This window comes from Homo sapiens, chromosome 15 (assembly GCF_000001405.40).
Source record: "Homo sapiens chromosome 15, GRCh38.p14 Primary Assembly".
NCBI classification, from domain to species: Eukaryota; Metazoa; Chordata; class Mammalia; order Primates; family Hominidae; genus Homo; species Homo sapiens.
In genome coordinates this window covers 21,983,261-22,127,439 of record NC_000015.10, presented here as the reverse complement: position 1 = coordinate 22,127,439, position 144,179 = coordinate 21,983,261, and the positions used below count along the sequence as shown (strand labels likewise).

The window sequence follows — 144,179 nt, the reverse complement described above, 5'->3', positions numbered from 1 at the left end:
TTCTTCTCTCTGACACAAAATCCTGATTGGTCTATGAAAAGACTGTCATTATTAAACTTACAGTGAAATCAATTGGCAATAAGGTCAAACATACAGCTAAAAGTCATAAAAATTTGCTAGGATTAATAATGAAGCTGCAGAAAAAAAAAGTAAAATTTTTTTTGATCTTTTTCAGTAAAAGTAACCAGCTTTCTTTTGCCACTCTCTGCTTACGTATGTAAGAAAAATTGGTAGTTTAATATCTTTCAAAGTGCACTTACAAATATAATATTTTCCTCTTAATGATATTTTTCAACTCTTTGATATCTGCATAGAATCTTGAGTTTACAGCCCTAAGTCATTTATGACCCTTCAGTAGAGGAATCACTCTTTTGCTTAAAGCCACAGAATGGCTTCTTATTGTAATTGTAATAAAATGAAAACTCACATTTACTATGTAGACCATATGTTTTTGACACTACCAGTATCTCTAACTTTAAGTTTAATCATTTTCACATTAAATTACTATATTCTTGGTAACATGGACTTTATTGTATTCTTCAAATATACCAAGTTCATCATCATCTTTGAGTTTTTGCACTGCCTGTGCCCTCTGTCTACCATACTATAGCCACAAAAGTTTGCATGTTTGGCTTCTTCAGTTTATCCAGATATGATCCAAAATGTCAGCTCTTCAAGGCCTTTTTTTATTATTAAACACAAATTGGTTACTCCCAATCCAGAGTCACAGTTTATCATTTCACTTTTCGTTTTAGTTTTTACAGAGCAGTATCTCTTCCTGAAACTATGCTGTTTATTTTCTACCTTAACGGCGGTCTATTTTTACTAGGTTGTATCTCTTGGAGAGCAGATAGACCTTATCTGCCTCAATACTTTCTTTCTTCAGTTCCTAGAATAGTCCTGACAAATGGGAGGTATTCAATGATTGCAGTACTTGGAAATAAACAAATCAATTTCAGATAAAATTCTACAGTCTATTTTTATTCTTTTTTTTTTTGCCCTTTTTCAGGCTATGTGTTTATTAAACACCTTTTTCATGGAAGCTTTCACTTCCTGGTTATGAAGGGTATAAATGACAGGATTCAACAAAGGAAGAATCACTGTGTGGAAGAGAGAAACCACCTTGTCGGCTGGGAAAGCCCTGAAGGGGCACGTGTAGATGAAGATGCCAGGTCCAAACATGAAGAATATAACAATGATATGGGTGGTGCATGTGGACATGGCCTTGTTTTTTGCCTCAGAAGAAGACGCTCGTATGCGACAAAGAATGACTGCATAGGAGGCCAGAAGTCCCAGAAAGCACATGAGTGTCATCAGGCCACTATTGAAGACCATCAGAAGCTCCACCACAAACATGTCGGTGCAAGCCAGCTTGATGACCTGTCGGACATCACAGAAGAAGTTGTCCAGCTGGTTTGGGCCACAAAAAGGCAAGCGGATGATGAGGACCACCTGGATAATGGAGTGGACAAAACCCCCAAGCCACAGAGCCAACATCATTGCATAGCAGGCTCTAGAGTTCATGACAGTTGAATACTGCAGAGGCAGGCAGATGGTGATGTAGCGGTCAAAGGCCATCACAACAAGGAGTAATCCCTCCCCTCCTCCAAGGAAGTGCAAGAAAAAGAGCTGAGTGATGCAGCCTCTGTAGGAGATTACCTTCTTCTCAGAGAGGAAGTCCACCAACATCTTGGGAGCCACAATGAAGGAGTAGGATGCATCCAGGAAGGCCAAGTTGCCCAGAAATAAATAGAGGGGGGCTGTGAGCCCAGGGTCTGACCTTATGGTGAAAATAATGAGAAAATTTCCAGGGAGGATGAAGAAGTAGAATATTAAAACTAGCACAAAGACCAGGAGCTAAATATCTCGAAACTGGGTCAAACGAAGGAGGATGAATTCTCTTATCACTGTTCTGTTCTCGCTTTCCATTTCCCTGGCCTGCAGTACATTAAGAAGCAGAATTAATTGTTATTGCTATGTCTTCCAACTAGATACTAGTTCTACAGCTAAAAAATATTTGGCACATATAGTACTTCAGCTAAAAACAACACTTCCCATCCCTCTCCTATTCTGGGGAAACTCCGTTACCTTAATTTCTCCAAATTTAAAATGAAAAATGAAAACAAAATATGGTTCTCAAAGCTACAGGTTTATTCCCATTCAACCATGTGCTTCTACAGAATCATTTTCCATGTTAGGAGTCTGGTATCCTCCACGTTGGGATTCCTACATTCCTAAATCATGTAAGTTTCCTAATGGAGACACAACCTAACTTCAAATCTGAAGGTCTTTGAGTTTTTTGGATATACTATGCTTGAGGGTTAGTTCTTTTCTTGGGATTAGACCCTTTTTCTCCTTGTCCACACCACCCCCAAATTTTCCTAGACATTTTCTTCCCTCAGTTCCTGTGTAATTCCCAGTTCCTAGCTGGTAACTCTCTTCCTTGCCCTCTGTCTTATCATCTAATTTACTTCTTATTATACTCCTTTTGGTCTGATATCCTTGAATACTCTTTTCCCAGACTGTTCACGAGAATCCCAAGCTATAGCTCCACTTTTGACCTAACACAGGCACAGTGCTCCAGCTGTAACTCTGTTTGAACACCACTCCTGTGGCCACTCCACACCTGCATGCAGCTTATTTAGCACTTTTTGAGTTTCAAATACTAATAAACTCACAACACATTTCTTTCTCTGTTCCAAGTATGACACCCAAGATACAGCCCTTTAACAAAAAATATGCTACAATATAAAATTTGCAAGTATAAAACTTTAAAATATCATTATCTCAACTCATAAGATCATAGCATAGATACACTGTAAGTAGCCATAAAGATACTGTAGTGTTATTCTTCCATTTCAAAGATGAGAAATAACCTGTAGTTATATTACTTAAGTTTAGAGTGAGTTTTATTTTTTGCTCTGCTTGATAAGTAGTAGGATAATGCAAGTGTATACTATTCAGTTTAAATAGATAAAGAATTTTTTAATCACAGCTTCAATGAATGAATGTTCTTTTTGTGCATCTGAATAACTAAAGATAATATTGCTAGTCTAAAATCACTCCCGTATTGCTTTGATTTGTAAGTTCAACCTTGTTTAAATAAAAAGAAAAACAATGTCCATTGTGAAGAAAATTCATATTTAAAATTCAGATTGTTTTCATGGGGTATACTCATTCCAGAAGGTGCACATGATAATCCACTGAAGTATAGAAAGAACATAGTAATTTATCTATATTTAGTCAGTGTATAACATTTTATATGTATCACTACATTTCATTCTTTTCTAAATTCACTTTTTAATATTTATAATGGATAACATAGTACAATGGTTTATATATACTTTATAAATAAATATGCATACATTTAAGGTTACATATTCAAAAAATGTCTTAGGGGAGTAAATTTTTTAAGTTTGAAAATTGTTGGCCTACAACAAAATACAAACTGTAATATAAAAGGATATTCTTAATATGATTTAACTAAACAGTGTATTTGTTTTAAATAAGTGCTCTAGCGGCCGGGCGTGGTGGCTTATGCCTGTAATCCCAGCACTTTGGGAGGCCAAGGCGGGTGGATCACGAGGTCAGGAGATCGAGACCATCTTGGCTAACATGGTGAAACCCCGTCTCTACTAAAAAAATACAAAAAAAATTAGCCGTAGTGGTGGTGGTTGCCTGTAGTCCCAGCTACTCAGGAGGCTGAGGCAGGAGAATGGTGTGAACCCAGGAGGCAGAGCTTTCAGTGAGCCGAGATCATGCCACTGCACTCCAGCCTGGGTGACAGAGCGAGACTCTGTCTCAAAATAAATAAATAAATAAATAAATAAATAAATAAATAAATAAGTGCTCTAGCACATGGGGTACGGAAGGAAGGGAAAATCTTTGACAGAAAATGCTACTGCAACAGTACCTAGAAAAGAAAGACAAGAAGATAGAGGATGAGGGAAGAAAGAAGAGAGAAATAGAAAATCAGGCAAACAAACACCAAACAAGCAAACAAACAAGCAAACAAACACCAAAAGACAGACAGCACATCTATATAGTGTCATCTTAGGGTACATATTTTAAGAAGCATTAAAACTATCTGCTTTATGTATCCCTAGAGTGGAATAGAGTGGTTAATACAGAAATTTCTGGGTGTTACTGGCAGCCACATGTGGAATTTATGAAAGTCATATTTTAACACATCATCATATATACATATGCAAATACCACATGAACACACACGTATGCACACACATACAAACACATGCAAAATTGTAATAGGAAAAAATATTTTGTAGATCCTTCAAATGAGCTTTTCTGCTCATGTCTTAACCTTTTCCCCCTTTGCCAGCCATTTGTCTCAACATTTATTCTACTATCTGCCTATATAAATATTTCCTTAAATCAAGAGCCCCTTCTACAGTTGACAATTGAACAATGCAGGAGTTAAGGGGGCAGATCCCCTGTGCAATAAAAAATTAGCACATACCCTGACTCCCTAAAAACTTAGCTTCTAATGATTACTGTTGATCAGAAGCTTTGCTGGTAACATAAACAGTTGAATAACAAATATTTTTGTTTTATGTATTATATACTATATTCCTACAATAAATTAAGCTACAGAAAATAAAATATAACAAAATCATAAGGAAAGGAAGATATAAATACTGTTCATTAAGTGGAAGCAAATCATCATAAAGTTCTTATCGTTGTCGTCTTCCCACTGAGTAGGCTGAGGAGAAGGAAAAGGAAGGGTTCGTTTTGCTGTCTCAGGGGTGGCAGAGGTGGAAGAAAATCCACATATAAGTGGACACGTGTGGTTCAAACCCATGTTTTTCTGGAGTCAACTGTACTTACTTATATGTTTTATGCATCCCACATGCTAACATAGAGTGAGGTATTTCTTGATGTGTTAGCATTTAACAATATCCCTGAGACATTTGAGGATTTCTGAAGGACTTTGAAATTGAAGGTTATAAGCTCTTCCATTCTGCCTGTGTCCCAGCCTCACTGTTATTTTTCCACTGTTTCTTAACAGATGGGATTCTGTACTACTTGACATCTTGATCAACTTTCTTCCCTGTCCCATTTCCATCTTTGAATTATCTCTACCTTCTCTAAATTGTGGTTGGAATAGACGCAGAGACTAATCAGATGAGCGTTCCTCTAAGCAAAATAAAATAAGTTTCTACCAAAAAAAAAAAATCCATAAATGATGACGTCATCAGAGTAAAGTGTTCTATTTTAGCCAAATTAGTAGAGAAAGTTCTGTCAAAACTCTGTACCATACCCTCCTCACTGTATCTCTAATCGTTCTTGCCATTTCAGCTAATTCGTGGATTGATCAGTTTCTGGCCATGATGACACACTGCAGAAATAGGGAAGATGAAGGAGAAGGGTTCACCACATTTGCAAGGTGGAGACACAGAAACATCTCCAGGCAACTCTGTGTGTGCATGCCTGGAGTCTGAGTGTGGTCAGATGGGCTGCTGGAGCCAAGTGTTTAGAGATCTTATGTGCTTACTCCGCCTCCTTCCTTATTTTTCTTTTTCTCTCTTTCTTTATTCATCAATAAGCAGTTCATTTTCTTTTTTTTTCTGGTTGTGACTTCTTTTCCCTGTTAATTTGTTGCCTGTTCTTTTCCCCTTCTCTGTTTCTTTCTGGCTCTATTTATTTTGTTCTCTTTAAATATTGTTCTTTATTTTTTTTTCTTTCTTCTCCCTTACATTTATCTATGTTTTTTCACTCTGATATGTTTTCACTCTCTCCACTTTTTGTCTATGTTCATGGCTACTCCATTCTACCCACACCTGTCTTGCTAATGCATCTAAAAACAAAACGAAACAAGAAACAGAAAATCTCGTTGTCATTTGCTTTTCCAACAAGACTGAGAAATGTGTGTGCTTCCCACCATCTTCCATTTTAAATGTTAAGTCTACAAAATGAAAATGTATAATTCACTCTTCAGTAATAACCATTTACTTTTAAGTGGTATTCTTGCAATTGGCCAACGCTGAGTCATTTATCAACTACTTCATATATATGTAGTGAACCTGATAAAAATGAGATGATTCACCTTTTTTTAAAAAAAAAGTTAATTTCATTAGTAGCATCCTAATGAAATAAATATATTGAATGTAAATTTCAAAAATAGAGATGTAATATTAGTAGTAATAATTTACTAACTACACAAGGTTAGTAAATTATTTGAGTATGAAATAAGTTTTATATTTTCTAAAAAGTGTGAATCAGGCTGAGAACATAATAGAAAATTTAATTTATACTGATGCTGATGCTGAGTATATAAAGCACTAAACAAATGTATAGATTCTTAGCCAGAAAATTTATTCATCAATCAAATGAGATGGCCAGATTAAATGCCCTCTAAATTCCATTTGAATGCCAGTTTTTTAGGCAATGTAATAACATAAAAGGATCCCTGGTTTGGGAATCATTTATCTGACTCTCATGCCTTGACTGAGCAATTAACTTACTGTGTGATTCTGGCAAAGTCACTTAGCTTTCAGAAGCCTGAGTTTTCATCTACCAAATAGTTTAATGTATTGACTCTTTGGGTCTGATGGGGGTAACATGAGGATCAAATGAGGTGATGATGGTATTAATATGTAATTCATTCAAGTATGCTTCAACCAAAGTTAATCCTGAAAATATTTAGATGTTAAAAGTAGTTATATTGAATGGACAGAATGCTGCTAGATCTTTTGTCAATGTCTTTGAGTAACCCCTGGGATAATGGTAGTTGCATAAATCTGAATGGTTAATAGAAAGAAGCTGTGGAGGGTCAGTAATGCCTTCATGTAAAATTGCCAATACAGCTAGTAGTTTGTATATCAAGCTTTTTTTCAGTTCTACAGCTTTCTGTCAAAATTCTATGAATAAATGATAGAACCATATGTAACAGAAGAAACTTTCATACCTGCTGAATGTGAAAATGAAGAGGTCAAGGACTTACCTTCCGCAAAATCATAAAATCTGTTAAGTTTTTCTCTGGAGCTTTTAGCCAACCATTTCTGCATCCTCCTCCCCTTTCTTCCATATTTAATAAGGAAAATGATACATATCAGTCATTTGTATGATTTTTTGTTTTTTAACACCAGATGTCAATTCTCTTGAGTCTATGGAAAATTATAATAGAATTAAAGGTTTAGTTCACCAGTAAAGTAATCCCAAGCATTAAATGCAGATGGAGATCTATTAGGAGAGAGAATACACAGTGCCCCACTGCTGAATTTAGACCTTAGCCTGTGGCTATTCCTGCTAATACTCTGACCTGTCTATTCAACTGCAATCTAAGATATCAGGTGAACAAGTAAAATAGTTGCAATATTTTTTCTATTGTCTCTTTCTTCTTGTTTCTTGTATATATATGAAGAGCTCCAGAAATTTAAGCCTTCAGGGATCTTATGTTACTCTCACAAAGTAGCCATCCTCCCTCTCCTAGTAAGACTAACCAATTTTGCCATTGTTCATAAATGTTCATTGCCACATGAGGAACCTTAGATTTTAAAATCTCTCTATTGTAATGGAGAAAGTGCTTTTGAGATTTGAGACTACCGTGACCCACTGAATGCTTCCAAAGGGAGTTATTAGGCAAACTATATTAGTTATCAACTAAATAAGGCAAAGAAAAATACCAGAGCTTTGCAAGAATTAATTTTTTTTAAATGTGCTACATAATGCCAAGCTGACTTCCTTTCTAGTTCTAAAACAAAAATTCTACTGTGAAAAAGACAGAACCCTATTCAGAAGCATACTTTTTAGTCCAGAAGTAAATAGAAGTTTGAGAGAAGTAAATTTACATGTTATAATAAAATTCAAAAGGAGAAAAATATTAAATAAATGATGAGAGATTATTGCTTTGTACCACAAAAGCAAGCAGGGGTAGGATGAGGCAAAAATTACATATATACATATATATATATATATATATATATATATATATATATATATATATGTGACTAGACTCAAATTTTTCAATTAAAGGCTTCACCAAACTTTAGAGGGTGGCTGGCAAGATGGCCAGATAAGAGCAAGTCCAGTCTGCAGCTCCCAGCAAGACCAATGCAGAAGGTGGGTGATTTCTGCATTTCCAACTGAGGTACCCGGCTCATCTCATTGGGACTGGTTAGACAGTGGGTTCAGCCTACGGAGGATGAGCCAAAGCAGGGTGGGGCATCACCTCACCCGGGAAGTGGAAGGGTTCAGGGAACTCCCTCCCCGGCCAAGGGAAGCCATGAGAGACTGTGCCAAGAGGAATGGTGGATTCTGATCCACATACTAGGCTTTTCCCATGGTTTTTGCAACCTGCAGACCAGGAGATTCCCTTGGGTGCCTACACCACCAGGGCCCTGGGTTTCAAGCACAAAACTAGGCAGCCATTTGGGCAGACACTGAGGTAGAAGCAGGAGTTTTTTTCATACCCCAGTGGCACCCGGAATGCCAGCAAGATAGAACGATTCACTCCCCTGGAAATGGGGCTGAAGCCAGGGAGTCAAGTGGTCTATCTCAGTGGATCCCACCCCCATGGAGCCCAGCAAGCTAAGATCCACTGGCTTGAAATTCTTGCTGCCAGCACAGCACTCTGAAGTTGACCTGGGACACTCGAGCTTGGTTGGGGTAGGGGCATCCGCCATTACTGAGGCTTGAGTAGGCACTTTTCTCTTCACAGTGTAAATAAAACCACCAGGAAGTTTGAACTGGGCAGAGCCCACTGCAACCCAGCAAAGCAGCTATAGCCAGACTGCTTCTCTAGATTTCTCCTCTCTGGGCAGGGTATCTCTGAAAGAAAGGCAGCGTCCCCAGTCAGGGGCTTATAGATAAAAATCCCATCTCCCTGGGACAGAGCACCTGGGGGGAAGGGCGGCTGTGGGCACAGCTTCAGCAGACTTAAATGTTCCTGCCTGCCATCTCTGAAGGGAGCAGCAGATCTCCCAGCAAAGCGCTTGAACTCTGCTAAGGGACAGACTGCCTCCTCAAGTGGCTCCCTGATGCCTGTGCCTCCTGACTGGGAGACACCTCCTAGCAGGAGTTGACAGACACCTCATACGGGAGATCTCCAGCTGGCATCTGGCTGGTGCCCCTCTGGGACAAAGCTTCCAGAAGAAGGAACAGGCAGTAGTCTTTGCTGTTCTGCAGCATCTGCGATGACACCCAGGTAAACAGGGTCTGGAGTGGACCCGCAGCAAACTCCAGCAGACCTGCAGCAGAAGGGCCTGACTGTTAGAAGGAAAACTAACAAACAGAAAGAAATAGCATCAACATCAACAAAAAGGATGTCCACCCAAAAACACCAACTGAAGGTCACCAACATCAAAGAACAAAGTTAGATAGGTCCAAGAAGATGAGGAAAAACCAGAGCAAAAAGGCTGAAAATTCCAAAAACCAGAACACCTCTTCTCCTCCAAAGTATCACAACTCCTTGCCAGCAAGGGAGCAAAACTGGATGGAGAATGAGTTTGACAAGTTGACAGAAGTAGGCTTCCAAAGATGGGTAGTAACAAACTCCTCTGAGCTAAAGGAGCATGTTCTAACCCAAAACAAGGAAGCTAAGAACCTTGAAAAAGGTTAGAGGAATTGATAACTAAAATAACCACCTTAGAAAAGAACATAAATAACCTGATGGAGCTGAGAAACACAGCACGAGAACTTCATGAAGCATACACAAGTATCAATAGCCAAATCAATTGAGTGGATGAAAGGATACCAGGGATTGAAGATCAACTTAATGAAATAAAGCGTGAAGACAAGATTGGAGAAAAAAGATTGAAAAGGAATGAACAAATCCTCCAAGAAATATGGGACTATGTGAAAAGACCAAACCTACGTTTGATTGGTGTACCTGAAAGTGACGGGGAGAATGGAACCAAGTTGGAAAACACTCTTCAGGATATTATCCAGGAGAACTTTCCCAACCTAGCAAGACAGGCCAGCATTCAAATTCAGGAAATACAGAGAACACCACAAAGATACTCCTCGAGAAGAGCAACCCCAAGAAACATAATTGTCAGATTCACCAAGGTTGAAATGAAGGAAAAAATGTTAAGGTCAGCCAGGAAGAAAGGTCAAGTAGTTACCCACAAAGGGAAGTCCATCAGACTAACAGTGGATCTCTCTGCAGAAACCCTACAAGCCAGAAAGAAGTGGGGGCCAATATTCAACGTTCTTAAAGAAAAGAATTTTCAAACCAGAATTTAATATCCAGCCAAACAAAGTTTCATAGATGAAGGAGAAATAAAATCCTTTACAGATAAGAAAATACTAACAGATTTTTGTCACCACCAGGCCTGCCTTACAAGACCTCCAGAAGGAAGCACCAAATATGGAAAGAAAAACTGGTACCAGCCACTGCAAAAACATACCAAATTGTAAAGACTATTGAAGCTATGAAAAAACTGCATCAACTAACAGGCAAAATAACCAGATAACATCATAATGACAGGATCAAATTCACACATAACAATGTTAACCTTAAATGTAAATGGGTTAAGTCCCCAGTTAGAATACACAGACTGGTAAATTGGATAGAGACTCAAGACCCATTGGTGTGCTGTATTCAGGAGACCCATCTCACGTGCAAAGACACACATAGGCTCAAAATGAAGGGATGGAGGAAGATTTACCAAGCATATTGAAAGCCAAAAAAAAGCAGGGGTTGCAATCCTAGTCTCTGATAAAACAGACTTTAAACCAACAAAGATCAAAAAAGACAAAAAAGGGCATTACATAATGGTAAACGGATCAATGCAACAAGAAAAGCTAACTATCCCAAATATGTATGCACCTAATACAGGAGCACCCATATTCATAAAGCAAGTCCTTAGAGATATACAAAGAGACTTACATTCCCACACAATAATAGTGGGAGACTTTAACACCCCACTGTCAATATTAGACAGATCAAGAGACAGAAAATTAACAAGGACATTCAGGACTTGAACTCAGCTCTGGACCAAGCAGAACTAATAGACATCTACAAAACTCTCCACCCCAAATCAACAGAATATACATTCTTTTCAGCACCACATCACACTTATTATAAAATTGACCACATAATTGGAAGTAAAACACTCCTCAGCAAATGCAAAAGAACAGAAATCATAACAAATAGTCTCTCAGATCACAGTGCAATCAAATTAGAACTCAGGATTAAGAAACTCACTCAAAACTGCACAACTGCATGGAAACTGAACAACCTGCTCCTGAATGACTACTGGGTAAATAACGAAATTTAGGCAGAAATAAATAAGTTCTTTGAAACCAATGAGAACAAAGACACAATGTACGAGAATCTCTGGGACACAGCTAATGCAGTGTTTACAGGAAAATTTATAGCACTAAATGCCAACAGCTTAAAGCAGGAAAGATCTAAAATCAACACCCTAACATTACAATTAAAAGAACTAGAGAAGTAAGAGCAGACAAATTCAAAAGCTAGCAGAAGACAAGAAATAACTAAGATCAGAGCAGAACTGAAGGAGATAGAGACACAAAAAACCCTTCAAAAAATCAATGCATCCAGGAGCTGGTTTTTTGAAAACATTAACAAAATAAATAGACCACTAACCAGACTAATGAAGAAAAGAAAGAAGAATCAAATAGACACAATAGAAAATGATAAAGGGGTATCACCACTGATCCCATAGAAATACAAACTACCATCAGAGAATACTACAAACACCTCTACACAAATAAACTAGAAAATCTACAAGAAATGGATAAATTCCTGGGCACATACACCCTCCCAAGACTGAACCAGGAAGAAGTCAAATCCCTGAATAGACAAATAACAAGTTCTGAAATCGAGGCAGTAATTAATAGCCTACCAACCAAAAAAAAGTCCAGGACCAGACAGATTCACAGCCAAATTCTACCAGAGGTACAAAGAGGAGCTGGTACCATTCCTTCAGAAACTATTACAAACAATAGAAAAAGAGGGACTCCTCCCTAACTCATTTTATGAGGCCAGCATCATCCTGATACCAAAACCTGGCAGAGACACACATAAAAAAGAAAATTTCAGGCCAATATCCCTGATGAACATCAATGCAAAAATCCTCAATAAAATACTGGCAAACCGAATCCAGCAGCACATCAAAAAGCTTATCCACCATGATCAAGTTGGCTTCATCCCTGGAATGCAAGGCTGGTTCAACATACCCAATCAGTAAACATAATCCATCACATAAACAGAACCAATGACAAACATCACATGATTATCTCAATAGATGCAGAAAAGGCCTTCGGTAAAATTCACCCCTTCATGCTAAAAACTCTAAATAAACTAGGTATTGATGGAACGTATCTGAAAATAATAAGAGCTATTTATGACACACCCACAGCCAATATCATACCGAATGGGCAAAAGCTGGAAGCATTCTCTTTGAAAACCAGCACAAGACAAGGATGCCTTTTCTCACCATTCTTATTCAACACAGCATTGGAAGTTCTGGCCAGGGCAATCAGGGAAGAGAAAGAAATAAAGCGTATTCAAATAGGAAGAGAGGGAGGTAAATTGTCAAAGTTTGCAGATGACATGATTGTATATTTAGAAAACCCCATCATCTTAGCCCAAAATCTCCTTAAGCTCATAAGCAACTTCAGCAAAGTCTCAGGATACAAAATCAATGTGCAAAAATTACAAACATTCCTATATACCATTAATAGATAAACAGCCAAATCATGAGTGAACTCCCATTCACAACTGCTACAAAGAGAATGAAATACCTAGGAATACAACTAACAAGGGATATGAAGGACCTCTTCAAGGAGAATTACAAACCACTGCTCAAGGAAAAAGAGAGGACACAAATGGAAAAACGTTCTGTGCTCATGGATAGGAAGAATCAATATCATGAAAATGGCCATACTGCCCAAAGTAATTTACAGATTCAATGCTATCCCCATCAAGCTACCATTGATTTTCTTCACAGAATTAGAAAAAACAACTTTAAATTTCATACAGAACCAAAAAAGAGCCTGTATAGCCAAGACAATCCTAAGCAAAAAGAAAGAGGCATCACACTACCTGACTTCGAACTATACTACAAGGCCGCAGTAACCAAAACAGCATGGTACTGGTACCAAAACAGATATATAGACCAATGGAACAGAAAAGAGGCCTTAGAAATAATGCCACACATCTACAACCATCTGGTCTTTAACAAGCCTGACAAAAGCAAGCAATGGGAAAAGGATTCCCTATTTAATAAATGGTGTTGTGAAAACTGGCTAGACATATGCAGAAAACTGAAACTGAACCCCTTCCTTACACCTTATACAAAATTAACTCAAGATGGATTAAAGGAGTAAATGGAAAACCTAAAACCATAAAAACCCTAGAAGAAAACCTAGGCAATACCATTCAGGACATAGGCATGGGCAAAGACTTCATGACTAAAACACCAAAACCAATGGCAACAAAAGCCAAAATTGACAAATGAGATCTAATTAAACTAAAGAGCTTCTGCACAGCAAAAAAACAAACAAACAAACAAAAAAAAAAACCTCTCATCAGAGTGGACAGTCAACCTACAGAATGAGAGGAAATTTTTGCAATCTATCCAGCTGACAAAGGGCTAATATCTAGCATCTACAGGGAACTTAAACAAATTTACAAGAAAAAAAACAACCCTATCAAAAAGTGAACAAAGGATATGAACAGACACTTCTCAAAAGAAGACATTTATGCAGCCAACAAACATATGAAAAAAAAGCTCATCATCACTGGTCATTAGAGAAATGCAAATCAAAACCACAATGAGATACCATCTCATGCCAGTTAGAATGGTGATCATTAAAAGGTCAGGAAACAGCAGATGCTGGAGAGGATGTGGAGAAATAGGAACCCTTTTACACTGTTGGTGGGAGGGTAAATTAGTTCAACCATTGTAGAAGACAGTGTAGCGATTCCTCAAGGATGTAGAACCAGAAATACCATTTGACCCAGCAATCCCATTACTGGGTATATACCCAAAGAATTATATATCATTCTACTATAAAGACACATGCACATGTATGTTTACTGTGGCACTGTTCACAATAGCAAAGACTTTGAACCAACCCAAATGCCCATCAATCATAGACTGGATAAAGAAAATGGGTCACATATACTTTATGGAATACTATGCAGCCATAAAAAAGGATGAGTTCATGTCATTTGCAGGGATATGGATGAAGCTAGAAACCATCATTCTCAGCAAACTAACACAGGAACAGAAAACCAAACACCACATGTTCTTACTCTTAAGTGGGAGTTGAACAGTGAGAACACAGGGACACAGGGAGGGGAATATCCCACACGGGGGCCTGTCACAGGGTGGGGGGCTAGGGGAAGGATAGCATTAGGAGAAATACCTAATGTAGGTGACAGGTTGATGGGTGCAGCAAACCACCATGGCACATATTTACCTATGTAACAAACCTGCATATTCTACGCATGTATCCCAGAACTTAAAGTATAATTTTTAAAAAAGACTTCACCAATATTATTTATTTTTCCTGTTGCCTCAGGTTCCAACATGGCTCAACATGGCAGTTGCTGATCCTGCCTTTGCTTAAAATTTGGTACTTTATCACAAATTTTAAAATTAATTTTGATTTCTCAAAATATTGATTTAAATGTTTATCTCTACTATTGAGTTTTTGGGCACGCCTTTAAATTTTGCATGCAAGATAAGCACCTTACTCAGTTGTAGGATGTTGACGGTGATAAGGACATTAGCAAAGGAAATATTGAAAAGCTCATGAATACTGCTGCATAATTCTTCTTAGAGAAAATAGTTTCTTAGTATAGGATAGAACAATTGCTAAAGGGAAGGTGATCTCCTACATAGCATGAAAAGATGTGTCATGATCTTGGTATTTGTAATTTGTTCCCTTTCACTCTGCTCAACTAAAACAAGGATGAAAAACATTTTTCCATTAAAGATTATTAATTTTAAAAATTATTTGAGTCAGAAAAAATAAATGCAAATTAATTTTATTAATTTTATTTAAAAATTAGTTTAATCTTTTGCTTTAAAGAAAACACTGAGTTTATGGGTCACTTTACAAGTGAAATAAGAACACAGATTTGGGGGTAATAAACATAATTTATCACCAAATACATTTGTTTTAATTTATTTCACAGTTCAAAAACAAAGTGTAAGAGTAGAAAAAGGAAAGAAAGAAGAAAGGAGAGAGAGAGAAGTACAGAAAAAGTTACAATAATCAAAATAAAAATCAAGAGAAAAGGGAAAAGAAAGACTAGCAGAGACATAAATGGAAAGATAGTCGTATGACTTAAAAACAAATGGTGAAGAGACAGAGAGATACTAGTCCATGAGGAGAGCAAGACCATCCAGAGGCAAAACTCCTTATCCAAGGAATTCAGAAGTAATTAGACATCCCTATTATGTAAAGCTGGCATCTGGTATGAGATTTCTTTTCCAAAAATTTGTGAGTAACCAGAATTTCTATGCATCTCTGGAATGCATGTATTCTAAACTCATTGTGCAATCCCTGCTGACATCAAGGCACCAAAATGTCTATAAATGTAATTGTTTACCATGACCTATGTGGCTAATATGGTAAAAATTACCCTTAAGCTCCCACTTTAAGGTCCATAAATACCCTAAGGAAAAATCTACTGCAGTGGCGTCCTCAGTCCTCTCTTGCTGAGGAGCCCTGCTGCACTCCTCTGCAGCGTTCTTTCCATCTAATACAACTTTCCTTTTCAAATCTATACAGTTGTTGGTAAATTCTTCTTACTACCCACAAGCCAACCACACTCCACTGCCTGGGCTGTGACAGCTCGCATGGCAGTCCATATAAATGCACAGTCTACAAATCCATATAACCATAAAAAGAAAACAATGATAAAGAGAGCTGCACAGAGGAAAATAGAGAAAGGAAGCAAAATGAATGAGGTTAGATACGTTCTTAAGTGGAATAACAACCCCATCTTGGAGTAGGTTAGTCTTGCCACCAAAACTTTTAAAAACATGATTTTTTTTCATAATTGTGCATATAATCCAGGATCTTACTCACCTCTTAATGTTCACTCTAATAGATAAGATAAAATTAATCTGAAGATCTAAAATAGTCCTCAAAATGGAGACTTTTTAATCCTTCTAGGAAAGTTTTATCACCTTGGATAGATTTTCTCTTCTAGATAATCTTGAATTAATTTTACAATGAAAAGTATTACTGGTATTTTATTAAATTGTATTCTATTTATGCATTGACATGTATATATTCAATATTATTTTTAACCAACAAGAGTTTGTCTCTGAATTTATTCATTTTTTTCTCAAAAAAATGACCACTTTTTATATGAAAAGATACTTCCCAAAAGAAAACATGTATACGGCCAATAAGCATATGAAAAAAAAAATGCTCAGCTTGACTATGCATTAGAGAAATGCAAATCAAAACCACAATGAGATACCATCTCACACCAGTCAGAAGGACTATTATTAAAAAGTCAAAGAATGGCTGGGCACGGTGGCTCACGCCTATAATCCCAGCACTTTGGGAGGCCGAGGTGGGCAGATCACGAGGTCAGGAGATCGAGACCATTCTGGCTAACACGGTGAAACCCCGTCTGTAATAAAAAATACAAAAAAAAAAAATTACCTGGGCGTGGTGGCGGGCGCCTGTAGTCCCAGCTACTCAGGAGGCTGAGGCAGGAGAATGGCGTGAACCTGGGAGGCGCAGCTTGCAGTGAGCCGAGATCGCGCCACTGCACTCCAGCCTGGGCGACAGAGCGAGACTCCGTCTCAAAAAAAAAAAAAAAAAAAAGAAAAGAAAAAAAAAGAAAAGTCAAAAAATAAAAATTCAAAGAGAATTTTTTTTTCTTTTTTTACTTTTATGGCATGACTTCTAGTATTTTTATATCCTTAACACTTTATACAAAAAAATCAAAGGAAGAAGAATAATAACATTTAAGTTTACTTTGTTTCGTTTTTCAGAGTTAATAGTTGTTTCACATTCTCACCAAGATTTAGTTTTTAAATGTTGATCTTGTATCCTGCAACCCTTGATAAATTTCCTTGTAAATTCTAGTTCTTTAAAGACACCATAGTATGCTCTACACATACATTTCTTCTATGAATAAATAGATTTTTATTTTTTTCTTCCTAATATTAATACCTTTAAAAAAAACTTTATTTCAGTGGTTAGCACATGTTGAATAGAAGTGGTGAGAGCATGGATACTTGCATTCTTCCTAATCTTAAGGGGGCATGCATTCAAGATTTTATCATATGTTATAATGGTTGCTATAGGTTTTTCATAATTGCCCTTTATTGGACTGGAGAGGTTCCCTTTCATTTCCAATGTACTTAGAATTTTTTACAGACATGAATGGATGTTAAAACAGATGATTTTCTGCCTCTATTGGCAAGATCATATCATTTTTCCACCTTCATTCAGTGAATATAGCAATTAACTTGATTGATTTTCAAATGTTAAGCCAACTATGCGTTTTTGGGATACATCCCATCTGGTCACAACTTTTTATGTATTGTCATGTTCGGATTGCTAATGCTTTGTTTTAAAATTTTATGTGTAGCCGGGCAGGGTGGCTCACGCTTGTAATCCCACCACTTTGGGAGGCCGAGGAGGGCGAATCATGAGGTCAGGAGATCGAGACCATCCTGGCTAAGACGGTGAAACCCCGTCTCTACTGAAAATACAAAAAATTAGCCGGGCTTGGTGGTGGGCCTGTAGTCTCAGCTATTTGGGAGACTGAGGCAGGAGAATGGCATGAACCCGGGAGGTGGAGCTTGCAGTGAGCCGAGATCGCACGACTGCACTCCAGCCTGGGTGACAGAGTCAGAGTCCGTCTCAAAAAAATAAAAATAAAATTGTATGTGTATGTTTTTGAGAAATCATCTTTTCTTGTAATGCAAAATCCTTGCAATGCAAAATCCTGTGTCAGATTTTGGTATCAGGGTTATACTGACCTCATAAAGAAAGTTGGGCAATGGTATCCTTTCTTCTATTTTATGAACGAGTTTAGATACAATTGGCATTACCCGTTTCTTACATATTTTAGAAAACTCCCTGGTTGAGCCATATGAACCTGGAATTTTCTTAGTAGAAAGTTTTCAGCTCTACATTCATTTCCTTTTAAAATATATTCCTATTTAGATTTTGTATATCTTGATGTGCCAGTTTTGGCAAATGTGTTTTGTCATATTGCTATTCTTCATATTCCCTTATTATCCCTTCAGTTTCTTTAGGACTAATAGTGCTTCTCTTGTTATTCTTAATGTTGGTAGTTTGTGTGTTTCTCTTTTAAAATTCATCATTCTACTAGGGGTTTATCAATTTTGGTAATCATTTCAAAATACCAATTTTTGGCTTTTAAATTTTTTTCTAATGTTTGTCTACTTTATGTTTCATTAATTTTGACTCTTTTCCTTTTATCTCTTTCTTGCAAAGGACATGATCTCATTCTTTTTATGACTACATAGTATTCCATTGTGTCTGTGTACCACATTTTCTTTATACAGTTTACCATTGATGGCAACTTTGCTATTGAGAATAGTACTGTGTTGAACATATGTGTGCATATGTCTTTATGGTAAAATGATTTATATTCCTTTGGATATGTGCCCAATAATGAGATTGCTAGGTTAAATGATAATTCTCTTTTAATTTCTTTGAGAAATTGCCACGCTGCTTTCCACAATGGCTGAACTAATTTACATTCCCACCAGCAGCGTATAAGTGTTCCCTCTTCTCTGAAACCTCACTAGCATGTTATTTTTTGACTTTTTAATAATAACCATTCTGACTGCTGTGAGTTGGTATCTCGTTGTGGTTTTGATGTGCTTAGCGATGTCGAGCATTTTTTCATATGCTTCTTGGCTGCATGTAGGTCTTTGAAAAGCCTTTGTTCATGTCCTTTGCCCAATTTTTAAAGAGATTGTTTTTTGCTCGATCATTTAAGTTCCTTGTAGATTCTGGATATTAGACCTTTGTTGGGTGCATAGTTTGCAAATATTTTATCCCATTTTGTGGGTTGTCTGTTGACTCTGTTGACAGTTCATTCTGCTCTGCAGAAGCTCTTTAGTTTACTTAGGTCTCATTTGTCAATTTCTGGTTTTTGTGGTCAATGTTTTTGGTGTCTTCACCATGAAATACTAGCCAGGGCCTATTTGAGAATGGAATTTCCTAAGTTATCTCCTGGGGTTTTTATAGTTTGCGGTTTTACATTTAATTCTCCAATCCATGTTGAACTGATTTTTGTAGGGTGCAGCACACCAACATGGCACATGTATACATGTGTAACAAAACCTGCACGTTGTGCACGTGTACCCTAAAACTTAAAGTATAATAGTAACAAAATAAAATAAAATAAAACAAATGGAAAAGAAAGAAGGGGTTACATTTCAGTCTTTTGCATGTGGCTTGCCCATTATCCCAGCACCATTTATTGAATAGAAAGTCCTTTCCCTACTGCTTGTTTGTATCCTCTTTGTGAAAGTTCAGATGGTTATAGGTGTGCAGCACTATTTCTGGCCTCTCATTATGTTCCATTGGTTTATGTGTCTGTTTTTGTACCAGTATCATGCTGTTTTGGTTACTGTAGCCTTGTAGTATAGTTTGAGGTTGGGTAATATGATGCCTCCAGCTTTGTTCTTTTTTGCTTAGGATTGCCTTATTTGCCCATTTTTAAGTGGATTTTTTTTGTTTTGTTTTTTTGCTTGTTGCTTTGTTTAAGTTCTTTATAGTTTCTGGATATTAGACCTTTGTTTGGAAGCATAGCTTGTGAGTATTTTCTCCCATTCTGTAGGTTTTCTGCTTACTCTATTGATAGTTCCTTTTGCTGTGCAGAAGCTCTTTTGTTTAATGAGGTCCCACTTGTCAACTCTAGTTTTTGTTGCAATTACCTTTGAGGACTCAGCCAAAAATTCTCTGCCAAGGCTGTGGCTGAGAAGAGTATTTCCTAGGTTTTCTTCTAGGATTTCTATAGGCTGAGGTCTTAAATTTAAATCTGTAATCGATTTTGAGTTGATTTTTGTATATGGTGAAAAATAAGGGTCAAGTTTCACTTTTTTTTGTATCTGACTAGCCAGTTATCCCAGCACCATTTATTGAATAGAGAGACCTGAGAGTTAGCTTGGTTGAATGTTCTTAGGCTCCAGACTCAAGCCCACAACTTTCCTCAGTAGGGGCTTCTAAACAGAGAGTCTTTTCTCCATTGCTTATTTTTGTCTGCCTTGTTGAAGAGCTGATGGTTGTAAGTGCATGGATTTATTTCTGGGTTTTCTATTCTGTTCTATGGGTCTATGTGTCTGTTTCTGTACCAGTAGCATACTGTTTTGGTTACAATGGCCTTATAGTTTGAGTAGTGTGATGCCTCTAGTTTCATTCTTTTTACATTTTTTTCAATTTTTCTGGGTACAGAGTAGGTGCATATGTTCATGTGGTACATTTTGCATGGGATTGTTTTGACTATTCAGGCTTTTTTGGCTCTGTATGAATTTTCTATCTTTTTTTTCTAATTCTGAGAAGAATGGTGTTGGTGGTGAGATAGGAATACCATTAAACTGTTGATTGCTTTGGGCAGTGTGGCCATTTTAACTATATTGATTCTTGTAATCTATTAGTATGGAATGTTTTTCCATTTATTTCTGTCATCTCTGATTTCTGTCAGCAGTGTTTTTGCCATTAATTTTGTAGAGGGTTTTCTGGTTAACTGTATTCCAAGGTATTTAATTTTCTTTGTGCCTATTGTAAATGGGATTGTGTCCTTGATTTCACTCTCAGCCTGGACATTATTGATGTATGGAAATGCTATTGATTTTTATACAATGATTTCATGTCCTGAAACCTTCCTAAAATTGTATGTCAGTTCTAGTTGCCTTTTTGTGAAAGCTAGTTTTCTAAGTATAGAATTATATCATCAGTGAATAGAAATAGTTTGACTTCTTATTTTCCTATTTGGATATCTTTTATTTCTTTCTTTTGCATAATTGCTGTGGCTAGGACTTCAAGTACTCTGTTGAAGAAGTGTGGTGAGAATGTACATCCTTGTCCTTTACCAGTTCTTAAGGGGAATACTTCCAGCTTTTGCCCATTCAGTATCATGTTGGCTGTGGGTCTGTCATAGATGGCTCTTATTGTTTTGAGGTATATTCCTTCAAAATCTAGTCTGTTAAGGGTTTTTATCATGAAGGGATGTTGGATATTATTGAATGCTTTTTCTGCATCTATTGAGATGATCATGTGGTTTTTGTCTCTTATTATGTTTATGTGATGAATCACATTTATTGATTTGCATACATTGAATCAGCCTTACCTCTCGGGAATAGTACCTACTTGATCACAGTGTGTTAACTTTTTGATGTGCTGATGGATTCAATTAGCTAATATTTTGTCGATGATATTTGCATCTGTATTCATAAGGGATATTGCCCTGATGATTTGTTTTTTGTTCTGTCCCTGCCAGGTTTTGGTATCAGGATGATACTGGCTTCATAGAATGAGTTAGGGAGGAGCTCCTACTCCTCAATTTTTTGGAATAGTTTCAATAAAATTGGTAGAGTTCTTTTTTTAACTCTGGTAGAATTCAGCTGTGAATCTATCTGGCCCAGGACTTACTTTGGTTGGTAGGTTTTTTTATTATTGATTCTGTTTCACAGCTTGATGTTGGTCTAATCAGGGTTTCAATCTCTTCCAGGGATTCAATCTTGGGAGATTGTGTGTTTCCATGAATTTATCCATTTCTTCTAGATTTTCTAATTTGTATGCATAAAGTTGCTTATAGTATTCTTTGAGTATCTTTTGTATTTCTGTGGGATCAGTTGCAACATCATTTTTGTTATTTCTGATTGTACTCATTTGGGTCTTCAGCTTTTTTTCTATGTTAATCTAGCTAGCAATCTACCAATTTTGTTTATTTTTATTTTGAAGGACCAATTATTGGTTTCGCTGACCTTTTGTACATATTTTTGCATCTCACTTTCATTAAGTTTTTCTCTATTTGTAGTTATATCTGTTCTTCTGCTAGCTTTGAGCTTTTTTTTTTTCTAGTTCCTTTAGGTACAAAGTTGGATTATTAAATTCAGATTTTTCTAACTTCTTGATGAAGGTATTTAGTGCTATAATCTTTCCTCTTATTATCTTATTTACTTATTTATATAAAAAGTTTTATTTCCTGCTTTAGCTTCATTTCAGAGATTTTGGTTAGTTGTGTCCCTGTTTTAATTTCAAAGAATTTTTTTGATTTTTGCCTAATTTCAGTGTGGACCCATGAGTTATTCAGGAGCAAGTTGTTTACTTTCCATGAATTTGTGTACTTTTGAGAGACCTTCTTGACGTTTATTTCTAATTTTATTGCACTGTGGTTCAAGAATGTGCCTGGGATGATTTCAGTGTTTTTGAATGTATTCAGACTTGCTTTCTGACGAAGCGTGTGGTTGATCTTACAATATGTTCCATGTGTAGATGAGAATGAATATTCTATGGTTGTTGGATGGAGTGTTCTGTAGATGTTTATTAAGTCCAATTAGTCAAGTGTCAAATTTAAGTCCAGAATTTCTTTGTTCGTCTTCTGCCTTAACGATCTAAAACCATCAGTGGAGCAGTGAAGTCTCCCAGTATTATTGTATGATTGTCTAAGTCTTTTTGTAGGCCAAGAAAAACTTGTTTTATGAGTCGGGTGCTCCAATGTTCAGTGTGTATACATTTAGGATAAAGTCTTCTTGTTGAACTGAACCCTTTATCATTATGTAATGCCCTTCTTTGTCCTTGGTAATTGTTGTTGGTTTGTTTTATACGCTATAAGAAATAGTGACCCCTACTATTTTTTGTTTGTTTTTTGTTTACATGACAAATCTTTCTGCATCCCTTTACTTTGACCCTGTGGGTTTCATTACATATGAGATTGGTCTCTTCAAGACAGCAGACAGTGGTGTCTTGCCTTTTTATCCAACTTACCACTCTATGCCTTTTAAGTAGGGCATTTAGATAACTTACATTTAAGATTAATATTGATATGTCAGATTTTGATCCTGTCATCATGTTGTTAGCTGGCTGTTTTATAGACTTGACTGTGTAGTGCTTCATAGTGTCTATGGGCTATGTGCTTAAGCGTGTTTTTGTGGCAGCAGATGCTGTTCTTTTGTTCACGTGTTTAGCACTCCCTTAAGGACCTGTTATAAGGCTAGCTAAGTTGAAATGTATTACCTTAGCATTTTATTTTCTGAGAAGGATTTTATTTTTCCTTCACTTATGAAGCTAAGTTTGGTGGGATATGAAATTCTTGGTTGGAGTTTATTTTCTTTAAGAATACTAAAAATAGGCCCCCAATTTTTTCTGGCTGATAAAGTTTCTGCTGAAAGGTCTGCTGCTAGCCTGATGGAGTTCCCTTCATACATAACCCGACCTTTCTTTCTAGATCCCTTTTCTTTTGCATTAACTATGGTGAATCTGAAGATTATGTGCCTTGTAAATCTTGTACAATATCTAGCCAGGATTCTCTGTATTTCTTGGATTTGCATATCATCCTCTCTAGCAAGATTAGGAAGATTTTCATGGACTATATAGTCGAATTTATTTTCCAAGTTGTTTATTCTCTGTCCTTCTCTCTCAGTAATGGCAATGAGTTGTAGATTTGGTCTCTTTATATAATCTTTCTCAGAAGTTTTGTTCACTTTTAAAATTGTTTTTTCTTTATTTTTGTCTCACAGTGTTAATTCAAAGAACCAGTCTTTGAGCTCAGAGATATTTTCCTTAGCTTGGTCTATTTTGCTGTTAATACTTCTAACTGTATTATGAACTTCTTCTAGTGAATTTTTAACTCGAGAGTTTCAGTTTGGTTCTTTCTTAAAGTGGCTATTTTGTCTTTCAGCTCTTCTGTCATTTTACTGGATTCCATGGATTGGATTTCAAATTTGTCCTGAATCTCAATGAGCTTCCATGACATCCAGATCCTGAATTCTATGTCTCTCATTTCAGTAATTTCTTATGGGTTAGGAATCATTGCTGGGAAAGACACAATCTAACCTTGAGTGACCTTGAATGTAAATGGGTTAAATGCTTCAAGGCATTTAAAAGGCATAGAGTGGCAAGTCAGATAAAGAAGCAAGACCCAACTGTATTCTCTCTGCAAGAGACCCATCTCACATGCAGTGATATCCAGGGGCTCAAAATAAAGGGATGGAGAAAAAATAGACCAAGCCAAAGAAAACAGAAAAGAGCAAATGGTCTGATTCTAATTTCAGACAAAATAGACTATAAACCAATAACAATCAAAAAAGACAAGGGTATTTCATGATGGTAAAGGGTTAAACTCAACAAGAAAACCTAACAATCCTAAGAATATATACATCTAACACAGAAGTACCCAGACTTATAAAGGAAGTTCTTAGAGACCTTTGAAGAGACTTTGATAACCACACAATACTACTGGGAGACTTCAACAACCCACTGACAATATTAGAGCATTGAGACAGAAAATGAACAAAGAGATTCGGGACTGAGCTCAACATTTGACAAAATGGTCCTAACAGACATCTACAGTACTCTCCACCCAAAAACATTAGAATATTATACATTCTTCTCATCTGCACATGGCACATACTCTAAAATCAACGACACAATCAATCATAAAACAATTTTCAGGAAATTCAAAAAATCCAAAATCATACAAACCACACTTTCTCAGATTACAATGCAATAAACATTGAAATCAATACAATAAAATACATCAAAAGCATACGTGAAAATTAACCAACCTTCTCCTCAATGACTTTTGGGTAAACAACGAAATTCGGGCAGAAGTCAAGAAATTCTTTGAAACTAATGAGAACAAACATACTACGTATCAAAATCTCTGGGACACAGATAAAGCAGTATTAAGAGGAAAGTTTATATCACTAAAAAAAAAAACTACATCAAAATATTGGAAAGATTTCAAATTAACATCCTAACATCACACCAAGAGGAACTAGAGAAACAAAAGCAAATCAGTCCCAAAGCTAGCAAGAGAAGGGAAATAACTGAAATCAGAGCTGAACTGAAAGAAATTGAGATGCAAAAAACCATACAAAAGATAAACAAATCCAGGTTTTGTTTCTTCAGAATAACACATCAGATTGATAGAGCACTAGCTAGACTAATAAAGCAAAAAAGAGAAGAGATAAAAATAAACACAGTCAGAAATGACAAAGGAAACATTACCACCAACCCCAAAGAAATATTTTTTAAAAACCCTCAGAGACTACTATGAACAACTTTATGCACACAAACTAGAAGAAATTAATAAATTATTGGAAACATACAACCTCCTAAGATTGAACTAGGAAGAAACTGAAACTCTGAACAGACTAATAACAAGTTCCAAGATTGTGTTAATAATAAAAAGCCTACCAACCAGAAAAAGCCCAGGATCAGAGGAATTCACAGCTGAGTTCTACCAGATGCATAAAGAAGAGCTGGTACCTTTCCTCTGAAACTATTCTGAAAATTTGAGGAGGAAGGACTCCTCCCTAATTTATTCTATGAAGCCAACATCATTCTGATACCAAAACCTGGCAGAGATACAACAAAAAAAGAAAACTAGCAAAAAAAAAAAGAAAAAAAGAAAATACTAGCAAACTGAATCCAGCAGCACATTAAAACTCTACTCCAACACAATCAAGTAGGCTTTATCCCTGGAACACAAGGTTGGTTCAGCATACGCAAATTAGTAAATGTGATTCACCACATAAACAGAACTAAAAACAAAAACCATCTAATCTTCAACAAGGCTGACAAAAACAAGCAATGGGAAAAGCACTCCCTATTCAATAAATGGTGCTGAGATAACTAGGTAGCCATATGCAAAAAATGGAAACTGAACCCCTCCCTTATACCATATATGAAAATCAATCCAACTGGATTAAAGACTTAAATGTGAAACCCCAAACTATAAAAACCCTGGAAGACAACCTAGGAAATTCCATTCTCAGCATAGCCCCTGACAAAGATTTCATGACAAAGATGACAAAAGCAAAAATTAATAAATGTGACCTAATTAACCTAAAAAGCTTCTGCACAGCAAAATAAATTATCAACAGAGTAAACAGACAACCTATAGAATAGGTTAAAGTATTTGCAAATGCACGCCTGTAGTCCCAGCTACTCGGGACGCTGAGGCAGGAAAATTGCTTGAACCCAGGAGGCAAAGGTTGCAGTGAGCCGGGCCCGCACCACTGCCCTCCAGCCTGGTGACAGAGTGAGACTCCATCAAAAAAAAAAAAAAAAAAAAAAAGAGTAGTCAAGGCTGGGCGCAGTAGCTCACGCCGGTAATCCCAGCACTTTGGGAAGCCAAGGCGGGTGGATCACCTGAGGTCAGGAGTTCGAGACCAGCTTGGCCAACATGGTGAAACCCCATCTCTACTAAAAATAACAAAAATTAGCCAGGCATGGTGGCAGGTGCCTGTAATCCCAGCTATTGGGGAAGCTGAGGCAGGAGAATCTCTTGAACCCAGGAGGTAGAGGTTGCAGTGGGCCGAGATTGCACCATTGCACTCCAGCCTGGGTGACAAGAGTGAAACTGCATCTCAAAAAAAATAAATAAGACATACACTTGGCCAAGAAGCATATGAAAAAAAATGCTCAACATCACTAATCATTAGAGAAATGCACATCAAAAGCACAATGAGATACCATCTCACACCAGTCAGATGGGCTATTATTAAAAAGTCAAAAAATCATAGATCATGCTGGCAAGTTTGCAGAGAAAAGGGAATGTTTATGCATTGCTGGTGGGAATATAAATTAGTTCAGCCATTATGGGTAGCAGTGTGGTGATTTCACAAAGTACTTAAAACCAAAGTAGCATTCAACCCAGCAATCCCATTATTGGGCATATACCCAAAGAAATATAAATCATTCTACCATAAAGACACATGCACAAGTACCTTCATCGTAGCAATATTCACAATAGCAATGTCATGGAATCAACCTAGATGCCCATCAATGGTGAACTTGATAAAGAAAATATGGTACAAATATACTATGGAATACTATGCAGTCATAAAAAGAATGAGATCATATCCTTTGCAGCAACATGCATGGAGCTGGAGGCCATTTTCCTGAGTGAACCAACATAGGAACAAAAAACTAAACACTACATGTTCTTACTTACAAATTTGAGATAAACCTTGAATACACATGAACACAAAGAAGGGAACAATACATACTTGGGCATAGTTGAGATTGGACTGTGGGAAAAGGGTGAGGATCAGAAAACTGCCTATCAGGTACTATGCCTATTACCTGGGTGATAAATCTGTTCACCAAACCCCAATGACAAGCAATTTACCTATATAACAAATCTGCACATGTATAACTGAACCTAAAAATTAAAAAATTAAAATTAAAAAAGTAAAAGGTATCTCCAAACAAGCAAACAAATAAGGAAAGCAAATAAAAAAAATCATTGCTTGGGGTCTGGTGGACTCATCTGGAGGTATGGGGAAACTGGCTTTTTGAATTGTCAGAGTTCTTGCACTGATTCTTTCTCATCTGGAAGCATTGGCGTTCCTTTACCTGTGGTGTAATTTGAGTATAGTCACTTGGCTTTGTTTCTGAATGTTTTCAGATAGCCAAGGCTTTGTGCAGGGTCTTTATTTGTGGCTGGATTCTTGCCTTTGATTTCACTGGGGGATATTAGCAAAATATTTTTGGTGTTGTAGCAGTTTTGGCTGCAATCCAGTAGATGTCGCTTAAGAGTAATGGACGGTAAATACACTCTTGCTCAGGCCTGTGGTTCCTTTGTACTTCCTCACATCTACAGCCTGGTCTCCCGTACAGCGGGGAAAGAAGTGACCCCCTCACCAGGTCAGTTCCTGAGCCTTGGGGGAACCCCCTCCGATCACTAGCACTGCACCATCATTTCTTTTGCTAGGTGTTCCAGGCTGCGGGGCTCCCTCAGGCAGAGGCCACCGCAGGGAGATAGGCCACACCTTTTCCAGGCTCCTCCTGCAGAGGGAGGCGCGCCCCGCTCCCACAGCAGCCCAGGAACTCATGCGGTTACCCCTCTCGGTGCTCTGGGAGTGTGGGTTTCTCTTCCCGCTCTGGTGTTGGACCTGGGGCGAGTTCGGGCTTTTTATTCCCTCCCCTGCTTGGGGGAGCAGGGAAGGGGACCTTGGCGGTGTCGGTGGCAGAGGGCTTGTCAGTTGTCTCTGGGAACTCCACCCCAGAGAAATTCAGAGCCGCTGCCAACCAGAATGATCAGCCCGGGATGGGACGTTTGTGCTGTGGGCGCAAGCCCAGGGCCCTCCCTGGTGGAGAGCAGAGGGATCGGGGGCTTGTTGGGGGGACTGTCTGACCTCCTCTCCGTAGTGCAGCTGTGGCATGCTGGATGTGCAAGCACAGCAAGCAGGCTCTTTGTTCCCTCCCTAGCCCTGGGGGTGGCAGCAGTGGCAGAGGGCCTGTCAGCTGCCTCTGGCAACTCCACCCAGAGCTACTGCTACTGCTAAGGTGAAGGATCCAGGGGTGGGGCGGCTGTGTTGTGGGCCAAAGCCGGGCCGTGTCTGGTGAAGAGTAGCCGGGGTCAGGGGCTCGCAAGGAAGACAATCTGGCCTTCTCTCCCTAGGACAGCTGCAGTCAGGCTCTTTGTTCCCTACCTAGCCTGCGGGGAGCAAGGAAGGACCTTACACTCAGCTAGTGGTGGCACAGAGCCTGCCGGTTGTCTCTGGGAGCTCTACCCCAGAGAAACTTAGGGCCACCGCCAAATGAAAGAACGGGTGGGGGTGGGGTAGCTGTGCTGGGACCCCAGGCTCGGAGGCCCTGCCCAGTGAGGAGTAGCTGGGACAGGGACCCAAGTGGAAAATAATCTGGCCACTTTTCCGTATGACAGCTGTTCGTATGCCTTGCTGAAGGTCTAGGATAGTTCCTGCGCTCTTCGATCCCTCCCCAGCCTGAGGGCGGCATGTGGGAGACCACAGTACCAGAAATCTCAGGCCTATTGGTTACCTCTGGGAGTTCCTTTCCAAAGAAATGGAGAGCCTGACTGGCCTGAGTGCTCAGGTGGGAGTGGGGTGGCTGCGTGGGCGACCCAGGCCAGTGGGCTTTGCCTGGCTTGATGAAGCAAGCGGGGCCTGCGGTCAGTCTGCTCCTCAGCACCGTGGATGCAGCCCCTATTCTAGGGGCATGCGAGAGAGCTGGCCTCCCTTGTTGGTGTGGCTATGGCAGCTGGCACCAAGGTGCTCAGGGCCCCACGGCTCATGGGGCTCCAGGTGACCCTAGCTGCAGCTCTGCCCAGACTCCAGTAATCTCTCTGTGTTGGTCTGGAAGCCCCTCGGGGTCACGGGAGATCTCCTGTGCCAGGATTGCAGAGGCCCATGGCAGAAGTGTGGGTCCCAGGAGGTTCTTATTCACCCTTTCCCTATGGTAGGGAGCCTCACCTGGCTCTATGCCAATCCTGGGTGGACTGCTTTCCTGCCTGGCCCCTTTCTGCTGTCCATCGATTGCAGTTGCTTCCTTGATGAATCCTAACATGGCCTCATGGACGATCCATGTGAAGAGCTAGTGTTTACTCACCACCCTGTCTCCCTCTCCATGAGTGGCACATGATAGCTGCTTCTGGCACCTCACCCTATTCTGTACTTTTTTATTGATAATACATGAGCAACATTATCCTACATGCTAATCAAAATCAGTGGTTTTCATTTCTGTGGTTGATTTTTAAGGGTAAGCTTACTTTCATGCTTATAAGCCTTTTCGTTTTTTTCCTTTGTTCATTGCCCACATTTCCTTCTATGTACCTATTTCATATTCATTTAAGCAAATTATTTATGTATTAGATAAATTTTTATCGTTTATATCGATTTTTAGTAATTTTTATTTTAATTTTTATTCATGGATGCCCTCTCATACAATCTTGGAGTAGGGAAAAAATATTCAATTTACATGCAAACCTTATAATCATGCAGAAAATAATCTCCACATCTATATGCCATAGAAATATTTTCAGCGTTTTTCTGCCTTTTGCCCATATAAACTTTTTTCATTTTTACATATCAAAATATGTAGCAGATATCAAGATTTAATACATCTTTTTATTTTCATTTTCTTTGTCAAACTTCAATGGCCTTTCTCACCTCCAAGATTGCAAACTTTTTATCCTATATTTTACCACCATTTTTGTTTGCTTTCTGAAGAAGCTGTCAACACACAGACAGGTTTGTCAAAGACTTTTGCCACTACCATTACAGATTCTATCAAATATACTCATACAAAATTTAATTTAGAAAAAATAATTAGAGAGACAATAACATGAGAGGTGCTCTCTACAATTCTCTTCATGCCAGACCATGGCTGATTGATGTGTTCCCTGAGCCAAGAGCTGGGAAAGTGGTTTCTTGTCCTCTCAGTCTCCTGGTTATGGCAGGGATAGGTCACTTAGCAGGTTAGTTCTACAGTGTTTTTCTGGTAACAATTTCTATAATAGATGCCCAGCATAAATAATGGTCTTCTATACTTGAAAAATTTTATAAGTACCTAATTTCTCACATTAGACCCCACTATTAATACAGGAGTTATTAAGAAATTATTTTTAGGCAGCTAGAAAGGGTAAAAGAGTCCTCAGAAAGGCTTTTCCTTTTAATAAAAAAGCAGCCCCCAAACCATTTCTTTTCTAACAGAAAGCAGCCTGAAAAGCCATGCTGGAAGCATAGGTATGTAAATTACAGGCTTGCAGAAGTAAATGCAGGTGGCTAACAGCCAGGTCCACTCAATATGACTCTTCCCGCTCACTTTCCTTTGTTGCCACATGTGCAGTTGTCATGGCACCAGCCAAGTAAAGCCACATGTGCAGGCATCATGGTGACAGCCAGGTAGAAGCCGCATTTGCAGAATAAAAGATTAGGGTGGGAGGGCCAGTCTTTTCATGGGTTGTGTGAATGACACACCTGGTCAAAGGAATCCCCTGGGCCCTATGCAAATCAGACACTACCTCCCTGAGCCTCCCAATATAACTGACTGCTTTCCCCACAAGTGGGGTTACTCCATTCAGAGTGCTTCTCCCTCTGTATGGGGAAGCTCTTCTCTTCCTTCTTGCCTAATAAACTTTCTGTTCCTTAACCCACTCCGTGTGTGAGTCTGTGTCATTAATCGGCACAGCACAAGACAACGAACTGCAGGTATTTCCCCAGACAACGAAGCTGCTTCACTATGTTGAAAATAACTGGAGTGATTTATGTAATCTGTAATACAATCTGAAGTACTAAATATCTAATAATGTCTAATAATCATCGTGAAGCTCTGAAGAAAAAATAAGTGAAATAATTTCATGACATTTTACCATGAAACAAATTGGCTTCCTTTCTTATCTCGCCACCAAATTTTGGGGGGGAAATATATATTTATTTATATATTGATTAAATATATAAAAATATATATTTATAAATATATAAAAATATATATTTATAAATATATAAAAATATATTACTTATTTTATATATATGTAAATATACATATATATAAAATATATATAAAAACATTAAAATATATATAATTTTAATATATTTATATATATAAAATACTATAGTCTTTTTCATAACATACTTGCAACATACATTTGGTTTTTGATATTTTACAGTTTATTAATCTCTGCCTAAAATCTTGCTGATGTTGCTCTAACCAGTAGAGGAAAGCATTGTAGATGAACTGCTCCTTTGCTTAAAACATTAAAATGGGTTCTTACCACAATTAAAATATGAAAAAATTCTTACCTCAGACCGAAAGACCCTTGCAGTCACATAAAACTTAACCCTTAAATTTCTCACACTTACTCATTATACTTCAACCACTCTGGGGTTTCCTTTATATTCTTTAAATATAATAAGTTTATTCTCTCATTATGCATAACTCTCCTCCATTGCCTACAATGGTACCTGGCAAATGGGAGGTACTCAGTGAAAAACAGGACTTGTTAAATGAATGATATGAATTCCAGCCAGAATTCCTCCTTCTCAGTTTCTTATTATAAAATCCACTTGACAGACTACATGTCGACTCAATAACCTCTTCATGGAAGTTTTCACTTCCTGGTTGCGAAGGGTATAAATCATAGGATTCATCAATGGAAAGATCACTGTGTGAAAGAGAGAAACCATCTTGTCAGCTGGTAAGGCCCTGAAAGGGCACATGTAGATGAAGATAGCAGGTCCAAACATAAGAAGTATAATAATGACACGAGTGGTGCACGTGGACATGGCCTTGTTCTTCCCTTCAGAAGCTGCCCTACGAACATGGCAGAGGATGACTGCATAGGAAGCCAGAAGCCCCAGAAAGCACAGGAGTGTCATCAGGCCACTGTTGAAGACCATTAGAAGCTCCACCACAAACATGTCGGTGCAAGCCAGCTTGATGACCTGTCGGACATCACAGAAGAAGTTGTCCAGCTGGTTTGGGCCACAAAAAGGCAAGCGGAGGATGAGGACCACCTGGATAATGGAGTGGACAAAACCCCCAAGCCACAGAGCCAACATCATTGCATAGCAGGCTCTAGGGTTCATGACAGTTGAACAGTGCAGAGGCCGGCAGATGGCGATGTAGCGGTCAAAGGCCATCACAACAAGGAGTAATCCCTCCCCTCCTCCAAGGAAGTGCAAGAAAAAGAGCTGAGTGATGCAGCCTCTGTAGGAGATTACCTTTTTCTCAGAGAGGAAGTCCACCAACATCCTGGGAGCCACAATGAAGGAGTAGGATGCATCCAGGAAGGCCAAGTTGCCCAGAAATAAATAGAGGGGGGCTGTGAGCCCAGGGTCTGACCTTATGGTGAAAATAATGAGAAAATTTCCAGGGAGGATGATAAGGTAGAAAATTAAGATCAGCACAAAGACCAAGAGCTGAATATCTTGAGACTGAGTCAGACCAAGGAGGATAAATTCTGTCACTACTGTGTTGTTTGCTATCTTCATTTCTTCTGCCTGTAGAATATCAATAAAAGAGTTTATTTTCAGGTGTTACATCTAGATTATAGTTCTTGAACTAAACACAAGGTATGCCACATTTATATTATTCTATCTATCTCAACAACCTAAGAAATCACTTCTACTGTTTATGCTTCCTCATTTCATGATAGCCAACACCCTGGTCCTGAAGCCACACTCTTTCTTCTGTTTCAGTCCTGTGCTTCTGTTTAAGTGTTCACTCATGTGAGACTTGGATGTTACTGCTCTGAATTTGTTCCTGATTTGTATGAGGCATATGAAAATTTTTCTGACTGAGAAAAAACTTAACCCCAGTTATTGAGGACTTCATGTTTTGCTTTGAATGGAAGATGAGCTGGGATTGACAGCAAAGAAGAATGACAGAACTTTTCAAGGGGACAGAAATGTTCCGTTTTTAATTATAATGGTTATATGTATCTATTTTTGTCAAAATTTATTGAGTATTGAACTATACAGCAATTAGTACAATTTATTTTATATAAATGCTACCTTAGGAATGTTTATCTAAAAACTTTTATAAAGGCAACTGTACTTACCAGAAATAATTCCCTTTTCTCTATAGAACATCAACCAAATGAACTGGTCTAAATAAAAAGCTCTCAGTCACTCTGGAGAAAACAAGATCTGAGGCTTCTCTGTACAGTGGCTTCCAAATTGAGACTGTGCTCATGCTTGGGGATGTGCATGATAATTTATTGGTATGAAAGCAATAATAGGAGAATTTCTACACTTACATTATTGTATCCTATTGTTTGAAGTTTTATTTTTGAACATTTTACATTTATATAGAATCATGATGTAATTGGATATGAAATGCATAAAGAAGATACGTATGTTTTTGGTGCATGTTCAAAAAATGGTTTGTGGTTGAAATAAAAAAATTTAAAAGCTAAAGATCTTGAGCTAGAACAAAATACTACAATGTGATACAGAAAAATATTTCATATGCTTCTGTTACACAGCACATTTGTTTTAAAATAATGTGGACTATGAAGCGTAGAGGGAAAGAGGTTCATTAACTAACTGAATGAGGAGTCGGTGTGTAAGAAGAGAGGGAAACAAAAACAATAAAGTCCCGAATTAAGAAATCAAAGAAAATATTTATAATGGCACATCTATTTAAAACATCAAAAGATATGCTTTTCAAAATATATCTAATCCTAATATATTAATTAATAGCAGAGGTTTTCAGGTATGGTCAGAATTGGGAATTATGAAAGAAGTACCTAGGCCAGGCACTGTGGCCCACACCTGTAATCCCACCCTTTTTGGAGGCCAAAGCAGGTGGATCACTTGAGGCCAAGAGTTCGAGACCAGCCTGGCAAAACCCTGACTCTACTAAAAATATAAAAATTAGCTGGGCGTGGTGGCAGGAGCCTGTAGTCCCAGCTACTTCAGAGGCTGAAGCATGAGAGTCGCTTGAACCTGGGAGGTGGAGGTTGCAGTGAGTCCATATTGTACCACTGCACTCCAGCCTGGGTGACAGAGCAAGACTCTGTCTCAAACAGAAAAAAGTATCTTACATCACATGTATGTACATCACACAGACACAAATAAATACACGCAAACACACGTATCCTAACCAAAACAGAAGCATAAAATTTTACATATGATACCCTTCTTCTTTTCTTTTTTTTTTTTTTTGGCACTTGGCCATTTATTGACCTTAATATTTATCAGTCTTTCTGTGCATATAAAACCTGCTAATAGAAAAGTCGGGAATCCCTCTCTGCTTACTCTTAAGTTGTGTACATCTTGCATGTTATTATGCAGTTGGTTATTTCATACTCTTTCAAAAATTGAGGATGTATTTGGGTCATAGAAGAAACTTTCAAGTATCTCTGAGATTGGGAGTTTCAGGTTCTTGCACTGTACCTTGCATTTTATTCCCTGTTATCCACTTCTGTTCTCCTACTGACTCTGTAACATCTGGAACCCTCTACCATCAAATATCTTTGATTCACTGTGTTCCCTTTGTGTGCTTCCCTCTAAGCTCTTTTGTTATATGGATAGTGCTCACATCATGCTCATTATGGATCCAGAAACCAAATATATATATTCATAAGGTGGACATTCCTCTAGGTAAAATGAAGTAAGTCCTAGCAAAATAAAAGCACAGAAATTCCTGCAAAGACAAGCTTGGTCTTGTCTAACTATATTAGAAGAACATAACAATGTTAGAAGGATCACTGTCAGTGGAAGCTGAAATAGAAATCTGAATGACTGCCACTCCCTCTATCCTATATTTCAATTTCAACAGAAACAAAATTTCATCTGTTCCTGACAATGCTGGAGCAGCACAGAAGAGGAAAGAGTGATGGGTGGGGGCACACACACATTCCAGATAAAGGCTGCGCTATGCACTGTTCACGTTTAGAGTCCAGGCTCTTGTTAAAAAGTTCATGGAGCAGGTATTTGGAGATTTGATTCCCATCCACAGGCACTAATTCACTCATTTTTCTTTATATTTCCTCATGCCTCCTTTTAAAATATTTATTTTATTATCTTCCCCTCCCATCTCGCTAAATATTTCTACACTTCATTTTTTAAGTTATACTTTTACTTAAGTTGGTTTCTCTTTCTCTATTTTATCTTCTCTTTCTCTCTCGTATTTGTTCTCTAATGATTCCCCTTGCTTTTCTCTTATCTCTTCTATTTTTTCTCCTTTGTTGTTTTTACTTCTCAATGTTCTTGCAGTTTCCAATATTTTTCCACTCTCTCTTCTTCTCTATTCATTTCTCCTTTATTAGATCTCATGTTTGCCTTCCCATTAATTCTGAGAAGCATCACTATTGTTTTCTTTTGAAACAGTAGTAAGGACAGCACATGAAGTTTCTTCACTCCAATTTTTGTAAGGGTTAAAAATACCTAACCCATCTTTCAGTACTAAATTACTTTCCTTGAATAGTATCCTACTTAAAATATACTGTGTAAATACTTTTAAATTATTTCCCATTACCTCAAATATTTTGTCTGTTTATAACTGATCTTAATAAAAGTGGCACTATTCACCTTTCTGCTTGAAAGAAATTTCTCATTAATCCACCCTACCAGCAAAAACACATTTTAGAAATGTTCCCAAAATAAGAATAAGAATGTGATGTCTATTAATATGTGCTATCTAATTTGTAACCCATAACCTATATAATCATTAATTTTTTGTGTGTTCTGAGAAATGTGGATAAAGTTAGAGTATCATCAAATCATTAACTGATACCAATGTTTATAATGCCATGATTTCTAGGCAAAGTAATGGATGTCATTTAAAAAGCCCTCGTTTGGGCATCTATCTGGGTTTAAGTTCTTCATTGTGCAATTTTTTTAACCGTGAGATCTTGGGAAGGTCATCTTCCTTAGCCTGAGTTATTTTATCTCACTGTGTTGATTTATGAATATAATATGAGAATGATAGCAATAAGTAGCATATTGAAGTCTGACTAAACCAAAACTAAACAAGGAAAAAATGTAGATATTAAGAGGGGCTTTAGTTTCTAAGAAGTAAATATATAATATAGATCCTCTGTCCCTGCCTTTGAAATGAGTTGCTGGGGTAAAGGTAGCTATGTTAATGTAAGAAATTACTAGAAAAGAATTTATGAAGGCTTCATTTCAGCCAGCTGTCAAAGCCCCAGATTGGTATATGGTAAGACTCTTTGTAAAAGAACCTCTCATCCCAGCAGGTGTGGGAACTAGACAGAGCTAGTCTCCTGCAAAATCGTGAAGTTGGTGAAGATTTCTTCTGCAGCCTAGCATTTCTGCATTGGATATGACTTCTGTTCCCTCACGTCTTTCAGTTAATAGCTATAGGTTTAGGACCAAGTATAAACATTCCCAAGGCAATGTTAATAAAGGCTTTATATATTCCCAATAAATTAATTCTAAATATTAGGAGAAACTGGGGCTATATTATTAAGACCAGGTAAAAGGTGCTACTGTATTACTGAATTCAGATTAAACATATTAATCTATTTCTAGTTTGAAACCCATAACCTATATAATCACTATAATTCTGATCTTTGCATTTCAAGGCAGCAGATGTCCCACCTGAGGTGTTACAATATGTTTCCATTTCTTCCTTATGTTCCTTATAAATATGGAGAATGGAAAAACATTTACCTCTCTAGTAATCTAATGCTCCTGTCAAACAGCAGATATCACCTCCTTCTAATAGAAGGAACAATAACTAATTTTTCCTGACTTCATTGTTAAATATCTCTTCTCACAGAGGAATCTCTTATGCAACCAATTTGTGATGCAATGGAGAATGTACTTTGGGAATTTGAAGGCTAACAAAGCTGCAAACACTTTCAAAGGGAATTGTTAAAATGCCAACAAAATATAGTCAAAGAATGAGACTAGAAACATGTTATATATAAATAGTGAAGTATATATGATTTAAAAGTCACTATGTTACTTCTAAGTTTTAAAATCAACATTCTATCAGTGACACATATTACAGAATAGTCAGCATGTTTACTAGGTCCATGTGGGCAGAAAGCCAAAAGAGGTTATTTTATTTCTTACGTTACTATTTTTTTTAAAAAAGTGTATAATAGGAAATCATTGATAGATCAAGAAAAGAAGTAATGTGGTCAGGTAGGTAGTATGGTAAATTCAACATATTTCTGATGACAAAGAAATAGGCAAAGAAAAATAAATGATGTTCACAAAGACTCTTTGACATAATCCTTCTTGGAGACGAGAACTGCATATTGAAGGACTAATTCCTCACAAAGAGATGTATTCTTAAATACACCCTATTGTGGTCTTGGCCTTTGTTGTTTTCATTTTAGGAATAAGTGTCTCCTATGTTCCACTAAAGCAAAGACAACTATTTTTTTAAGTAAATATTACTAGACAGAAGAAAAGTAATTAAGAATCACATAGTAGAACACAATATAATTAAATTTCAGTAGATTTATTTTTATTTTAAAAAGATTTTTTATTTTAAAAATTAATAAACAGTTTTTCAACAAATATAATGCATAATCAATAATATTTTGTTCTAATTTATGTCCAATTCAGAAAATAATAAGTGGGAAAAATGGAACATGGGGAAAAGAGAAAAAGGGAGAAAGAGATACACAAAATCATAAAGGTAAAAAAACCGGGGGGGAGAAATGCAAGAACAGGAACAAATGCAAAGACAGTAATGGAATAATAGGAAATAAAAAGCCAGGCACAAAAATGCATATTTTGTAAAACTATATACACCAAATAAACTAAAAAGTGCAGTGTTTACTTTCTTAAAAGAAACAGAAAAGAAGTGATATAAGTAAAGAAACACATGGAAAAACATTCCCATTTTTGAGTATATTATAGTCTTTCTTGCTACCAAAGATTTTTTAAAATATGATTTTTTCATAATTGTAGACATAGTTAGGGACTTTGCTTCCTAATGTTTTCCACAATACTTAAAGTGAAGATAGTCTAATGATCTAAATTAATCCTTAGAATGAAGGCTTGTTATTCCTGCTAGGAAAGATTTGTCTCCCTAGACTATCTTAGAAACTAAAACCATGTACCAGGCTGTATTGTAGTGTCTGCAATGCAGCACCGAACAAGACAGAAAATATCCCTGTTCCTGGGGATTTTACATCCTAAAGCATGGAAACAGACAACAAACAAACATACCAGAGAGAAAACAACTGATTGTAATGAGCACTATGATAAAAATATAAGAGAAAGCGGAAGAGACTACTATTCCAAGTGAGCTGGCCAGGGAGGGCCTTTCTGACAAGGTGGCAACATTTCAACTAAGATCTGAATGACAGAACTACACCGTCTCTGGGAAGATCTGAAGATAGACTTGTTGAAAGCTCATTAAGGGAGAGACTGGTGCATTGAGAAGCAGAAAGGAGGCTAGTGTGGCAAGACAGTAGTGAGCAAATGGAAAAAATTGTAAGGGAAGATAGAGAGGTAGAGCCAATATGGGCCAAATGGCAATCGGTCAACATACTATGTGTGAGATGTAACAGGCAGAGGAGTGTTCCTACCTGATTTACATGTTTAAAATGTTGTGCCAGGTACTAAGTGAAAAACGGGCTATAAAATGCAAGAAGTGGAGGCAAGGGAAACAGTAGGGAGCATTTGAAGAACTATTAATATAAATAAGAGATGTTGGTAGGTTAGGATAAGAGGTAAAAAAGAAGACAGAAGAATTTATACCAAAGATAAACTTTGGAGAGATAATCAATGGGACTTATTGAAGGACTGCATATGAGAGGTATGGAAGCAAGAATAACTCAGAATTTTTAATGGCATTACCATAAGGTTGGAAATTAGGCAGTGTACTTTAAATATACTTGACTTTAAAAATGTATTTAATTTTTGAATAGGTAATATATTTACATTTTTAAATAAAAAATAATTCATACAGTGAGAAATTTCCTTCTTATATCTGTCCCCTATATGTCCATTTCACCCCATACCTCAAAATTGGAAGCTAATATTAATTTTTGTATCCTTCAAGAAATTTATCTGTATTTACAAGCAAGCATGAAAATAAATTCTTGGTTGTATTTCTTAGAATACAATGTATATACATTAAAATACACACATTTAAGTGTTCAACGTAGTAACTTCTGTTAAATATATGCACTTTAGAAACTAGTATTCTAAACAAGATAAAGAATATTTCCGTCACTCCAGAAAGGTTTCTTGTGATCTTTGCCATCCACCCCCACCATCTAACATCATAATGAGCTTTCATCTTTTAATTCCTAATAGCATAGATTAGTTTTACCTTTTCTTGGATTTTATAAAAACAGAAGCATATGACATGTGTTATTTTGTATCTGGCTTTTAAACTCAGCATTACGATTTAGAGATTCATGCGTATTGTTGCATTTTCTGTAGTTGTTTCTTTTTACTGCGGACTAATGTTTCATTATATACTTAACCCTAAGTTTGTTTATTATCATTTTATCCTTTTATGGACATTTGGGTTGTTTCAAATCTTAGGCCACCAATAAGGTTTTCATTAGCATGCGAATTTAAATCATTTCATAGACATGTCTTAGCTAAACACGAATGGGATTATCAGGTCATAAGGTAGCTGTTTGTTTACATCTACCTGAAATTACCTGAAGTTTCTATTAAGTTTTTCAGAGTGGTTAGCCATTGTAAATTCCCAACATCAATGTATGAGAGTTCAAGTTATTCCAACAATTAATTCACCAACATTTGGTGTTGTGTTTTACTTATGCCATTATATTTTCTGCATTTCTAATGCTTTAATGTCTTGTGCCTTCCTAACACTGGAGGAACTATCCCTCTTATGGCTAGCCAATTCCTAGAGATGGTAAAAGCCTCACTTGCAACCAATCTAGAAACCATACTCCAGCCGCTTCTTTTATCAGGCACCTATAGCGCTATTACACTCCAGGCCACTATTTGCCTTCCCTAATCACCCCAGGGCCAAGTGCCAGACACTTAGAGACAGCCCCTATCCTCCAGAGCCCACTGGAATTATTCAATCTAGCCAATCCTAAACCTGTTTATCCTGCCCCATCCATCTATTTCCACAGAAACCATGATAAAGGCTCTTACCCACATTTTTCTCATTTCCCCACTCACCTAACCAACCTCTTATTTCTAGGGATTTGTGAGTCTAAAAACTTCTTCCTTCATGACAGTCATTTCCATGACAGTGTGTCTTACCATTCCTGATTAAAATAAATACCGGGCACCTTTAAAACAGTGCAGCAGACAAGAACTACATCTTGATGGCAGCTACATTGTTTTTGTCAGTAGTTGCCACAGGCTCCCAACATAAAATTGTGGAGCTCGGAAAGCTGAGTCCTCCCAGCGCTGCTGCATAGTCTAGAGTGTCAAGTGCCTGGGACTGAGCACCTGGAGGCACTCAATATATTTCTTCATGTTGGTAGAGCATCCGGAGTCCAGGAGAGAGCACGTGAGGGTGAGGATGTATTGGTAATTGGCTATATCAGTTTCTAGAAAGATTCGTCCGAAGGGGATGAGAACTGACTGCCTTCCTAGTGCCATGGATGAATCTGGCCCACTGACCAGGCAGCACTAACAAGCAATGGGGAAACTGAGTCATTTTTATGGACGTGTCTAGTCTCCAGTATGTTATATGTTCCTGGGGCACTTGATAAACCCCTTCCTCTTTTCCTTCTCTGCTATTTTGTTCTGTTCCTCAGAGTAGTGGGAGAGCGCTCTGCCTGAACACTTGATCGTGTGTTGTGGACCATTCCCTGCTGAGTAATGACGTGCATCTTTTCGTGAACTTGCTGATCACTTCTGTATCTTCTTTTCTGGAGTGTCTGTTCAAATTTTTTGCTGATTTTTCTTTACTTGAAGACAGAGAGAAACAGGGAGATTAAGAGAGACCAAATTTTCCTCCCAGTGTATGATTTCCTTAATAATTTGATGATAGTGTATCTTGACGAGCAGTAATTTTTAATTTTTTGAGGTTCATTTGATCACTTTTTATTATTACACCTGCTTTTGTGCTGCTTAAGATATCATTGCTTATTCCAATTGTGTAAGCAAATATATTATTCTGTGTTTTCTTCTAGATACTTTATATTTCTAGTTACTACATTTAGGAGTATAATCCAGCTCTGAAGATGCTCTTATTTGATTATATTTTCACTGAGATAAAAACTCTTTTCTCTTGTCATAATATAACTCTTCACTGGTTTACTTTTTTGTTGTTAAGGAAAAGAGATCAGCCGGGTCCCGTGGCTCATGCCTGTCCCAGCACTTTGGGAGGCCGAGGCAGGTGTATCATTTGAGGCCAGGAGTTCAAGACCATCCTGGCCAACATAGCAAAACCCCTTCTGTACTAAATATACAAAAATTACTCGAGCATGGTGGCATGGACCTGTAATCCCAGCTACTCAAGAAGCTGAAGCAGGAGAACTGCTTGAACCCGGGAGGCGAAGACTTTAATGAACCGAGATCGAGCCACTGCCCTGGAGCCTGGGATACAGAGTGAGACTCTGCTTAAAAAAAAAAAAGAAAGAAAGAAAAGGAAAAAAAAAGGAAAGAAGGAAGGAAGGAAACCAGTGAGATATTATCCTGACTGCCTTTCCCTTGAAGACGATCTCTGTTTTCAACGTCTGCTTAGTAGTCTTTATAGTTTAATAAGCCTAATACTAGATTAAATACAGTAGCCCCCTCTTACCCACAGTGTTGCTTTCTGTAGTTTCTGTTGTCCATGGTCAACTTCAGTCCAAAAAATGTTAAATGGAACATTCCAGCAGCAAACAATTCATAAGCTTTAAATTATGCCCCATTCTAAGTAGCAGGATGAAATCTCAAGCTGTCCTTCTCCATCCTTCCAGGGACATGAGTCATCCCTTTGTCCAGTGTATCCATGTTATACATGCCACCTGCACGTTATCACTTAGTAGCCACCTTGGTTATCAGTTAGACACAGCATCACAGTGCTTGTGTTCAAGTAATCCTTATTCTATTTAATAATGGCCCCAAAGTGCAAGAGTAGTAATGTTGGCATATTGTTGTAATTGTTCTATTCTATTATTGGTTGTTATAAATCTGTTACTGTGCCTAATTTATGAATTAAACTTTATCATAGGCATATATGTATAAGAAAAACATGGTATATATAGGGTTTGGTACTATCCATGGTTTCAGGCATCCACAGGTGTCTTGGAACATATCTCCTATGGATAAAAGAGGACTACTGTGTATATATATATATATATATATATATATACATATATATGTGTGTGTATATCTATATACATATATATGTGTGTATATCTATATACATATATATGTGTGTGTATATATATATGTATATATATATGTGTGTGTGTGTGTCAGAAACCCAGCCTTTTGTCCTAGTCACATGTTTGACTGTAATTTGTTCTCTGATAATTTCATCAAAGAGGTCTTAAAAACAACATTCACAGATTTTTGTTGCATATTTAAAACTTTGTGGCCTGTTTATTTAAATGCCAGTTTTGTGGGATATAAAATCTGAGGGTTATACTTATTTATGTAAGCATGTTGTAGCTTGTCTTCACCTGGACCTCTATTTAATGGTAATTATATTTTGGAACAATGCATGATAGGCCAACTGGTCTGCTTCCAATGGAGTTGGAGGGGTGAGACTTTATAAACTTTGTTGAAGAAAATCCCTGAGAAAAGAGATTGCCAGTGATACTTGTTTTGTTCTTTATATATTCATATGTTTTTAACTTTTAATGAATATATATTATTTTAGTAATTAAAAAAACAGAAGAACTTTAATTTTGTTTGAGCAATAAAGCTCTCTTTTAACCAGATATAATAATACAATTCTGGTTAATATTGAGATTAGCAAAAAGCCAGAAGATGAATGGGACTTGGGTTCTAAAGTTTCACACAAGTCAGTGTATAATTGAAAGTATAATCACAATACTGAGCTAAAGATAATATACTCAACCGAGATATTGCTGATTTTAAACATAGTAGCTCAGCAGCAGTTTTGAAAGAAAGAGGAGTAGGAGAGACTGAAAGAAAAAAAAAGAGATTAAAAGACATTTAAAAGTAACTGAAAGAAAATATAGGAGTTATATAGGGAAAAGGAGTCCTGAAGCATATTTTGTATTTGACTGCTGAGGATCCTGAGCTATTTGGAAACAATATTCAATGAGACAAGATTGCATATGAGGTTAACACCTATTTCTTCTACACTAACCTGCCTTATCCCTGCCCATTATTTAAGTCAGAGTTTCTCAACCTGATGGAGTTCTTTATTCTTGGCACTATTGACATTTTGGGCCAGATAATCCATGTGGGAGTCAGGGGCTGGGGGCTGTCCTGTGCATTGTAAGATGTCTAAACAGTACAAGATGCCAATATATGTCCTCAGTTGTGACCACCAAAAATGTCTCTGGGCACTTCCAAATGTCCTCCAAGGGGTGAAATTGCTCTCAGTCCTTATTCCAATTATGGCCTCCATGAATCAGGCTCAGTTATTACTTACTAGAGTTTGCCAAAAGTTCCCCTTTTCTTCATTGATATTAGTTTCTAATTTCAGATAATATTCTTAAGTAAGCAATTAGTTATCACACTATTTTTATGCCTTTTTCCTTTGTATTACTAGCTTCAGTATTTTCAGTGAATATCTTTCTATATAGTACAGTGTGCTGGTGTTTGAAGAGCATATCAAATCAGTGGTCCCTTTCCCAAGAGCATCAGCCCTAGTTTGATGAAAGATAAGTGACAAAATGAATAGAAGTCTGGCTAGACCAAATATAGAGAAATGACAGTAAGATGATAAAAGATTTAGAAACGTAACTCATCATTTTATCATATTATATATATATATCTTTTGTACTCTATATTTTTTCATGCTGTGTTACAAAATGTTAGAGAAGTCTACTGCTTTATTCACTTCCAGGTGATGAGAAGTCAAGTCAAAAATCAGGACTTATAACGTCAATCTGTGCCTTTGGGTTCCTAGAAGAGAAGCAACATAGCATTGAAGATCGAAGAAGGTCACCATAAGGAAAAATTCCCAAAGCAAAAAACAAGCTTTGTGTACCACCATTCCATCCTGTGCATCTGAGATACACTGGGTCTGGCACAAATTACCTCCTCAATTAATAAATAATATATCTGTAAATAAATAGTAACTCTAGGAATAGTTATACCATTTGTTTCTATATATTCATTCCCAATGTTGACAAGGATCTAATTCACTTAAAATTTAGTCCATATTACATTATCAAATTTAAAAAAGAAGACTAAAGATTAATATACCCAATGCATTCTTGCCCTTCAATGAAAAGATTCCCTAGTTTTGAAATTAAAAACTAATAAATTTAAGTAAAAACATAACCTATAAAATCAAATGTTCTAATCTACCTCTTACATTCTGAAGCTTGGAGAGTGAGTTTTTAGTGCTTGAGAATAGGAAATCAGTCCCTAATAATTCTCTAAGGGATCATGGGAACCAATACGTCTAGGTCTGTCAATGGGAAAGAACTCTGAATTAAGCACTAACAAAAACAGCACTCTACCAATTTAAGTTTAACATGAGAGGCAGAATTAGCAATTATGGAAAACATACAAAAGTGGCAAAGGAGATGATAGTTTAGAAAAAAATTACACGGCTAGATGTCTACCAATCCCAGTCAACCTAGAAGCTTTCTCCCCAAGGCTGCTTTCACTCTGAAGGATGTAAGTAGGGACTGGCTACAAAAATTGCTAGTTGCCTGGAGGCTTCATCTGGAATGACATGAATCTCATGTATCAGCCAAATTATACTCTGCTTTGAATTCATAAAAATTGTTTTCATAATGTGATAAAATTTTGAGTTCTGTCTCCAAACTGTTGAATAGACACCACCTGAAATATAAACTGAAATACCTTTATAAGGTATTTCAGTTTATAAGTTGATGGAAAATCCTCATTTTCCATCAACTCTGGAAATAAGAGGAGATAAAGGACAAATAATCTGTTTTTCCAGACCCAGCAAGATGTTGACCAGATACCATTCCACTGAGCCAACACTGAAACATGACAACAATATTTATTTGCTAACTTGAAGCTAGCTGCATCCATATGCTTGCCATTTACTTCATATTTGTAATAGACACGTCTCATGTCTTATTTATTTTTCTCAACATGTTCCCGTCAAAGCCAGAGCCTCTGCAGAGTACTCAATAAACAATTAGTTAAAATGTACTTTAGCAGATTATTATATCTCAAATTCTAATAATGATCTGTTGGGAATTTCAGGGTAGGTGTGAGTAAATTTATTTTCATCTTAATGCCTCTATTTTTTCAATATAAAGAGGAATGAATAGAGAAAAATTATAGTAAAATTTTAATAACACAAATGAAAGGAGGAAGTCAATGCAGCATTATTACTGCAAATACTTCCTGCTTTAGGACAATGATCCTCAGGGGAACTATAAAATGTATAATTTATCTTTCACTTCTCTTTACACAAAATATATTTGGTGACCAACTTCCTCATGGCTGCCTTTACTTCCTTGTTTCTCAATGTGTAAATAATGGGATTACGTAAAGGGAATATTAAAGTATTGAACACAGACACCACTTTATCTAGGGAAAACGAGTCAAATGGGCGAGCATAAATGTAGATGGATGGCCCAAACATTAGCACCACAATGGTAATGTGGGAATAGCAGGTGGACATGGCCCTGTTGGTATTCTCACCTGAGCCTGAAAGTTTCTTGAACAAGGCCAGAAGGAAGGCATAGGACATTAACAGAGCAATCAAACACACCACAGAGATCAGACCACTACTACAGATCATCACTAACTCCTCTGGGAAGGTGTTGGCACAGGCAATCCGGACAACCTGTGTGATGTCACAGAAGTAACTGTCTAACTCATTGGGCCCACAGAAAGGAAGTCGAACAATGAGAGCCACCTGTATGATAGAATGAATGAAGCCCCCCCTCCAGGAGAGAGCCACCAGGATACAGCAGAGACGTTGATTCATGATGGTAGCATAGTGGAGGGGTCGGCAGATAGCAGTGTAGAGGTCAAAGGCCATCACTGTGAGCAAGAACATCTCCGAAGCCCCAGCAAAGTGTAAGAAGAAGAGCTGTGCAATGCATCCATCAAAAGAAATTATCTTCCTCTCCACAAAGAAGTCTATGAGCATTTCAGGGGCTGTAATGGAAGAGTACCAAATATCAAGGAAGGCCAGATTAGCCAACAGGAAATACATAGGAGAGGTCAGATGAGGGTCTAGACTGATGGTGCAAATGATAAGGATATTTCCTGGTAGGATGAACAAATAGAAGGATAGAAATATAACAAATAGGACTAGTTGGACCTCTGGAGTCTGGGATAGGCCAGTGAGAACAAATTCTGTCACCTTGGTGTAATTTGCAGTTTCCATTTCTTCAATTTACTCTTTTCATAATATAGCTATGAAAATTAAGAAACTATAATTAGTAGACATAGCATTTACCTAGAGTTATATCACTGCTTTCAAAATTGTCATACGTTCCCTGTCACTAACAGATTACACGAGGATACATTTGGTTGCCCATTTTATATCTGATAAACCAAGAGGGAGAGAGTATGTGATGAAGTTACAAATTGGAAACATTAAAACTATATGAAGTGTGGCATATATTTGAAACTCAAATCTCAGCTTGTTAATGTTAAAAACTTACTTTTTCTGAAATTTGGCAATGCACTACTTCTTCCCCCAAACATCTACATTAGTAAGCAATATGTGAAGCTACTTCTGAGTGTAGCCAAATTTTAGACTGGCAATCAGAGATGTGGCCTCTTTTTTCTATATCTTTTTTTTTGTTGGGAAATCTTGCCAACTTGGAAACTTAGGCTTGCATTCTAATAGCACACACACAGATCTAGCAGTACTTTAGTTGTGATACAGAAAAGAGATCCCAAGGCTTCATAAGTAGTGAAGGGACATATTTTTCCGTAACTGTAACCAAAACCTGTACAGCTTAATCCTTGGTAACAGGTAACCAGCCACAACATACAGCTATGCAAGGCCCTATATAAAAAATTCTTCTAGCTGTGACCAGATTCATCAATACCTGATACTACATTGAGTATAAAATTTGCTCACCACAGCAGGAACGTAAGTAGGTGTACTGATCTGAGAAATGAGTATGCTTGCTACCCAATTTGATTCTGAGCTGATCTGCTCTGCTGTTTCAAGGTGACAATGGGAATAATATTATTTTTAAAATTTTGCTTACTGCCCTGTATTGAATCTGACACCACTAATAGCACAAAACTTGTCAAATAAAAATGAAATAACAGTTCACATTACCAAATATGCTTTTCTTTAAGTAAGGTTAAAAACTGCCACACCAAAGTAAGTTTTGTTGTAACCAACAGCAAATACAAGAGAGTTGTTTCTTTTCTGTTGATGTGATATTTTATGATATTGCCTCTCCTATTACTTAAAAAAATTAAATATGAAAAGGAATTTTTAAAAAGTTAAGGTTCTGTAAAACCAAATAGACGTGGCTGTGTCCAAACACTTATGGGCACTATGTATACTACTGAGAAAAGAAATTAAATGCGCCATTTTTGGAACCTACTGACTCAATTTACACATAATTTTAACAAACATAGATAAATGACTTTCAATATCTTATAGAAGCATTGTATTTTGAAAAAGGGATGGCTTACTACAAGCAGACACACACACATAAAACCAGTGTTTTCCAGGAATCTGGTAGCAAGCGGAAGAAAGGTAAAAATACTCAGAAATTGAATAGTGTGGGACTATTTAGAAAAGGGATCAATTTCCCCTTGTCCATAAATTGCCCAGTGTGGACCTCAGTGAGTTAATGAAGCATATTTAATAAGATTGAAAAATTTAAAATTTGGTTTAGGAAGATTTTAATCAAAAGAAAGATAATAAGGTTATCCAGAATGAAATATTTCCTAACATTCCAAGAAACAATGATCTTATTGTACTTACCTGGAGGAGGCAGCTCATAGCCCTCATAACTAATAACACAACATTGTGTTATTAGTTATGAGGGCTATGAGCTAGTTATATACTAACTCATTTACATTCACTGATAAGTCAACTATGAGGTTCCAACAATCAAATAAATTTCTAACAAAAGCATCTGAAATATTATGATTACTCAGCTCATTTACATATTTTGCTATAATGCTATGTAGTTTTTGACCAGATGGAAGCGATTATTTGTTCCTAAGTAAATAATTGTCCCTTTATTATTGAAAGGAGATGAATATTTTAAAGCAGTAAATACCATTACAAGATCATATGCTTTTTTATTATTATGGGGACATGATGCAATGATTCTGAGTGTCATCACACAAATCACCCCTTCTTCCTCTGCTCTACTCCATACCCATTCCACCAAAACAGAAGTAGAAAATGGCACTAATCTAGAAAGAATTTATGTGAATGAGTGTTGATGTCTTGAAAAGACAGACATACATCAGGTATTATGGAATAGAAAGGGTGATTTTACCAGAAAAAAGTGTCAAAGAGATTTTCTTTTGTACCTCAGTGTTCAACATATGACATAAAATTAGAAACTAATGATGTATATACTTTGCATTAAGAACCAAAATCAACCACATTTATTCCTTAGGACAAAAATACAAAGGATTCATCCCTCCACACTCCTTGATGAGTGTCTCTGTCCTCCACCCTTCACAAGTGTCAAGTGGAAAAGAAATATTTTGCTGGAGCATCTCAATCCAATAGTCAGGCAGCCAATCAAACCCCCTACTCCCAAAGCTAGTAATGCTCAGCCACTACTCATCACACACACACACACACACACACACACACACACACACACACACCACTACACCATGTCACTTCAAGGAAGAACAAGCACCTAGTTTCCCTACATTAACATAACCATTACCTAAAATACCATAAATGACGCAACAATTCTTATTCTGTCCAGCACTTGTCATTTAACACATGTCAAAACAAAGCTATCTACATGTGATATTAAAAAGTCTATTCCTAAATATATAGCTTCTGTGTCACTTCTGTAAACTATTCATTTGTTTATCCCACAAACATTTAGAGAGTATCTACTATATGCTACCTGCTGAGACACAACAATGAACAAGGAACACTCAATATCTGCCTCATCAAACTTCCATTCTGAAAATATAGACAGACAATAAATAAGTAAACAAATAAAAATAAAATAAAATATAAATAAGTAAAATAAAATAATTGCTACTAGTGCTAAAAGACAAGCAGGAAATAAAAAGGCAATGGTAGAGTAAATAATGATGGGAGTGGTATGTGTGTGATGGAGTATTTTAGAAAAGGTTCTGAGTTGGTGACGTTTTTCTAACTTTGAAAGTTTGAAGAAAAGCATTTTAGGAATAGAGAATAGTAAATGAAAAGGCCTTGTGTCATGAAAGACTTTCTAAGAACTGTAGAAGACCCACAACTGGTAGAAGCATAAGAACAAAATAAAGAGTTAGTCAAAGACCAAGTAATGTAGCCCACAATAATAAAATTGGATTTCCAATTTTCTTTCAATATGTTTTACAATAAAACTCGGGAGAATAGCTTAATACAATTTGCAATTTAGAAATATCACCCTGGCTGCTATGTGAATAAATCAGAGTAAGACAACATTACAAGAATATATATATATATATATATATATATATATATATATATATATATATATATGGCTTAAACTAACAATACAGCAATAACTATTTGAAGAGAATAATAATTTGTTTAGAAAATATTTAGGAGATGCAACTCCAGGGTTTATCAATGGATCATATGTTGCTATTGTCATAGTACCAAAGGCAGCTGGAATTTGAACTCCACAATGGCAATTTAAAAATATTGTTTTCCTATCTTCTGTGTCTAAAATGAGGTTCATCCAGCCCATACCACGTCCTTAATAAAATTGGGCTAAATAAACTATACATACTTGGGTATGCACTGTAACACCCCAAGAAAAGCTGGGAATTGTACCAAAAAAACCCAAAGCAAGCAATTATGTTTATGGGAAATTCTTGGGGGAGATAAGCCACTCATGAAGATTGACTTAGGGCATTTTTTTCTAAGGTTGCCATTGAGGAGGGGATGACTATTCCAAATCAGTCCTTACTCTTAGAGCAGTGGTTGGATAAGTTCCTTAAGAAGATTTACTTCATCTTACATCCACCCACCTACTCCTCCTAAGCTTCTGCTCCTCTTTTAACAACATCTAGAAAATTCCCATTCTTAATCTACAGGGATGTAGTACCTAGAGGATGACTATGGAAATACCTAGGAGTACAGGTGCATTCCCTGTCGGTGAGTGAACTGTGAAATCTTCTCAAGAGAAGCAATGCTTTGGGAGAAAACAAGAATCTGCGTGATGTTGAGGTCGTGAGATCTTCCTCTATGACAGTTTCTTCATAGCAAAAGGAGGGATTTTAACTAGAATTTTAAGAAATGTTCTACCTCTAAAATCCTATGATTCCGTTAAAGTAAAAGTAGGTTGAGAGTAAAATTCTCAGAAAGGTAAATTAAGAATGATTTGGGTAGCAATAGGGAGAAACAGTGATATCATCACCATTGTGGATATATACAACACTTAGAAAGAATGCAAATTAATTTTCCTATTTTTAGGATATGGAGCTCACTTATTCTGTGGGATGGTGAGGAAGGAGTATACAGAAGCATCTTCACCATATAGATGGGTATAGGTAGCCAAGGGACCTCGAGTGTCATAAATAAACCAGTAGCAGAAAATATCAAGATGTAGTTATTACATTGATTTTCTGTATGCATTGTTGCCCACAGTAAACTAGGCAAGAAGAAACCATTAGGATAAGAGAAGGGCTGATCTCAATGAGACTATTTTGAAGATCATTTGCTGCTTATTTCTCTTTTAATATACTTTAATATATTATTATATTTAATAATACACTTTAATGTTATTAAAGTATATTAAAATATATAGTATATACATTAACATTATTAAAGTATATTAAAATACTTATTTTATATACAACTATTAATATATTCTTTTAATTTACTTGAATATATTAAAGTATATTAAAATATTTTATATATAATATAAATTATATATAAATATGTATATATCATATATTTACATATATTACATATTTATATATTATATATATTTGCAGCTTATTTCTCTTTTAATATACTTAGATATGGGGTGTCAGTGCTATCAACTGAAGAATGATGGGGTTCATAAATTTGGAAAGGAGGACCTTTATTTCTCATAGAGTTGTAGCCTGAAGGGTGGCTATTATGACAGGCTGGGAAATATAGCCTCTGGCCAGGAGCCAGAAACAAACATTTCGAGACAGTGTCAAAAGGAATATGTACTGAGTGAGGTGGCCAAATACATATGCTCAATAAGCTATAGGAGGAATCTTGAATATTTATGAAAGGACAACCATGCACATGCACAATTGTGCTTCATGCCCCTTCATGAGTAGCATATAGTTGGTCTCTTATCAGGAAGGAATGCTGGTTAATTGCCATGTTAAAACCACAAAAAAAGAGGGACTGCTTCAGTGATTTGTTGATATCAGCAGTGGAGTCTTTCAAAAGAGCTGGTTTCTATTTAGCACTTAGGTAGGAAAGTCTAATGGTAGTTAAGTGAGGGCGGGGATGTAAGAAGGCACCTCTGACCGCCCATCTTGTCATGGATGAAAACTCAGCTTTTAAGGTTACTCTGGGGTGCCCTTGGCCAAGAGAGGGTCCATTCAGTAGCTTGGGGAGCTAAGGGTTTCATTTTTATTTTATTTCTCAGTGCCTTCATTCTAACCACAGCTAAGCACTTACTAGCTGTGTAATCCTGGGCAACTCACTTACCTCTGCCTCAGTGTGCCTCATTAGTGCAATGGAAATAATAACAGTACCTACTTCACAGGTATTGTAGTGATTAATGCATATAATGCTCCCCACATTTTTCCCAGACCCACAGTCCTGTTACATTGTTGATGTATCACTATTTTTAAATCCTTCAGCTATTCTCAGAAGCTTGTTTTCTAAAATGCCTGAAATTTTGTATGAATTTTGTATATATAAGTTCCATAAAAATGTCATATTTTTATGGCTCCCATAATAGTACTGTTTACACCTCCAGTACAAATTTTAACTCATTACATTATAATTTTTCAGTTTGTATTTTGCAAAATATAACAGGAACTCTGAGCTCCTTGAGGTCATGGAGTATGTCTCATTTATATATCTACTGCCTAAAGTAGTTCCTAGCATGTTATGGTCTTCAATATGTGTTTGTTAAATGGATGGATGGATGGGATGATTACATAGATTTTTTATTGAATAAATAGATCAGTAGACTTTGACAAAAATTAAACACCACAACATCTAATTGTTTTTATTAATTCATTTCTTCTTTCCCTACTCTGCTACATAATTCCTAATTTTGCTTTTTGGAATCCTTTTTGTTAAAATACATATTTCACCCACATTTATTTCAAGTAAGAGTCTCTTTGCTTTTAAGTTTCTTTTTTGCTTTTCTATTTATTTTCAAAGTTTTTGCTACTACTAACACTAATCCCTTTGAAATGAAATATTTCAAGCCTCACCTTTCCCTTCCTCTTCACAGAGATCATCCTGAAGAACTATAAGAAGTAACTACCATGCCTATTCCAAAATTGACCACATAGTTGGAAGTAAAGCTCTCCTCAGCAAATGTAAAAGAACAGAAATTATAACAAACTATCTCTCAGACCACAGTGCAATCAAACTAGAACTCAGGATTAAGAATCTCACTCAAAGCCGCTCAACTACATGGAAACTGAACAACCTGCTCCTGAATGACTATTGGGTACATAACGAAATGAAGGCAGAAATAAAGATGTTCTTTGAAACCAACGAGAACAAAGACACAACATACCAGAATCTCTGGGACGCATTCAAAGCAGTGTGTAGAGGGAAATTTATAGCACTAAATGCCCACAAGAGAAAGCAGGAAAGATCCAAAATTGACACCCTAACATCACAATTAAAAGAACTAGAAAAGCAAGAGCAAACACATTCAAAAGCTAGCAGAAGGCAAGAAATAACTAAAATCAGAGCAGAACTGAAGGAAATAGAGACACAAAAAACCCTTCAAAAAATCAACGAATCCAGGAGCTGGTTTTTTGAAAGGATCAACAAAATTGATAGACTGCTAGCAAGACTAATAAAGAAAAAAAGAGAGAAGAATCAAATAGACACAATAAAAAATGATAAAGGGGATATCACCACTGATCCCACAGACATACAAACTACCATCAGAGAATACTACAAACACCTCTACGCAAATAAACTAGAAAATCTAGAAGAAATGGATAAATTCCTCGACACATACACTCTCCCAAGACTAAACCAGGAAGAAGTTGAATCTCTGAATAGACCAACAACAGGAGCTGAAATTGTGGCAATAATCAATAGCTTACCAACCAAAAGGAGTCCAGGACCAGATGGATTCACAGCCGAATTCTACCAGAGGTACAAGGAAGAACTGGTACCATTCCTTCTGAAACTATTCCAATCAATAGAAAAAGAGGGAATCCTCCCTAACTCATTTTATGAGGCCAGCATCATTCTGATACCAAAGCTGGGCAGAGACACAACCAAAAAAGAGAATTTTAGACCAATATCCTTGATGAACATTGAGGCAAAAATCCTCAATAAAATACTGGCAAACCGAATCCAGCAGCACATCAAAAAGCTTATCCACCATGATCAAGGGGGCTTCATCCCTGGGATGCAAGGCTGGTTCAGTATACGCAAATCAATAAATGTAATCCAGCATATAAACAGAACCAAAGACAAAAACCACATGATTATCTCAATAGATGCAGAAAAAGCCTTTGACAAAATTCAACAACCCTTCATGCTAAAAACTCTCAAGAAATTAGGTATTGATGGGACGTATTTCAAAATAATAAGAGCTATCTATGACAAACCCACAGCCAATATCATACTGAATGGGCAAAAACTGGAAGCATTCCCTTTGAAAACTGGCACAAGACAGGGATGCCCTCTCTCACCACTCCTATTCAACATAGTGTTGGAAGTTCTGGCCAGGGCAATTAGGCAAGAGAAGGAAATAAAGGGTATCCAATTAGGAAAAGAGGAAGTCAAATTGTCCCTGTTTGCAGACGACATGATTGTATATCTAGAAAACCCCATTGTCTCAGCCCAAAATCTCCTTAAGCTGATAAGCAACTTCAGCAAAGTCTCAGGATACAAAATCAATGTACAAAAATCACAAGCATTCTTATACACCAACAACAGACAAACAGAGAGCCAAACCATGAGTGAACTCCCATTCACAATTGCTTCAAAGAGAATAAAATACCTAGGAATCCAACTTACAAGGGATGTGAAGGACCTCTTCAAGGAGAACTACAAACCACTGCTCAAGGAAATAAAAGAGGATACAAACAAATGGAAGAACATTTCATGCTCATGGGTAGGAAGAATCAATATTGTGAAAATGGCCATACTGCCCAAGGTAATTTACAGATTCAATGCCATCCCCATCAAGCTACCAATGACTTTCTTCACAGAATTGGAAAAAACTACTTTAAAGTTCATATGGAACCAAAAAAGAGCCCGCATTGCCAAGTCAATCCTAAGCCAAAAGAACAAAGCTGGAGGCATCACACTACCTGACTTCAAACTATGCTACAAGGCTACAGTAACCAAAACAGCATGGTATTGGTACCAAAACAGAGATATAGATCAATGGAACAGAACAGAGCCCTCAGAAATAATGCCGCGTACCTACAACTATCTGATCTTTGACAAACCTGAGAAAAACAAGCAATGGGGAAAGGATTCCCTATTTAATAAATGGTGCTGGGAAAACTGGCTAGCCATATGTAGGAAGCTGAAACTGGATCCCTTCCTTACACCTTATACAAAAATCAATTCAAGATGGATTAAAGATTTAAACGTTAGACCTAAAACCATAAAAACCCTAGAAGAAAACCTAGGCATGACCATTCAGGACATAGGCATGGGCAAGGACTTCATGTCCAAAACACCAAAAGCAATGGCAACAAAAGCCAAAATTGACAAATGGGATCTAATTAAACTAAAGAGCTTCTGCACAGCAAAAGAAACTACCATCAGAGTGAACAGGCAACCTACAAAATGGGAGAAAATTTTCGCAACCTACTCATCTGACAAAGGGCTAATATCCAGAATCTACAATGAACTCAAACAAATTTACAAGAAAAAAACAAACAACCCCATCAAAAAGTGGGCGAAGGACATGAACAGACACTTCTCAAAAGAAGACATTTATGCAGCCAAAAAACACATGAAAAAATGCTCATCATCACTGGCCATCAGAGAAATGCAAATCAAAACCACAATGAGATACCATCTCACACCAGTTAGAATGGCAATCATTAAAAAGTCAGGAAACAACAGGTGCTGGAGAGGATGTGGAGAAATAGGAACACTTTTACACTGTTGGTGGGACTGTAAACTAGTTCATCCATTGTGGAAGTCAGTGTGGCGATTCCTCAGGGATCTAGAACTAGAAATACCATTTGACCCAGCCATCCCATTACTGGGTATATACCCAAATGACTATAAATCATGCTGCTATAAAGACACATGCACACGTATGTTTATTGCGGCATTATTCACAATAGCAAAGACTTGGAACCAACCCAAATGTCCAACAATGATAGACTGGATTAAGAAAATGTGGTACATATACACCATGGAATACTATGCAGCCACAAAAAATGATGAGTTCATGTCCTTTGTAGGGACATGGATGAAACTGGAAATCATCATTCTCAGTAAACTATTGCAAGAACAAAAAAGCAAACACCGCATATTCTCACTCATAGGTGGGAATTGAACAATGAGATCACATGGACACAGGAAGGGGAATATCACACTCTGGGGACTGTGGTGGGGTGGGGGGAGGGGGGAGGGATAGCACTGGGAGATATACCTAATGCTAGATGACGAGTTAGTGGGTGCAGGGCACCAGCATGGCACATGTATACATATGTAACTAACCTGCACAATGTGCACATGTACCCTAAAACTTAAAGTATAAAAAAATAAAATAAAATAAAAATAAAAATAAAAATAAAAAGAAGTAACTAAAGATCTTGGGGTTTTCCTGTCTTTCTTCCAGGAGTAAAAGGATTCAAAATTTTGGACGTTTATTTTAATAATCTGTCACGCTCTGAAGACCCATAAATCAAAACAGCCTTCTCTGAGCTTGCTTAGAAATGATTCATCCTATGAGTATAAAATGATGAAGCTGTCTCTTCAATGCCCTGTTCAACCCTGACTTTAAAATGCTTTAATTATTGAGACCAAGGCTGAAAAGAAACAATTTGTCCACCCACTCCACAGCTAAAACCTACTCTATACTATCATCACAGTTCCCTAAGACATTTCCTTACATGCTGCTTTCTGTTTCTTACCACTGATCTCTGAGCATTTTACATAGTTATTCCCATCATTATTATCTGTCCTACTGTCTCAAAAATAGGATGGTTTATGTAAATGTTATAACAACATTCCACCTACCAATTACTGTGACAGTCTTGGTGCCTTCAGGAACTATGGGGAGGAGGTAGAAGAAGCCTCTTCCACCACCCGCAGTGGAGGACTTTATCCTGGGTACATGTTGGTATGCATCAGTTTCTGCCCTGATGTAACAGTAAACTAACTAGCAGCATGAGCTGTAACTACAAAAATCAATCCTCTGGAGGCCAGGAGAAGCCAGGTAGGAACATAAGCCCTGAGGGAATAATTTAAAAGTTGATTTGCACTTCATCCAAAGAGCACAGAAACACAACTTTTGAGTTTCACAGAAGAAGTAAGAAAAATGGCGAATTTCCCAGGATTAGGGGTGGAAAATGCTACGATGTACAATATGTGCTCTCTAGAGTATGACGTGCATTTTCAATTCTATTGTCCCAGAGGACACAATAAGTTGTGCTGGAACAACTGGTTAACCAGATTTTTTAAAAGAATTATATTTTATAACTTATACTTAACATAAATTGCAAAGGAGTAATTTTTTTAATTACTAGAAACATAGAGAGACTATTTAAATTATTTTGGAATAAATAAAAACTTTTAAGTATATCCTGCCCCTATGAAGGAAAAACAATAAGAAAAGAGTTATAGCATATTTGATAATGAAATTTAAAATTTATCAATGGCAAACACAAATATAGGGGAAAATGTTAGAAATTAAAACAATTTAAAATTACTAGAAAATAAAGACAAATTTAACAGGCAAATAATGAACAGAAAAAAATAAATTTAAATAACTCCATTATATAAGAAGCACTTAAAAATCAGTCATACTATGGCAAAAATAATAATGATAATAATGCAATTTCAAAGTGGGTGAAAAACTTGAAGACATTTCTCAGAGGAAATACACAAATGGCCAACAGGTATAAGCAAATATGTTCAGCATCACTAGTTGTTAAGGAAATGCATATCCAAACACCAATGAGATATTGCCTCATGCCTATTAGCATGGCTATTATCAAAAAACAAAAGAAGTGTTGGCTAGAATTTAGGGAATTGAAACTCCTATACACTTTTGGTGGAAATAGAAAATGGTGCAGTCACTATGAAAAATAATGTGTCAGTTCCTCAAAACATTAAAAACAAAATTATTATATGATTCAGCAATCCCACTTTTAGGAATATGTCCAAAAGAATTGAAATCAGAACCTCAAAGAGATACCTTCACACCCATGTTTACTACAGCATTATTCACAAAAGCCAAGATATGGAAACAGCCTAAAAGTCCATAGACAGATGAACAAAGAAAATGTGTTAGACATCAGCTAGAATGGCAGAGTAGGTGATCTCAGTCTTTATTCCTCCTAAAGGAACAACAACTGGGCAAATATCCACAAATGAAAATATCTAGCAGAGATCAGGAATCTACTTCAGAAGTTAAAACAACAGAGCAGACAGAAAAACTTCAAGAAAAAACACAAAAAAATGGTAGAAAAAACAGTTTCATTTTGCCTGCGTCATCTTCCTCAGGCTGGCAGTGCTCAGTATGGAGAGGTCACTGCTCAGCTTGCAAGTTCCCCTTGCAGAGAAAAGGAGAGTGGAGTGAACCATCTTACCCAGCCTACTGGAGCACTGCCCAAACAACCAGCTTAAGTTTCACCCATCCCAGATTGCTAGGGAGACCAACATAGGAGAGAAATCTGTAAACTGCTGGTAAGAAAGAGAAATGATGAGGTCTATCAGTATCAGTCCTGTGGTAGGAATCAATGCAGTCCCCAGTAGCCTGATCTGAGCGGAATTCTGGTAGCCTTCTATACCAAGGACCTCAACAGCCCTCATGGATGTGACACAGGATTCTTTGAGGGCCACTTTGCCAAGTGGAAATCTCGATGGCCAGCAGAGCCTCTGCTGAGGCTTCACTCAGGCCCTCTGAGCTCGTCCTGCTCATTTGGCCTGGCAGGCTGTGCTCCACTCATGCTCACTCACCCAGACGCCATGACACCCACCGTAGCTCAGTGCTCAGCCCACGGTTGGTTTGGGCATGCTATGACTGACTTCTGCCTTGAGCGCTGGCATCTGGATAAGGGGGATGCAGCAGTGCCCAAAAACTCAGAGATGCCAGCAACTGTGGAGCCCGAAGAGGTGTTACAGCTTTTGCTCTGGGAGTCAAGGTCTGAGCCCCCAGGAAGTGTTACAGCTCTTGTTCGTTCTCACTGCTGGCAGTTTCAGCAAATGGGGATGTGTCACAGCTCATTCAGTCCTGCTGCCCACAGCTCAGCAATTGGGGACTTGTGGCACCCAGCATTTTTTTTTCACTTCTGTAGCTTGGTGAACAGGAGGTGTATCTTACAGCTCTTTTCGCACCCACTGTTCAGTGGATCCTGGATTCTTGTCCTGCAACCAACAGGAATGAAGCATGCAGACACCGCAGAGTGAGCAAGGCTGATGAGATTTTTATTGAGCAGCAGAAAAGCTCTTGACAACAAGAGAGTAGCCAAAGTGGGCAGCCCTCTGTGTAAGAGTGGGGCTGAAAGCAGAGAGCCATCTGTGAGGCTGAGTCTGGGGTTTTTATGGGCTCAGAATGGAGGAATCTGTGCTGATTGGTTCATGGGCAGGCCTGGAAAAAGCACCATTTAATTGACTAAAAGGCACTGAGGAAGTTCTCAGTTGGGTCGTGGACTCCACCTGGAACTGGCGGCTTGGTTTTCAGGCCTCAGGTTGTCTTTGGCTTGAAGGTTGGGATTCACCAGGGACTTATCCCTGTCTGCCTAGGAATCTGTCTGTCTCCTGTCATTATCAGCTGCACATACCACACTGCTTTTACTACCAAGGAACCCACAATTATCATTGCACAAACTATAGTACTTAACTCCACAGAGGACTCCAGCAGGTTTAGTCACTGACAAAATCAACACCCAAAGATCACAAAGAAGCAGGAAAACATGACACCACCAAAGGAACAAAATTAATTTCTAGTAACCAACCCCAAAGAATTGGAGATCTATAAATTGCCTGGAAAAAATCAAAATAATTGCCTAAGGAATCTTGGGGAACTACAAGAGAACACAAATAAATAGTTTAATGAAATCAGGAAGACAATCCAAGAACAAAATGAGAAGCTCAATAAAGAGACAGAAAATATTTTAAAAAGAACCAAACAGAAATGTTGGAGCTGAAAAATACAACAGCTAAACTAAAAAAATGTAATAGAGGCTTGAACATCAGACTAAGTGAAGCAGAATAAAAAAATAAGTGAACTCAAAGACCGAGCATTTTAAATCATCCAGTAAGTGGAGATAAAAGAAAAAAAAGAATAAAACCTACAGAAGCCATGGAATACTATCAAGAGAGCTAACATTAGAATTATAGTAGGTTCAGAAGAAAAATAGAGAGAGCATTAGATAGAAAGCTTATTTAAGGAAATAATCATAGGAAACTTAGCAAATGTCAGGAAAGAAATGAGCATCCAGATGCATGAAGCCTAAAGTTCTCCAGTCAATTCAACCAAAAAAAGAATCCACAAACATACATTATCGTCAACCTGGCAAAAATCAAAAACAAAGAGAGAAGCTTGTAAGCAGCAAGAGAAAAGAATCATGTCATATAAAAAAGGACCCAAATAAAGCTATCAGTGGATTTCTCAGCAGGAACCTTGAGGATCAGGAGAGAATGAAATAATATATTCAAAGCAATGGAAGAAAAATAAAACTGCCAACCAGCAATATTTTGCCAGCAAAGCTGTCCTTCAGAAATGAAGAAGATAAAGACTTTTTTAGAAAAAAAAAAGAAAAGTTGAGTGAGTCTTCACTATTGCTTGCCTTACAAGAAATGCTAAAGGGGGATTTTTAAGATTAAATAAAAGGCAGCTAATTAGTAACATTAAAACATATAAAAATATAAAACTAACTGGTAAAGTATATATATGGTTAAATTTAGAATATTCAAGCACCATAATGGTGGTGGTGTAAATCACAACATCATTATAAAGTTATAAGATGAATGTATGAAAAATGACTATAGCTATAATAAATTCTTAAGACATATAAAAAATGTAAACTGTAACATCAAAAGCACAATGTAAGAGAAGGGAAGTAAAAGTACAGAGCTTCTTTAGCAATCAAAGTGAAGATGTTATCGTCTTTAAGTGAATTGGTAAAACAATAAGAATATTTATGTAAGCCTCATGGCAACCACAAATTAAAAACCTATAGTAAATACACAAAAGATAAACAGAAAAGAATCAAAGCATACCACCGAGGAAAATGATCAAATCACAAAGGAAAACAACAAAGGAGTAATAAAGGAATAAAGGACCTACAAAGCAACCAGAAAACAATAAATTGACAATAATAAATCTTTACTTACCAACTATAAATAAGCAAATTTTGTCAATCAAAAGACAAAAAGTGGCTGAATTGATTTATAAAAATAAGATCCAACTAAATGCTGCCTACAAGAAACTCACTTCACCTTTAATAACACACATAGACTAAAAGTAAAGGGATAAAAAACAAAAATATTCCATGAAAATGAAAACCAAAAAAGAGCAGTAGCAGTTACATGTGTATCACACAAAATAGACTTTAAATACTGTCACAAGAGACAAAGAAGGTCATTAGATATTGGTAAGAAAGTCAATTCATCAAGATAATAGAACAGTTATAAATATGAATACACCCAACATCAGAGCACCTAAATATATAAAGCAAATATTAACAAATCTAAAGCAAGAGATAGACTGCAATGCAATAATAGAGAACTTTAATATCTGATTTTCAACAATGGATAAATCATCCAGAAAGAATATTATTAAGAAAACATTGTCTTGAACTACTTCAGACTAAATGAATCTAATAGACATACACGGAATATTTGATCCAACAGCAGAACACACATTCTTCTCAAGCTTACACAGAATATTCTCCTGGACAGATTGTATGTTAAGCCACAAACAAGTCTTAACAAATTTCAGAAGACTGAAATCATATCAAATATATTTTCTGACCGTAGTGGTATGAAACTAAAATCAATAATAACAGGAAAACTGGAAAATTCATGTACATATGGAAATTAAACAACCACCAATGGGCCAAAAAAAGAAGTCAAAAGGTAAATGTAAAAATATCTTGAGACACATGAAAATGGACATGACATACAAAAAGGTATGGGATGCAGCAAAAGTAGTTTTAAGGGAGAAATGTATAGTAATAAATGTTTACAAAAAAAAGACGAAAGGTCTCAAATTAACAACCTAACATTACAGCTCAATGAACTAAAAAAAGAACAAACTAAGCCCAAAGTTAGAAAAAAAGGACATAACAAAGATTAGAAAAGAAATCAATGAAAGTGAGACTAGAGAAACAGTAGAAAAGATCATGAAACTAAGATTGATTTTTGGAAATATAAATAAAATCAACAATACTTGATCTACACTGAGAAAAAATAGACTTAAATAAATAAAAGCCAAAATGAAAAAGGAAACATTACAACTGATGCTACAAAAAATATAAAGAATCATAAGATAATACTATGAACCATTACAAGTCAAAAGATTGGATAGCCTAGAAGAAATGGATAAATTCCTAGACACATACAGCCTACAAGACTGAATCATGAAGAGCTAGAAAATCTTAACAGTAATGAGTAAGGAGATTGAATCAATAATAAAATCTCCTATCAAAGAAAATCCTAGGACCTGATGGCTTCATAGTTGAATTCTACCAAATATTTTGAAAAGAACTAATACCTATCCTTCTAAAATCCTTCCAAAAAGTTGAAGAGGAGGGGATATTTTAAAACTCATTTTACAATGCCAACGCTGCCTTCATACCAAACCCAGATAAGGACACCAACAAGAAATATAGATTATAGGCCAATGTCCCTTGTGAACAAAGGTCCAACAATCCTCAACAAACTACTGGCAAACCAAATATACCAGGACATTAAAAAGATTTTGCATCACGACAAAGTAGGATTTATTCCTGGGATGTAAGAATTATCCAACATACACAATCAACAAATGTGCTACACCACATTAACAGAATAAGAAATAAAAACCATGAGATCATCTAAACAAATGCAGAAAAATCATTTGACAAAATTCAACATTCTTTCACAATACAAAATTTTCAACAAATTATAGGAATGTACCTCAACACAATAAAGCCTGTATATCACAAGCCTATGATAAACATTATACTCGATGAGAAATTGAAATGTTTCCCTCTAAGATCAAGAACAAGACCACTCTCCCCACTTCCATTCAACATAGTACTGGACGTCATAACCAAAGTAATTAGGAAAAAGAAATAAAGTGCATCCAAATAAAAAAGTTAGTGTCTCTGTTAGAAGATGGCATGATCCTATGTAGAAAGAATCCTGAAGACTCCACTAAAAAACTGTTAGAACTAATAAGCAAATTCAGTAATTTTGCAGACTACAAAATCAACAGAAAAATTCAGTTGCATTTCTTTACACCAATAATGATCTATAGAAAGAAAAAGTCAAGAAAAAGTTATCATTATGAGCACATCAAAAAGAATAAAATACTTACAAATAAATTTAACTAAAGAGATAGAATATCTGTACACTGAAAAGTATAAAAGATTAATGAAATAAATTGTGGAAGACAAAAATAAGTGAAACATATCCCATATTCATGAACTGGAAGAATTAATATTGTTAAAAAGTCCATACTACTGAAAATGATCTGTACATTCAACGCAATCCCGATCAAAATGGCAATGAACATTTTTCACAGCAATGGAAAAAATAATTCTGAAATTCATATGCAACCATAAAAGAGCATGAAAAGCTTAAGCAATCTTGAGTATAAGTACAAAGCTAGAGGTATTAAACTTCCTGATTTCAACTCCATTACAAAACTGTAATAATCAAAACAGATGTTGCTGGCATAAAAACATGTATACCAATAAAACAGAATAGAAAGCTCAGAACTAAACTCACATACCTACAGTCAGCTAATTTTTTCAACTAAGGTACCAAGAATATACAATGTAAAGGACAGACTCGTCTATAAATGATGTTGGGAAATTGGATATCCACATGCAAAGAATCCGTGCTTCTCTTATTCCAATCACAAAAGTTAATTCAAAGTGGATTATAGACTTAACATAAGACCTGGCCCCATAAACTCCTAGGAGGAAACATGGGGAAAAGTTCCTGGACATTGGTCTCATCTTTATTTGCTTGATGAAAGAGAAATCTACAGAAAGGGAGAAAATATTTGTATACCACACATCCAATAAGGAGTTAATATCCAAAATATATACAGAACTTATACTACCAAATAGCAAACAAACAAGCTTCTAAATGGGCAAAAGATATTTTTAAAATGATTTCATAAAATGGGCAAAGGATCTGAATAGATATTTTTCCAAAGAAGATACACAAATGGCCAACAGGTATATGGAAAAAATGCTCAAAATCAGAAATCATCAAGGCAAATCAAAACCTCACTGAGATATCACCAACCACCTGTTAGATTGCCTTTTATCAAAAAGTCCAGTGATAGCATGTGTTGGCAAGGATGTAAAGGAAACCTGATATGGTTTGGCTGTGTCCCCACCCAAATCCCATCTTGAATTATATTTCCCGTAGTCCTCACATGTCATGGGAGAGACCCAGTGAAAGGTAATTGAATCATGGGGGCAGTTTTCTCATGCTATTCTTGTGATAGTGAGTAAGTTCTTACAAGATCTGATGACTTTACCTGGGGCTTTATCCTTTACTCAGTTCTCAGTCTTCTCTCTCTTGCCACCATGTGAAGAAAGACATGTTTGCTTCCTCTTCCACCATGACTGTGACTATAAGTTTCCTGAGGCCTTCCCAGCCATGCTGAAATGTGGGTCAGTTAAACCTCTTTCCTATATAAATTACCTAGTCTCAGATATGTCTTTATTAGCAGTGTGAGAACGGACTAATACAAAACCCTTGTAAACTTTTGGTAGAGATATAAATTAGTGCAACCATTATTGAAGACAGTATGTAGGCTCCTCAAAAAAAAAAAAATAAACTTCTCATATAATAACAGCAATCCCACTTCTAGGTACGTATGCAAAAGAAATAAAACCACTATCTTAAAGAGATATCTGCACTCTCAAATTCACTGCAGCATTGTAACACTAGCCAAGATATAGAAACAAACTAAGTGTTCATCTACAGATGCATAGATTTTTTTAATGTGGTACAAACACACACAATGGATTATTCAGCCTTAAAAAGAAGGAAATCCTGCCATTTGCCACATGGATAAACCTGGAGGACATTATGCTAAGTGCAATAAGCCAGATACATAACGACAAATACTACATGATATCCCATACAGGTGCAATATTTAAAAAAATCAAACTCATAGCAATGGACAGTAGAGTGGTGGTTAGCAGGGGCTGGGAAATGCCAGGAAAAAGATGTTGGTCAAAGGGTACAAACTTTCAGCTACAAGATGAGTAAGTACTGGAGACCAAATGTACAGTAGCTTCAAATTTGCTAAGAAAGTAGATCTCAAGTGTTAACACACACACATACACACATTATACGCAAATGGTAATGATGTAACATGATGAATATATTAATTAGCTTGGTTGTGGTAATCATTTCGTAAGTATGCATATACCCTAAATATATGCAAATTTTATTTGTAAATCATACCTCAATAAAGCCTGAGAAAATTGTAGTATATATATGCAATGGAGTATTATTCAGCCTTTAAAAAGCAACTTACAGAAGGACAAATACTGCATGATCTCACTTATGTGTGGAATCTAAAATACTCAAACTGAAGGTAGGATGGCGGTTGCCAAGAGTGGAAAGGAAAGGGAGAAATGAGGAGATAATGGACTAAAGGTTACAAAGTTTCAGTTATGCAAAAATGAGTGAGTTCTGGAGAGTTAATGCACAACATGGTGTCTGTATTACAATGCAATACTGTATTGGACAACTGAAATGTACTAAGGGAGTAGATCTTAAGGGTTCACACCACACACAGAAAAACATAACCCTGTGAGGTAATGGATATGTTAATTATCTTAAGTGTGATGATCTTTTCACAGTGTACACATAGTTCAAAACATCAAGTTGCACATTTAAATATGTATGATTCTTATTTGTCAAATATACTTCAATAAAACTGGAAAAGGGGAATGAAGGAGAATAAGCTAGACCATGTGGCCACATGCTGGTTGACCTCCCACTGAAGTTCATTCCTCCTTTCAAATGGCTATCATAAATATCTCTTTTTGGGGTTTCTGTATTTCCTCCCTCTCTCAGTCCCTTCAGGCACAATGGTGTAAACAGCTCCACCCCATCTTACCCCTGGCCTGTGTGGTACTCTATACCTATAAATTCATAGACAGCATCTCGTTAAATAAATGTTTATCAAATTATCCTATATTAAGTGTGTCATTAACTTCCTGTTGGAACTCTAAATGATATAATTTTCTATAAATGTATCCTTCCTTGAGTGTATCAACTTGTTTCATCTTATTGACTGTACCTTTACAACTAAGATGCTTCAATATATTAGATAATATAAATTTTCACCCTCTCCTTTCTGTTTTATGAACCTGGAGGGCTTCCATCTTCTGCTTTCATCCATTTCTGTTGTCTCCTATGCCTACTGTACATCTGTCATCTTAAAAGTGCCTTTTGATCCCTTCGTAGTTCATAAGCGTGATGACTGAGTTTTTGCACTCCTGTGTGAAATGTACCTCCCTCAAACCTTATGACATATATACATTACCTGACTCACATGAAGAAAGAAAAAAGAGATTGGGATTTTTTTTAAAGTGGCTTTAGCCACCCTGCATTGCATATATTAGTTTATTGATCTCATTTCTTCCTCTTGTTTTGCTGGGATATATTATCCCACACTTTCAAAAAAAGAGAGTACTTATGAAGTAAACTTTATAAATTTTTGTATGATTAAATATGCTTTATTCTATCTTCCTGATAGATTTGTTCTGTATAGAATTCTAGCCTGAAAATCAGTGTGAGAAACTTTTCCACTGTATTCTAAGGATGAGCTTGCTACAGAGCATACTCATGCCATTTGAATTTCTGTTCATTCGTGAGCTATACGGTTTTTTCTTAATAATTTTACAATATTTTCAATCGTTAAGGTGATAAAATTTCATAATAACGTGCCTTGGGATTTTTTTTAAATCTTGTGGTGGGCATTCAGTAAATCTTTCATATCGAGAAAATTAAGCTTTTCTGTTCTAAGAAATTTATTTTCATTGTTTCTTTTAAATCCATCCTTCTGTTTAATTTGTCCTCCTGGAATATGTGTGAGTTGAATGGTTTGCCCCTAACTTGATTCCTTGTGTTTCTTGTTTTTATCTTTCATGTTTTCTATTTCTTTGACATTTTCATTCTACTTTCATAGAGACTGTACTTTTATGACTTCTTTGACTACTTGTTTTATTTCTTTTAATGCCATATTAATTTTGTTTATTGTTCTTTTTGATTTTACCTTCCAAAAATAATTTTTCTATATTTTTTCAGTACATCATATTCTTATTTCAAGATTACAAATATTTTCTTTCATTGATGAGAAGATACAGTTTTTTACAGTTCCCCCCCCCCCGCCCCGAATTACCTCTAATTCCACCAGTTTCCTTTTGGCTTTTTTAAAGACTTACTTTTTTCTTTTTTTCAAAAGCCTTATGTAAATTTTAGATTGATCTCTTAAGCCAGCTTACTAACTGGCAGACTTCTGGTCAGGGTTCCAGTAGAAAGGTAGCCATTTCATTTGTAATCTCCAAAGGCAGATGTGACATTAACATTCAGTTTCTTAAACAAAGGTGCCAATGTTCTGTCTGTGACTCATATGCTACCGTTAGCATCTGGGAGCAGAAAGAGAGGATAGAAGATTGAACTGTTCCTTTCTCTTAATCTTCATTAGCAGCCCTGAACCTCACCTCCCGCTGACCTGGCATCCTGCATCCCAATCATCGTAGGGATTCCAGGAAATGAATCTCTCCCCTTTTCCTCACTATTCCTCTTGTTGGGAATTTAGACTTAGCCTTCCCGACCCTGCCAAATCAGTTACTACTTTTTTGTCTTACCTTTTCCAAACTTTTGTTGAAATCTCTTCTCTGCATCTAACTCCTGTCCTGTTTCTTTGTTCCTGTGGGTCTCAGCCATTTTTTTCTTACTGCAAGTGTTGTTATTTTTATTATTAATACTTTGCTCTTAGGAGGGAAAAGGAAACCTAATGTATTCTATCATTTTTAATATAATTTGTGGGTTTGTTGTCTATCTTAAAAAATCAGGAGTTTAAAAAAAGGATAGAATGACCCTTTTGCAAAGGGAAAGTAATATGAAAATAACTATAAGGACATGCAATAACTATAAAGAAATTTTAATAATCAAAATGTTAATGGTGATCATGTATGAGAGGGCTGGAGTAGACAAACCATTTTAAAGACTTTTCAAAAGTCCCACCAACCAACTACTATTAACATCAGATTGTCCACTGGGCTTCAAAAGGAATATCTTTTTCTTATAAGGTCATTCTAAATTATTGAATTGAAGTTTAAAAGAGCCTGAGGCAAGTCAATGCAATATTTTAGTTGGTCCACCATGAATAATGTCAGGTCCCCATTACTAAGGAAAAAAATAGAAATTGGAGTTACAATCAACAGATTTTGACAAGTACCTACTGTGCAAGCCCCTCTAGTCCATACATGAAGAGTAGAAAAGAATATACATCATTTGTATTCTTCATAAGTTGTAGATCTCAGATAAAAATCCACTAAAAAAGAGAAAAAGGTAAGTGATATTTTATAAATTGCATACAGGATTGCTTAAGGCATACAGAAAATAAATGTTGAACAAAAATAATCAGGACAGAATTCTTGAACAACATCAGTCATGAGACAAGATCTAACAAAATTTCTTAGAAGAAAAATGCCTTTTCCAGAATACTGAGAATACTTAACTATTTTTCAACTTTACTAAGAATACCACAAGAAGAAAATGTGCTTATTCCATTTTGTTGTTTTAAGGAACTGAAGACAAGTTCAACTAAAAATTTATAATAGAATTACATCTCCTTAGTCATTTCAATGGTACAAATACCAACTCATTTTAGTTGCTTTAATCTAGTCTGTTTTTATTGGCAAAAAAGTAAGATTTCTTTCAGTAAAGATAGTATTATAGTAATGGGTAGAAGAGTATTCAAATTCTCCAAGAGGGTCTTTGAAGAAATTGCTGTCCACCTCAAAATATGTAAAGTTCTATTTTTTTTTTTCCTGCACAGAAACCATCCTTTGGGCAATTTGTTGATTTATACTAACCCTCTTCATTATAGGAAGTATGTATTTCTATGTCTGCATTTGTTGTATTGTATTGTAATTATCTCCTTGCAAATCTGTTTCCCTGACTAGATTTTGCAATATGTATAAGAAAAGACTAGAGAAGGACGAAAAAGAAAACAAAAGAAGGAGGGAAAAGGTGCAGCTTCTGGTAAATTAGACCTCTTTTTTGAAGAGACATGATATGGTGAGAAGATATGATCAGGGATATCTTTCTCTTATAACCCCACTCTAAATTACTGAATGGTAGCTTAAGAGAGTTTGATGTGAATAGAAGGGATTTAACGAGGTTAAATGAGATATTGAGTAGGAGTGTTAACTCTTGTACTCTAGAAGAGAGAATAAACCTTGCCAAGTATGGAAAGGTTTAAGTTTAGCCCGTCTAAAATAGCCTCAAATTATTTCCTGTTAGACAAAATATAAAAGCTGCATTTTAGGAACTGTTTTTTTAATTATTAGTAAATTAGGGATCATTGAAGGTATCCACTAATTCAGTGATTTTGCAATTCTGACAAACTATCCTCTCTGCTTTTCCTTCAAGGAGATCTTGCTACTCCATAGCCGCCTCATGGCATTCTTTACTCCTCATTCCTCAGAGTATAGATGAGTGGGTTCAGCATTGGGGTGATGGTGGTATAGAACACAGACACAGCTTTATCCAATGGGAAAGTAGTGGATGGAGATAAATAAAGATACACGGAACAAAGAAGAAAGTTACTATAGTCAGATGAGATCCACAGGTAGAGAGAACTTTGTGTCAGCTCTCTGCAGACTGTTTTTGAAGACTAAACAGAATGACTGTGTAGGAGGCCAAAAGAATGAGGAAACACCCCAGGGAGATGAGACCACTGTTGGCAACCACCAACATATTTACCAGAGTTGTATCAGCACAGGCAAGTTTTAGGACTGGGTGGACATCACAAAAGTAATGGTCTATAACCTGAGCATTACAGAAGGGCAGCTGGAAGGTCAGGAGGGTCTGAACAAAGGAATGACCCAGGGCCCCCAACCAGGACAGTGATGCCAGCACAGTATAAGCATTAGCACTCATGATGACAGTGTAACGGAGGGATTGGCAGATAGCAGCATAGCGATCAAAAGCCATGACAGTCAAAACAAAAATCTCAGCACAACCAAAAAAGTGGAAGGTAAACATCTAAGTTATACAGCCCCAGTAGGAAATAGTCTTTTTCTCAGAAACAAAGTCTTCAATCATCTTGGGTGCTGTGGGTGAGGAATAGGCAATGTCCACAAAAGACAGGTTACTGAGGAAGAAATACATGGGTGTGTGTAGTCGGGAGTCAGAAAAGACCATAAGCAAAATGAGCAAATTTCCCACCATGATCACGACGTAGAAGAGGAGAAATAAGACAAAGAACATCAATTGCATTCCAGAATCTTGGGAAAGTCCCAGGAATATAAACTCAGTGACATTGTTGGCCACTTTCATGGGGCCCCAGGCAGGACTCGTGGAGTGACTCTGGTTCTCTGCAAAAATAAACACGTTATAAACCGTGGTAAGCATAGTAAAGCCTATCAATAAGAGTCTTGTGAAAACACCTATATGATGTTAAATATGGTAGAGAAAGTTCTTCATATTTCTTGAACATAGTTCATGAATATTTTTCTTGTCTTTAGCTTGATTTCCACACTATTGACTCACATTTGAATTTCTTTCATAATTAGTCTTATAGTTCCTCTTTTCCATACAAGAACCTAGAGAATCTGAGTCTTTTTTATTGAATTTAATGTTTTTCCCTAATCAGTGCTCTCTCTCCCCCCACCTCCAACTTCTCTTGTCAGAAATTTACTTTGGAGTGAGAACTTTGTTTAAATAAATAAATTAATTTTTTGAGGCTGTAAATAAAAGCATGAAGTCAGAGTATAAGATCTGATGTATAAAATTTCAGAATCCTTCAAATATAATGTATGCTACTCACCTATAGAAAAGTAACATTTTATTTAATCAAGAGAGGAAGACTCAGTTTCCAATTTCTCAATTAGATTAAAAGTCTCAATTCAATTAAAAATTAAGTCATTTTTAGTGCTTATAAATCAACATTGAGGAAATTTGAATCATAAGCCTGGACCTGCAGTTTGAAAATTCCATTTTGCTTGCCAGTAAGGAATACATGAGAAGTGATCAACTTATACAGAGAAATACTTTTTTCTATGTTGCTCTGAAGAGTTGAAACATTTTAAAGTTACTGAGTTCCCTATCATCCTCAATCCCTTTGCAGGTCCCTGTCATCCTCAATCCCTTTGCCTTGAAAAAGACCCAGATAACTCTCTGTCCTTGTGATCACAGGAAAAATTAGGAATGAAATTTATCATACAGATAATGTTATAAATGATAGTTTAAAAATAAGTGTCTGAAGCCATTTTATAAACTGTAATAGGAATCCTTGCATCATACAGAGAAAAATAATGGATAAAAATAATCAGGAAAAAATTCTTAAAGGAGATTAATATTAGACAAGATCTGAAGTTTCTTGAAATAAAAATGGCTTTTCTGAAATATGAAAATTACTAGCTATTTTCCGTCTTTACTCAGAATACCTCTTTTCTGCATGGAGAGCAGAAAGAGCACTGCCCAGAAGCTGAGTGGTGTAAGTTTGAGTGCCCTCATCAGCTTTATAACTTTGGGTAAATCTATTTATCTTCCCTGGATCTCAGTTTTCTCACCTATAGAAGACGAATGATAAAATTTTTTACCTCACAAAGCTGTTTCAGAATTCAAATGAGATCTATAGAACATGTTTTGAATTTATGAGGTGTTTCCTTTTAATTAGAATCTATCAAGTGGAATCTCTCTAGTAAGCATAATTTGTAATTTGGTGTATTTAGTTATTATATAAAAGCTATATAATGTAACTACTAGAAAATATTAAAAACATATACAATTTTATTTCTGAGATAATAGCTATAATATCTGCCAATCTCCATTAAAGAAATATCATTAATAGTAGCTAACATTTACTGAGCATTTTACCATGTGCAGAATCGTGTGCTAAACTCTGCATATGTTATTTAATTCCATCCTCACAACAATATAATAATTTTTATTATCTCCTTTTTACAGAGCAGCACTAAAGATTAAAGAGGCAAATTGCCCAATATAATTTTCCGTAAAAGGACTGGTATAATTGTGGTATTCTTTCTCCAGAACACACATAACTGACATATCCTTAAATAAATCATAGGTAGATAGAAAGATTAGATAGATAAATTTCTCATAAAAAGAACTGAACTTATTCTTTATTTTATTTTTTAATTACTATTATTTTTTGGAGAGGAAGTGTCACTGTGTCACCCAGGCTGGAGTGCAACAGCGTGATCTCGGCCCACTGCAATCTCCGCCTCCTGGGTTCAAGTGATTCTCCTGCCTCAGCCTCCCAAGTAGCTGGGATTACTGTCACCTGCCACCACAAAAAGAATTGAATTTAAACAATTGCTTCCTTATCGTGCAAAGTCCTTCAATTGGAGAATATGTTTCACATTCCTAAAATCTTTAAATAATCGGCGTCCTATACCAGCAAAGTCAAATTGCGCTCAGTCATCACCAGTTGGCAAAATCATAAGGGCTGAAAAAATGTTTAGGTAAACAGAAAACACATTGTACTTACTATATGCCAAGTTTGATTCTAGATGTTTTACATATAGCTCATTTAACTCCCACAATGATCTTATAAAGTAGTCCATCACTACTATTCCCACTTCAGAAATGAGGAAACTGAAGCACAGAAAGAGTAAGTAACTTGCCCAAGGTTATAGATCTAGTGATTGGCAGAGTTGGTATTTGAACCCACGCAATGAGTCTTCAGGATCTATTTTCCTAACTACTATGCATATCCTGGGTCTGATGGCATCAAAGCCACCAAATATGTTTCTCATTTGAAAGCCTTAAACCTTCTACAATAATCAAAAGACTCCTTTTCTTCTAATCATGAAAAGTTTTTTTTAATTATATACACTATTTAGAGACAAAGACTATAGCTGCAACTAGCAAGATCATCACAGCATAGAGTCTGTGCCAACTTTTCTCAAATTAAATTTACAGTGGGGATGTAATAACAAGTGATGTGATACTGATCATTCATTCAGTCATTATTTGATTTGGCAAGTATTCTCAATCAAGTGGAGGAGGTCCACATGTAAACTGTGACAGTTCTCTGTGAAGGGGCTCAGGAAGGAAGCCCAGGAGAGACAGGACTGCCTTTTCAAACGTTGTCACTGAGTGGAATTCTGATAGATGAGTTAGAGTTAACCTGATGATGATGAGGATTGCAGGGTGTGGGCACAAAAGAATAGACAGGGCAGGAAGAACTTTCCAGGCCTAGCAAATAGAATATGTGAAGGTAAAAATCATTACACCATCCTCTTTGGGGAGTGCCAGCAAGTTGAGTATGATTCAGCACACAATCCACATAGGAAAGTGTCAGGAGATGAGGCTGACAAGAAGGCAAGTCTAGATTACAGAGTCTTGTGTGTTAAGCTTAAAAGTTAGCAATTGAATTAATTGGGGTGCCATAAAGAAAGATCCAGCCACAGGAGTAGAGTAGCTGCGATGGAAGGTGGGGGAGAGAAGTTGTGAAAAAGATGCCTGGAACCCTAACTGGTCTACTTTCAAATTTCAGCTTCAGCATTTACTAACTTTATGACTTTAGGCAAGTTACTTCACTTCCCTTTGCCTCAGTTTTCTCAAGTGTAAAATGTGGATAAGAATAGTACATTTATATAGAGTGTTATACATATTAAATATATTACATATAAAGCACTTATGTGCATAACATACTTTAAGCAAATATATAATTATCATTATCCATCTTTGCTATCAGAGAAAATGTTGATTGGAAGGAGAGACAGAAGCCTGGATAGGAGTCATCTTAGAACACTAACCTCCTTACTATGTTAATCTCCTGATTCTCACCTATATGCATGCTTATGCTTGTCCAAATCTTAGACTGTATCTACTGCTCACACCTACCCTCCCAAGTATACTCCTTTGACTGGAGCAGCAACAGAGTACATTCTATATTCTTGCATAGATGTATTTAAGAGTTCAAGCATGGATGCCCAAAGATGTTTGGGAAGCTGATCTATTCACCCTGAGTGGTGACAACTCAACTTTATCTAGACTCCTCCTGAGGAGTTCATCAAATTAATCATAGTCTAGGACCCAAGATCTTTTTGCTATCTTTGCTGGGAGAAACTGCACAAGATTTAAAGATAGAACAACTCACAGCTCTGCCTCTTCAGACTGTGTAACATTAACATAATTTTTCTAGCATCTACTAATCTCCCCTGTGAGATAATGCTACCCATGGTAAGACTCAAATTAGATAATGGACAAAAAAGCAATAAACAATCTGCCAAACTAACTCTTGATCATTTTTGTGGTAGAATTTCAGGAACACCAGTATCAGACGTCTGAACTCTATGAACCAGAGCCTCTATGGGGTGGATTGTTTCTACTGGTCTACCCAGGTTCTTAGGTTAAACTTGATCTCTCTAAGACAATGCTAAAGAATATATATTAGTTGAAATAAGATTTGCGTAGTTAAAGAAAAATGTTTCCTCCTTTGTTTAACTCCATGAGCCTACATAAATTATTTCCAATAGAACAATTTCAAAGAATGCAACTCTTGGAATCTTCTGGGAAAGAGACTGTCTTAGTTCCTCTCATGAGGGATTTACAAAGGGCAGCCATATACTATTCTAGATCTCTTTCCTAACAGCAAGTTCTATCTCATGGAAAACTTTTCGTGCAATAGTGTTCTTGACTTCAATATCCCTCATAGAGACATTATAACACATGTGCATGTTTTTATGTCTCTTGTTACCTGACATTATTTTATTACTTATTAATCCTATCCTGTTCCTCTAATTGGCTCCAATTGAGGAAACAATTACTAGTCTTTGTGGAGCTGAAATATAAGGATAAATATTGAAAAAAATCTGCAAATGAGTTAGCATAGCACAATATATAGATTGCTTAAGGTATCATCTATTTGAGTTATATTTCTTAAGTACCAATATTAATTTATCCTTTCACTTAATATTTACTAAACATATTATCTGTGTCTGGTACTGCACTGTGAATATAAAACGAGGAGCACGACCCAATTCCTGACATAAAACCATTTATTTTAGAGCAGCAGTTTTAAATGATCTCCTTAAATCATCTTAGACTGAAGCATAATTTGTTAAGTCCTATACTTATCTATGTATAAGAGATTTTAGAGATTGATTTTTTCACACTCATCTAACCACTGGGAAACAAATAAGGTCAAGAGAGGGAATTAAATTATCTAAGTTTACTGATGGTGGTAAACCTAGTAAACCTAGGACTAAATTCCAACTGAAATTATATTGATACACACTTTAAATTGTAATATACTAATTCTTAAATTAATTACTAGAACAGACGTTGTAAAGCAGGTGAATAATTTACAGAAGTAAAGAATTTACCTTTGAATATAATTTGAATCAATGAAAATTGACCTTGCTTCTTTCACTGGTGGTTAAGGTATCATTCTAGATGGAAAGCTTACCCTGGACTTTTTCTTGAGTGTGGTCCCACCTCATGGATTTGAACAATCCGAGATCTTGGATCAGAAAAGCCTTTGAAATAAAAATGTGATTGATACCAAGATACGCACACTAAAAGACAGATTTATATAATGATGCTTCTCTTATATACATGCCACATTTCCTCTTGTACAGTCTAAAAAGTGGTCTTGAGTTTGTTTTCTCTTTCTCTCTCTCCTCTCTCTCTCTCCCTCACAAAGATAGTATTTTATGAGTTTACAACCATGCCATAGCTTCTAACCTTGGTATGCAAAAGACTTCTACATTCCTGGATGCCAAAGGGAAGAAACTCTCCGCAATCTTTATGCATCATCAAAACCCTGAGAGAAATGCTGCACAAGTGATTGGGTAAGCAGCTGGAGAATATGATTAGGCAGAGGTGCAAGTGTAGTCTCTACTAAATAACTCCTTGTAAAACCATGCTGAAAGCTGGCTGAAAACAACACTTTTAATTAGAGTATTGAAGGTGAAAAGTTGGTCAAGAATTCCAGCAGAAGTAGCAGCATGTTCAGAAACATAGAAATATGAGGAAGCTGCACATAGTTCAGAAGTTCAAACTGTGGAGCAGGACTGGGCAAAAATTGGAATTAGGATTGATAATTGATCTTGGAACAAGTTTTTCTACTAGAACAAGGCCTAAGGTGTAGAGTGGTGTTGTAGTATGAGAAATCTTAGTTATTATCCTAGATTTTCTTATCACCATGCAGACCCTACACCCCTACAGAATCTCATATGTGTATCAGAATCTGAGGCAGGATAGAACATGCAAACAAGAAAGTATAGGTTTGATGAAATAAGAGGGAGAGACTGGTAGGGCTAGGATGTATATGCTAATCAACTCAACTGAGCCATTTTACTATGTAGACATATTTATTTCAAAACATCATGTACATGACAAATATATACAAGTTTTACATGTCAAATAAATAAATAAGAAACCATGCACAGATGTGAACAGAGTGGTGGGGGGAAGTCAAATATTCACTTAAAAAGATAAAAACTAGAACTGCACTGTATTTATGTTATAGATTTCACCATTTCCTGTAAGTAATGGAAGCTCACCAAGTATTTTCAAGTATTTATTTACAGAATAATTACAAAAAGTTTTTTGGGAATATAAAGGACATAACGGCAATAAATTAAATAACTGCCATGATAAATAAAAAATAGACAACTTGAGTAAGCCGTTTCATTAAGAACTAATGAAATCTGAATGAAAAGTGCAATGTAGTTAGTAATAATGTATCAATATTAGTTTGACAAATGTACCATAGTAATATAACAATAAGGAAAATAGCATGAGGTATAATTATATTATGTGATATTCAACATTTCTGTAAATCTATAACCATTCCAAATTTTAAAAATTATTAAATTTAAAAATGATTTTATAAAATCTTTGAAAGCATGTTATGAGCCAGAAATTTTGGGAGGGCCTATAAACATCAGCTTTATTCATTCCCTTTCATTCTTTTTTTAATTTCAACTTTTATTTTAGATACAGAGGGTACATGTGCAGGTTTGTTACGTGGGTTTATTGCACCAAGGTAGTAAGTATAGTACCCAACAGGTAGTTTCCCAACCCATCCCCCCACCCTTCATCACACCTTTTGTAGTCCACAGTGTCTACCGTTCCCATGTACATGTCCATGTGTGCTTAATGTTTAGCTCCCACTGGTACGTGAGAACATGTAGTATTTGGATTTCTGTTCTTGCATGAATTTGCTTAAGATTATTGCCTGAAGCTCCATTCATGTTGCTGCAAAAGACATGATTTCATTCTTTTGTATGGTTGTGTAGTATCTGATAATGTATGTACCATATTTTCTTTATCTAGTCTACCATTTATGGGCACCTAGGTTGATTCCGTCTTTGCTGAATAGTTCTGAAAAGAACATACAACTGTGTGTGTCTTTTTGGTCTTTTTGGCATAATCTATTATATATATATAATATATTATATATATATATAATATATTATATATATAAAATATTATATATATATAAAATATTATATATATAAAATATTATATATATATAAAATATTTTATATATATATATACACACACACACAGAGAGAGAGAGAGAGAGGAAAAAAAAGGATTGCTGGATCAAATAGTAGCTTTGTTCTAAGTGATTTGAGAAGTCTCCAAAATTTTGCCCACAGAGGCTGAACTAATTTACATTCCCAACAACTCTGTACAAGCACTCCCTTTTTTCTACAGGCTCACCAGCATCTGTTGTTTTTTGACTTTTTCATAACAGCCACTCTGATTGGCATGAGATGGTATCTTATTGTGGTTTTGGTATGAATTTCTCTGATGATTAGTGATAAGCATTTTTTTGTATATTTGTTGGCTCCTTGCATGTCTTTTTATTGAGAAGGATCTATTCGTGTCCTTTTCCCATTATTAATAGGGCTATTTGTTTTTTGTCTGTTGTATTGTTTAAGTTCTATTTACATTTGGGATATTAGACCTTTGTCAGATGCATAGTTTGCAAATATTTTCTCCCATTCGGTAAGTTGTCTGTTTCCCCTCTTGATAGTTTCTTTTTCTGTACAGAAGCACTTTCGTTTACCCAGGTCCCACTTGTCAATTTTTGGTTTTGTTGCAATTTCTTTGGGGGGACTTAGCTAATTTTTTTCCCAAGGCCAATGTCAAGAAAAATATCTCCTAGATTTTGGTCTAGGATTTTCATAGTTTGTGGCCTTACATTTAAATCTTTAATCTATCCTGTTAATTTTCTTACATGCTGAAAAGCAAGGGTCTAGCTTCATCCTCCTGCACTTTGCACCTCAAGGAATTAGAAAATAAAGGACAAACCAACTCCATAGCTAGCAGAAGAAAAGAAATAACAAAAATTAGAGAACAACTTAATGAAAGTGAGGTGCAAAAATCTATACAAAACGTCAATGAAACCAAGAGTTAGTCTTTTGAAAAAATAAGATTGTTAGACTGCTAGTTAGATTAAAAAAATAGTAAAAAAAAAAGAAGATCCAAATGAGTACCGTCAAAAAGTACAAAAATGACATTACAACTGATCCCACAGAAATACAAAAGGTCCTCAGAGAATACTATGAACAACTCTATGCACACAAATTAGAAAATCTGGAAGAAACGGATAAATCCCTGGAACAACACAATCTCCTAAAATTGAATTAGGAAGAGACTGTAATCCTTAATAAGTCAATATCAAGCTCTGAAATTGAATCAGTAATAAAAAAAAAAAACTCTACTAACCAAAAAAAGCCCAGGACCAGAGGAATTCACAGTTGAATTCTACCAGACATATAAAGAAGAAATGGTACCAATCCTACTGAAAGTATTCCCAAAAAAATCAAAAAGGAAGGGCTCCCCCCTAACTCATTCTATGAAGCTAGCATCAGCCTAATACCAAAATCTGGCAGAAACAAAACAAAGAAAGAAAACATCAGGCCAATATCCTGATGAACATAGATGCAAAAATCCTCAACACAATACTAGCAAACCAAATTCAGCGGCACATCAGTAAGTTAATTCACCACGATCAAGTAGGCTTTGTTCCTGGAAACAAAGAGAGACTTGAAAATGCAAAAGGGAATACAAAACGCTCTTGCTTTTCTTAAAATAACGCTACCAATTCCAGCTATCAACAGGACATTTAAAATGATTTGCCAAGACTATACATTTTGCTATGAAAGAGAGCATCAGAAAAAGGGGATGTTGCAGCCGGCTTATACTAAGAGAAAGCCTGGAGCTCTATGTTCTTGAAACATGCCTGGTAATCCCTAGCACCACTCAAATCTTTCTGGTAACTCACACACTACTCTCGGGCAGTTTCCTGTACTTCAGGATATTCAAAATATTACCTTCAGGATATCATACTGCTCTTCAGGATATTCAACGTATGCAAAAAACTCTAAAAGTGTAGAGCAGAGTAAAGCAAAAAAGAAGAACATGATGTTCCAGGTATGCCATTCTCACCCTCACCCATACTATTTAGAAATCTCCCAAATGGCAGCCTAGTTCCTAGTCTGTGAGGAGTCCTTCTGTAGCAATATATACATATACACATACGTACATATGGCTTCTTAAATATGAAGTCATTAACTCCCAACACAAAAATAAAAATACATTTTTTGTCCCTATATCAAGAAAGCTCTTACATGACCAGGGTTATTGGCATTTTCCAGTATATCCTAGTATTAGATGGAGTTTCAGACTTTTTTTCACAAGTATATTTTTCAGCTAAGTAATCATAAATACCTCTCTATGGCAATTCATTAGGAGACAAAGTGACAAAATATAAAAAACATTATAAAAATTTGTCATTATCTTATTATATAGTAAATAGAATAAAGACTTTTCATAGCCATAAAATATTGCAAGGATCCTATGTCAGAGATAGATAATCTTAAATATAAATGTTTAAGTTAACCTTTTTAGGGATCTTCCAGCTCTGAAGCTCCTATACAGGTATTATAGAAATTAAGTAATCTAGCCAGGTGTCGTGGCTCATGCCTGTAATCCCAGCACTTTGGGAGGCTGAGGCAGGCACATCACCTGAGGTCAGGAGTTCAAGACCAGCCTGGCCAACATGGAGAGACCCTACTAAAAATACAAAAACTAGCCAGGCATGGTGGCCGGTGCCTGTAATCCCAGCTACTTAGGAGGCTGAGGCAGGAGGACCACTTGAACCTGGGAGGCAGAGGTTGCAGTGAGCCAAAATCGTGCCACTGCACTCCAGCCTGGGAGACAAGAGTAAGACTCTGTCTCAAAAAAAAAAAAAAGAAAGAAAGAGAAAGAAGAAAGGAAGGAAGAAAGAGAGAAAGAGACACAGAAAGAAAGAGAAAGAAAGAAGCAATCTGTATAATTGGGATAAATACACTTTCTGAGGAGAAATAAAATATTAACTTAATTATATAATTATTAGCTTTCTTTTTTTTTTTTTCTTGGAGACCGAGTTTTGCTCTTGTTGCCCAAGCTGCAGTGCAGTGGTGCGATCTCAGCTCACTGCAACCTCTGCCTCCCGGGTTCAAGTGATTCTCCTGACTCAGCCTTCCTGAGTAGCTGGGATTACAGGATTACAGGCATGCGCCACCATGCACGGCTAATTTTGTATTTTTAGTAGAGATGGGGTTTCTCCATGTTGGTCAAGCTGGTCTCAAACTCCTGACTTCAGATGATCTGAACACCTTGGCCTCCCAAAGTGCTGGGATTACAAGCAGCTTTCTTGATTGATTACATTTTTTCTAAGTGGTCATGGGCAAGTCACTTAACTCAGAGTTCATTTTCAAAAATGAAGTTAGGTAAATTTATTCCTCAAACATGTTTGAGACTCAGAGGTAATAACTGTGAGCATCTCAAGAATGAGTGCTTTCAACCACAGTTCATTTCTTCCTCCTTTCGAGGCTAAAACTCTTAAACATTATGGTCAGTTGAAGAGCCAGCTTACCTATTCACCCTCACTGTAATTCCACTCAAAGAAAAACTCAATGTGAAACTGGGTACCTCTTCTTGAGAAGCCTCTACAACAGAATACTAACAGCTTCCATCACCCCTGCACTCCTGGACTTCCTTTCTCTCACACATAAACTTTGTTAAGAGCATATGTTCATTAGAGTGATGCCTGACTACATTTCTAAAACTTGGGACACTGTGGAACACAGTTCTGAGGTAAATACTACTACATAGGTGGTTGTTACTGTTCTCAGGCTTTGTTATAACAGAACAAAGAAATTCACACTACTTCAGAAGAGGATCTGATGAGACATCAGAAGGAACTTCCTAACACTAGGAATCATTAAATGCTGGAGGAAAGGAACACAAAAAGAGATATATCTTGTTTCATTTGAATAGATTAAAAAGTGGAACAAATTGAATAAATGAAGAGTACTTAGAACATGAAGATAGAAAAGTTGATCTTTCAATTAATGCTTGTTATCATTTGTGGCCAGTAAATTCTACTGAGTTCCCGAGTTCTCTTGATTATGGTCAAAAGGCATAGGTGGCTTTCCAGAGTGCCACCTGTGCTTTTAAATTGTAATCAAGAGTGATCTATTATAATCTTTAGGCTATCTTCTTTTTTATACCAAAGTCATCAAAATGGTTTTTAGACATGTACAAGATGAGTTAAGAGTCTTCCAAGAAAGAGTATGTTTTTCAAATCACCTTTTCTGCTCATTCTTTAACAAGGAAATGGAATGTCACATGGTTTTATCCTCAGCTTCTTCATAGCTGTCTTCATATCAGCATTTCTGAGTGTGTAGATGAGGGGGCTCAACATAGGTGTCATCACTGTGTAAAACATGGAGAATATCTTATCCACAGAGAAGCTGCAGAAAGGCCTCAAATAGATGAATATACATGGCATGAAGATCAGGCTGACCACTGTCAGGTGAGAAGCACAGGTAGAGAGGAACTTGTTCTGGCCCTGGCCGAAGTGTGTTCTCAGGGTGATCAGGATGACAGCATAAGAGAATAGTAAGACCAAGAAGCAGACAAGAGAGAGCAGACCACTGTTGGCTATCATCAGCACCTCTACCACATAGGTGTCCATGCAGGCCAGCTTGATGACCTGTGGGACATCACAGTAGAAGTTGTCCAGTTCATTGGGGCCACAGAAAGGCAGCTGGATGACTAGTATGACCTGCATGATAGAGTGGATAAAACCCCCACACCAGCAGGCAAGAACCAACCAAAGGCATAGCTGGGGGTTCATGACTTATAAGGTAGCGCAAAGGGTTACAGATGGCAACATACCTGTCATAGGCCATAACTGTCAGCAAAAACATCTCACTGGCTCCTAGAAAGTGGAGGAAGTAGATCTGGGCCAGGCATCCTGAAAAAGAGATGCTCTTGCCCTGCTGTAGGAAATCCCCTAACATCTTTGGCAGAGTAACACAGCTTAGGCATAGGTCAATGAAAGAGAGATGACCTAAAAAATAATACATAGGAGATTGGAGCAGATGAGCATGGGCTTGCACTGTTACCACTATCAAGAGGTTTCCCAGGACAATAGCAATGTAAAAAAACAAAAATAGTAATAAGAGAAATAGCTGCAGCTCCCAAGAAGATGATAGGCCCAGAAGAACAAGTTCTGTCACGTTAGAATCTTGTTTTTTTTCATCAAGCCAAGAATATCAAGTGACCTAGAGAAAGAAGAATTAAATCAGAACAAGGGAGATTTAAGGTATCAATCTATCTATGTATCTATCTATCTATATAGATAGATATAGATATACACTATATATATAGTATGTAATACATAAATTACATAAAAATTATTTTAGCAAATTCTATGAGGTAGTATAGGCAGTAGTCTTATATTGATAGAACATTGAATTTTGTTCACTTCTTCCAACTCTTTATTCCTGTACTACTTTTAAATTGCATTCACAATAAACTAGAAAGAAACACAATGACCTGGACATGAGGTGGTAAGTGCTAATCTTTCCATTTCTTTTAATAGACAGAATAATGTCCTCTAAGGACAAAAGTTCTGGAATGGAGTATCTAGATCGAATGCCTAGCTCCACCATTACCAATGGAGTACTCTCAGGCAAGGAAATAAACCTCTCTGAATTTTGTTCTTTGATTATTCAATTTAATGCAGAGTTAATAATATCTCCCAAGATTGTTCTGAGAATCAAATGTAATGCCTATGTGCACCATAAAAAAAAAACTAGATCTCTCAAGATGAGGAAATATCTTACTCATCTTTGTATCCACAACACAATATTTACTGCATAGCAGAAGCTCAATAATTTATCAAATCGAAGGAAGAATGTTTTGTAAACAACAAATTGCTATGTTGTACAAAGTTTAGTAGTTACTGTGAATAAATATATTAGGAAACAAATCATTTAGGAAGGATTGAAAAAGCTCATATTTTTTGTCTTTACTATCCCAGGTTACAGAGATTGGGAAGTTTGTAAAAATGAGGTAAGAAGAAACAGTCTCAATCTTTAAGATTTAGGGAAGCATCAGACTGGGGATGAGTAGGACAATGATTAAAAGACACCAATCACCAAGACAAGAGACCAAGAGCCATGACCCATATCGTGGAGGCATGCACAAAAGCCCACCATGACCCTTTTACAGGACAAAGTAATAAGAGAAACCACAGTTGTGTTGCTTCTGGACTTTTCAACAACCATAGATACATAAGAAAATAAAAGATTTGCTAAGATATTGTTAGATCCATTTTCCCTGCTCTACACTCATATTCATCCCCAATGTTTGGTGACAATACCTTGGATTACAAACAGAAAATCAGAGAATGTTGATACATTTCTTCCATTGCAGTAGTTAAAAATTAGTAGATGTCTCCCTGTCTAGAATTTTTTTTTATCTAGAATCAGCTATAGACAAAATATGAAATAAGACAAGATTTTATTTTGTGTTCCAAGCTTTGTAATCCATGTTGCACTTGGTTCTATCAAGTCATTCAGAGAATGTTATCCAATAAAATCCTTCATAATAGATATCAGGTATTTACATAGACAATGCAGAAAAGTACTTAAATTCTAAAAATGAAAACCTCTAATGACAAGAAAACTTTCTCTAGGGTATTATTCCAAGATAAGCCAGTGAGAGAGAGATTTGGGGCTCAAGTCACATTTGGACGCCTCTGTCACACCATGATTGTGACCATCCTCTTCATCTGCCTATATAGCCAAGTGCACAGGTGCATCTAAATCTATAATCTCATAACTGATAGAAGGAATCACCTCACTTTCTAGAGTCAATTGGAAAATAAACCAAAGCAAGAAATACAAGTTAGGGAACGATTTGCTGTTATGTGTACAGCCCTACTTGAGCTCTGCTATATTGGAAATTCTCTAATCTTTTTTGGATGCACCAAGGATTGTAAAGTTCCATAAGAAAACATCATTTTGATGTTCTTTTCAGTTATCTAAAATGTATAATTAACAGGGGTCAAGTCTCATTAAAATTATGCATCTAATTTTTAAAATAATCTTGGGAAAACTGGAAAAGTCTGAGAAAGAGAAACCAAAGTTATTTTTTTAATTAAAAAAGGTTTCTAGAAGCCAGAAAACAATGGGAACACATAATCCTACACACTGTTATAATTTAGTCTCAGAATATGGCTGAGAAACAATGTGATTATTTCCTAATGTGAAGGGCATAGTATACCAAGGGTGTACGGTACACTTGTTATTTCCACTGAACATATGTTGGGAAAGAAAAGATTACATTAAAACAGACAATATTAAAATTAAATAAATCAGAAGGATAGATTAAATAAGAGAAGAATATGTAAAATATGTTATAACCCAAATTACTACAAACCATTTATAAGCCTGATTTTATGGCCTACTTGTTTAAAGTAAGATTTAATATTAGGAAATTTCAGCACTATAAATATTCTGGACAGTTCCTAGGTGATTACTGTGATAAGATTTTGATTAATAATGATATAAAAATCTTTACACTTGCATAAGTTAAAAATAGGCAGCCCTGTATGTTAGTTATTTGAGTTTTAATCAAGGTAAGGGCTGGATTCTGGTTATTCTTGGATTTTTTTTTTAATGACAGTAAATTTGCAATCTTCAGACAATATAAAACATAATACTAAACAATATAGAAAGCTCCCTTTTAGGTTTAATAACATTTCCACATTTGGTTGAGTCATCTCCCAGCTTCTGAAGTCTGATCACAGTAGGAAATTAAGCCTGTCACTGTTCTGCAAAGAATAAAAAGAACAATACACCCAACAACATGAACGAATGTCTACATCCCAAAACTAACCCCAGTCACAATATAATTTCCCTTGCCAAAGCCCTGCAGAGCTTGGAAAGCCACATTCAAAAATACCAGCTCCATTATCCCATTAGCAGTAAGATCAGACCCTACCAAGCATTTCATGTTTCATATCCTAAAAATAACCTAAGAATGTGAAAAAGTCAATAAAAATATTTTTAAGTACACAAAATGAGCCAAAAAAATTGAGAATGCTTAATGCAAAATGAAAGTCTTTATGGAAGGGTCCTGCTTAGAGAGAAGAGGACAAACTAAAGCACCTTAAATAATCAAAGGCTACTTGTGTACAGCTGAGCAGCTGGTCTCTTGTCTTTCTAAACAAGGAACCAGAGATGTTTATGAGGAAAATATGAAGAAAAGGAGTAAAATTTTTCTCCTGGTAACTTGTGCATGTGTGTGTTTTAAGCATAACAGTATACCATATTTTGCTATTATGTTTGTCTTGTATTTATTTTGGTCTGTGTGGAGCTAAATGCATTATTAGAGGAGGAAATTTGACTATCTCAACAATAGAAAATAATTGGCTAGCTGGAGTTTCAATTCCATATGAATTCCTTTTAGACGCATTTGATGCATTTTTAAATTTCTCCTGAAAACCAAGAAGTGGACACCATTAGTTGAAGATGGTACCTATAGTGGTATTCTCTATTGAGAAAGAAACAATCTTTCTGTTCTAAACTTCTTTGGCCTTGTTTGAAACATTGCATTCTATATTGTACCTGTGGAACGTAAAGAAGATTTTAGTAAAAAGAAACTTTAATAATTAAAGAAATGGAAAACAGAATCTAGAAGGGACTATAACAGAATTAGGTAGTCTTAAGACAATATTGCCATGAAACCTGTGCCTTCAGTTATGTAAATTTGGTCCTATCGTATCCAAATATTGCAACTGTCTTCTAAGATGCCACTAGCCCTAGAATTCCTTGATGCTATAGGAATTTCACTGTTCTGTGAATGTTTCTAAGTGTAAATTTAAAACAACAAAACTCAAATGATCTCTTAAATTTAAAAATGATCAATGCCAGAGTATATAGAGAAAAAGAGTGAGGACAACAGTAAACATAAAAATAGCATCAGAGTCAGACAGAGGAGCAGGAAGGGGAGGGGAGCTTTGAGTAAATATATCTGAGAAACCTACATCTTTGCTTGTCAGAAGCTATGTGGTTTCAAGGAAGGAAGATGTTATCCTGCCATTCATCCTACCAACCCTCTCTTCAGCCTCAGGCCAGCAAAATGGACAATCCTCAGGTGACCATCACAGCTGCCCAGCACATGTCTTAATTGCTTCCTTATAAGCCAAGCCCTAGTTGACGGCTGGCTGTATGAACTGGAAATATCTCCTATCCCTAGGACTCTAGCTGTATCTGAGGTTGCTATGGTTCTTACAACACTACTTAGCTTAATGAGCCCTGGGATTCCCTAGGCTGCTGCTGTTTGAGTTCTGTTAAATTTAGTTCTTGCTAGGAAGTTGACCTTGGGACCTGCAGGCTCTGAAGCAATTAGACCTGTTGCATAACAGAACCCACTTATTTTACTTACTTTGGATTGATTTATTTGTAATTTGTCATTGATTTGTTTGTATATGCCATCCATTTTCAATGCCTCAGTCTGTATCTGAAGAAGATTCTCACTGGTTTTTATCTCAATCATGCTCCTTGAAGTAGCAGAAGCTGAAGGATAAATACCAACCTAAGGTATTTATCTCTGAGATAATTCCAGGGATAGCTTGGTATTTATCCTTTAAGGTAATATAGAGTGTCTTGATACAACACCTGATTTCTTGAAACCTCAAGCAGCTTACCTACTGGCATTTATTCATAGATCGTATCCAGAAAACACAGCTGTTGTCATTAGTAATTTAATTTTTTATAGACTGTCAGTCTAATTTTTAAATATCATAAAACATAATTCTCAAACAAATACATAATGAACACATCAAAAACTGTATTTAATTAACGAGGGATAGCAGGATAACAAAGTCCGTTCCAAAAAGAATATGAAAAGTGTGATTTTACATAATCACAGCAAAAAAATGAACACTAAAATAAAATTGTTAAATTTGATGTAATCCAGTTAATGTCTCATGACACAGATTTACCTATATAACAAACCTGCACGTGTACCTCTGAACTTAAAAGTTAAAAATATCAACATAACAAAAATATTCATATTTTTTCATACAGCTCTAAAAAGGGGCAATACGACCTTAATCTTTGGGATTATCTTTTCTACCACACTAAAAAGATACAATGCAGCAGTTTTCTATAACATCTAGCTATATGTAATTATACAATGTCTGAGATTCCATAATTCATATATAGTAAGTTAAACAAAATCACATTTGCTAGAGAGTCAGATGACCCTTAGCTGGGCTTGCTAAACAATGTTTTTTGTTTTGTTATTTTTTATTTCTGTGGGTACAGAGTAGGTGTATACATTTATAGAGTATGAGATATTTGGGTACAGGCATACAATACATAATAATCGCATCATGGTAAATGGGGTATTCGTCCCCTCAAGCATTTATCCTTTGTGTTACAAACAATCCAATTATATTCTTTTGGTTATTTTTAAATGACAATTGAATCATTATTGACTATATTCACCCTGTTGTGCTATCAAATACTAAATATTATTTATTCTTTATATCTTTTTGTACCCATAACTATCCCCATTTTTCCACATCCCACACCTCCACCATCCTTCTCAGTTTTTGGTAACCATCATTCTACTCTTTATCTGCATGATTCGATCGTTTTAATTTTCAGTTCCCACAAGTAAGTGAGAATATGGGAAGTTTGTCTATCTGTGCCTAGCTTATTTCACTTAACACAATAATCCCCATTTCCGTCCATGTTGTTGCAAATGATCTGATTTTTTTTATGGCTGAATAGTACTCTATTGTATATGTATGTGCCACATTTTCATTATTCATTCATCTATTGATGGAAACTTAGGTTGTTTCCAAATCTTGGCTATTGTGAACAAAGCTAAAACAAACATGAGAATGCAGATAACTCTTTGTTATACTGCTATTTTTTCTTTCGGGTCTACATCTAGCAATGAGGTTGCAAGATCGTAAAGTAGCTCTACATTTAGTTTTTGGGGGAATCTCCAAACTGTTTTCCATAGTGGTTGTACTAATTCACATTCCCACTGACAGAGTATGAGAGTTCCCTTTTCTCCTCTTCCTCACCAGCATTTGCTATTGCCTGTGTTTAGATAAAAGCCATTTTAAATGGGGTGAGATGATACCTCATTGTAGCTTTGAGGAACATTTCTCTGATGATCAATGGTGTTTGAGCACCTTTTTATGTATCTGTTTGCTATTTGTATTGTCTTTTGAGAAATCTCTATTCAGATCCTTTGCCCATTTTTAAATTAGATTATTAGGGTTTTTTCCTATAGAGTTGTTTCCTGGTTATTAATCCCTTGTCAGATGGGCAGTTTGCAAATATTTTCTCCCATTCTGTGGGTTTGATCTTCACATTGATTGTTTTTCCTTGGATGTGCAGCAGCTTTTTAACTGGATGTGATCCCACTTGTCCGTTTTTGCTTTGGTGACCTGTGTTTGTGGAGTGTTGCTCAAGAAATCTTTACCCAGACCAATATCTAAGAGAGTTTCCCCCAATGTTTCCTTTTAGTAGTTTAATTTTTTGAGGTCTTAGATTTAAGCCTTTAATACATTTTAATTTGATTTTTGTATATGCCAAGAGATAGGGGTCTTGTTTCATTCTTCTGCATATGGATATCCAGTTTTCCCAGCACCATTTATTGAAGAGACTGTTCTTTCCCCAATGTATGTTCTTGGCACTTTTGTAGAAAATGAGCTCACTGTTGATGTACGGATTTGCTTCTGGGTTCTCTATTCTGTTCCATTGACCTATGGGTCTGTTTTTTATGCCAGTACCATGTTGTTTTGGTTACCATAGCTTTATAGTGTAGTTTAAAGTCAGGTAATGTGATTTATCCAGTTTTGGTTTATTTGTTCAGGATAGCTCTGGGTATTCTGGGTCATTTGGTTATATCAATTTTAGGATTGTTTTTTCTATTTCTGTGAAGAATGGCATTGGTATTTTGATAGAGATTGAATCTGTAGATTGCTTTTGGTAGTATAACATTTTAACAATGACTGTTTCAGCTAATGAACATGGAATATCTTTCCGTTTCTTTGTGTCTTCTTTAGTTTCTTTCGTCAATGTTTTATAGTTTTCATTGTAGTGATTTTCACTTTTTTGGTTAATTCCTAGGTATTTAATTTTATTTGTAGCTATTGTAAATGGGATTACTTTCTTGATTTGTTTTTCAGACAGTTCACTGTTGACATATGGAGATGCTACTGACTTTTATATGTTGATTTTGTATCCTGCAACTTTACTAAATTTGTTTATCAGTTCTAATAGTGTTTTGGTGGAGTTTTTAGGTCTTTCCTAATACAAGATCACATCATCTGCAAACAAGGATAATTTGACTTCTTCCTTTCCAATTTGGATGCCTTTTATTTCTTTCTCTTGTCTGACTGCTTTAGCTAGGACTTCTAGTACTATAGTCAATGAAGTGGTAAAAGTTGGCATTCTTGTTGTGCTCCAGATATTAAAGGCTTTCAGTTTCTTTCCATTCAGCAAAATTCTATCTGTGGGTCTGTCATATATGGCTTTTATTATGTTGCAGTTTGTTCCTTCTATACCCAGTTTTTTAGAATTTTTATGATGAATGGATGTTGAACTTTATCAAATTTTTCAGCATCAGTTGAAATGATCATATGGTTATTCTCCTTCATACTGTTTATTGTTTATCATATTGATTGATTTGCACATATTGAACCATTCTTGCATCCCTGGGATAAATCCTACTGTGGGAGCTAAAAATTAAAACAATTGAACTCATGGAGATATAGAGTAGAAGGAAAGTTATCAGAAACTGAGAAAGATAGTGGTTAGGGGGATGGGAGGGCAGGTAGGGATGGTTAATGGGCACAAAAAGTAGTTAGAAAGAATGAATAAAATCTAGTATTTAATAGTACAAGAGGATGACTATTGTGTATTATAATTTAATTGTACATTTTAAAGTAACTAAAAGAGTGTAATTGAATTGTTTGTAACCCAAAAGGATAAAAATGCTTGAGGGGAATGGATACCCCATTTACCATTATGTGATTATTATGCATTACATGCCTGTATCTAAGTATCTCATGTACTCAATAAATATATGCACCTACCACATACATACCAAAGTTTAAAGTAAATTAAAAAAAAAGAAAAAGCCAGGCACGGTGGCTCACACCTGTAATCCCAGCACTTTGGGAGGCCAAGGCAGGTGGATCAACTGAGGTCAGGAGTTCAAGATCAGCCTGGCCAACATGATAAAACCCCGTCTCTACTAAAAATACAAAAAAAAAAAATAGCTGGGCATGGTGGTGGGCACCTGTAATCCCAGCCACTCGGGAGGCTGAGGCAGAAGAATCACTTGAACCCAGGAGGCGGAGGTTGCAATGAGCTGAGATGGCACCATTGCACTCCAGCTTGAGCAACAAGAGCGAAACTCTGTCAGAAAGAAAGAAGAAAGAAAGAGAGAGAGAGAGAAAGAGAGAAAGAAAGAAAGAAAGAAAGAAAGAAAGAAAGAAAGAAAGACAGAGAAAGAAAGAAAGAAAGAGAAAGAAAGAAAAGAAGGGAAGGGAAGGGAAGGGAAGGAAAAGAGAGAGAGAAAGAAAGAAAGAAAGAAAGGAAGAAAGAAAGAAAGAAAGAAAGAGAAAGAAAGAAAGAAAAGAAGGGAAGGGAAGGGAAGGAAAAGAGAGAGAGAAAGAAAGTAAGTAAGTAAAAAGAAAGGAAGGAAGGAAGGAAAGAAAAAAAGAAAAAGAAAAGAAAGAAAGAAAGAAAAGAAAAAGAAAGAAAGAAAAAAGAAAAGAAAGAAAATAAATTACAAGGCAATAACATGATCTTAGATGCAAAAATTCTCAACAAAATACTAGCAAACCGAATCCAATAACACATTAAAAAGACAGTTCACCACGCCCAAGTGGGTTTTATTCCAGGAATTCAAGGGTTATTCAGTATAAATGAATCAAAAAGTTTGATACATTACACTGATAGAATAAAAGACAAAAAGTGTATGATCATTTCAATAGATACAAAAACAGCATCTGATAAAATTTATCATTGCTTCATGATAAAAATTAAACAAATTTAGGCATAGAAGGAGCATACCTCAACATAATAAAGGCCATATATCAGAAACTCACAGTGAAAATCATACTGACGTAGGACAAACAGAAAATCCTTCTTCTAAGAACTGAAAAACGACAAGGATTCTCACTTTCACAACACCTATTTCATATAGTATTGGAAGTTTTGGCCAGAGTATCAGCAAGAGAAAGAAATAAAACGCATTGAAATTGGAAAAGAAGAAGTCAAATTGTTTCTCATGGCAGATGACATGATCTTATATAGAGAAAAACATAAAAACGTTATCAAGACAACTCTTAGAAGTGATAAGTGAATTCAGTAACGTTGCAGAATACAAAATCAGCATACAAAAATCAGCAGCACTTTTATGTGGTAATAATCAACTGTCTGAAAAGAATTCAAGATAACAATCTTATTTACAATAGCTCCAAAATAAAAAAATATAATTCTTAGGAATTAATTTAACCAAGGATGTGAAAGATACCTATAATGAAGCCATAAAACACTTATGAAAAAAATTTGAAGACAGAAATAAATGGAAAGATAATCCTGCATTCGTGGATTCAAATAATTAATATTGTTAAAATGTTCACACTACCCAAAACAAGCTATGGATTTATCAAAATAACAATGACATCCTTCAGAGAAATAGAAAAAACAATCCTAAAATACGTATGGAATCTACAAAAGACCTGGAATAGCCAAAGCAGTCTTGACCCAAAAGAACAAAGTTGGAGGCATCATACTACCTGACCTCAAAGTATACTGTAAAGCTATAGTAACCAAAACAGCATGATACTGGCATAAAATCAGATGCATAAACCAATGGAATAGAATACAGAGCCCAGAAATAAATCCACAGGTGATACACAGTCACCTAATATTTTGACGAAGCTGCCAAGCACACACAATGGGGAAAGGACAGTCTTTTCAATAAATGGTATTCGGAAAACTGGGTATCTATATGCAGAAGAACGAACTTATACCCTTACTTCATACCATATACAAAAAATCAACAAAAAATAGTTTAAACACTAAAACATGAGACCTAAAGCTGTAAAACTACACAACATTGATGTAGGCAAAAGCTAAGGCAAGAAAAACAAAAATAGACAAATGAGGTTACATCAAAATAAAAAGCTTCTGCTCAAAAGAAATAACAGAACCAAAAAATGACCTACAGAATAAGAGAAAATTTTTGCAAATTATACATGATAAGGGGTTAATATTCAAAATATATAAGGAACTCAAGCAACTCAATAGCAAAAAACAACACTACCACCAAATAATTCAATTTAAAAGTGGGCAAAAAACCTGACTAGATATTTTTTAAAATATGACGTGCAAATGACCAAAAAGCATATGAAAAAATCCTCAGCATCACTGATCATCAGGTAAATGCAGATCAAAACCACAATGAGATAGCACCTCAGCCCAGTCAGAATGTTCATGATCAGACAAAAGATGGTAATAGTCAGTAAGAATGCAGAGAAAAGGGAACGTTTATACACTGTTGGTGGTAATGTAAATTTGTATAGTCATTATGAAAAACAATATGGAGGTTCCTCAAAAAATTAAAAATATATATAGTATATGTTTGAGTATCCAGTAGGCATTCAGTAAATATCTGTGGAATAACTAAATGTCAATCAAATTTCTTGTGCTCTACATAAAATTCAACTCAAATATCTCTAATAACTCTGCAGGTACAAATATTTGATGACCAGAGAATGATTTTTCTTCAAAATAGATCTAGAGAGTATTATGGTAAAGCTAACCACTGTAGCTAAAATGACAATCCCTTTTACTACTTAATTATTCCTCAGGAAGTTTTGACAATACATGAACACGAAAGAAGAAAGAAAAGATAAGATCTGCTTCTACATTTTCACTATTCTTTAGGGGACAGTAAGAACTGGCTTTTGATTGTGAAAATTCAAAATGTTATCCTCTTTTAAACAAACACTATCAAAATATCCCAAGAGAGACAGAGCTCCAAGTCCCAAAAGGCTATAGTGCAAGTAAATAGATATATATAATACACTCACTTGAGCTTGCATTTTGACCATTAATATATGCTTTGAAGGTGGGGAAAATCTTTTAGGGTTTACTTTTTGCAACCCATGAGAGATAACAAACAGGATCATGCAATTTCTTGGAAGTTCTTCACATGTCTTTGGCTCTGGGGAATAATATTTTGTCTCCTGTCCCTGACCTTCTCAGCATTCACTCAAAGAGCGAATGGGAAGTATATAACATGTGAGTCACCCAGTTTTTTTTGCAAAAATCATAGAAAATGTTTTCTTCTTGTCTTTGAGAAAACTAAAAATATATCTCAGAATGAAAAGCTGGCAAAGAATGAAGCTGAAAAATATAAGTTTTTCTTCTTGTTTCCCTGAAATCTGGAAAATATTTTCCAATTATGGTTCATATCCCTTTAAAATATGAATAGCCATTTATACAAAAAGAATAGTATTTCAAGTGAAGATGTATATTAACTGATGAATTGCTGGAGAAGGGTATATTTTGGCAATTTTTGTTACTTGGTGAGCAGAAGAAATATGGCATATTTCTCTTTCCAGCAATATTTTCTTTCTTAAGCCCAAATACTGATTTTTCAGTTCCATTACATTAATAAGACTTGGTATTATACAAATTAGTTATTATTTAAGAAACAAAAATCTTCAGCTCATATGACTTTTTCTTGTTTTTGTTGTTATTTGGGCTAGAAGTTAACCGGAGGGTAATCAGGCGAAAAGTTTTATGTTTCGGATTTGCCTAGATAGGAAAGGCCTCAGAAAACAACCACAGTGAGATGCAAAATAACACCAAAGGTCAAAGGAAGAAAAGGAACATGTGGAAGAAAGCAGTGAATAAAAAACATGGAAACTTTTGTAATATAAACTTTATCTGCCTTTCTTATTTTCCTGCAGCTGACTTGACCATGGTTAACAAAAAACAAGCACATTGAACTTGGCCACAGTCACGCAGACCAGCTGTTCTCCCTAAGGTCAATGTCATAATAGGCATATGAAGTTCTTACATTCACCTGGAAGCATATAAAAATATTTAGTCAGAGCAATTTAAGAGCCAAAGTATGGCACGCTTCCTCACAGCATATAGCGTATCCAGCTGCCTAAAAATGAAAGAATGTATTTTTTATGCTAAACATTGGTACAGATACATGAAACAGCATAAAAGACCATATATTCTCTAATGACAGAGTTCTTTCTTATTACCACTTTAAAACACTACAAGTAACCGGGAGTAGCTGAAATTGAAAGTAAATATTAATTTGTGCCCTGGCATGGCACTATATTGAGAAAGAGTATTTTTAAATATCTTGGTTTTGTATTTTATTTTTATACCACTAATAATAATGAATCAGGTATTCATAGTACTGTTGAAAGAACTACATACCCAGATAAATACAGTATCAATAATGCAGGTAAACAGAAGAAAGAGTAGACCCATTGTATATAGGTAATTTATTGGAATCACAAAATTTGCATTCCTGGTTTCAAGTCTAGTGTTCTTAGCAAGAAAAAAAACTCTCCACAATTCATATTTTCCCTTCTATTGTTGTGATTTATTAAAATAAACATGTGTAGGAATTGAGTCATGAAAGTCACAGTTTTGTTGTTTAAACAAAAGTCTAATTGTTTACTACTTTATAATATACATGATGAAGAATTTTGGTTGTTTCCAAGAAGAAACAGCACACTCCCTTTCATGTTTCAGTTACCTCTGCCATCTCCATGTCTTCCAGACTAATGAATGTGTTCAGCATGGAAACTATCAATTTTGTTAGCTGCCTTATCCTCATGGGCTTTCCCTCAAGCCCAGAAATGCAGCTCCTCTACTTCGGTCTCTTCTCAGTAGCCTATACTCTCACCCCGATGGGAAATGCAGCCATTGTCTGTGCTGTGTGGTAGGACCAGCACCTTCACACTCCCATGTACACCCTCTTGGGAAATTTCTCTCTCCTGGAAATATGTTATGTTACTGCAACTAAACTGCTGGCCAACTTCCTCTCCACAAGCAAGTCCATCTCATTCATGAGTTGTTTTGCACAGTTCTACTTCTTCTCTTTGGGGTATGATGAGGGCTTCTTCCTTTGCATCACGGCCTTTGACAGGTATCTTGCCATCTGCCGCCCTCTACGTTATCCATGCATCATGACTAAACAAGTATGCACTGGCCTCATCATTTTTGCATGGTCATGTGTCTTTGTAATCTTCCTAACTCTGGTGATTCTCATTTCACAGCTATCCTACTGTGGCCCAAATATTATCAACCATTTTATTTGTGATCCCGTCCCATTGAAGATGCTGTCCTGTTCTGAAGACATCATCATCACCCAGCTCATTTACTCCACATTCAATTCTGTCTTCATAATTGGCACCTTTCTCTTTATCCTTTGTTCCTATGCTCTGGTGATTCTGGCTATAATACGGATGCCTTCAGAGGCTGGCAAACGAAAAGCTTTCTCCACTTGTGCCTCTCATTTGGCAGTTGTCACCTTATTTTATGGCTCTATCATGGTGATGTATGTTAGTCCTGGATCAGCACACCCAGTAAAAATGAAAAAATCATTACCTTGTTCTTTTCTGTGATAACACCACTCTGTAATCCTCTAATATATAGTCTCAGGAACAAAGAGATGAAAGATTATCTGAGGAAAATCTTCAGGACTGGAAAAGATGTTAATAAAATATAAATAAGAGAATTTTCATTTATCAAATGTAACTTTATTATACATGAATATTTGTCTACAAATTTATTGTTTTATTTAAGAACTGCTATAATAATGAGCCATTAACATCTTAAACACCACTCACCACAATCTGCATTACTGTGGTCTTATTTAAGAATGTTTCAACAGTGAATTAGATTTTCTGTTGAAGTGAATAATACGTATGTAAAATTCTATGTCTATGCTAATCAGAACGTGTATATGTAACCCAACTTTTTAAAAAGAATGCAGACGTCCTTTTTGTATTACTGAGCTAAAGCAATTGGTAACACATGTGACAGATATCATAGACTGCTCTCACAATTAACACTATAATCCAATCATTATCCACTAAGAGATACTGGCTGAAAAAGAGCCAAGTTTTAAGTAGTCCAGCTTGTCAAAATGTAGCAAGTGGTCTTTACATTATATAAATAGACTAATAGCCTTAGTTTGATATTCAGTGTTTTTTCAGAGAGTACACAACCAAGAATTAGGAATTTAAAGCAGATTCGTTACCTGGAATATAGTGCAGCAAAGACCTAAACAAAAAGGTGAGCATTACTCAGGATATAGCTTTCTTTGTTGTAAACCCAGTTTAAACACAGGATTTGATACCATAACTAATTTAGTATTAATACTGTGTGACTTATTTGAGTACTGCTGGACAGTACTAAAATAAAACTCTTAAAATCCATTTTATAAAATATTTGACTAATATCTTGCTTTAATTTTGACTTTTGTTTCGTTCTATGCCATTTTTTCAAATACAACTCTCAAAAACTTAATGAAAAGGAATCACAATATGAAATGTAGTTTACAGAATTTTAATTTGTAAGCCATCATAGCTATTTGCTCCACAAAATGAGGTGCAACTGCAATTAGTTTTTGTGTCACAAGGAAGCTGAGTTGAGAATATTTTCTGGGTTTGAAAGGCAGGATTTATATGAGTTCTGGGGAAAAGAGTGGTTGTTTTATTATACCTCACATGTGAAATGTAAATTAAATAGCTAAATACTTGCCTGAAAACCTCTTTTATATAGGAAGAAAATACAAACAATTTAGAACTTCATTCAAACTGACTTCAACGGTGGGATCTCTTTAAAGTGCTGATAAATTTAACACTGAGTTTCACCTGTCCATGCCAGTTTTGTTTATATTTCTTAATTATATGAGAAAAAATGATAGAAATTCTTAATAAAATATAATCTCAACTGTTATAAATGTGCACAGTGCCCATATTTGTAATTATCTTCAAATTGATCATTAACCAATCTTATCTTACCAATATTAAATTCTATCTCATATTGAGCTTGCTGGCACTTGATAGAATGAATTGAAAACTATTAGATACAGTAAAAAGCATTTCCATAAGATACAAACATGCCTTCATTGTGACAATATCTCTTCCTCAGTTCATACCTATGGCTTCATGGTATTTCACACAACCAGCTAATAAATGAAGAAAGAGCCTCAGGCTTGGATCACAAATGGATTGTCTGAATCTACACTTAGACAAGATAAAAACTGACTAATGCTGCAGCTTAACGCCTCTCCAGAGTAGCCATAGAATGTAGTGGTGGAGGAAATCCTCGTAAGCCAATGATTCGGTAGCAATATACTTAGTTGTCCACTTTGAATGTTGGGAGAAATAGCTTGCTATGCAAGATAAGGATATGTGTAGTATAATGATTGTTGTAAAAAAGTTTCACTAAGCAAACCCCCTCAAAATACAGAAAAATCAGATTTAATGAAATTTGAGGTGGAGGCCTATGTATGGGCCTATGAGAATAAGCACAAAGTATGCAGATCTTTGTTTCTCAACTCTGTGCCCATTAGAGAGTATCCTCCAGAGTGGAGGCACTCAATAGCTAAGTGAAAAGAATGAGTCATCTAAAAATGTCAGTCAGCTCTGATTTCATTCACCTCAGAGCTTATAAAAGGGAATATAAAGAAAGCTGTATAAATGGAAAATATGCACGTGCCAAAAAATACAGGCATTATCTTACCAAGGTTGGTGACAAATCACTGAGCCACTGAAGATGCAGCCTCGATGAGAAACCAATGTTAAGCCCTCAATATGGCACCAATCTTTGAGAAAACCAGCCAGCAATGGGTGGCAAATTGATTACATCAAATTCCTTTTACTTTGGAGGGTGCCAAGTGACATGAAAGAGTATAGTCAACCTCTACTTCTTCATTTCATATTCACTCCCCAACCCCCTGTGATCTTGCTTTCTATCTCCTCTGCTCAACTAAAACTTCTTTTCATCATGTTTCTGTAGAGGATTAACAATAATCATCATATGGGTATTTTATCTTAGGTACAAGAAAGTATAGTAACTCAAATAGATTTTCCAATCTACCATTATTTTCATTAGTCAACATTATCTTAGCCAGAGAAGATGTGAACTCTACATTTTGTAATTCTACATTGTTTGAGTTTGAAAACCTTTGCTATAGCCTGGGAATAAGTTGTTTTTGGATCAGTTGCAGCCTCTTATGAACAAGATTAAAGATGAAAAAGTTGAAAAATGTGTATTACCCTATAATTGCAACTCAAAATCTAGCTTATTTTTCATGTTTCACATGAAAACAGATGTTTAACCTAGTAGTTCTCAACTTTAATATCCATATCAATCACCATCACGTATGGATCTTTTCAAAATGCAGATTCTCTGTGACATCAGGAAGATTGAAGAATAGGAGGTCCCAGTTTTCCCTACCCTTCATAGAATGTTCAATTAACAACTGTACACAGACAAAAACTCCTATGTGAACACTTCAAAACTCAAGATTAAGCCTGAGAAACCTGTGTGAACTAAATAACCAAACAAAATGCCACATGAGAAGTGTAAAAAGAATAGCCTCACTCTGACCACATCACCTCTCCCTTTCTCCCAAGTCAGCACAACACCACTTAGAATTTTTCTAGGCCCACAGTTTCTACAGTAGGAAAAGAGAACTAGAGGTGGACATTCACGTTCCCTGTGTTCCAAGATACCTCCCCCAGGAAGCCAACTCTGGTCTCACCTTGCAAGGAGCATAGGGGTAATAGCATGGCTAGACTACCTGTGGTCAGGTAGAAACAAAGCAGGAAGGCAAAGCTCATAGTGACAAACATGCAGATCTTGGTGGTAGGTCTATGTAACCACCAGCAGTGGTATGTGATTAGGGGCATTAGCGAACAGTATAACAAACCAACAAAGTCAAGCTGGTTGCCCCGGGAAATAGGAAGTTCTACCTGGCTTGAATCCCTAGACAATCAGCCTCCATGCCAGCCCCAGATCCTACCACAAAGCCTTGTCCAGAGGGGGAGATGACCACAGCATATTTTGGTAAAGTACAAGGGCTAGACCTGCCCCACTCAGAAGCCCAAACAGTGGTTTGGCTTAGTCTCAAAACCCACAACAGGGACCCAGCCAGGCAGGGAGATGCATACCACAGCCCATTATTAGCACAGTGTAGGGTCTAGAAATGCCTTACCTGGGGACTCTAACAGTGGTTCAACTCAGCCTCAAAATCATCCCCAAAGCCCACTCAGAGATGGAGATACTTGCCGCAGTGCATTTTGGCAAAGTGAAAGGGCTATATGCACCCCAACAAGGAATCCAAACAGTGGTTTGGCTCAAATCTCAAAGCCCACCCCAAGGTCCTACCCAGTCAGGAAGGCAAACATCAAATGTGCATTCCCACCAAGTGTAGTAGCTGTTCTCTCCATCCTGAGCAGTGTCCCCACTTAACTTTATGAGTAAGCCTGCAACCCCATACAACTCCAGAACTCAAATAGTGGTACCATCCAGCCAGGAAATACATCCTGTGGCCCGGCCCAGTCAGAGACAATCACCATCCGAGCAAGCAATTTTGTCTGATTGCATAGCTCATTTAGTGGTCATACCAAAAATCAGAGCCCAGCCAGTAGTCCCAACTGAACTCAGAGCAAAGACAAAAGCTGAGCCATCCGGAGAACCTGAAAGCAGAAAGCAAGCTCTACCTTCCCAGGGTTGGTACCAGTTGGCCAATCTAGAATGAAAGGCTAGACTAAATAATGAAAGTCTATCCCTGCCAACTAATACCTATAAAAAGAGGTAGCTACCTCCTCAAATGAACAGACAGCAGTGCAAGAACAAAAGGATTGTGAAGAATCGAGGAATGATGACACCTCCAAAATAAACTAATAAAACTCTTAACAATGGACCCTAAAGGAACGGAGATTTGCAAAATGACTGACAAAGAATTCTAAAAAGTCCAGGAGCTGGTTTTTTGAAAGGATCAACAAAATTGATAGACTGCTAGCAAGACCAATAAAGAAAAAAAGAGAGAAGAATCAAATAGACGCAATAAAAAATGATAAAGGGGATATCACCACCGATCCCACAGAAATACAAACTACCATCAGAGATTACTACAAACACCTCTATGCAAATAAACTAGAAAATCTAGAAGAAATGGATAAATTCCTCGACACATACACTCTCCCAAGACTAAAACAGGAAGAAGTTGAATCTTTGAATAGACCAATAACAGGAGCTGAAATTGTGGCAATAAGCAATAGCTTACCAACCAAAAAGAGTCCAGGACCAGATGGATTCACAGCCGAATTCTACCAGAGGTACAAGGAGGAACTGGTACCATTCCTACTGAAACTATTCCAATCAATAGAAAAAGAGGGAATCCTCCCTAACTCATTTTATGAGGCCAGCATCATCCTGATACCAAAGCCAGGCAGAGACACAACCAAAAAAGAGAATTTTAGACCAATATCCTTGATGAACATTGATGCAAAAATCCTCAATAAAATACTGGCAAACCGAATCCAGCAGCACATCAAAAAGCTTATCCACCATGATCAAGTGGGCTTCATCCCTGGGATGCAAGGCTGGTTCAGTATACGCAAATCAATAAATGTAATCCAGCATATAAACAGAACCAAAGACAAAAACCACATGATTATCTCAACAGATGCAGAAAAGGCCTTTGACAAAATTCAACAACCTTCATGCTAAAAACTCTCAATAAATTAGGTATTGATGGGACGTATCTCAAAATAGTAAGAGCTATCTATGACAAGCCCACAGCCAATATCATACTGAATGGGCAAAAACTGGAAGCATTCCCTTTGACAACTGGCACAAGACAGGGATGCCCTGTCTCACCACTCCTATTCAACATAGTGTTGGAAGTTCTGGCCAGGGCAATTAGGCAGGAGAAGGAAATAAAGGGTATTCAATTAGGAAAAGAGGAAGTCAAATTGTCCCTGCTTGCAGACGACATGATTGTATATCTAGAAAACCCCATTGTCTCAGCCCAAAATCTCCTTAAGCTGACAAGCAACTTCAGCAAAGTCTCAGGAAACAAAATGAATGTACAAAAATCACAAGCATTCTTATACACCAATAACAGACAGAGAGCCAAATCATGAGTGAACTCCCATTCACAATTGCTTCAAAGAGAATAAAATACCTAGGAATCCACCTACAAGGGACATGAAGGACCTCTTCAAGGAGAACTACAAATCACTGCTCAATGAAATAAAGAGGATACAAACAAATGGAATAACATTCCATGCTCATGGGTAGGAAGAATCAATATTGTGAAAATGGCCATACTGCCCAAGGTAATTTATAGATTCAATGCTATCCCCATCAAGCTACCAATGACTTTCTTCACAGAATTGGAAAAAACTACTTTAAAGTTCATATGTAACCAAGAAGAGCCCGCATCGCCAAGTCGATCCTAAGCCAAAAGAACAAAGCTGGAGGCATCACACTACCTGACTTCAAACTATACTACAAGGCTACAGTAACCAAAACAGCATGGTACTGGTACCAAAACAGAGATATAGATCAATGGAACAGAACAGAGCCCTCAGAAATAATGCCGCATATCTACAACTATCTGATCTTTGACAAACCTGACAAAAACAAGCAATGGGGAAAGGATTCCCTATTTAATAAATGGTGCTGGGAAAACTGGCTAGCCATATGTAAAAAGCTGAAACTGGATCCCTTCCTTACACCTTATACAAAAATCAATTCAAGATGGATTAAAGACTTACATGTTAGACCTAAAACCATAAAAACCCTAGAAGAAAACCTAGGCATTACCATTCAGGACATAGGCATGGGCAAGGACTTCATGTCTAAAACACCAAAAGCAATGGCAACAAAAGCCAAAATTGACAAATGGGATCTAATTAAACTAAAGAGCTTCTGCTCAGCAAAAGAAACTACCATCAGAGTCAACAGGCTACCCACAAAATGGGAGAAAATTTTCGCAACCTACTCATCTGACAAAGGGCTAATATCCAGAATCTACAATGAACTCAAACAAATTTACAAGAAAAAAACAAACAACCCCATCGAAATTGGGCAAAGGACATGAACAGACACTTCTCAAAAGAAGACATTTATGCAGCCAAAAAACACATGAAAAAATGCTCACCATCACTGGCCATCAGAGAAATGCAAATCAAAACCACAATGAGATATCATCTCACACCAGTTAGAATGGCGATCATTAAAAAGTCAGGAAACAACAGGTGCTGGAGAGGATGTGGAGAAACGAACACTTTTACACTGTTGGTGGGACTGTAAACTAGTTCAACCATTGTGGAAGTCAGTGTGGCGATTCCTCAGGGATCTAGAACTAGAAATACCATTTGACCCAGCCATCCCATTACTGGGTATATACCCAAAGGACTATAAATCATGTTACTATAAAGACACATGCACAAGTACGTTTATTGCGGCACTATTCACAATAGCAAAGACTTGGAACCAACCCAAATGTCCAACAATGATAGACTGGATTAAGAAAATGTGGCACATATACACCATGGAATACTATGCAGCCATAAAAAATGATGAGTTCATGTCCTTTGTAGGGACATGGATGAAATTGGAAACCATCATTCTCAGTAAACTATCACAAGAACAAAACACCAAACAGCACATATTCTCACTCATAGGTGGGAACTGAACAATGAGAACATATGGACACAGGAAGGGAACATCACACTCTAGGTACTGTCGTGGGGTGGGGGGAGGGGGGAGGGACAGCACTGGGAGATATACCTAATGCTAGATGACGAGTTAGTGGGTGCAGCGCACCAGCATGGCACATGTACACATATGTAACTAACCTGCACATTGTGCACATGTACTCTAAAACTTAAAGTATAATAAAAAAAATTTAGTGAACTACAATAATATAAGGGTAGATAATTTAAAAAATTGAAAAATAATAAACAATATAACATGTTTGACAAATAGGAATAATAAAAATATAGAAATCTTAAAGAATAAAATGACTGAAATGAAAATGCAATAGAAAGCTCTAAGAACAGGCTCAATCAAGCAGAAGGGAAACAATCAATAAGCTAGAGACAAAACATTTAAAATAATTCAGTCAGAAGAGAAAAAATTAAAAAGATTGAAAAAGAATAAAGACAGACTCTGGATATGAAGGGAAACTATTAAGACCTAATATTCATCTAATAGGAGTTTTCAGAAAGAAAAGAAATAGAAAAGAGACCAGAAAGCATATCTGAAGAAGAAATTCTAAAAAACTACCAAATCTGGAGAAAGTTGCTAACATCTAAACACAGCAAATGCAGAGTTATCCAAACAAGTTTAAGCCAAATAGGAGTTATCCAAGATGTACAATAATTCAAATACCAAAAATTAAAGAAAAGGAAAACATTTTGAAAACAGCAAGTAATTAGAAGCATATCACATAGAAGGGAATATCAAAATAGCTGTCACTGGATTTCTCAACAAAATCTCAGGAGACCAGGAGAGAGTAGGATAATGTATTCAAAGTGCTGAAGGGAAAAAACAAGGCCAACAAGTCTACTTAACCCAGCAAAGTTGTCCTTGGCAAATGAGAGAAAAGCAAAAACTTTTCCAGACAAACAAAAGCTATGAGAGTTCATCACCACTAAATATGTCTTAAGAGAATTACTAAAGGAAGTTCTTTGAGCTGAATTAAAAGGCTGCTAATTAAAAATATAAAACATATGAGAACACAAATGCAATGGGATAAGAAATACAAAGTCATATCCAGAATATTCTAAGACTGTAATGATGATGTGTAAAGCAATTTTTTCCTATAGTACAATGGTTAAAAGACAAATCTATTAAAACACATAGAGCAAAAATAGTCAATGGATACACATAAGAAAATGATGTATATTTTGACATCAAAATCGTAAAATGTGGGAGAGGAGAAATAAAGTGTACGGCTGTTGTTGGCAAATAAAGCATACAGTTGTGATTGTTGTCAGCTTAGAATAGTATATCATATAAAAATAAAGACTAAAAACATCACCCAACACTACACAACTACATGGAAATTAAGTGACTTGCTCCTGAATGACTTCTGGGTGAACAATGAAATTAAGGCAGAAATCAAAAAAGTCTTTGAAATAACTGAAAACAGAGACACTATATGCCAAGATCTCTGGGATGCAGCAAAAGCAGTGTTAAGAGAAAAGTTTATAGCACCAAACAATTACCGCAGAAAGTTAGATATACCTCAAATTAATGACCTAGCATCCAACAGAATAGCTAGAAAAGCTAAAACAAAGCTAGCAGAAAAAAAAATAACTAAAACCAGAGCAGACCTGATTGAAATACACCAGAAAATTAATACCAAGAATCAATGAAACCAAAAGTTGATTCCTTAAAAGGATAAACAAGATTGATGGGCTGCCAGCTACAGTAACAGAGAGAGAGCGAGAGCAAGAGGAAGAGAGAGAGAAGATTCAAATAATCACATTAAGAAATGACAAAGGTGACATTACAGATGATCCGATAAATACAGAATATCCTCCAAGACTATTAGGAACACCTCTATGAACACAAACTACTAAATCTAGAGGAAATTGATCAATTTCTGGAAACAACCTCCCAAGATTGAATCTGGGAGAAATTAAAACCCTAAAAGACCAATATTAAGGTCCAAAATAGAAGCAGCAATAAAAATCTACCAACCAAAAAAGTCCTAGACCAGATGGTTTCACAGCCAAATTCTACCATGCATACAAAGAAGAGCTAGTATCAACTCTACTTAAACTATTCCCAAAAATGAGGAGAATGGACTCCCCCCTAACTCATTCTATGAAGCCAGCATCTCTTTGATACCAAAACCTGGCAAGTGAAAGTTTATAGCTACAAGTGCCTACACCAAAAAAGTAGAAAAATTTCAAATAACCTAGTGATGTATCTTTAAAAACTAAAAAAGCAAAAGCAAACAAACCCAAATTATTAGAAGAAAATAAATAATAAAGATCAGAGTAGTAATAAATGAAATGGAAACAAAGCATACAATACAGAAGATCAACAAAGTGAAAAGTTTGTTTTTTGAAAAGATGAACAAAATCAACAAAACTTTACCTAAGAGAAAAAGTGAAAAGACCCAAATAAATAAAATTAAGACATAAAACCAATACTGCAGAAATTAAAAGGATCACTTGCAACCATATGCCAATAAACCGGAAAATCCAGATAAAATAGATAAGTTCTTAGATACATACAACCTATGAGGTTTGAGCCATGAAGAAATCCAAAACCTGAACAAACCAATAACAAGTAATGAGATCAAAGCCCTAATAAAAAGTCTCCCAGCGAAGAAAATCCCAGGACATGGTGGCTTCTCTGCTGAATTTTACCAAATATTATAGAGGAATTAATACCAACACTATTCAAACTATTCCAAAAAATATAGGAACACAGAATACATCCAAATTCATTCTATTAGGCCAGTATTACTCTGATATAAAACCAGAAAGAGACATATCAACAAAAGAAAACTACAGACCAATATCCCTGATGAACACTGCTGCAAAAATCCTCAACAAAATACTAACAAACTAAATCCAACAGCACATTAAAAATTTAATTCACCATGATCGATTGAGTTTTATTCTAGAAATGCTAGGATGATTCAACATATGCAAATCAATAAATGTGATTCATCACATAAAGTTAAAAACAAAAACCATAGGATCATTTCAATTGATGTTGAAAAGAATCATAAAATAGGAGAAAATATTTGTAAACTATCCATCTGGCAAGGGATTAATAACCAGAATATATAAGGAACTCAAACAACTCTATAGGAAAATTCTGATCATCCAATTTAAAAATGGGCAAAAGATCTTGCTCAGAAGAAGACACATAAATGGCAAACAGGCATGTGAAAAAGTGCTCAGCATCATTGCTCATCAGGGAAATGCAAACCAAAACTGCAAGACGAATCATCTAACCCTAGTTAAAATGGCTTATATCCAAAAGACAGGCAGTAAGAAATAGTGGCTAGGATATGGAGAAAAGGGAACCCACTATTGGTGGGAATGTAAATTAGTACAATCACTATGGAGAACAGTTTGGAGGTTTCTCAAAAAAAACAAAAATAGAGCTACCATATGACCCAGCAATGCCATTGGTAGGTATATACACAAAAGAAAGGAAATCAGGATATCTGAGAGATACCTGCACTCCCATGCATATTGCAGCACTATTCACAATAGTCATGATTGGAAGCAACCTGTTTGTCCATGAACAGATGAATAAAGAAAATGTGGTTAATGTACACAATCGAGTAATATACAGCCATGAAAAAGAATGAGATCCTGTTATTTGCAACAACATGGATAGAACTGGAGGTTATTACGTTAAATAAAATAAGCCAGGGACAGAAAGACAAATTTTCCATGTTCTCACTTATTTGTGGGAGCTAAAACTTAAAATAACTGGATTTATGGAGATAGAGAATACAGTAATGGTTACCAGAGACTAGGAAGAATAGTAGGGTTAAGGGGAGGAATGGATAATCGGCATAAAAATACAGTTAGATAGAATAAGTAAGATCTAGTATTTGATAGAACAACAAGGTGACTATAGCCAAACAATTTATAGTACATTTAAAAATAACTAAAAGAGCATAATTGCATTGTTTGTAACACAAAGAAAGGGTAAATGTTTGAAGTGATGAATATCCCATTTACCGCGATGTAATTATTATACACCGTATGCCTGTAGAAAAATATCTCATGTACCCCATAAACATATACAGTCACTGTGTACCCATAAAAATTTAAAAAGGAAAATATAAAATAAACAACCTGATATTACAACTCTAGTAACTAATAAAAAAAGAACAAACTAAACCCAAAGTCAGCAGAAGGAAAGAAATAACAAGGATCTGAATAGAAATAAACAAAATAGAGACTAAAACTACAATAGAAAAGAACTCAATGTAATAAAGAGTGTTTTTTCAGAAGGATAAACAAATCAACAAACCTTTAGCCAGACCAAGGAAAAAAAAGAAAGGACTCAAATATTAATACAATCAAAAGTGAAAAGGGAGACATTACAACTGATACCATAGAAATATAAAAGCTCATAAGAAAAAAAAGCTCATAAGAGAGTACTATGAAAAATTGTACAGTAACAAATTGAATAAAGTATAAGAAATAAATAAATTCCAAGATACATGCAAGATACCAAGACTGAATCATGAAGAAAAAGTATGAACAGACCAAAAATGAGTAAGAAGATTGAATTGTAATAAAGTCTCCCATCAAAGAGAAGCCCAGAATAGCTTTACTGTTGTATTCTACCAAACACTGAAATAATTAGCAATCCTTAAACTCTTCCAAAAAAAATCTAAGAGGAAGGAATACTTCACTTCCAAACTTTTTTTACGTGGCCAACATTACTCTGACACCAAGGCCAGACAAGAACAAGAAAAAGAAAAGAAAAGAAAAGAAAAATTATAGGCCAATATCCCTGATGAACATAGATGAAAGAATCCTCAATCAAATACTAGCACACTGAATTCAACAGCACGTTAAAAAGGTAACTTACCATGCTCAAGTGGATTTACCCCAAGGATACAAGGTGGATCAACATACATACATCTATAAATGTGATATACATTAACAAAATGAAGCCCAAAATTATATAATCATCTAATTAGATGCAGAAATAGCATTTGAAAAATTCAACATTGTTTCATGAAAAGATTCTCAACAGAGTTGGTTTAGAAGAAATATACTTCAACATAATAAAGACCATGTATTACAAGCCTACAGCTCACATTATATTCAACGCACCCTCCAAATCTCAGGCTGAATTGTGATCCCCAGTGTCAGAGGGGGTGCCTGGTGGGAGGTGTCTGTGTTATGGAGGTGAATCCCTCATGGGATGGTGATGGTATCCAACCCAACCCTCAGGAATGGGTTTGCATTTTACCCATAGTAGAGTTACCATCAGATCTGATGGTTAAAAAGAGTATGGGACAACCCCCTCCCCACCTAGCTCCCTTTCTTGCCATGTGACACAACTGCTCCCTCTTTGCTTTCTTCAATGAGTAGAAGTTTCCTTAGGCTTCAGAAGCTAAGCAGATGCTGATGCCATGCTTGTACTGACTGCAGGACCATGAGCCAAATAAACCTCTTTTCTTTATAAATTACTCAGTCTCAGGTATTCCTTTATAGCAACGTAAAATGGACTAACACAAATGTTATTGGTGATTTATGCAATGGCCATTTTAAGGGTGTGGTGGGGGGAAGCCATATTTAAATATATTGGAGGTGAGAAAGACATGAGGAAAAGATGAAGATTCCTTACTGTCTCTCAAGTATGGCAGGCATGCTCCTGCCTTGTGGTCCCTATACATGTCATCTCCTTTGCCTGGAATGCTCTTTTCCCAGATATTTATATTTCTTTCCCTAACACTCCCTTCAAATCTTTGACCAAATATCACCTTTTCGGTGAGGCCTTTCCTGACTAGCTATTGAAAATTCCACTCAGGGGAATTGAGAGATATTGGTCAAAAGGTACAATGTTTCAGCTAAACAGAATGAATAAGTTTTGGAGATCTACTGTACAGCATAGTGACTGTAGTTAACAGTCATGTGTTATACCATTGTCCCTAAATATCTGCAATATCAGGGGGGCGATTCGTTCCAGGACTCCCCAAGGACACCAAAATCCTGGGATGTTCAAGTCCCTTATATAAAATGATATCATTTTATATTTGCATGTAACCTACGCATATTTTTCCATACACTTTAAATCATCTATAGATTACTTATAATACTAATAAAATATAAATGTTTTATAAGTAGTTGTTATACTGCATTTTTTTATTTTTATTGCTTTTACTGTATTTTTTGTGGGTTTTTTGTACTAATAGTTTCTATCCAGTTGGTTGAATGCCTGAATGTGGAACTCATGGAAACATAGGGCCAAAAGTATACTTGAAATTTTTAGAAGAGATTTTAAATGTTCTCACACAATAAAATGAAAGTATGTAGAAGTGATAAATGTTAATTAGTTTGAATTAATCATTTCACCATGTATACATATCAAAAAATCATCTTGTATGCCACAAATGCATAGTTTTTTAATAAAAAATATCCAATCACCTATTATAAGGCAAGCGCATATTGAACAAGTGCCAAGTGAGCCTCATATACTGGATAATGATTCCATGGAAAGTAGCCTTGCTTAACTGGGAAAAGACCCAAGTGACAGAGTAGCTCCCTATGGAAAATCGTAACTGGTTTAAATGACAGCTTAAACTCCAGAATGTCTCACCAAACAGTCAAATGCTAGTTCTGTGAATTGTTTTTTCTTCTCATGTGAATCTATATACTGTTTTTGTCAATTACATCTTAGTAAGGCTGGGGGTAAAATGCACCTCTGCCAGCTCCCACACACACTCCCTATTGACCTGACGTTTCTAATTTTTCTCCACGTTTCCTCATCACTCCCTAATATACTATAGTTTACTTATTTATTTAACACCTGTTGTCTCCCTTTGGAATATAAGTTCCACATAGGAATTTTTGTACATTTTGTTCACTGCTATGTGCATGAGCATTTAGAGTAGTCCCTGGAACATTCACAATCAATTATTATTATTGAATTAACTAATCAGTTTTTAATATTAAAATATAAATATAAATAATATAAACATGTATAGTAAATTTTACACTTAATTACAAACATTATGAATATAAGTGTGATGAAAGGAAAAATTTTAAATGTTAAATGGTTATGTTGTATTCTCATGCATATGTATGTTTTCTCAAATTTTTCTATAATAAACTTGTAGTTACTCTTGTAAAATATCAAAAGTGAGCATTTGTTAAAATAAACTCATGTAAATAAATTTCATGCTTTCTGAAATGGCCATTTCAGAGATGTAGCGTAGGTGAAGAAGAGATGAGGACTCCCTGCCGTCTCAATCATGCCAGGCGTGCTCCTGCTTCGTGGCACCTACACATGCCATCTCCTCTGCCTGGAACCCTCTTTCCCCAGATGTTTATATTTGTTGCCTCCACACTTCCTTCAAGTCTTTATCCAAATATCACCTTTATGAGATTTCTGAATTTTTTATTCATCTATAACATACAAAAAGTACAGTGCACAAATCCTAAGTATATTGCTCAATGAATTGTTATCAACTGATACTCCTGTGTAAAGGTACCTAGTTCCAGAAACTGAATGTTATCAGCATCCCAAAATCCCAACCTTTTCATTGAGGCTTTCCCTAACTACCTATTGAAAATTGTGCCCAGGGGATATGGGGAGACATTTGTCAAAGGGTACAATGTTTCAGCTAAAAGGGATGAATAAGTTCTGGATATCTACTGTACACCATTAACCTTAAGAGAGATCTCAAAAAGGAAAAGAACTCACAAAAAAAAATTGCTGTAAAGGATACACATGAAAGGCACAGAAGGGAAGTGGAGGGAGTGCAGAGAACTGTGGGCTGAGTCTGAGCCTCAAGGCTTTTTCAGCATAAAATGCCACAAAGACTGTTGATAAGCAAGCCTGTCCCCCATTTACTAAACTTAGGCAATTAAAATTTTATCACTACCCAATGTATCAAAATTTTATCACTACCCAACACTGATTTAAGGACTCAACACTCTGACTTGAGAAAACCTGAAGTACAAAAAGTTACCACAAAGGTGGGTGAGACTCTCTAAGGAGCTCAAATATATGTCTTCAATGTGTTCTAATTGCAAATTACTTACAATTTGGCACAACATATTGGGAGAGGAGTAGTGGAGTGGTAAAAATCAAACCTAACTTCAAAATATTGTAAATTATGGCTCTAAGATCATTCTTAATGACCCAATATGTGCAGTGAGGCTCTTCTCTTCCTCCTCCATGTTACAGTTGAGAACACGAAAGACTAAGCCATTCACATTACCCCAGGGAAGGCAGAGGGAAAGGGCAGTCCAGGTGTCCTGAACTGTACTGCTCGCAGGGGAGGCCTGGCCCACCACTAAGTCTGGATACTTCCAAACCTATCCTTACATGAAAACAATATCTGCGGACCATTTCATTCCAATTGGTTTTGGGTCCTAGTTTCTGCCCAGTGGTCAAATCCAGAAACCCAATCAGGACCTAGTTTCAATGAGTGGCTCTGAGCTTAGCTAATTAATGGCTTCCTGTCCCAAGAAAGGTTTCTTGTTTTTGTTTGTTTAATTAATTGTTTGCTATTGCACTAAAATACTTTGCCTTACCTGACAATAGTGAGCTCAGGATTATCTTGGCACATTTGGTTATGTGGTTTGAGCCCTCCCAGAGTGTTACTGTCTACTAGTTACCCATTAAAGTTTAATAAGGCAGAAGACAATGAGCTTGCTAGAGATGTCACAGAGCCTTTGTTGCCATGGCAATAATTGTTGGACCAGATCACAGAGAAGTATGTAAGAGACAAGAAAGAGAGAACTGCAGGAAAAGCTGAAGCATAATAGTTTTTTAAAATAGTCTCTAAACTTATAGTGGAGTAATGTGTTTAAACTTGTGGGGAAAACTACTTTATGAGAAAGGCTGATTTTCCAACATCCTCTTAAGGAGATATGGTTTTGGTTTTATGGAAGAATGGTTTCTAAGCTACATTTCTTCTTCTTTTTTTTTTTTTTTTTTTGAGACGGAGTCTTGCACTGTCACCCAGGCTGGAGTGCAGTGGCGCGACTTCGGCTCATTGCAACCTCCACCACCTCCCAGGTTCAAACGATTCTCCTTGCCTCAGAATCCCAAGTAGCTGGGATTACAGGTGCCTGCCACGATGCCTGGCTGTTTTTTTTTTTTCTATTTTTAGTAGAGACAGGGTTTCACTATGTTGGCCAGGCTGGTCTTGAACTCCTGACCTCATGATCCACCCGCCTTGGCCTCCCAAAGTGCTGGGATTACAGGTGTGAGCCACTGTGCTCTGCCTACATTTCATCTTAAAGTAAAAGTAAACGAATTGGGATTAATTTGGAAGCACACTGACTATTATAATACCAAGAACTTCATATGAAGGCAGATAGCCATTAAAATGGCAGAAATTCAACAAGATTTTTAATAGATGATTGGGTCAGTGAGAAATAGTTTTGATGTGCAATATGAAACCCCAAATATTCCAGGGGCTCCTGCAAAGTGTAAACTTGGAGTTTCCTTGACTTAGAAGTGAAAGAACAGCAGGATTGGAGGAGGGTGAAAGAAAGAACCTAGTGATCTAGGTAATGTCACTTTGGATAACATTTGCTCTAAATTGCTCCCAGCATCAGAGTAGAGCTTGGGAGGAGTGAGTCTGTATTTCAAAGCCCAGGGTTTCAGTCAGTGTGAATGAGACAGTGAGGATTATCCTGCCCTCTTGTGCTTCTGAGCCAACATGCCAGGGCTTGAAGAGGAGCGGAAGGAAATGAAGAAGTCACAGAATGTCTGACTGAAGAAGCAAAGTGCAGAAACACATCGCCTCCCTCCCTCCCTATAGAAGTCAAACTCCCCGGAGACTGCTCATCACTATCAGCATGGGATGGCAGTATATTTACTTAATTAGCTAAAAGTGAATAGAGCTTAAAGTTCAGCCCTTAGGTGGGATTTTGCCGACATAGACTTCCTAGGACTTTTGTCCTATCAGAGTGGCCTGTTGTACTGTGAGCTTCTTGTGTCAAAGGTTAATTAATCTTGTCTATCCAGAGTCTAATGTTCAAATGCATGTTCATTTAATCAGGCTGTTTATAAAGTATAGTGGTTTAGTGACAAGATTATTTAAGAAAAAGTCCCCAAAAATATACTGTTGACCAGAGTAAATTAAAGGTGTAAACATTTAATAATGCCTAGAAGCCCTAATCAGAATAGATATAATTTTTACCATTCTAATCTTTTGAAAGAAACATCACAACTAGAAATGAAAAAGGTCATGTTACCACTGACCCCACAGAAATAAAAAATAACCATCAGAAACTACTACAACCACCTCTATGCACACAAACTAGAAAACCTGTAAGAGATGGGTAAATTCCTGGACACACCAATAACCTGCTCCAAAATTGCATCAGTAATAAATAGCCTACCAACCAAAATATATATATATTTTAAAAAGCTCAGGACTAGATGGATTCACAGCCAAATTCTACCAGATATGCAAAGAAGAGCCAGTACCATTTTTGCTGAAATGATTCCAAAAAACTGAGAACTGTCCAACTCATTCTATGAGGCCAGCATCATCCTGATACCAAAACCTGGTAGAGACACAACAACAAGAAAAAACTTCAAGCCAATATCATGGATGAACATTGATATAGGGCAGCTTATGATTAGTATCATGACAAAGACACAAAGATGGTAAAATAAAAATTCAAGGATGGGGCCAGGCATGGTAGCTCACACCTGTAATCCCAGCACTTTGGGAGGCCGAGGCAAGTGGATCACAAGGTCAAGAGATAGAGACCATCCTGGCCAACATTGTGAAACCCTGTCTCCACTAAAAATACAAAAATTAGCTGGGCATGGTGGCGCGCACCTGTAGTCCCAGCTACTCAGGAGGCTGAAGCAGGAGAATTGTTTGAACCCAGGAGGCGGAGGTTGCAGTGAGCTGAGATCACACCACTGCATTCCAGCCTGGGGACAGAACGAGACTATGTCTCAAAAAAGAAAAAATGCAAGGATGGAAAAGGTGCTTTGCTTAGGGGAAGAGGGGAAAACATTCTGGGGGGAAAAATGTCTTTTGAACTGGATCTTGAAGGAGGGTTTTTACAGGTGTAGGTGGAGATAAATAGAATTCCAAACACAGAAAATGATCACAAAAAAGAGAACATAGGAAACTGAACCTATTCAGAGAATGAAATGCTGTCTACTGTCTAATTTATCTGTAAAAGAGAGTAGGGAAAGATAACACCAGGAAAGTAATTTGAAGTCAATTTGTGGAGAACTTGGGAACTTGAAATCATTGATGGCTTTTGGAGCAGACAACAAGATCAAAGCTATGTTTTAGGAGTTTCTAAGTATTATGATTAAGTGATAATAAAGGTCTGAATAAACATTTTCCTCCATAGTCTTTCAAAGTGGAAGTGTGCTTTTAGACAGATGTCTGTAGTCCTAGGGCATACATCCCTGATGTCCTCAACTACTTCACAGCACTTGGTATGAGCATTCACTCACACATGAGTGTTTAGCTACACTATATTGGCCCCTAAATGCCATAAAGTAAAAATAGAAGGGACACAAATAAAAGTCAATACTTCTCTCATGTTAATTGGGAAGTCACATGTTCCTCTCAAGTATTTCTGTCAATTAACTTAAACGTTGCTACTTCTTATACTTTTTTCTCATATCTAAAGGAATCTGCCAAAAAAGTGCCATCCTTCTAAAAGTTATTTCTAAATTCTGTAAGTTTTTGCTCAATATGTGACAATGTTGGAACATCAGTATTTTCCTCACTGGGCTGTATATCCTCCAACATATATGCACAGTAACACTTGAAATGTTCCTAAACATTATGTCAGAACTTTTGGTAACATTTTGTATCTTATTTCTCCTCAGACTGTGTCTTCTGGAAGATTTTTTGGAATCCGTCTGGTGGGCAAGCTCTTTGTAAATAATGATGTCTTAGAATAGTTGTCATTACTCTTTACTGATTCTTCAGAGAATATCTAATCATTAACTTTTTAAAGATTCATTGGCTTGGAAGATAACTTTCCTAATGCTATAGAAGCTACATCCCAGGAGAAAGTGAGTTTTATAAAGTGCATTTTTAATTTTGGGGCCACAATAAAACTGTCTAGGTGGAGGCAGAATATGGTTTATAAAATAAATCATTTAGAGATTTGGTTCATGTCAAAACGATGATGGCTTCACCTTTTGAGCACTGCTGAGAATCATGACACTCCCATGTCAATCCGTTTCCATAATTTCCTAATGTTGGTTTATTAATGTTTCTGGTTGGAAGCCAATTAAAGAGGCATCTATTACTAAAAGAGGCACAAACATAACTTCTAACTAGTCATACCAAAAGAATTCCTAGAGCACTGGTGTAGAGATCAAATTGGAAGAAAAACTTCTGAAAATTTGTGTTTCTTCTCAAAATGCAAGCCCTCTTGACGTCTAGAACTCACATCCCTCCATATTTCTGAGGAAAAAAAAGTTTTTTCAGGTAACTCAAATCCCTAAATATATTTTTAGAAGAATGTAGGAGGAAGTTTACCTATAACAAAAAAAAGTGTTTAATTTCTGTCATTTAGTAAAATTTTTCAATTTTATAAAAAGCATATAAGGAAAATCAATCTCCAAATTTTATGAAATACCTTCAAAAATAAAGTTTAATGTCTAGATCTTTGCAAACTTTTGTACATAATGACTAAATCAATACTGTATTGATTTTATCAATATAATAATCACTGTATCAGTTTATGAAATTAAGGTAAAAGATTAATCAGAAACTTAAAGCCTTCCCTTTCTACAGAAAACAATGCAGCTTTACAATATTAATATTAAAAGTCAATATTGGTAAGCAACATTAGATAATCACTTAAGCTAACAACAGCAGCAATAGAAATTCAGAGATAATGGCTTTAACGTGATAGCTACCAATTTATTTTAAAATATGTGCATTTCTTTTGCATATGTAAATAATGTTAAGTAATATGTTTAGCTGAAATGTAAATGGTCAAAACTTTCCTTGCTGAGTCTATTGCACTATAAGTTGGGTTTGCAGTAAGAAACTAACACATTTGTGCCTTCTCAAAGTACTAACTTTGGGTTGTATGCTATCCAGAAACTATATTAAATCATTTCTGTCCCAAAATAATGACCTTACAAAAGGAATTTAACTTTACCTAGTTCTATCACGATTGCATATTAAGGAGAGATTTAGAAGCTGGCAGAAGTTTTTGTTCAATCAGCTACCTACTAAGCCCAAAACTCATATACTGTATAGCCAAGAAAAAGTAAACTATATTCTCTTCCTAATTATTCTTTTGAAAAATGACTTCATGTTCATTGTCTTCTCTTCATTCTTAAAAAAGGAACTCATTTTGTAAAACAGTCCTGACTGATAATGTGTCTCTTGACCTTGCAGGTCACTGGCCCAATGAATGTCTCTGAGCCAAATTCCAGCTTTGCTTTAGTAAATGAATTTATACTCCAAGATTTATCTTTTGAGTGGACAATTCAGATCTTCCTCTTCTCACTCTTCACTACAACATATGCACTGACCATAACAGGAAATGGAGCCATTGCTTGCGCCCTGTGGTGTGACCGGCGACGTCACACTCCCATGTACATGTTCCTGGGAAATTTCTCCTTTTTAGAGATATGGTATGTCTCTTCTACAGTTCCCAAGATGTTGGTCAACTTCCTTTCAGAGAAAAAAACCATCTCCTTTGCTGGATGTTTTCTCCAATTTTATTTCTTCTTCTCTTTGGGTACATCTGAATGCTTGATTTTGACTGTGATGGCCTTTGATCAGTACCTTGTTATCTGCCATCCCTTGCACTATCCTAATAAATCATGACTGGGCATCTCTGTGCCAAACTGGTCATACTGTGCTGGGTTTGTGGATTTCTGTGTTTCCTGATCCCCACTGTTCTCATCTCTCAGATGCCCTTCTGTGGTCCAAACATTAATGACCATGTTGTGTGTGACCCAGGGCCACTATTTGCATTGGCTTGTGTCTCTGCCCCAAGAATCCAACTGTTTTGCTACACTCTAAGCTCATTAGTTATTTTTGGTAACTTCCTCTTTATTATTGGATCCTATACTCTTGTCCTGAAAGCTGTGTTGGGTATGCCTTCGAGCACTGGGAAACATAAAGCCTTCTCTACCTGTGGGTCTCATTTGGCTGTGGTATCACTGTTCTATGGCTCTCTTATGGTCATGTGTGTGAGTCCAGGACTTGGACACTCTATGGGGATGCAGAAAATCAAAACTTTGTTCTATGCTATGGTGACCCCACTCTTCAATCCCCTTATCTATAGCCTCCAGAATAAGGAGATAAAGGCAGCCCTGAGGAAAGTTCTGGGGAGTTCCAACATAATCTAAGCCATATTAGATTATTCCTCCATGATCAGATCAGTACAGTCTAACAAAGAGAAATCAGAATTATATAGTTATTTAAATCTAAAAAATATGGATCTAGTAATATTGACTATATCAGCCTATGAAATTAAACACCTGTTGGGCCCCTTACAAATTAAAGTTGCCAAATTATATAGATAAATGGAAGCGTGTGGCTTCCCTTTGGCACCTAGACTGAGTATTAACTGAGGAATGTACATATTTGGGTGTTTTCTGGATAGTTTCCATCTGATTCATCTGTGATAAAAATTCTTTAAGTTCTATTTGACTTAAATTTATTGTTCTGACATTGACAAAATTACAGCTATGTTATTTTGTTTGGTTGGTTGTAAATAAAAGAAGAAAAAACATATTTTCTGATTGTGATTCCTATCATATTTGGCTTTATTATTTGGTGACATGGTCATTTCTAATAAATAAGCCCTTATAAGCAATTTATCAACATTTTTGTGGGACAATAAAATATTCTAGCCTAAGGACATCCAAACATTACTTCCTTCTGAGCCCCTAAAGGGCAGATTCTAATTCCATCTATAGTAATATCAGTCAAAATATTCACAAATGCATTCTTCTAAATGCCTAATATTTTTACCTAAATAAGGTATCACCAAAAACGTGATGGGTCAATTTATTGAGTTTTAGATAATAGAATATCTCCCCCTAAAAATTGGACAGGGCAATGGTGTACTTGTGGATACACTGCTTAAGTTCAAAAAATAAAATCAATGGCAGTTCATTGTCATTTGTTGCTAAAAGAATGTGAAAATAACATGAAGGAAAATTTTTAAAGGAAAAAAGCATTTATAGTTCAATTGCTCTAATGTATCTATTTTTGTTAATATGTCTGTTTCATGTGATTTAATGTTGAACTTGCTCCCATTTATAGCAAGTTTTCATAATTATCATTCTTAGAAAGCATAATATTTTATTGAACTAACATGCCATGAATTGTGAATTTTTATGTGGGGAGATGAACATTGTCCTAGACGAAGGGCCTTCTTTCCAAGAAGCTAAGAGCTGACTAGTAAAAGGGAATTTTCAGAAGGGATATTAGGAGAAAAATGAACGCCTCTACTACACAAGAATGACTTCTCACAGAATTTGTACTGTGGCATTCTGGGGTAAGGTTACTGAACACTCCAACACCTTCCTTCCTTCTACCACCAATTTTTTTGATGAACATTACAGTTATCCCATTTTTTGTTATAAAATAATATCTCAATAAAATCTCCATAAAGATTTGCCTTGATAATATTTTGCAAACCTGAATTAGGACTCATCATCTAATCTGAAACAGACTGTCCCAGAAAATACAGAATATAAGAATATGATGTATGTGCAACAATTTTCCTTTCAGATTTTTTGTCTTATAACAGTTTATTGGGAAAGAGATCATTATTCAGTTCAAAAGGTAGGAATGCATTTGTGAATTGGGGCCTGGACATTCCAGGTAGAACAATTATTTGCTCCTTGGATGTAAGACAGTATCAAGCTTTTAGTCAATCTTATTAGAACTCTGCCATATCTCTCACTTGTATAGCCGCTGAGGATCTTTCCTGTTTCCATACTCCTTTCCAGGGTATATGACTTTTAAGTTACCTGAGTTCTGATCAGCAAATGGACTCAGGAAGAACAGGTAGTCAAGGCAGGCAATATTTCCACCACAGTTTCAGAACTCCCTACTTTGTGGTACTAAGTTAATACATTTGTGCAGCCACTACCTTTTCAAAGGTTTCTTCTTACAACCTCAAATACTATGACTGGTTCACAACCTTTTCCATAGTGCTAAATTATTTGACCAAACACCGCATATATACCATATTTTTTCAAAGCCAAACTGTATCCCAAAGAGAGAGAAGGAGAGAGAAAGAATAGCAGTAAAAATACAGTGTTATTTCAGGTTGATATTTAAAAACAATTGTGCTGGTTAATGGTTTCCTCGGGGGAAATGACAATTGAAAGTCGGTATTTTCTACTTTCAAATACAAGTCATGGTGTTTATTCGCTGCCTTTACAACTGAATAGATGGAATTCGCTGAACAAACTTTGATTCTACCCTCAATTACAACTAATTCCCTCACAAAGCAAAATTTATTTCACAACTAAACATTATGTACATTCAAGATTACTAGAAAACTTAGGACATAAGGTGCAAGTGCGACAATATTAGGAGAAAAGAAAGAGTGTGTATCAGTTTAACAGGTTTTCACATGCAAATTCACCACCACAGGGTTCACTGTCTTGGCAACATTGAAAATAATAATAATTAACGTTTTAAGACACCTATTTTGTGTCAGGCAATGTTCCAAGTCTTTCCTATGTATTATTTTATTTCCTACTTATGAAACCCAAAGAAATTGGGTTGGTATTATTGTATCTCTAATTTTTGAAGAGTGAAACAGGCAGAAAAGGTAACTTGCCTAGTTGGAGATGGCATCTGATCTCAGGCAGGCTAACAATGGAGCCCACAGTTTTTACTACTATTAGGGGAAAAGACCAACACTATCGAATGAAATAGATTGGATCAAATCTAAGTCACTGATTGTGTGAGCTTATGCAAATTATTTGACCTTTCTGCCTAGATTTGTTTAGACTATAAAATAGAACTAATGATAATACTTTTGTCAGACAGTGGATTTGATGATTAAATGCGGTAAATCAAGGTAGGATCTTACACATAGTATTTATGGAATCTATTTCAGTTAATATTATTAATGTCTTTCATTTGTAGGGCTCTTCAGCATTTCCCAAACACTTTTATATAGTTGTTCAGTTCATCCTCACAAATTCTGTCATCACACAGTTAAGGTAGACATTCCCATACTCATTTCACTGATGAGATTCAAAGAAATCAAGTATACTGTCCAAGGTCACCCATAGTAAGTGAAGGAACCAGTTCTTCTGACTTCAAGTTCAGTAAGAATTCTGCTGTACCATACATCCTATTCTGGGAAATGTGGCTAAGTCCTGTGTAGCTAACTTCAGAACTACATGGCCATGCAAGCCAAAGAGCTGGATTTACCCCAGAAATGAATACTGTAGAGAAGAAATGAGTGAAGTAGAAGAACTAAGGGATTTCTTTCCAGTAGTTTTAAGGTAATAACTAGTCAAATTATACAAATATTTATGTAAAACGTATTTCACGTGCAAAATATGTCACTGAGTGAAAATGGCAGATCATGAAACAATAGTATTATATAATCTTACACAAACATGAAGTCATGGGATTATGGGTAATTAAGATTCGTTGTTTCCTCTTTTATGCTAATATCTTTATTTCCTAATTTTTCCATGACAAATATGCATTTTTTGTTCAATTTACAAACAACATGGAGTTAACAAAAAATTAGTGTTTACAAATGGATGCATAATTTAAAGCAATGCTTTTAGACACACCACTTACCCACACTTCCCCTCCACTTTGTGTGTAAGGGAAAGGATAATGCTACTGTCTTTGGTAAGCTTTTACCATGTCTTTACAGAGCTTCTCAAGTACTTTTCCATGTGGGGTCACTTTGTGGAGAGGAGTTAATTTGGCACCCTAGTCCTTCTATTTCACTCAGAACCAGCTTTTTCTGCAAAGGAAAGAGTGGTCCTTGATAGCAAACCCTGGCCTTGTGGTTTTCATTCTAGATGCTTAGAGCAACAACAACAACAAAAACAAAAGACAGAGACAGAGACAGAGAGAATGGAGGAACATGTCATACAATCAAATGAACCTTCCCAATCAAGAACTTTACCTGGGAACCTCCCATCTACACTTGTACACATCTCTCCCCCCAAGCTCCCTGCTTACTACTAATACAAGAACCAACTTTAATTAAAAGAGGGTTTGAATTGTTATGTTTTTGATACCTACCTTTTTTTTTATTATACTTTGTTTTAGGGTACATGTGCACAACCTGCAGGTGTGTTCCATATGTATACATGTGCCATGTTGGTGTGCTGCACCCATTAACTTGTCATTTAGCATTAGGTATATCTCCTAATGCTATCCCTCCCCCCTCCCCCCACCCCACAACAGGCCCCGGTGTGTGATGTTCCCCTTCCTGTGTCCATGTGTTCTCATTGTTCAATTCCCACCTATGAGTGAGAACATGCGGTGTTTGGTTTTTTGTCCTTGCGATAGTTTGCTGAGAATGATGGTTTCCAGCTTCATCCATGTCTCTACAAAGGACATGAACTCATCATTTTTTATGGCTGCATAGTATTCCATGGTGTATATGTGCCACAAGAACTCAAACAAATTTACAAGAAAAAAACTAACAACCCCATCAAAAAGTGGGCAAAGGATATGAACAGACACTTCTCAAAAGAAGACATTTATGCAGCCAAAAGAAACATGAAAACATGCTCATCATCACTGGCCATCAGAGAAATGCAAATCAAAACCACAATGAGATACCATCTCACACCAGTTAGAATGGCGATCATTAAAAAGTCAGGAAACAACAGGTGCTGGAGAGGATATGGAGAAATAGGAACACTTTTACACTGTTGGTGGGACTGTAAACTAGTTCAACCATTGTGGAAGTCAGTGTGGCGATTCCTCAGGGATCTAGAACTAGAAATACCATTTGACCCGCCATCCCATTACCGGGTATATACCCAAAGGACTATAAATCATGCTGCTATAAAGACACACACACACGTATGTTTATTGCGGCATTATTCACAATAGCAAAGACTTGGAACCAACCCAAATGTCCAACAATGATAGACTGGATTAAGAAAATATGGCACATATACACCATGGAATACTATGCAGCCATAAAAAATGATGACTTGATGTCCTTTGTAGGGACATGGATGAAATTGGAAATCATCATTCTCAGTAAACTATTGCAAGAATAAAAAACCAAACACCACATATTTTCACTCATAGGTGAGAACAATGAGAACAAATGGACACAGGAAGGGGAACATCACACTCGGGGGACTGTTGTGGGTTGGGGGAGCGGGGAGGGATAGCATTGGGAGATATACCTAATGCTAGATGACGAGTTAGTGGGTGCAGCGCACCAGCATGGCACATGTATACATATGTAACTAACCTGCACATTGTGCACATGTACCCTAAAACTTAAAAGTACTGTAATAATAAATAAATAAATAAATAAATACGCCAAAAAAATAAAATAAAATAAATGCTTGGAACAAGAGATGAGAAAACTATTTTAATGTCTCCAAAGGCAAACTTATGTCATTGTTATTGCAAGAACAGAACAGAAGCAGAAAAAATATTCAAAAGGGCTTCAGTCAAGTCAAACAAAATATGAATTAGAGTATGGGGACTTTTCTCTCTTTGGGAGATTAAATTACCAAAACCCAGTTCTGGCTTTGATTTTTTGACTTCCTTCCCAAAAGTTTCCCATTGGCCTGTGTCCTCTGGAAAACAAGATCCGACCATTCAGATAAACATCCATCTTTCCTCTTCTCCCTCTATTCCGTAATCCCAACTTCAGTAGGAAGGTCATGTTCCTTCAGCAAGACTGTGGGTCCCTCTTCAATTATACTGCCATAAAGAGAGCACTGGGATGGGGAGGTAGAAATGGAGAGATGATGGGGTGCTCTTACTGCAAGGAAAAAAACTCTCCTGGAAAATGGAGATGGAACTTGTTCTTTCAGAGATAGGAGGATATTATACAAAGTTAGTGGGAACTGAAATCCCCAAATCAGACTGAAAAAGAGGAAATCAAAAATAGAAAAGGTAGCTGGGAGGGAAAAGGGAGAGAATATGATGCAATTTGGGGAGATGTTAAGAGGTTAACAAAGCACTCTCCTTCTTCCCTAGAAATTCCCACCTGACAGTTAATAACAAGGGAGTCACACCTGTGTGTGACAGAGGGCAGCCAATGGCCATTGTGGAGGAAAGAATCACCGAAAAAAAGGCTTTACTCTTGCTGCACGATAAAGTGGAAAAAAAAATCCTTCCTGAGAAATTTCAACCTTGTCTCTGCTGACTTCCATTTTCTCTGCTCAGAGGTAAACAGCCGCTAGATAAGCCTTGTGGACAAGGTGGAAGAGCAAGTAAGTAGAAACTGACAGAGCAGAAAGCAGAAATGAAGAATCTCTCACACAGAGAGACTCTGCCCCTCTCCAAGGGAAGCCAGAGGCTTGAAGCCAGGCAGGGATTAGGTGGCATTTAAGAGGAATCTGTGTGTTAAGACTTGCCACAATTTAACTGCTCAAGTAAGGAGCTGTCATTTGTGGATAATGTAAGTATGCTTCAGGTGATACTATCAAACTTGATTTCCTGAAAGCAAAGGACCACTGCATAGCTCAGAATTCTATATTCCTAGGATCTCTACCTCAAAACCATTGCGTCTTCTTGGTCTGAGATTTACCCCAGCCTCTGAAATCTCCCTGAATGCTAGAATAGAGAGGGAAGCCCAAGAATAACAGGGCATGCTATTTGACACAGTCAGGGCTCAAGAAACGGACTTTGAAAAATGTGAGGAAATAGCCATGGAAATAGGATGATGGAGCACCAAATGTATTGAATGATATCCACAATGAGGTGGATGGCTTTGCAAGGTTGAGTCATCTAGATGATTCATTCCCAGGACCTTCTCAGGCCTCCTCTGAACTTTTCACTGAAATCTGAGGCATGTACACTACTCATGCTCCAGCTCCCTTTGAAGAGACATTATTACTCAAGGAAAGGCAGCTTCTGTGCTTCCAGAGCCAGCTTTCTGTGGTCACCCAGCAATGTTATCTCAAGAGAAAGACACAGAAATCCATGTCCTTTGATAGAAAATCCTCCTTTGCTCAAGGGCATGAGTTACTGAATAAGTCCAAGGAGGGTGACACTTTTCATTCTTGTTTGATGTCTGTCATTCTCAGAGCACCAGCCTGATCTGCCTCTTTCCATCTTTTCAGGGACCCAGATAGGGGACACATGATTATTGCTGATTTCATAATAGGCAACTGGAGGCTTTACCATGAAAGATGAATAAGTAAACAGTGCAACTTGGAGGTAGGGCTGGCCACCTACCACTTGGTGGCCAACGCAGGGACTGCTCACCTCCTGCTGCTGTTTCTGGAGCCTGTTGATCAGCAGCAGCTGCACAGCTACCACCGCTTTACCCGGTAGCTTCAGAAGGAGGACTATTTTGATTTACCCCAAGGTGAGGTTGAGTGGGATGCCTTCTGTGAGTGACTTTGGAGAAGGCTAAGGAAAGCCAGATGAGAAAGAGAGGATTAGAAGCTGTGAGAGGTTTAACCAGGCAGAAATCTCTCCCAGCAGGGGCCTGGATTGCCATCACATCACTGAAGGGAGGGCTCACAAAAGTGGTCTGCAGGCAGTGCTTACTCCAAGCCCGCTTTTTACACTGAAAATGATAGTTGAAGACAACATATTTGAAAGCACCTGCAAACAAAGTTCTTTCAAAAAACAGTTCTGATACCCTGCTAGTCCTCTCACACAAGGCATTCCCTTAAAAAAGAATATGCAAAAATGGGTTGGAGAATGCTATGTGCATTTTTCAAAATGAATTCCTTCTGCCTCCACTGAAAGCAATGTGTTCACTTGTTTGATAAAAAGCTACTTTATTCCAGAGGAATGAGGCAAGAATCAATGAGCTACTTGTCAGTGTTCTAAAGCTAAATTGCAAATTCAGAGTTTCTCTAATTCATGAGGTTCTCACAATAGTAGTATTGCATGAGTGAGAACAATAGTTGTGATCCTGTATTACATATGAGGAATCCAAGCACATAAAGATTAGGTGACTTACCACTGTGGCACAGCAAACTGGATCTGGTGCTCATCCTCTGAGTCACAGTCCAGGGCTCTGTACTCTCTACTGTCTTCCGCTTACCTCCAACTGATGACAGCTTACCTTGCTACGGAGTTAAATGGGCAAAAACGAGGTAAACATCTTAAAAATACACACACGTTATCTATTTCTGAGAATATTTTCACAAATTTACAGAGATTTTGCATAAAATTATAAGTGCCCCCAAACAGAAGGATAAAGTACATTGATAAAAATGGACTATAATGTTCTCATTAAGAATCATGTTTCAAAGAACACATAGTGCTATGGGGAAAGACACATGATATATTAAACAAAAGTATTAACAAAACTGCATGCACTACGATTCCAATTTTGAAAATAATTACATAGATATCTAATATACGAAATACAGAGAAACAGAGGAGGCTAGAAATGGTCTTAGAAATGGTATTGTGGATGATTTAAACTTCCTATACTTTCCTGTGTTATTATTTTTTTCTAAAATAAGCACATGTTGTTTTCATAATATTAAAATAAATTCTCTTTTGTAAATGGAAACCTTAGTGTAGACTAATTAGTTTAATTCTCTACTTTTTGTTGGCATGACATGAGCTTGAGAGAAAGTATAAATGTCTAAATCTGGAAAAACACAGCAAAAAAAAAAAAGGTAAAAAGTCACTGCAAACAATTTCAGAGACCATCTGTTAGACAAATGGGCCAAAGAGGGCTTCTTTATATAGCCCCCCTAGGGTGTTTACTTCTTTACAGTAAGCTGAATCCTGTTAACTCAAATGCCATAGATAAGATAAATTCTGGGGCTGTAAAGACCCCAAGTTGCTGCTGTACTTTGGAGCTCTCTGACACAGAGTCCACACTGGGCTACTCAGCAACATCACCTAGACAAGCAAATCTCTCTCTTATCGCCCTCTCCCCTGAGCGCTCTCTAGTCCTCCTCCCCTTCTGGATAGAGGCCTGATGCCATAGCCTCTAAAAGGTAATGCATTGAGGGACTATCCCTGCATGAAAAGCTATCTAAGCAGCTCCCCCAGGAAAACTGCCACCTCAGGGTCAGCTCCTCAAGTTTTGGCTCAGAAAGTGAAAGACTTCCACACACATTGCTTCAGGGGAAAAAAAAAAATTAGCAATTTATTCCTTAATAGAGTTGGAGTACTTGTAGTCCTGTGGCATAACCCTGGGACTTTGCTGACCACAAGTCCAGTATTTCATCCCCCCTCCCTTTGTCTGCTGTCAACTAGTGTTCCTTAGAAAATATTATTATTGTTATCAATGTTAATAAAACTTCACGTTCTAATTAGCCTTAATATTTTCCATTACAGTTTTTTATGTTGTTGAAATCAACCTGAATGGTTTTTTTCTTGAAATATCTTAGATCGTATCATGGAATTTCAAGATTGAAAGAAATTTGCATCTGATGCTTAGATACCCTCTCCCACTTTCCCAACCTATATCTGACAAAAGCAACTGATAGAAAGTATTGTTCTTCAGCTCGTTCCATCATTGCATATATTTCTCTGTTAAAAAGTAAGTCTCCATGATGAATTAAAATGTGTCACCCTATAGAATTATAGTAATTCTGTACTTTAGAGATTAAATGGGACAAATTCAATTGCTTTATTAAATAATTACCCTTCATTTGTTTCAATAAAACTTTTTGTTCTCCAATTTAAATATCCCAATTCCTTCTACTGTTACTCATTTTCCGTACTTCTAAGTCCCCTCTAGTTGTTCTTCGCCAAATTCACTATAGTTTGACAATGTACTTCTTAAGTGAAACTAAAATGACAAATTCATGAAACAAGTGGGCAAATAGTTTAAAGTTAAGTACCACTAAAACAGATATTGATCCAAAAATCTCAACATAAGTACAGAACCCTTGGGGCTGGCACATGTGCAGAATTGTAGAAAGAAGGGAAGAGATAGATAAGCCTTTGAAGCATTTTGTAAATTCTTTGCCATAACTGACTTCTGTCTTTATATCCTTGGACTTCATAGAACCCCTTGTTCTTACATTTTCAGTCCTAAATCCAGTATCATCTATTTTGTGGGAAAACATAGCTATGTTAGTATAAAAACATATATCAAGGCTTCCAATTATATTTGATATTCTGATTCAGGCTTAAGGTCAACTGATTATTCAGATTAGACCCAAGCCTCATCATCTTTCCCTTTTTCCCTAAAGGCTGAACCAATTAAGATCTCAGTTAAGAAACACTTTTTGAGATCTTCCCAAAACTTTCTCACTGTTATCCCTAGATGAGTCCACTTGGAAATGTTGGATGATCCAGAAGGGTCAAAAATAAACCTTGGCACATTTATTTAAAAATGAAGCAGGTGGAGACTGGAGGTCAGCAGTGAAGACTGAGTGTACACACAGCGTGCTCTTAGTCACCACTCCTCCAAGAGGAGCTGTCCAGGGTATGATAGCCACGGCTCAAAATGTGTCTGCTACATACTCTCCTAAAGAGTCAGGTGTAATCGTTGCTTCCTAAATCAGGAAAGACTGCAGTGCCCTTTACATCTGCTTGTAACCACAATATGGTTATTGGGTGGGCTCCAAATAACTGCTATACTTGATAATGTTACCTTCCAACACTGACCCTTTTAAAGGCCTTCTAAGAAATTTTGGATGTGAGCGCCACTGTGTTCCTCTTTGCTGAACACTTTCTCAAATGGGAGACCAAGGAAGATGAGGTTGACTCATGTATTCCAGCAGACAGAAACCTAACTTTAGATGTCTACTCTCTACATGTTTCTATAATTCTCACACAACAGCTTCAGATAAGGCACAGCTCAGATTTTTTTCATGTCTTTTCCACTTTCCTTTAACCCTGTGTTGCATTTGGAATCAATCACAATCTTGAAAGACACAGTTCCAAACACCATAATCGAATGTTGAAAATCAAAAGAACAAAATCCTTAAAGTCTAAAATTCCAAAAATCGCCATCCCAAAAGACTGAAATCCTGAAAATTTAATTCTGGAAAAAATAATTTTAAAAATTCTTTAAGATATATTTATTTACATTTTTAAAAGGTATTTATTTGAGTAACATATAAAAACACAAAAATAAAAACACAGCAGAACACTTCAAAGATCACCTTACACAATAAAATAAGCGATAACATACATTTTTGCAAGCATAAACATTCAGGCCTTCTATCAACAGTCACACAAGTATAAGAGTTATAAACAGATGAACTATATTCATGAAGAAATAGGTCAAAAGGTGAAATATGTAAATGCATATCATTGTGGTTGGTAATTGTATGCACCCAGCTCTATAACTGTAGTCTTCTGAAATACTATGATAGACAACATAAGTATTTTCATGATACTGATTAATCACCACCACAACAGTCACCTAAAGAACCAAGATCTCAAGAAATAATGTTTTAAATGTTTCTGTAGTACTGTAAGGTGAATATAGTTAACTATAATTTATTGTGTATTTTTACAAAGCTAGAAGAGAGGATTTTGAATGTTCACAAGACAAAGAAGTGCTAAATGCATGAGGCGATGTGCTAATTACCTTGATTTGATCACCCCATATTGTCTATGTGTATTGGACTAGTACTCTATATCTCATAAATATAATTATTACATGTCAACTAAAAATAAAAGGAAAAATATATTTTTAAAATGTTAACTCAAAAATCTTAGCTTAATAGTTGTAAAGAAAGAAGACTCTCCCATCAGAGTGAAGTGGGAGTGATCTTGCTTCAGGAAATGAAGCTGCATCAGCATAACAGGACTTTGACCTGAAGTCCTAGCTGCTGGCTGAAGCAGCCACTGAGGAGCCTTTGACAGCAAAATCTGTAAAAAACATTGCGTGATAGGCACACCTAATCGTTAAAGATAAAAACAATACATAGGTACACGAAGACATTCGTTGTATCTCATATTTTCTATAAATGTTCTAAGGAAATGTACTTGTTGCCTAGAGCTCATTTAAGAAACAAGGTTCTCTTCAGTGCAGCATGTGCTGTTTTAGGAACCCTGCCAGTGTCCTTCCAATAGGACCAATGCTCTAAAATCATCACATAAATAAAGTGTGACAAGAGTTTCAGCTTCTTGGTTTCGTACTCCTCCCTCAGACATACTCTACTTTGTACGTTTACATTTCCTCTTATCTATCTCAATTCTTCAAGCTTCCTCATTGAAAAATAAGCCCTGGAGAATGAATGGAATATGTAAATAAATGAAACATCCACCAGTAGATTATTGTTAAGAACTGTAGTATGTGTACATGATAGAATGCTTCCCCGTATTAAAGTAAATATTTTTAAAGATTATCCCAAAATATGGGTAAAGACTTAAGATAGGCTATTAAAGTGATAAAAATAGAATAAAAAGTAGAATTCAAAATTAGTCATAATATGATTCGAAGTAGAAAAAATAGGAGTAATGCAGCAAAGTATTAGTAACAATTTGATGTAAATGAACTGTGCCATTAATAATTTTTCTATATTTTTCATATTTGTCCATTTTTTGTTTCATTTTCTAAATAGTTACTTAAATTGTGCAAAATTTTCTCTACAGTATAAATGTCTACCAACAACTCAGAGAGAAAATGTCCTACAGTGGCATGTAACTTCAAATGATCCAGACCTTTACATAAGTGCTAAAAAGTGTTAATGGTGTCATTTCTGGGAAGGAGGTGCCCTAGAAGAGGGAAACAGACTGGATTCTCAGGCCTTTAAGGTTGTCTTCTTGAGACAGTCTCAGTGTCCTAACTATCAGAACCGTGTATGGAGCCGAGACCCAATTTGCATATTTCAACAAGCTTAATTTTCTCAACAGTTATGGCTTTCACTTTCCCCCATCTTCTTCCAGCCATCTCTATTTATACACCCAAGAAACTTTCAGATTTTCCTTAGTTTCCTCTCATAACACAAACGTGCCTGAGATGTTATCAGGCACATTTATCATTCACATGTCTCTTGAAGGCGTTCAGAAGAAATGAATGGTATCCTTTCTCCTGGAACTGCATCCCACCCTGGAAACCAAATGCTGTTTACATTACTCTTATAGGATTTTTCCAGACATATGATAAAAGAAAAAACTTCAGCTGAATTAAATTTAAAGGAGTTGAATTGAGCAATGAATGATTCACAAATCAGGCAGCCCCCAGAATCACAGCAGATTCACAGAGGCTCCAGCACAGCCATGTGGTGGTAAATTTATAGACAAACAAAAGGGAAATGACATACAGAAATCAGCAGTGAGTTACAGGAACAGCTGCATTGGTTACAGATTGGCATTTGCCTCATCAGTGTATTAATGATTGAAGTATGGCCACTGAGATTGGCTAAGACTTAGCTATTTGTTGCAGGTGCATACTCGTAAGTTAGGTTTTCAATTTTGTCTGCCTATTAAGCTAGGTTACAGTTCATCCACAAGGATTCAAATATGGAAGTACAAGTCCTTCTCAGGCCATATTTAGTTTGCTTTAACACCTATGAGCTTAATACCGACAAAGTGAACACTATTTCCTCATATCATACAAAACCAAAAGTGTTGAAACTAAATTGTCAGGATCTAATACTCAAATATCATAGTATGATATATTTTCACTTTCCCATGGTGTTCTTTCCCTCCTTTCATATATTCCTTCACTCTTATTTTTTAGCATATTCATTCATCACCCAAAACTTCATCTTATGTGCTAGGTGTTGGGCCAAGGCTTGGAGGAACAAAGTGATGCAAAATACTGATAGACTTTTTAAAATGCTTATTGAGTCAGAGGGGCATGAGATTCTGCATTTCTTTTTATAGATATATATACTTTAGGTTCTGGGATACATGTGCAGAACGTGCAGGTTTGTTACATAGGTATACACGTGCCATGGTGATTTGATGCACCCATCAACCAATCATCTACATTAGGTATTTCTCCCAATGCTATCCCTCCCCTAGCCCCCCACCCCTGAAAAGCCCCCAGTGTGCAATGTTGCCCTCCATGTGTCCATGTGTTCTCATTGTTCAACTCCCACTGATGAGTGAGCCAACATGCGGTGTTTGGTTTTTTGTTCTTGTGTTAGTTTGCCGAGAATGATGGTTTCCAGCCTCATCTATGTCCCTGAAAAGGACATGAACTCATCCTTTTTTATGGCTGCATAGTATTCCATGGTGTATATGTGCCACATTTTCTGTATTCAGTCTATCATTGATGGGCATTTGGTTTAGTTCCAAGTCTTTGCTATTTTGAACAGTGCTGCAATAAACATACTTGTGCATGTGTCTTTATAGTAGAATGATGTATAATCCTTTGGGTGTATACCCAGTAATGGGATCACTGGGTCAAATGGTATTTCTAGTTCTAGATCCTTGAGGAATCACCACACTGTCTTCCACAATGGTGGAACTAATTTACACTCCCACCAACAGTGTAAAAGCATTCCTATTTCTCCACATCCTCTCCAGCATCTGTTGTTTTCTGACTTTTTAGTGATCACATATGCAGAAAGCTGAAACTGGATCCCTTCCTTACATCTTACACAAAAATTAACTCAAGATAGATTAAAAACTTACGTGTAAGGCCTAAGCCCATACAAACCCTAAAAGAAAACCTAGGCGATGCCATTCAGGACATTGGCATGGGCAAAGACTTCATGACTAAAACACCAAAAGCAATGGCAACAGAAGTCAAAATAGACAAATGGGATCTTATTAAACTAAAGAGCTTCTGCACAGCAAAAGAAACTATCATCAGAGTGAACAGGCAACCTACAGAATGGGAGAAAATTTTTGCAATCTATCCATCTGACAAAGGACTAATATCCAGAATCTACAAAAAACTTAAACAGATTTACAAGAAAAAAACAAACAACCCCATCAAAAAGTGGGCAAAGGATGCGAATGGACACTTCTCAAAGAAGACATTTATGCAGCCAACAAACATGAAAAAAAAGCTCATCGTCACTGGTCATTAGAGAAATGCAAATCAAAACCACAATGAGCTATCATCTCACACCAGTCAGAATGGAGATTCTGCATTTCTAAAAGTCTCCAGCTGACACTGATGTTGCCGGTCAATAGACCATACTTCATGTAGCAATGATCTAGTGATGACCTAGTTAAAATGTCCAAGGAGACAAGTTCCTGAACAAAAAAGCCTCAGAAATATCTCTACCTCACCCACATAATGATGAGAAAAAGTCAGAATTGGGAGTGATTCTTAAAAATCAGTGTTTCTCTCTCAAAGTCAGGTTAAGGAGTAGACATTGCCTGATTTCTATTAAATCCTACTAAGATTCTGCCAGATAGTAGAAAACATTGTAATACAAATTGAAAAACATCTTTGTTCCTGTCATTTATTGATTTATATAACATGTTATTTGTTGAGAACCATGGTGCACTGGGATGTGTGGTACTAATCAGGGATACATGGTGACCTAAACTAGACCTGGAACACTCTTGAGGAGCTTACAATCTAGTATAAATCCTAAACACTGAATAAAATAGCCAGGTAAATAAATGCCAAATTAATCATTCAGTAAGTGTTATAAAGGAAAGGTACATTAAGGCCTAACATGATTCAATGGAGGTGGCGCAGGGAACTCTGTCTCACTCTTCATACCATAAAAGGCTTCTTGAGAAAGGAATGCTTGAGTTGAGACCCTAGAAAAATGAATAACATACTTTAAATAAAGGGAGATGAGGGTGAAAAGTGGATTTCAGGCACAGAGAATAGAATATGACATGATTTCATCTCCCTTTTTGAAACAGTAACTGTGGCCACGGTAGTGAAGAGTTTAGAGAAGGACAAGGGTAAATGTGAAACTAATTATGAGGCAAGTATATTTGTTTTTGTTTTTTTGTGTATTTTTGCAAGACAGGATGAATTTTATTCTGTTTTTAAAATAAGTAAATTTATCTTTGTTCTTTGGAAGACCTCTAGTAAAGAATAAATGTCATGACATGTTAATCCTTAAAATTGTTATAGTTGCTCAAAAAAGAAACTCAAAAACTAAAATTGGATCCTATCAACCCAGATAAAACACTGAAAATTATGAAACTTTCACTCAAAATACAGTGATAACTGCAGAAAAGCAGCAACTATTTAATCATGCCCACCAACAATGTGCAGTGTCCTCCATGGGCCAAACACACTCCAGGTGGCGGCCATGGATGGAGGGGAAGAGGACTGGGGTTTTCTATGGGGTGATGGCAGTGTTTTGGAGCTCAAAAGAGGTGGTGGTTGCACAATGTGAATGTGCTGAATGAGGCAAGTATATTTGAAAAAGATGGAGGCAGTCAGTAGAGGTGGTGGTAGAAATTGAAGGAAATGCATATTATTACATATTTGGGAAGTAAAATGTATTTAAAGATTGGAAATGGAGGTGAACGGTTAGAAAGATGGTCAGATACCTTGCCATGGCGCCTCACCCTAATACTTCAGTGCATGCCAGCCTGACTTCCAGCATTCACCCCTGCATTTCCTTACCTGAGGGCTTTCTCTGATCACAGAAGCCGCTTTTGCTGTCCCTGCTGCAGGTTGGGCATGCTGAGGAATCAATGCCGCTAGGAGACAGTCCATAACTAATGACTATCAGAAACTGTTGTACGAATACCCTTTATCTCTCAGCATGTTTCTGAGATGAGTTATCTACACTGGATCTCAGAGTTATTCCAAGTTTAATCCACAGTTATCCATTCTGGTAACTGCTTCATAGTTCACTCTTTATAAGGGTCTTTGCCCCACTTCCCAGTTCTCCTACCAGAGATTCTGATACCTACCAAATGAATCACCTGCAGGTGAATCTTAGTCTCTGGATCTGCTTTCAGGGTAGCACTGTAGTCAGATGAATGGGAATCCATTCTCTCAGAAATGCAAGAAGGGAATGTGGTTTGGGAAAGTTCATTAGATCAATTTTGGAGTTGAGTTTGAGGTGCCCCTGAAACATTCAAGTAAAACTATCATCCAGCAGTCAAATATTAATACCATGTAGCAGTTGTCATCTGGAACTCTGAGGATGCAATTTGTATTAACAATTTGATATACTCATTGGCAAATAAGTAATAACCAAAGCTTTGGAGAAGAAAATGACCTAGACAATAGTATAGCATTGAAAGATGTGAAGGCCTGGAACTCAGCCTCACAGAGCTTCAGAATTTAATGGCCAAATAAAGGAAAAGAAGCCCACAAATCAAATAGAGGAGTTGTAGCCAGAAATGTGGGAGTTTTCTGGGCAATCAGGAGGCAAAGTAGAATAGAGTTGACACTGAAGCCAAAGGAAAAAATGTGTTGGAACAGCAGTGCTGAATTCTGCTGAGAAGAGATACGTCTTGAAAAAAAAATGTCCATAAGACTTAGACACATGAATGTTATTGGTGATTTCTGCAATGGCCATTGCAGGGTTATGATGGGGAAGGAACCATATTTAAATATATTGAATGTGAGGCAGGCATGAAGAAGAGATGAGGCTTTCTTGCTGTGTGTTAAGCATGCCAGCCATCCCCCTGCCTTGTGGCGCCTATACATACCATCTCCTCTGCCTGTAATGCTCTTTTGCTAGATATTTATATTTCTTGCCCCAACACTTCCTTCAAGTCTTTTCTCAAATATCACCTTCTCAGTGAGGCCTTCCCTGACTAGCTATTGAAAATTACACCCAGTGGGGATGGGGAGATATTGGTTAAAGAGTTCAAAGTCTCAGCTAAACAAGATCAATAAGATCTGGAGATGTACTGTATAGCATGGTGACTGTAATTAATAATAACATATTGTTCAGTTGTCTCTTTATATCTAGGGGAGACTAGTTCCAGCTCACCCTGGAGACAACAAAATCAGCAGATGCTCAACCGCCTCATATAAAATGGTGCAGTATTTGCATATAACTTACACACATCCTTCCATGTAGTTTAAATAATGTCTACATTTCTTATAGTAGCTAAGACAATGTAAATGCTACGTAAATAGTTGTTATACTATATATTTGAATTATTTTTTGTCATATTGTTATTTTTATTTTTTTCTAAATATTTTCCATCTGTGATTGATTGAATCTGCAGATGCAGAACCACAGATACTAAGGGCCAAAAGAATACTTGAAAATTGCTAAGAGAGTTGATCTTAAATGTTCTCACAACAATAAAATGGCAAGCATGTGAGGTGACAGATATGTTAATCAGTTTGATTTAATCATTTTGCAATGTACACATATATCAAAATATCACCTTGTATACCATAAATATGTACAATGTTTTCAAATTAAACCTTAATTAAGCTGAGGGAAAAATGTACACCTGCCACCTGTCACCTCCAACACACACTTCCTATTGACCTGAACCTTCTAATTTTTCTCCATCTTTACTCATCGCCCCCCAAGCATGCCACATAGTTTATTTACCCCGTCTTCCCCCATTACAATATAACTTCCACAAGTCAGGAATTTTTATCCATTTTGTTCACTGCTGTATTCATGAGTATTTATAGTAGTGTCTGGAATGTTAACAATTATTATTGTTGAATTAACTAATCAATTATTAATATTTTAAAAATATAAATAAACATGTATATTACATTTTGCATTTAAATGCCATTAGAGCCCAACTATAAATATAAGTATAGATGGAAGGGGAAACCTTAAATGGTTTTATCCTTATATTCTTTTTGCCAATATGTTTTCCCACATTTCTCTACAATAAACTTCTACACCTTTATAATATTGAGAGTAAATATTTCTTAAGAAAAATTAACCTTAAGAGAGAGCTCAAAAAAATAAATAATTCACAAAAAACTGCTGTGAAGGCTATGCATGGAAAGGGCAGAAGGGAGATGGAGGGATTGCAGAGACCTGTGGGCTGAGTCTGAGCCTCAAGGCTTTTTCAGCATGAAACTCAGCAAAGACAGGTGTTAAAAAGGCCTGCCTCCCACCGCCCCTGCTGTTCACTAAGCTTAGGCAATCAAAGTGTACCAGTGTTTTTTCACTGCCCAGCATATACTGATTTAAGGACTCAACACTCTGACTTGAGAAAACCTAAAACATGAAGTTATCTCAAAGGTGGGTGAGATTCTAAGGAGGCTCAAATATATAGTCCTCAATTAATTCTCACCTCAACTTAGTTACAATCTGATACAACATATTAGGAGACAGGAACAGCACAGTGGTAAAAATCAAACCTCACCTCAAAAGATCATAAATTATTGCTCTCAGATTAGTATTAACTGACACAATATGTGCAGTGAGTATCTTCTCTTCCTCCTCCCGAATTACAGAAGAGAACGTGAAAGACTAGGAGCCATACACATTACCCCAGGGAAAGCAGAGTGAAAGGGCAGTCTGGGTGTCCTTAACTGCACCACTCACAGAGGGGGCCTGTCCCACAACCAGCCAGGTTATTTCAACCTATTCTTACCTGACAAAAAGGATCTGGGGGCCTTGGCTCCACTGTAGGTGGGTAATTTTATTCCAACTGGTTTTGGGTGCTAGTTTTCTGCCTAGTGGTCAAATTCAGAAACCCAATCAGGACCTAGGTCTCCACCTGGAGCTCTTAGGTTAGCTAATCAATGTCTTCTTGGTCCTCAAGGAAGGGTTTATTGTTTTTGTTTGCTTGTTTGATTGGTTGTTTGCCATTGCATTAAAATTCTTTCTTACCCAGCAATTGATGAGTTCAAGGCTATCCTGTCACATTTCGTGATGTGGCCTGAGCCCTCCCAGAGTGTTACTGACTGGGACCAACTACTAACTAAAGTTTAGTGAAGAGAAGACAATGAGCTTGCTGGAACGTCACAGAGGCTTGGTTGCCATGGTAGTGATTGTCAGATGAGATCACAGAGAAGGGTGTAAGAGAAAAGAAAGAAAAACATGCAGGAAAAGCTGAAGCATAATATTATACTAAAATATATATATATTATATATATATATTTTATACATATTTATACTGTCTAAACTTACAGTGGAGTAATGTGTTGAAACTTGAGGGGAAAACTACTTTTTGAGAAAGACTGACTTTCCAGCATCTTCTTAGAGAGATGTGGTTTCATGGAAGAATGGTGTCTGAGCTACATTTTGTCTTATTCTAAAAGTAAAAGGAATGGGACTGATCTGGAAGCACATAGATTCCAGATCAATACTAATACCAGACTATTGTAATGCCAATTTATAAAAGGAAGCTAGGTATCCATTAAAATAACAGAAAATCAACAGGTATTTTTTGTAACAGATCATTGAGTTGGATGTGAAATGGTTTAAAGCTTTAACTATTCCAGGGGCTCCTGCAAAGTGTAAACTTAGTGTTTTCTTGAGTTAGCACTGAAAGGAGAGCAGGATTGAGGGACAAAAGAAGCAATCCAGTCATCTAGTAATATGACTCTGGATGATGTTTGCTCTAAATTGCTCCCAGCATCAGTATGTGGAAGGTGGACAGTGTGTGTGAACTTCAAAGCCCCCGCAGGGCTTCAGTTGGCTTGAATAAAATGTTACTGGTTATCCTGCCACCTTGTGGCTATGGGCCAACATGCCAGGGTGTGGAGAAGGAAGGGAGGAAATTAATGAATCACAGAGTTGCCTGACTGAAGAAGGAAAGCTCAGAAACACATCCTCTTCTCTCTTCCCTATAGATGTCAACTTGCCCATCACTTGATTAGCTAAAAGTGAATAGGGCTTAAAGTTCAGTCCTTGAATGAGATTTTGCTTATATAGCCCTCCTAGGACTTTTGTCCTATCAGAGTAGCTTGTTGCACAGTGTGCTCCTTGTGATCAACGGTTAGTTAATCTTGTCTCTCCAAAATCTAAAGTTTAAATCCTTATTCATTAAATCAGACTGTTTATCAAGTATAGTGCTTTACTAACGAGATTATTTCAGAAACAAGCGAACAAAACAATAAGACGTATGCTGTTTGTTTTTTGAGACAGGGTCTTGCTCTGTTTTCCAGGCTAGAGTGCAGTGACACAATCACGGCTCACTGGAGCATTGACCTTGTGGCTCAAGCAATCCTCCTACCTCAGCTTCCCAAGTAGCTGGGACCAAAGGTGTATACCAACACGCCCAGCTAGGTGTTTTTATGTCTGTCTGTTTGTTTGTTTTATTTTGCAGAGATGGAGGTCTCCCCAGGTTGTCCAGGCTGGTCTCAAACTCCTGGGCTCAAGTGAACCTCCCGCCTTGGCTTCTCAAAGTGCTGGGATTATGGGCGTGAGCCACTACACCTGCCCAATATTGTTGATCAGAGTAAAGAAAAGACATAAGCACCCAGTAACAGTTAGAAGCCATATTCAGATTAGCTATAATTTTCACTAGAACCATCCCAATCTCTTGAAAGATAAAACATCAAATTAAATGTAGCCAAATCTAATTGCTTCACCTCTGATTTTTTTTAATCACTTGAAAAGGGTAATGGTTCCCTCACATTTTGTATATAAAATCTACTGGCTAGGGGAAGGCTCAGAAACTTGAATGTTAAATAGGATCCCAGGTGATTTTTACACACACTGAAGTATAAAGGTCACTGGACCATTCTAGTGGCCATGGGTCCCCTCTGGTTGGCCTGTAGTTGAAATCTATGGGAACAACTTTCAAACTACCACATCTGAGGAATCAGTGGAGGTTAGGAGGTTACTTTTAGAAGGTGATTGGGAATGTACTCGAATTTGAGATTTGTTAAAGTTCATTATAGTTATCACATATGAAAGAAGCAGCACACATGAGGAAAGGAGAGCTCTGGGGCTCCATGATAATTCAGCATGCCACAAGAGAACACTGAGACACAAATGAAATCACAACAATGATAGATGAGCAAGATAAAAATATTGAAGTAAAGATATAGAAATTTTACAAGAAACAATTAGAAATTCTGGAGCTAAGAATTCTATGACGGAAATAAAAAAAATCACTAGGGGGTGTTCACAAGTAGACTTGATCAAACAGAAGAAGGAATCAGCTAATCCAGACACCAGTCATTTCAAATTACATAGACAAAGGAGCAAAAGAAAAAAGAATAAAAAAGAGCAAATGAACCTACGGACTTAAGGGACATCATAAAGTGAAATAATATACTGATCACAAAAGTTCCAGATGGAGAAGAGAAAAATAAGAAGGAAAGTACAGTGCTGGCTAAAAACTTGCCAAATCTGTAGAAGAAAAAGGACATACAGATACATGAGGCCAAATGGAACTGAAATAAAACAAATTCAAGGGAAGTCCACACAAAGACATATTATAATTATATGTCAAAAGTCAAAAAGAGTGAATTTTGAAGAAGCAAGACAATGCTGAAAGAGAGAAATTCTCAACCAAGAATGCAATTTCTGGAAAAAAATTTTCTTCAAAAATGAAGAATAGATAAAGACTTTCTCAAGCAAAAGCTGAGAGAGACAACTTCATCACCACTAGATTTGTCATAAAATAAATGACAGGTGAGCCCTTTAACTCAAACAAAATAATACTAAATAGCAAAACTAAGCATAACTAAGCATATTAAAATATAAAACTTACTGGAAAAGCTAATTATTTAAACAAATACAAAATTGTGCAACATTGTAATGGTGGTGCACCTTTTTCTAATATGAAAGTCAAAAGACAACAAAGTAGAAATTACTATAACTACAGAAGTATAATAGTAGATATACACATATAAAAGATGTAATTGTGACATCAATAACAAAGTGGGAGAAGTGCATAATTTTTTATGTGATTAAAGTTGAGTTGTTATTAGCTTAGAATAAACTTTGCCTCCATATATATGATGTTTTACATAAGCCCCAAGGTAACCAAAAAAATAAAATACTACAGAAAATATACAAAAGAAAAAGAAAAGGAAATAAATACATATCAATACAAAAATATCAATGAACACAAAAGAAAACAGCAAGAGAAAAAAGAAAGAAGAATTATAACACAGACAGAAAAAATAAAATGAAGTGCCATAGCAAGTCCTTACTTATTAATACAACTTTGTAAATACAGTTGTCCCACAGTATCCATGAAAGATGGGTTTCAAGATCGCCTGTGGATTCCAAAATTTATGGATGCTAAAGTCCTTTATATTAAGTGATATAGTATTTGCATATAACCCATGCACACCATCCCCTATACTTTAAACCATCTCTAGATTACTTATCATATCTAATAGAATGTAAACAGTATATAAATACCTGTTACACCATCTAGTTTGCATTACTTTTATTATTCCATTTTTTATCATTGTTATTTTTATGGGGGTGTGTGATTTTTTTTATGCATGGTTGGTTGACTCTGTGGATGTGGAACCTACATCCAGCTGACTGTAAATGGATTAAAAATTCCCCAGTCAAAAGACAAAGAACGTCCAAATGCATTAAAAAATAAAATCAAACTATAGGCTGTCAACAAGAGACTATAGATTCAAGGATGCCCAAAGGCTGAAAGTGAAGGGAGGGAAAAAAATATTCCATGCAAATCATAACGAAAAGACAGCAGGAGTGGCTAAATTTATACCAGGCCAAATAGACTTTAGGTTAAAAACTGTCACATGAAATAAAAAAGGTCATTATATAATGATAAAAAGGTCAATTATCAGGATGTTAGAACAACTATAAATGTATAGGCACCCAAGATCAGAGTACCTAACTATATATAAGGCAAACATTGACAGATTTGAAGGGAGAAATAGACAGCAATAAAATAACAATGAGACACAACATTACGCCACTTTCAATAATGGGAATGAATCTCTAGCAGAAAACCAGTAGGGAAATAGCAATCTTAAACATCCTATAAAACAAAAGGACCTCATAGACATGTACAGAACTATCCAGTGACAGCAGAATACACATTCTTCTCAAGTGACTATATAACATTTTTCAGGATAGGTCATCTGTTAGGCCACATAACAAGCACAAGTAAATTTAAGAATATAGAAATTATGTAAGTAGGAAAAGTATCTTTTCTATCTATAATGATATAAAACTAAGATCAATAACAAGCAAAACTAGAAAATTCACAAATATGTGGAAATCAATACACTCTTGAAAAACCATTATGTCAAAAAGATATCGAGGGAAATTAGAATGTATCTACCTATAAAAAAAGACCAAAAACGCAAAATAACAAAACTTATGGATGCAGCTAAAGTGGTATTGAGGCAGTATAGCAATAAACATCTACTCTAAACATAAGAAAAATGTCCAAAAACAAACCCACCTTACTTTAAACTTCAAGGAAGTAAAAAGGAACAAATTAAGCCCAAATTTACCAAAGGAATTAAATAACAGAGATTAGAACAGAAATTAAATAAATCAAATACAGAATAGGAAAACAATAGAAATAATCGATGAAATATAAAATAATGTTGGCAAATCTTAGCTAGACTAACCAAGAAAAAATAGAGAAGACTCAAATAAATAAAATCAGAAATGAAAGAAGAAACAATACAACTCATGCCATAAAAATACAAATGATCATAAGGGATTACTATAAACAATTATTTGACAATAAATTGGAAGGCCAAGAAGAAATGATAAATTTCTGGAAATGTACACCCTCCTATGACTGAATCATGAAGAAACCGAAAATTTAAACAGACCAATAGTGAATAAGAAGATTGAATCACCAATAAAAAACTGATTAAAAACCTCTCAGCAAAGAAGCTCAGGAAGAGATGGCTTTGTTAATAAATGCCACCAAACATTTTTTAAAAATACCAGTTCTTTATATACTCTTCCAAATTATTGAAGAAAAACCACATTTCCAAACTCATTAAATGAGGCTAGTATTTCTGTGATATCAAAGCCAAAGACTTTATAAGATAAGAAAATTACAGGTCAATATTCTTGATGAATAAAGATGCAAAAATTCTCAACAAACTTAAATACTCACAAACAGAATTCAACAGCACATTAAAAGTATCACACCTCATGATCAAGAGAGATTTATCCTTGAGATGCAGGGATGATTCAACATATGCAAATCAATAAATGTAGTACACCACATTAACAAAAATACTAAAAACATATAATCTCCATAGATTCAGAAAAAGCATTTGGGGCCGGGTGCAGTGGTTCACGCCTGTAATCTCAGCACTTTGGGAGGCCAAAGTGGGCAGATCACGATGTCAAGAGATCGAGACCATCCTGGCCAACATGGTGAAACGCCATGTCTAATAAAAATACAAAAATTGGCTGGGTGTGGTGGTGTGCACCTGTAACCCCAGCTACTCAGGAGGCTAAGGCAAGAGAATTGCTTGAACCTGGGAGGTGGAGGATGCAGTGAGCGGAGATTGCACCACTGCACTCCAGCCTCGTGACAGAGTGAGACTCCATCTCAAAAATAAATAAATAAGAAAAAGAAAAAGCATTTGGAAGTGGCTGGAACAAAATGGTGGAATAGAAGGCTCCATCAATTGTCCTCCCACAGGAACACCAAATGTACCAACTGTCTACACAAACACAGCACCTTCATAAGAACCAAAAATAATATGAGCACTCACAATACCTGGTTTTATCTCCGTATCATTGAAAGAGGCACTAAAGAGAGTCAGAAAGAGAGCCGTGAATTGTTGATGCCAACTCTCCCTCATCCCCACTACAGCAGCCACATGGCACAGAGAAATGTGTGTTTGGGAGAGGGAAAGTGCAGCAATCGTGAGACTTTGCATTGAACTCAGTGCTGCCCTATCACAGTGGAAAGCAAAACTGTGCTGAACTCAGCTGACACAGACCCACAGAGGGAGCCTTTAGACAAGGTCCAGCCAGAGGGCAATTTGCCCACTCCAGCAGATGGAGCTTGAGTTCTGGCAAGCCTTGCCGCCATGAGCTGGAGTACTCTAGGGTCCTAAATAAATTTGACAGGCAGTCTAGGCCACAAGGACAGCAAGTCCTGGTGCTGAGCTGGGCTTGGAGCCAATGGACTTGGGAACACATGACTTACTGAAACAACAGCTGGGGCAGCTAAGAGAGTCCTTGCCCACACCTCCCCTAACCCCAGCAGCACAGCTCGTGGCTCCAAAAGAGATCCTTTACTTCTGCTTGAATAAAAGAAAGCGAAGAGTAAAGATGATGTTTGTCTTGCATCTTAGATCCCAGCTCATTACAGTAAGAAAGAATATTGGTCCGTCATGAGGCACCATTCCAGGCCCTAGCTCCGAGATGACATTTCTAGACACACCCTGGGCTAGAAGGGAACCTGCTGCCTTGAAGGAAAGAACCAGTCCTGGCAAGACCCATCACCTATTGACTAAAGAGCCCTTGGGCCCTGAATAATGAGAAGCAACACCCAAATAGTATGCCATATGCCTTGGGTGAGACTCGAGACATACTAGCTTCAGGTGAGACCTAGCACATTCCCAGCTGTGGTGACTACAGTGACAGACTCCTTCTGCTTGAGAGAAGCAAAGAGAAAGGTCAAGGGGACTTTGTCTTGTACCTTAAGTACCAGCACAGTCAAATGGGCATAGTGCATCAAGGGGGCTCTTGAGGTTCCCTATTCTAGCTCATGGCTCTTTTATGGCATTTCTGGAGCTTCTCTGGGCCAGAGGGGAGCCCATGTCCATGAAAGGTGATTCCCAGGCATAG

General features: G+C 36.5%; 2 protein-coding genes, 1 long non-coding RNA gene, 1 other non-coding gene and 5 pseudogenes across 6 annotated transcripts, besides 1 other annotated feature; 3 read left to right on the top strand and 6 right to left on the bottom strand.

Moving 5' to 3' along the window:
* Positions 1-992: 992 nt before the first annotated feature.
* Positions 993-1,929, bottom strand: OR4N3P (olfactory receptor family 4 subfamily N member 3 pseudogene; annotated as a pseudogene). Its single transcript, NR_028067.1, has one exon. The product of NR_028067.1 is annotated as an olfactory receptor family 4 subfamily N member 3 pseudogene (transcript).
* Positions 1,930-31,577: 29,648 nt separating this feature from the next.
* On the bottom strand, positions 31,578-32,918 carry OR4N4 (olfactory receptor family 4 subfamily N member 4). Its single transcript, NM_001005241.4, has one exon. It carries the CDS (start codon positions 32,916-32,918, stop codon positions 31,968-31,970), a length of 951 nt encoding a protein of 316 aa, NP_001005241.2. The 3' UTR covers positions 31,578-31,967.
* On the bottom strand, positions 31,822-137,360 carry OR4M2-OT1 (OR4M2 overlapping transcript 1). 2 transcript variants are annotated; one of them, NR_110480.2, is made up of 9 exons: positions 137,289-137,360; positions 134,428-134,585; positions 125,666-125,774; positions 96,420-96,514; positions 68,624-68,719; positions 68,031-68,119; positions 67,605-67,808; positions 32,649-32,927; positions 31,822-32,089 (listed from the first exon to the last, which is right to left on the bottom strand). It is a non-coding gene; the product is annotated as an OR4M2 overlapping transcript 1 (long non-coding RNA). The 2 variants fall into 2 exon arrangements; NR_110481.2 differs by lacking the exons at positions 125,666-125,774; positions 134,428-134,585; positions 137,289-137,360 and adding an exon at positions 112,109-112,179.
* Positions 32,091-33,290: an enhancer, noted in NCBI's record as "BRD4-independent group 4 enhancer chr15:22382101-22383300 (GRCh37/hg19 assembly coordinates)". NCBI's record gives its function as "activates an origin of replication core promoter dependent on BRD2, P300/CBP, MED14 and CDK7 cofactors, and independent of BRD4, by STARR-seq in HCT116 cells {active_cell/tissue: HCT116}" and the evidence as "EXISTENCE:reporter gene assay evidence [ECO:0000049][PMID:35650434]".
* On the bottom strand, positions 45,830-46,913 carry OR4M2 (olfactory receptor family 4 subfamily M member 2). Its single transcript, NM_001004719.2, has one exon. It carries the CDS (start codon positions 46,813-46,815, stop codon positions 45,874-45,876), a length of 942 nt encoding a protein of 313 aa, NP_001004719.2. The 5' UTR covers positions 46,816-46,913; the 3' UTR covers positions 45,830-45,873.
* Positions 66,613-66,713, top strand: LOC124903611 (small nucleolar RNA U13). The gene has a single exon (XR_007064836.1). It is a non-coding gene; the product is annotated as a small nucleolar RNA U13 (small nucleolar RNA).
* On the bottom strand, positions 69,902-70,537 carry OR4H6P (olfactory receptor family 4 subfamily H member 6 pseudogene; annotated as a pseudogene).
* Positions 82,043-83,023, bottom strand: OR4Q1P (olfactory receptor family 4 subfamily Q member 1 pseudogene; annotated as a pseudogene).
* Positions 95,610-96,538, top strand: OR11K1P (olfactory receptor family 11 subfamily K member 1 pseudogene; annotated as a pseudogene).
* On the top strand, positions 116,945-117,891 carry OR11H3P (olfactory receptor family 11 subfamily H member 3 pseudogene; annotated as a pseudogene).
* Positions 137,361-144,179: the final 6,819 nt, after the last annotated feature.

Excerpts from the sequence above, each read along its gene's own strand:
- OR4N4 (NM_001005241.4), bottom strand. The coding sequence starts at position 32,918 with ATGAAGATAGCAAACAACACAGTAGTGACAGAATTTATCCTCCTTGGT.
- OR4M2 (NM_001004719.2), bottom strand. The coding sequence starts at position 46,815 with ATGGAAACTGCAAATTACACCAAGGTGACAGAATTTGTTCTCACTGGC.